A 122,103-nucleotide genomic window follows, 5' to 3' on the forward strand; every position below is an offset into this window, starting at 1 on the left:
AGTCATGTGATATCAATGACTTTCGTTCCCGAATAGAATTAAAACAAAGCTTGATTAGGTTTCTTCTAACATCCTAAAATTTTAATATAATAATTATTATTAGTTTTATTTAAAAAATTATTAATATAAGAATTTATTTAAATTAAAATGATTATGATAATATATATATATATATATATATATATATTTGAAATACTTGTATTATGATACATTAAATACCGTTGAAATAATTGAATAATAAAAATTATGTTTGTTTTAATTACTTTATTTAAAATTGATCGAGTTAAATAATTAGTTTATCAATAAAAAAAATAGATGGTTAATATAAGATTCTTGAAATTATTTTTTATAATTATAAAAGAAAGTGTAACAACTCCATATCCTAATTAAAAAGATTAAAAGATCATTATTATTGTAAATATAATTATTATAGTAATAATATAACATTACATATTTAGTTTGGATAAGATATTTGTTATATTTGAATTTGTGATCATTGAGAACAATTTAAATCTTATCATGTTTTATATTGATGTATCTTGAAGGAAAATAAGATACTAGATTTAATAATTAGATAAATCTATATAATAGAGTAGAAAAAGATAGAAAAATTTGATTAGTCAAATCTATCAAGAATATATCTCATGTGATCTAATCTTAAATCATATTCTCTTGTATTATATAAAAATAGACAATTCTCTTATCCTAGAACTCTATAGTGGGTCTCTCTCATAAATAGAACATTAGTAAATTACATAAGCTTGAGAAGACAAAAGAAATAAAGAGAATTTTGTTGACCCACTAAATGGAGAAGATAAATAAAAACGAAGAACACGTGAATTATTATGTGTTTCAAGAGGTGAGTAAAACAACCTTCTTTTTTTTAAACTTTCATGCTATAAATTTTTAGAAATGCGTCTTTTTGAGTTTACCCATTATAAATCGATAAATTGATACATTGATCATTGCGAGAATTAATTTCTGTGATGATTGCAAAATTTAGATTCCATAGTATTCTTGCATGAAGTTATTTAAGTGTATGATATAATCATACCAACATGTAGATTTTACTATTCATGATTTTACAAAAAATGGTATTGCAATATACAAATCTTCATTAGTTGCATATTAAATCTTAGAATTTATTTGAAAATTCATGAATCAGCTTGCTTGAGTTTTACTTTTAATTATCATAACTTATATGATGTTATAATTTGGGGTATGACTTTGTAATGTATTATTAGTGTATATGATATTAGAGTATTTATTTGGTAGTTATCTCGAATGATATTTTATAATTATGTGTGAGTTAATCATCATCTTCTAGGAAGTGGTAGTAGTGTATCTTTTATTCTGAGAATTGAATATACATGAAATATCTCTATTTAGGATGAAAAAGAGATATGAAATGCTTCCATCTAAAATGAGGATGAAATAATAAATATATTCACCTGGGACAGGAAAAAGATCGTGAATCATGAATACCTCCGTTTATGACTTGAGAGACAATGTGTGTGTTCATAAATGAAATTTTAAAATTTTTATTTATAGATATTTTAAATTATTTTTTTATGATAACAAATGACGTTACATTTCTAACACACGGAGAATGCAAAAATTGTTTTATTCATAATTATGATCAATTTAGAACAAGTATTGTTTCAAGGCAATTCAAATCAAGATTTTTCTCTCAAGTAGTTTGATGAAGCAATTGTTTTTTAGATAATACTTTGATGCATTAATTCAATTCTAGGCAATAGAGCAAAACACTTCAATTGATAATACGTTGAGGGAAATGCTGATTAGGTTGGAAAAAGATGGATAATGACATGAACGTATAAAGGATTCGCCAAAGGTAGTGATAAAAACAAATTAAAAAATTCGCTTTTTATTTTAATTCACGTGTTAAGTTTTTATTGATGAGGTATAATGTGATATGTGAGACACCCAAGTAAGATTGGTGATTTGAATCCTAGTAAATGTCACTATAAAATTCTAACACTATTTGTTTGTAGTATTAATTAAGAATGCTAGCTATGGGTAATGTATCCATACGAATATCCGCATCTAACAAAAAGATTTATCTAACTTTATATTTATGCGTAAAGCAATGTTTAGCATCATGATCCAGCCTTCCAAAACAAATCCATACTTATATTATACTCAAATGGGTATGTATCCAAACCTGTTGTTAGTATTTTATTCATGGAATATATTTTCTTTTCGATGTATCTTTTTTATAAGTATTAAAGAAAAAATATTTTTTGACATTAAAATTATTTTTATGAAATGAAAATTAAAGGTACAATTTTTTATTTTATTTTTTTAAAATATCTAAAATATTTTTAAACTAATTATAAATATAATAAACAGTTATTTATATAATTATATTTACTGTAGGGGTAATATAGATGTTGGATGAGTGCTATACTACATATATCAGTACCTGTACCATTAAATAAAAAGCTTACATATAAGTAATTATATTGCGTATCCATTACTCTTAAATCCAATTATCATTCTAATACTAATTAAATTCATATTTATTATTTAATACCCTCTTTGCATGTAAATATACAAATTTATTGTAATTAATTTTTATACAAGTAAATTTTAAATATTACATGCAATATAATGAGTTTATAAAAAAAAGTAAAAGTGCAATACAATACTAGTAATTAAAACGAAATAGACTACTGATTCACAAATTTTATGGAATTTGAGAAAGATTGACTAAAGCACACACACACAAAAATAAAATTTTAGTATAAAAATGAAATTTAATGTGTTAAATTACTTGTTAAGTGTAATATGATATTTTATATTCTTTTTAAATGACATAATTATATAAGATATGAAATTTTATGGAATTTGAGAAAGATTGACTAAAGCACACACACACACAAAAATAACATTTTAGTATAAAAATGAAATTTAATGTGTTAATTACTTGTTAAGTGTAATATGATATTTTATACTCTTTTTAAATGGCATAATTATATAAGATATGAAATAGACAGGAGGAGTTTGCATCAGGCCCACATCTTTTTTGTTTTCATGGAAAGATCACATTCTTACACTTAACCCATAAATATTTTCTTATACAATAGTTTCTCCATCCATATTTCTTTACATAATCTTATTTCGTAAAAAATTCATGTAAAGATACCTAAGCCAGTTAGAATCAATACGATGTTGCGTGTAGGATATATTAAAATCCGCATTAATTAATGCTACGCTATGCAGCGCGCACAAACTTGTTCCATTGAGACAAAAGAGTTCAAAACTGACTCGGTAAGTTGTTATCTACATGTCATTCTTTGTCCCTTTTGTCTTTTGGTTTGATATTTTAATTAGCAATCACCACAAACCACACACCTATTTTGTGTCACATATTGGCCTTTCAGATCGTGTTGGGACGAGGATGATGATCATCACACATTTTTCAGTTCCCTTCTTATGGGATGACTTCTTTTTTGTGTGTGCTAGATCCATCGGTTGTATACTATACTTGTATTCACCAAAAGTAAACCAAACCAAAACAAAAAATTGGTGATGCGAAAATGCCCATTATGCAAATACTATAGTCGAAAGTGATAAAAAATGTTGTTGCTTCCGTGAATTTGCAGGATTCTAGACCCTCACTCACAGAAGTTTTCGTTATGATTTTGGTTTGAACAATTTCTTACAAACTTTATCTTAAAAAGAGGTGAAAAAGGAAAAGTGCCATTAGAAATTTCTTACTAATAAAAGCAAAGGAAATGCTATGACTATCATTTGTTTGATGATATGAAGTACTGCTTCACACGCGGAAGATAATTTGAGTCCATGTTTGGTTCAGTTTAGATTTGTTTAATAAACTACCCCCAAAAACTATAGATTTATATAATAATGTTTTAAACAATAGTGCAATTCATTGATTCTAGATTATTTTTACACCGATAATAAGTCACAACTGAGTCATTTCCATAGTAAGGTTCTTCCCCTTTTCCTTAATTTATTGTAAGTTACCTTTGCCTACCACTTTAAAATAACCCTTATTTTCTAACTTCGGAATCCAAATCTACTTTGGCACTCTTTTTGGTTCTAGCAATATCTGTTCTAGCCGAACAGCTCAAGTAGGCCCAACATTCCCCAACTAACAATTTACACTCTTTTCTTTGCCCATTTTCTTTTACTTGTTCTCTTTGTTGCTTAATTTTTCCTAGTGACAAGATAGGAGATCCGATCACACTTTAATTTTTTTTCCAACAAGTCAACAATTAAGCATTATACAAACCATGTTAATTTATCAGATTTATTAATTTTAGGGTTATTAATTACTTACTCTTATTTTTTTATGATGAAAAATAATGTGGCTGAAAGTTAGTCAAATTTTATAATAAAAAATAATTATTAATAAAATTAATAAATATTTCACATTTATTACATGATAACATAAAAGTTATATAAAATTCTAAACAAAGTACTTCAAATCAAGACAACACTTGTAAGTTTGAACTACGAGATGCAAGGTTCAATTTTATTTTATTTTCTTTAAAAAAGGGGATCTTTGAATATTAGCTTTTTTTTTTCTCAACTTGTGTTCCTTATTCATTCTTCAATTATATTATAAGTTTATGTTATTTTCAGATAACACTTATTGATGCACATTATTTTGACTAAGACTCCAAATAATGTTTTATTTTAAAAATACAACGATGAAAAATAAGAGTCGGAGATCCTTGGTACTAAAAAAGTAATCAACAATGGAAATTAAAGACAAAAATTATAATGACTATGATTTCGAAAGTTAATTATTAAAAAAAGTTTATAATGATTATTGATAGTTAGGATTGATATCCTAAGTTTTAAATGTTTTTCATATTGACAAGTGGCTATAATATTTTCAACTATTTTAATTTAGAATTTTTATTTTAATATTTTTTATCAATAAATATTAATTATTAATTTATTAGTTTTTTCACTTTATTTTAATACTTTAATTCTTGAACCTACAATTTTAACACTTTATTTCCAACCATTTACATTTTTGCAACATCTCTTTCTCCCTAATTTATCTGCTCTAAACTCAAATCTATTTATATTTTTTGGTTTCTTTATCCTTATTTTTCTCTCCACACTATTTTTATCCTTATTTTATTTTTACATTTTTGCAGTCTTTCTCCCTTAATTTTCTACTCCAAATTAAACTTAAACTTATCCATGTTCTTGTAATCTCTTTCTTCCTACATTTTTCTTCTCACAGCTTACACTTTAAGTTTTGGCACCAAAAAATCCCATGATTAGATTACCTAAAAAGAATCAAGTTCTAGGAGCGAGTTCATGGCTTTAAGAATCAAGTTCTACAAAATAAATTTATGAATATACTTAGTATTTATCCGTAAAAAATGTTAATGAATGGATTATATATTTTATTAAATAAATTATGGATAGATTAAGATTATATTAATAAATTTTTAATAGATAATAAATAAATCAATAGATTATTTTAAATGCCGGAAGAAAAAAAGCTTGTTAGAATGTGTGTGTACGTAGAGATATCGCAAAGAAAATTTAACAAGGTGGAGTGAAGATCCGAGCCATGCACCTACACTACCCTTTAGGAGGTCTAGGTGCCTAAAAAAGGAACTTTAATTTCAATGGAAATTTGGAAACACCCTTTACCCAATATGGCCGTCTGGAATCTTCGAATACTCTTCCTAAAATTTTGGGATCTTCTGGTTCTTAGTTTCTATGATTATTATTAATTATTATTATTCCTTTACATTGCTGACCTTAATTTATTCATAAAACATTTGCAAGTAATGAACCATACGTGTATCGGAAAAGGCACAGACAATGAATGAAGCATAAGGGGCGCCCATTGTACTTGCGAGGGACATTGGGACACCTTCACCTTGTGTATTGTATGGTACAATGGCGTCACCAACTGTGTAAGTCTAATATTAAATAAAAAAAAGCAAAATTGTTGTAATTGTAATTGTAATTGTTGTAAAAGAAAAAAGGCCGAAACGATAAGCAATAGATAAGATTGGATATGGATTGGATTATGTGCTTAAGAAAAGAAGACATTTAAGAAACAATAATTAAAAAAAAAGATTGGATAAGTTTAAATAATTGTATGCAATTAGGTCTCGGTGTAAATGATGTGCATAAAGCTACAATGATGGTGGTGGGTGCATTTGGAATGGCCGATTGACACAAGAGTGATTTTCTTTTTCATATTCCCTATTTTGTGTTGGTTTGAATATAATTAATAATGGCAAGTGATACGTCAAGCAAACACACCCAATTGGCTTTTCCTATTGGTGGTTTTATTTCAAATGGCAATCCAAAGTGGGTTGTCACTAAGAATGGCTATTGGGGCCTCTCAAGTTATGGAAGAATTTAGATTCCCAAATAGTAGCAACCCAACTTGTGTATTTTGGCAAACAATAAAAAATAGCAAGGGACATCAACATTGCATATTAAGAAAGACAAATGTTAATAAGTTATTTTAGGATATTAATTTAAAATTTTAAAATAAAAATATTTTTATTACAAGATAGAAAATTACATTATTTATAAATTTTTTTGTTTTTTATGATAAATAATTTTCTTTTAATTCCTTAACTATATCCTATTAAAAAATGGAAAGAAGATGCTAAGTTGGTAACCACTTTCATCATTTATTCAAGACAGTTACACATGGAGATATGTTTTGCGTAATCGTTTAGCATGCTGGAAATTACGGGGAGGAGAAATGTGTTTTTATAGCTGCTTCTATGATGTCTTCCTCTTGCGTCATTGAATCTTCGTTTGATTTTATCAGTGACATCAGGCAATACCTTATTTAGTAACACCATTTCAATGTGATGATGCAGAGTAGTGTTTTTAATTTTTTAATATTTAATTAGAAAAAATATGTTTCTTAATCATAAACGAAACTCAATATTTTTTTTCTTTTTTCTTGAAAGAATTGTATAGGAATGATGAAGAATTTGTAATAATAATATTTCTAAATCATATTGAATTAAGTGAATTCCTCAAAACCCAGCTGCACAATATGTAAAAACAATTATATTTATTCTATCAAGTTCATAGATCAACTACAACAAAATTAATTTAGCTTAATTAGTAATTTTTAATTTAAGTCTTAAATATGTAATTAAGTATTAAATATTTAAAGGGTGAAGAATAATTGTGATCTATAAAAATAATTATATTTATAATTTGATAAATACTGAAAAGTCTATGTAATTTTATTTCATTTATTGGCCAATTGAGAAAAAAAAATTATAACAATTGTTGAGATTATTTATTTATTTTAAATGGAAAAATATTAATAATGATCATTTAATGTTTTTAGGGAGACTAACCATTTATCTAATATAAAAATAATGATACAGTTTAGTGGAATCAATTTTTCTTTGATTCTTGTAACAAAAAACTTTTTGTTTGATTCTCCATCTTTTATTTATTTGTTTTATTCTTGAATTAAAGAATAAAGACCATGCTAAAAGAATTAGTGGATCTTTTAGTCAAATAAATACATGTTAGCACATTTTCTTCATGATAGTTAAATTCTTACTTTGTATTATATATATATATATATATATATATATATATATATATATATAATTTACATTTTTATACAACATGACACATTTCGAAATATTAAGACATTATCAACAAGAGTTTTTTTCTTCTTCATAATAATAACAGTTCACTTACTGATTAGATAGTTGCCTCAATGGGTAATTTCTCACATGCGCAAGGCTTTCAATACAACCCCACCTTATCCCTTGTCCCCTTCTTTTTTATGTTAATCCATTGTGAGCCTTTTATCTTCCTGATTTTATAGGATAACCTTTAACATTTCATTTTGTTAAAAAAAGAAAAAACATTATAGTTAGTTGACAAAAGGAAGACGTTGAGTCTTACTACACGTTATCTTTTACTTTAAATAAAAGATGAACCGTATTTTAAAAATATTTTATACTTGAGTTAATTTAAGTTGGATCAAGTTGTTTATATACATATAGAGAGTAGGGCTTCTATCATAACATTATCTTATAAGAGAATATAAAAACAACTAATAATAATTATCATATCAAACTTAAAACAATAGTCACTTGAAATTAAAATATATAAAATTTTAAATTAAAATTTAATATATCATTAAATTTCTAAAAATTTATCAATAATAAACAAATTTATAAAAGATCTCAATTATCATTTTTTGAAACATTTCAATCAATTCATCACTGTGAAAATTAACATCATTGCTATAATCAATTGCACCATCATGATCGTAGTTACTATTGTCACTATCATTGTGGAATTATGATTATGTGGTGTTAGTTCTTACTAAGAGTGAAAACTTATACATTTCTCTATCAACATTAACAAATTTTTTGTTCTTTATAATTGGTTTTGGATCAATTTACTCATTTTATCATATGCAATCAATTATATATGGAAAAAAATTATGATTTCAATTCTTGAATATAATAATATTAACTTAGCTTAAATGTAAATTTTATCCATCATTTTCTATTATTTTGTAAATTTTACTACCTAAGCTTTATTTTTGTAAATTTTGTCATCCATGTTTTCAATTTAGTGATAAAATTTACAATTAAGGATATTAACTTAATAAAGACAAAAAAACCTATTTTAATCTATTTATATTAAATTTATTAAATAAAGTAATAAATAATTTATTTTTAATAAAAAGTTGTATATTTCATATACTAAAAATTAACTTTAATTTAATGAGGGTTTTTTTTGTCCCAACTTTAATTTAATGGTTAAAACAATAAAATTTAATATGTATATATATATATATATATATATATATATATATATATATATATAAAGAATTATTAAAAAGGTAACTTAATTTTCTTTCTGTATATAATTTTTTTCTGCTTTTGTTTTTACGTTAAATAAATAAATTTAATTGACCATTATTTGCACGTGATTAATTGAAAACAATAACGACGACGTGATATAAGTTTGAATGACATAAGACGTGATAACATCATATCATTATAAGTATGGATAATAATCTCTCCCGTTTCATTTGTGATGCAAAATGATTATAAAAGAATAACAAATTTACTAGTTTTTTTTTTATAACAATAGATATTTCAGTTTGTAGTTAAAGATTATTTTTTCAAAATATAACGTTTATTTAAAATAATTTTTACTTTTTTTAACATAATCTTTTCCATGAATTTTTATAATTAGACAACCTTGTAATTAGGGCTGTGTCCAACAATTATTAGGCCTAAGACAAAATTTACATTTAAATTTTAATTTATTATTATTTTATTTATTCTGTATTTATCAAATTTAATATGTAAATATTTATAATATTTTATTTCAGTATATAAAACGACAAATTTAATTAACCTATTTTTAACATAGGTAATGTTATATAAGATTTTAAATAATTTTACTTTTTAATTTTTCAATAATAATTATAGTTGTAATATCTTTATTTTTTAAAAATGAATTAAGAGTTTTAAATTTATTCTCATCTAATTTTTTTAATTTTTAGAATTCAAATAAAAAATTGAACATGATTTCATATTTAAAAATGTTTTTAAATTGACTTCCAATTAAAAATGTACATTTAAATACAAAATGGTTGATATAAATAGAATTTTAATTAAATGTATGATGTTGACATCAATATTTGCACCAAATATTTTTTCTTAATATATATCAATTATAGATTCATTCATTAAAATTAAATTTAAATTTGATACTAATTTCAATAATATATTTTTAGGAAAAAAAGAAAATAGATATAACATAATTTGCTTAATTTTTAAAAATAAATAATAAAATTACACTTAAATTATTTCTAATAATACTTACATCTAAATTTAATATTATGGTCTTATTTATAAAAATAATACTGAATAATATATTATACTATAACATAATTTATCATTTAATAATTAAAAATAATAAAAATTATTTTATTAGAAAGTGTATAAAAATATGGAGGCCCTAAAAAAATTGGAGGCCATTTGCTTTAGTGACTTAATCGCTTACACGGCCCTGCTTGTAATTTAATATCATGATGCATGGATGTTAGAGATCTCTTAAAAAATATTTACAATAACAATGATTAGTGATTGAACCCTGGTGCAGAAGCTCTTATTTATTAATTTATTATTATTATTGTTATTATGCGTGGTTGAGCAGAATGGATGTTGTAAATTTTTTAACATAATTTTTTATTTCTATTGATAAAAAAATACTAAATAGAATTCCATGTTCTTTTTCTAAAGATATGGGTATCTGGACTATTAATGAGCCCAAAAAATTGAATTGATGGTCCAAGTCCAAAATCTCCTGACAGCCAGTTCATATCAACTAACACCTAGAATAATTCTAATAATTCTTAAAAAAAAAAAACAAATTCTAATAATGTTTTGACCGGACACATATCAATGTAAATTTTCTATGTATTTCTAATTGTTTCAACTTAGTTATTGATGATTTTCGTGATCCAAATGTTAATATAAGATTTTTTTTTATACTTAAAAAAAATACTACTTTTTCTTCTTCAAAGATTTTTGGAATGATTTTTAATGGTAGTGGGGAGAAAGAGTTTTTTTGTTATTTTTTTTAAGAATTTAAAACCCTATCCCTAATACTTCTATCATTATCAAAAGACTTAATTAGTACATTTTAACACTTTTACTATTATCCAAAGGCTTAATCATACCTTTTGTTCTTTACTTAAAAAAATTCGTGTATTTTATCTTTATTTGGACGCCAGAATATCAATGTCGTTCAATGAAATTTATCTCAGCAGTGAATAAAATAAACTAATGCCAATAAATAGTCAACAAGCCGATGACTAAAATTCGTGAAATTTTGAAAATAAAAAACAAAAAGCAGTTATGCACAGAAAAAAGAAAACTTTAGCGACAAATTTCACAAATTATAAAAGTAAGAGTGGAAAAACCACAATTAAGCTAGTAATTTTGAAATTAAAGAGGTTAAAACGCAGAATTGATGATTATTATTAATCGCAATGGTTAGTTTTGGGAATTCACCGGTTTCACTTTCACTGTAGTTTCGTAACTTGTGTATCTGTGATAACGAAAACTTGAAAAATCAATTCGCACTGGGCAGTTCTAGAGAGAGAAAGAGAAAGATCATCAGTGAGAGATTCTTCATTCTTCTTCTCATTCTCTATTCTAAATTCTTATCTAAGCTAACGATGATGATGAATTAGAAATTCGTGGTTTCCCTAAACCAAACTCGATTCACCCTCTCATTTTCTGAATTTCAATGGCCGATCACTCAGATTCTTCTCCTCTCGTTCCTCCCCTTCCCCTCACCGACCCTTCTGAGATCGACCTCGAAGCTGGTCCCTCCGAACAAATCCAGTGCCGAATTTGTCTCGAAACTGACGGTAATTTCACTTTCATCCTTTTTTTCTTTTTTATTTTTTCAGTTTTCGTTTTCAGGTTAGGGCAAGGTGCACTTCGATGTCGTTAGAACAATCTATTCTTAATTCTATAGACTAAATAAGCTGTGATTTCGAATTGTACTCGTTCGGTTTATTTAATTCATTTTATTACTTGAATCGGGTGAAGCTGAGAAGCACGGTTATTGGTCAAGCTCGGCTGATTTTGGTTTCAAAGTAAATGAAATGGTTGTATTCGAATAATTTGATAGCATCGCGTTTTTGGCAGTTATGTGTATAGCTGCTATTGGGACTGTTATTGTTCCACGTGTTGGGTATTGCAGCTATGTCTAAGCTTCATGATATGTTTTTTTTTTTTTACTCAGGTAGAGATTTCATAGCCCCTTGTAAGTGCAAAGGTACATCAAAATATGTGCATCGAGAATGTTTGGATCATTGGCGAGCAATTAAGGTAATGATTCCTGATTTATAACATAACAACACAACTTTATAAGTGATGATGATTCGTGATTGATAGCAAGTAAGGATGGCAAGCTGCTACTGTTATGTAAAACTGACTGAAGGCTATTTATGGTGCTTGGTAAACCTTTTGTTTGGTTAATCAATTAATCAAATGATCTATGTTATGTTCTCATTTGTTGATCTCGTGATATTTTTTCTAACCTGTGTCGATTACCCTGTGGTGACGGATTCGAGGGGAGGCATTGCCCCCCATCAAGACTCTTTGTATATGTGAGAAAAAAAATATTAATAGAGAAAAATAAATAAAAAGAGAGAATGTTGAGTTAGTGTTTACTTAATTTCCTTCTAGTATTGAATCATATCTCTAGTTTTATACATGAAATTAATAATAAATAATTTTGTGAAATTCATAATTTATTAAATAATCATTTATTAAGTTAAATTTTTAAATAATTGTATAAAAAAAATTCCGACCCCCCTTTCATACATCTCTGGATCTGTCCCTGATAGCCCGCACTTGACTTGGTAACATTTCATATTCTTTCTGATGATTTCTGTTGATTCTTACCCTTCAGCTATCTCTCTCTCTTTGCTACCCATTATCCTATTCGGTGATGAAAAGAGTTTACATGTTTGTCTATTTTATTTTAGGCAGTTTGTGTTTGCAGTTTTGATTTACTCGCCATGGCTTTTAACATGTTTTCCTTGCTCTTGGATCTTTGACCATTGACACATTTTGGTTTCGTAGCTATCTTTATTCTTCCATTCTATTCTTCCTTTTTTTAACGATATAATTATCTTTAAAACGAATTGTTGTGACTTTATCTAATGATGAAAAGTGTAGACCACGGGCTAATTTTTCTTTGAAAATAAATCCTTGAATGAACATGGTGCATTTTATGTGGTGTAAAGTACTGAGTAAATAACCATTGATGGAGAAACACCTGGATATTCCATATTATATACAAGCATCTAGATAATAATATGCACTTTTGTGATGTGCAACCACCTAAACCTTAGTCTTTAAAGTGTGACCCAATATAGGGTGGCAGGACACTTTTTTCCTGTACTCTATGGTTCCATGTGTAAAATGATGTACTTTGCAGTGCTTGACCCAAGAAATATATGGATAATATTTTTTTTTTAATTGCAGGAAGGGTTTGCCTTTGCTCACTGCACTACGTGCAAGGCTCCTTATCATTTGCGTGTCCATGTTGCTGCTGATAGGAAATGGCGTACCCTGAAATTTCGATTTTTTGTCACCAGAGACATGTTGTTTATTTTTCTGTCTGTCCAGCTTGTAGGTGATTTGTTTCCATTAATCTTGCCATCTATATACTTATCCATTTGTACTTTATGAATGCATATAGATGATCTAATTTATCCTCTTAATTGCCTTTATATGCAGGTCATTGCTTCACTGTCATATTTGGTTTATCTAATAGATGGTTACCAGCAGTATTGGCTTCGTCTTCTCTGGGGTTTTGATAGTGAAATGAGCTTTTACTACATATGTGGTAAATTGTGTTAAACTTAAACCATGTCATCAAAATGCTTATACAATATTAGTTTCTGCAAATCCATTTTTTCCTCCATCGCCTTGAGTTTATAGTTTTCCTTGCTCCACATAAAAAGATAGTGTTGGTGTTTATTTTTTGTTGGTATTTTCTAATGCAGGAGCTCTATTGTTTTTCGCCTTGCTTGGCCTCTCTGGGTGCTTCATTACCTGTTATGATCGAAGAGTTCGCAATGATTTAGCTCAGCCTTGTAGAGAATTATGTCTTTGTTGCTGTCAACCTGGGTAATAACCTTGATTTTACAAATTCACAAGCCTCTTATATTGTCAGAACACATGATGAAATTCTGAGCATCTGCATGAGGCATTGTTATAATGCTTGTTTTCTTGCTTAATTGTAGGATGCCAGAAACTATGCTTGGAGTGTAATATATAAGATTTAATTTACACTATATCGCAGGCCCTTCTTTTATTAACTTTTTCTTTCAAAGACAAATTCAGTTGTTAAATTATTCATGCTTGCTTATGCTAAACTGAGAAAGAAGGCTGTCTCATGTTATTAATGAAGTAGGTTATATTTGTAGCAAGTTTGTGACTCAGAATGGCAGTGATTTGTGACTAAGTTTGATTTTTGTTTTGTATGATGTTGCAGAGTTTGTGCAGACTGTCATTTGCCAGGCACTCTTTGTATGTGGACTGATTGCACCACATGCTTTGAGAGTTGTGGAACCATGGCAACTGAATGTGGTGGTTGTTTGGGGGGTGCTGGGGAAGCTGGGCTACCACTATTATTCATTATGGCTTTGATTGTTCTGGGACTTTTTACTGTAATTGGGATATTCTACAGTGTATTGGTTGCTACCATGGTAGGTCAACGGATATGGCAACGTCATTATCACATACTTGCAAAAAGGATGTTAACAAAGGTGTGGTTGGTTTACTTTCTCATCTTTTTGTGCTTTTGGTGCATTGCTATGAGCTGTCAATTCTTGTTGCAATTCAGCTATCAAGTCGTGCTAAATTCCTAACTGATATATGCAATTAGCCCATTTAGCCATCACTTGTTTTTTTTTCCGCATCTAAGTCCTATATAATATCTTCACAGAAACATTTACTAGTATCCAAGAATCTCAACCATAAAATTTTTCTGCTTTTGTAATTGACTTGTTTTTTAGATTCTCTTGCATTAGAGTCATATTGACTGAGGATTTTTCTGATGCTTGATGGTTTTGCGAAAGTAAATGTATTTCAACTACTAGCTTACCTTTACATAATCTTAGAATGTGGGGTTTGTGTTTTTCTCAACATCCCCCCTCACGTCTAGCACTATTGGGTTTGGCATGCGGATGACATGATGGGTGACCCGTTTAATAAATCTAGGATAGACTCTGATATCATCTTAGAATGTAGGTTTGACCCTAACTCAATCCCAAAAGTTAGCTCATGGGGTGAGGGTTGCCCCACTTATATACTCTATATATCTTGGTCTTATTATCTCTAGTTGATGTGAGACTTAGTTTTTCTCAACACCACCCTCACGTCCAGTACTATTGGGTCCAAAAGCTAGCTCATGGGATGAGGGTTGCCCTTCACTTATATATTCTATATATCTTGGCCTAATTTTTTTTTTTATCAGCAAAAATAAGTATTTATATTAATGAAGTACCAGGGGTACTTTAAAGTACAGATATAGGGGTCAGATTTTTGGTTCCATGGCAGACTTAATGTAGTCTAACATAGAACCAGTTTCTGGGTACATAAAATATAATAAACTCTAGTAACAGTCTAACATTACACCCTGAGCTACCTACTAAAACCACTTGTAATGTTACTAGACCAGTGGTTGTAATGGGTAACAAAATCCTTCTCCAAGTTTCGAAGCCATGCCCATAACAAAAAAACTGCATCGTCCATCAGTTTGGTAGCGTCAAATGTTTCATTAGCAAAGATGATTCTGTTCCTATGCCGCCAAATAGTCCATGTCAGGGCTAACCACCACCATTTCCATCTATTGGTCCTTATCCCAAGATTCATGCCTAAAATGTGCTGGAGGAAATGCTGTTTTGGGTTCATTGGGAAGACCCCTACCATGTTCACCCAAGACCATGATGCCCACCAAACTGGTATGACCTTGCTGCAATGAAAAAACAGGTGCCCTTCAATCTCATCCGTACTTCTGCAAAAAGGGCAGCTGCTGTCATTTACCTCTATATGTCTCCGCTGCAAATTAACTTTTGTCGGGAGTCTATTGTTGAGAAGCCGCCATGCGAATACAGAAACTTTAGATGGGATCTTGAGATTCCATAATTCTTCAAAGGTGCTGTCATGACTCTCCTCCGCTGACTCAGCCAGCATCATTTTGTATGCGCTTTTTACAGAATAATGGCCAGTTGGGTCTGCTGTCCACAACCATTGATCTGCTGTGTGAGGCTGAATTGACTTTCCTTCAATATCTTCTAGAAATGATACAGCCATATGTATTTCACTGTCGAACAACGATCTCCTCCACCTAAAGTCCCACACCCATCCTGAATCTTGCTGAAACCCCATCTGCTGAATAAGTTTATCTTGCTAACAGGATATGATGAACAGCCTAGGGTACTTGGTTAGTAGGGAGCCCTCACTGTCCAGCCAATTATCCTCCCAGAACTTAATCTTGTCTAATTATTTCTTAGAATATGGGACTTGTGTTTTTTTCAACACCCCCTTCATGCCTAGTACTATTAAGCTTAGTGCATGAATGACATGGTGGGTTACCTGCTTAATGGATTTAGAATAGACTCTGATACCATCTTAAAATGTGAGACTTGAGTTTTTCTCAACACATAATATGCATTGCTTTTGATGTAGCTGTTTTGATTGACTTCAAAAGGACTTTTTAGTATAATAAAGATGGACAGAGAACTGGAATTATAATATGAAAAGTACTTCCAAACTCTTGTAATAATATACATCCTTGCTATTGATATGTTACCATTATATAGATGAGGATCTTTAATATTGTATAAAAGCTCAGCCAAAAGAAGTAAATATAGAGATATGACAGACTTTGATGGGTCTACTTTCTTCTTCCGAAACTCTTGCTCAGTACATGCTTGCCTCACTTCTTCCTCCCTCCCCCTGATTCTGCTCTCAAAGCAAAACTCCTTTGTCCCACCTGCTGCGTGTGCAGCTGTGTTACATCAAGTTTATCCTCACTCACACCCGTCCCAAGTACATGGGTATGCATTATGCAATCCCCTCCTGCTCTTCCATTGTTTGTATAATTTAGCTAGGGTGGGGCTGTGGTGCTAGGAAGTACTGATGTAACAGAAAGGCTGCCATACCGTTGTCGGACATGTCTCTTATGGATACTCTGAGGACACATTTGGATGTGTCACTGTGGATCGGGATCCTCTCTTGGCTCTGCCACAGGATGTTCTCTGCAGTCAAAATTTGGACCATTTATAATATTTTCTCTCTTTATTAATTACTGTGAAATAACCAATCAACGGTTAAGATTTGGCTGCACACAAAATTGGCTGGTGAGGATGGGATTTGACTCATAGTTTGAGAGTTGATGGGTCTTCACCATTTGGGAGTTGCATTCAATTCATTAGGGAAGTTTACCATAGTTTGAGTTTTTCATCATCTTTTATTTGAAGAGTTTTGTTGGATATATTCTCTTTCCTTAGTCCTTTTTCTGTCTGATAGGACAAGGGTTTTAGATTTGATTTTGCAACTCTCATTTGCTTTTCCGGGTGTGATAGTAATTGGGCTTAGACTTGAATCTGGTATTTTGATGCCTTAAGGCTGGCTTTTGGGCCTCTTTCTGGATTACATTTGACATGGAACACAAACAGTTTGAGATTAGTTGAGTACCAATAATCCCATGTGCTAACTGCGTGTTTTATGAGAACATCATGATGTCCTGAAAAATTCTGACATGGTCTTGATTGTTGATTATGAAATTGTTATTGCTTCTCATCATAGGAGTATGTGGTTGAAGACGCTGATGGAGAGCTGACTGGATCGGATTGGTCTCCCCCGGCTCTCCCACCCGAACATGTTCAGCAGTTGAAAACATTGGGCCTACTATGAGTCCATGAGTTTGGAAGAGTCATCAGTCATCTACTTGATGACGTGAATGCCACTAAAATGTAGATATACATTGGCCCTCCCCATGTTTTGGTAAGCTGGTCCTTTTCATGAAGACCTGCAGTTTATTGATAATTGTGTAATAGGCACTCAATTCACTTTGGCTAGAGTTGTACACTTGTGCTGAACCGCTGATATGTGGAAATTTGTGAATGTCTGACACGTCTACCTAAAGAAAATGGAAGAGGATTCTTTTAATGACCAATAACAAGTTACAGGTACATCGCCATTTCTTTTCCTTGATAGGATTCTGCTTGGCTAGTCAGGTCTTATTGATTGCTGGTCGTATTTGTTTTAAATTTTTATTTTGATTTGGATACTTTACTAATCAAACTCGTACGGTTGCCCCGTGATACAAGCATATTGTTTGGAGTGAGGAAAAATATATGTTTGGTCATGTGTGTTGTTTGTTATAGGTCTTAGTTTTGTCTTCATTCTCTTTCTCCATTAGTTTTGTTTTTTAACTTCTTTTTAGTTACGATGATTTTGTTTCTGTTAAATCTGTTGTGCCGCATAATGGAAGTGAATCTACCTGGCATTTGCATCATTAACTGAGTCTAGAGTTGACAATTAAGCATCCCATAACGCTGTTGATTTGAACAAATGATTATATTGATAATTTTGCATAAAGAAATTTGTTGTTTGTTAGGATCTTATGATCCTTATCATATTCTTAGACTATCTTAGATTATGGCTCGGTTGGTTTAAATTTTAAAAAGTGATTTTTTTAAGAAGCAAATAAAATTTGTTTATGAAAAAAAAGTAGTTTAGACAAAACACAAAAAAAGAGTAGAAAATTGTTATTTTATTAATTTTTTTAAAAAAAACTTAAACAGACAGGCCCTATATCTGATGATTAGTTTTCTCTATTTCCTTGGTTTCCATATTTCTAAATATCTCATGAATTATTTTCTTTTGTAGTTGGGATTATTAATATAAATAGGATATACCGATATAATACTTTATGTTTTCATAAACATATCAGCACATTGTAATAAATTTCATCATATGAATTCCATATCAATCTAATAAAATTTAGTCTATTCTCTATTCTCTTTTTCCTTCGTTTAGTACCTAGAAAAACTCCATTATTTCAAGAGTTCACGCTTCCCCCCATTTTGTTCTTTTACCTCCACACAGCTTTAGCCACCGCAAACCACCATTAATACCTAGTGGTAGTTATGAGAGTTTGCAATATTGGAATGGTTTATTTAGGGCTCAATAGGATTATCATTATTTTTTTTGCGTCAAAAAAGGATTATCATTATTTCTATTTTTCTTCATCCTATTTTTTTTAAAAAAATGTTTCCTTTTGTTTTTTCTATTCATCTGATTTACTTTTGCCTAAAGCAGAGGCAGCAAAAATCATTCGTGTATTTCATTTTTGTCAAAATAAGGAATATCAATCCCACAAAATATTCTTGATAAAATCATAAAATCAAAGCTTGATAAACTTAAGAGCAAAGAAACAAAAATTCATTGAAAAAGAGTTTCAATTTCATGCATGATATTTATTTATTTATATTCTTTTTCACTAGGGAGAAATAGTTTTAACATGAAATGCCCGTTAGCTTAATATTATAAGACGTGTGACTTGGAGAGTTGGTGCTTGGACGTTGCCTCTTGCCTAAGGCATTAATGGAGGTTTGTGGTTGTGGGGATGAAGCTGTGAATGAATCGGAGTTGTGGTTCCTTGAAAAAATAACGAATTTGTGATCGAGTCAAAGCCTGATTCGAACACAGGTTTTATCGGATTGTATGTAGGTTTACCAAAATAGGCGCGTGTATAATGTTGCATACGTCGTATATCATCACCGACTAACAATGCCGCGTATTTTATTTTATTTTATTATATTTTTTTTACATAAACAACGACACATAATTATATTATTATTATTATTGTTGTGGTAAATCAAAGCTATAATATAAGTATATAACAATAATCTGCACATTGTTTACGTTTAGACATAATTTAGTCTCGTGTCACAAATTATTGATAGTTAATCTTCTTAATTACAGTATTAATTTAGAACTTATATGTGTAAATGTATTTCTAATTTATTATCTGTAAGTACAGCGCATTCAATTAAGAATTAAGAATGCACAGGTCCTACTCAATTAATTGAATATCATGTGTGAATATTATAAATTATATGATATTTTATTCAATTCTTACAAATAAAATAATAATTATTCAGAATCCAATACATAATAAAAATTATATTAAGAATGTGTAAGGGGGTTTATAGTTAGCATAACCATAAGAATTAAATTGATAATATTTGCACGGAGACTAATTTAATAAATTTTTATGTATAAGAGTTCAATTGAAATTTTTTGACACATATTAACATATTGAGATTAAATTATTTGTTTAATCTTACATTTACAATAGACGATGTTGATATTCATGTAAAATAATTTTTTCTTTTTTTAACTGCCATAATTTTTACTTTCTATTATAGCTTTTATTACATTTTTTTTATTTCTCGCTTTTGTTTTGACAGGATCTTTTTGTTTCATCATATACACAATTTTTACTATTATATTCCTTTGGTACATAAAATACTTGAAATTTTTTTTTACTATTATATGATCTACTATGTCTCTTACTTTTTTTTATTTCTATCTTATTTTACTTTCTGTATTTTTCTTTGTTGTTTCATCTTATACACTATTTGTTTATCAGATGACATTGTATCTCTTTTCTTTCCCTCTCGTTTTTCTCTTTTGTTTCAATTTGTACACTAAGAAAGTAGGTTGACAAAAATAAAATATATTGAACATATATCTATTTTTTTTATAACATCATATATTGCATTTATTATTCTTTTCTTTCCATTTTTTCTTTCTAATCTAAAAACCTATATCTAAAAAAAAGGTAGTATTGCATTGCATTTTTAGGATTCCAAAGATAATGGTCCATTCCCTTGTGAAAAAAAATAAATATAGGACAGGGACAGGCTTGGGCATGTGCATGTCGGTTCTATACGGTGAAAAAGCGTTACACGTGTCCCACGTTTCAATATTTTGTCATTTTCCGATTTGACGACCGACCACAGGGAATGAAATATTTTACAAATCATGAATGGATTATTACCACAATATTTCAGTTTTTTAAACTTGAAAATTTAATTTCTTCAAAGTAAGAATCTACTTAATACAAAAAAGTAAAAATATACTTTTGAAAAGGAATTATAATTGTTAATTTAAAAAGTCAATTACTAAAACTGTAACACATACAAATATAACAAATTTTTTAATTTGTTAATCAACCAATATAATTTTGTATGTTTATCATCTTTGGCCTTTATCGTACAATTTTTTGTACAACATTTATATATAGAAAAAAAACATTTTCTTATTTTTTTCTCCCTTTTATTTAGTTTCTCCCATATTAAATCTGTGGTATTTGTCCAATCAGATTCAGGACATGTGAATAATATGGGTACGTAGTAGGTTGAAGAAATATCAGTCCTGTGTATTTCCGCGGAAAGTCTTCAGAATTTTTTATGGAAGGACACGTCATAATATATGACCCATCCCTACTGAAAAAGTATAATAATCGAAACTTAACACAATTATTTAGGCTTGAGCCTTATCCGAAACTGCTGAACTCCACGTGTATAGAGACGTAGAGTTCCGTCGCTATAAATAGCTTTTGCTTTGAACAAGGTTTTTGTAAGAGCAACAACAATTAACATACATATAGTGAGAGAATCAATCATCAACCAACCATGTCTGATATTGCCATGTTGGTAGCCGAAGAATATGAGAGAAGGACAAAGCATTATAGGAAGGGTGGTGCTGGCGCTGTACAAGAGAGGAATTTGAACGTGGTTTCTTGTGCTAATTCTTTTTTGGTTCTGAAGGAGAAGATTGAGGTGCAGAAGAAGGAGCTTGTCAAGTGGGTTTTGGAACCCAAAACCCAATTTGCAATTGCTGCTTCTAACAGTTTATTCTCTGCTTGATCGAACAAGTTCAGCTTTCTGGTTGCAATAGTTATTGGCTGTTGGCACCTTATTGTTTTATTATTTTTCCTTTTGTAATCTATATTTAGTCATATTTTGAATTAAAGGTAACTTTGTTCCACGTTCAAAATCTTCGGTGACTCTTTTATATATACTTGGATGCTTATAAATATCGAAAATGTTTGATATTAAATGTTGAGTATGTTTTTGGTCCTCATAAAAAATAAATGTATAATATTTTGATTGGGAGATGATTTTGAGAGATTTCATCCTACATATCAATGTATCAAGTTTTAATTGACAGATATAATGAACCTGATATTAATAAGTAGGATTCGATATTCTGAATCCAACTTTAAATTAAAATATTACATATTTATATTTTGTAAGAATAAAAAATATACTTAAAATTTTGTAGGGATAAATTTTAAACATTTTAATATTTATAAAATTAAAAAATATATTTGAGCATACATATTTTAACATCTGATCTTATTATGCTTTGTAATTTTTAAACTATTGATTAGATTGACTCGAATTCTAGAGGGTCATAAAGAAACTCATTAGGAGTTGGAGGGATATCTATTGATATAAATAAATTGTAGTGTAAACGCTAGGAAATTAGTATAGATATTTTGATTAAACAAGAAATTAACAGGACATGAAAAACTGTAGTAAATATATGGCAAACGAAGTTGTGTTCGAATGGAAACAGATATCCATGCCCAGCCATATGCGATCTACTTCACAATTTAAAAAGCTTAAATGATGAGAGCTTAAAATTGTATAAAGTTAAATGCACAATAAAGAACGGAAGAGAATGGTTGAAGCAAGTGCTTGAAGGGAAATTTTCAACCAGTACTACCACACAAGTAAATTTATCATCATATTTTAATTTAAAATTTGTTGAATATTTTTATTCTTATTTAATATGAAACTTAAAAATTGATACTTAATCTTTTTATTCTTTTTTAATATGATACTTTATTTCATACTTATACTTTACATCATAACTTTTTTATATTCTTTTACAAAAATATCCTTTAATAAATACACATTACAAAAATATCCTTTAATAAATACACATTAATGTTGTGAACTCATCGCAACAAAAACATATTTTTATTATAACATAACATAAAAAAGGGATTTCACTTATTAATATATAATAAAAATATATTTTCATTTAACACAATAGTTATTTATTGCAAAAATTATAATAGAATGTAAAAAAAAGTCACACCCAACATAATTTTGAGTATTTTAATAAAAAAATTCTTTCAATTTCTTAACCAATATTTTAAAGACACCTTTATCAATTACCTTATTTTTTAAATAAAACCACAATAATAAGTTTATGTTGTCAACGACTCACTCGCTTTCTTCTTACACTACAACCACTTTCTCACAATAACATCAACACACACCTTCTCACTCACCACACCTATATTTTCTCACACCACACTGACTTTCTTACAATTACATTTACAGTAACACACTAACACACATTCTTTCTCACTGACCACGTCCATTTTCCTACGTCACTTTCTTCTCACACCACATTCTGCACTTACTTTCTCACAATTACAACAACACACCTTTTTTTTCACTCACAATAATAGTGTCATTTTACTTTTTTGTAAAAAAAATATAATAAATTTCAGTTAATGAAAATTTAACAGAATAAAAACTTGTTTTGGTTGTATTATATTTTTTTGTACAATCCACAATAAAAACATTTCTGTCAAGGATAGTTTTGTTACAAAAAATTCAAGAAAAATATGGGGTGTGAGAATAGAATAACAAAGCCCTGTCTCTTTGTGTACTGCTGGGCCACCTCTTCGGAGACTATTGTTTTATTTGGGCCTGTCGGACCCGTTCTTGTATGATATTGGGCCTAAAAGGGAGGCTTATGGAAATCCAAAACTCTTACGGCTGTCACTTCTTCAATAGTTTTTTTTTTTGGACCATTCTTTTTGGTTAATTTATTAATAGTTAGCCTTTTGTTCTTGAAAAAGAAAATTTGAACTCAAAGATCTTTTCTTCCTCCCTTTCTTCTTGAATGATGAACCCAATCTTATAACTCCACTTATTTAATAGTATATATTTTTGAAAAAATATAAAAAAGTATATTAATAAAATTGGAAAATGTAAATAACAATTGCCTTATGTGACCCAACTAAACTCTCAACTCTCCAACTCCAACCCATTCCAGATGTTATACATCATCCTTTACCATCTTGCCTATTAGTATCATGAGCGGAGTTACATATCTTCCTCTTCATTTTTTCATGCCATGCTTTATCTCTATTATGTTTAATTTAATTCTTAACGTTATCGAACCAAAGAAAAAAAATATTTTGGCCTAAAAGATATCACAATTCTTGTTTTGTTTTTATAAAGTTCTAGTTTACATATCGTAATTTCTCATATTTTTTTAGTCTTCATTAGTTTTATCATTTAAGAGTTGTTTGTATGTGTCTTTTCTAAATATCATGTTTTCCTATTGTCTCTAAATATTAATCCCTCATGTTAATTAGCAGTAATATTATCGTTCAACGGATAACAAAATGGAAGTTAATACAAGCATTAATTACATCAGAATATTTTTTAAAATTTAATAGTGTTTTTCATAAAAAGAAAAATTAAATAAGAAAATGATGATATTTTGAGTAAAAAAGCACATAATTTAGTCCAAAATCAAAATACAAGTGAACAGATCATGCAGACCTAAGAAAATCTCATCATTAAGTCTTTAATGATATATTTGATAAGAAAAAAAAATACAGATAATAATATTTTTTTTCTTTCAATTTTTTTTCTCTCCACTCTCTTTCCTTCATTCCAAACATAAGATAAGAATAAGTTAACACACCCAGCTGATAATGTAGGAATAATGTGTACTCCTATATCTCCTAAAATTAAACAGCAACATTTTTATTTTCCTAAAAACCTGCACAATATGAACCTCACAATTCTTGTCCAACCAATGACGGATAAAGATGAAGAGTACGGATGTCTGGTTAACAAACGATTTTAAAATCACACTCCAACAAAGTACCTGAAAATCAGCACCCCAACATAGTAACTATTTTTCCTTTAGTTAAAATTTTAAAAATTTCTGTATCTCATCAGTTTTAATTTAATTGTTTGAAATTGAAACAAAGGAGCGAGTTAGTGGGTGGAGTACATGATGCTCTTCCACAGGTTTTGTAATTCAATTATTATGTTCACATTCACTACTTCACCGACAGTTCTTAACCATCACATCGATTGGTTGAGCTACTATTTCAACAACTACTCCACTTCCACTATGATCATAGAACCCAGTGACTTTCATTTTCATATAATCTAGTAGTACTATTTTAATACATGCAATGGAATGGAATAGGAATTTCTAGTATAATCCAATTGATGAATAAAAGCTAGTACTTGCTCACTCCACTACGACCAAGTTGCGTACAGTGATCCTTCATTGTCCACAAAATTTGTTTAAACTTTTGATGATATATAATTAAGAAGCTATTTTAAACAGAAAAATGAGAAATTACAATTATTCATTAAAATAATAGTTACAATTTGTAATTTGAAATTTATTACGAAAAATTCGTAACAGAAAGTATATAATAAAGAATTCAGAAAAGAAAAGAGACTGGGACGTGTGATAATATAGTTAATGTGAAATAAAAAAAAATATTATAAAAAAAATTGTGTCTGAAACGCATTTTCCTGCTAGAACCAGCAATCCACCGAACATATACATACACATGTCCAACACACCCCAGCAAGAGTACCTGTCAGTTTGATGCATCCCCTGTGTCCAATGATATTGAATTTGTTCATCTACCTCTCAACCATATTATTGAATGTCCTAGGTCACATAATAATTATTCTCCTTTGGTTCTGACACATGATTAGCAAATGACCAAAAGCGATGACAACTTTTTATTTTTAAGTCAAGTCTTTTAAGTTGATGAAGATTCATGTCTTTCCTAGCTATGTGATGACAAACCATCAAACATGCAAGTCAATTAAGCTGGTGGAAAGAAGACACACAACTTTATCGTACCATTTACTCTTACCTTTTAGTTTTAGGCACATATTCAACCAATCATCTTCTCTTTTCTTAACTTAGGATGTTAATCTCTTTAACCCTTTTTATTGCGTTTATGTAATTAAATAGATTTAAGTATACCATTTTGCTATTTTTGAAACAATTTTGACTGACTTATGGTGCTTAGTGCAATTTATGTGCTGGTAGAAGATCCAAACATAAGCTTTTTGAACAAATTACAAACCTGATATCATTTCTAATATTGGACTTGGTCATATGTATGGAACCCAACCAAAACCTAAACCTATATTATTTAATTCTATGATTTTTATGTTGTGTAATTCTGTGTTTTTTCACTATTGAGACTATTCATCAACTTTCTTCCATTTTTAATATATCCTTAATTCATATTTGTTTTTAAATCCATATTAACATTAAAACAAACTTTATGAGAATTCAAAAGAATTGCTTGTAGACGTGTCAAACCATAAATTTATTCACCTACCAATTTATTTACCAGTATATTAAGAAAGGGTCTTCCTAGAATATGAGTAGATATCCGTAAAAGAATTAATATGAATACTATGTGTCTGAGAGACTCCACTACCTCATTTGACCAACCAACTGAACTCTACCGTCGGTAGGCATTGAAATTGGGTTTCCTCCATCCAGTGATCCATCACAGTCACAGGATGTTTCTCACCCAAGAATTAAAATGTCCACTTACACAGAAATATGAATATGAATATGAATTTCTAGATAAGACAAACCTTAATTCAAATAACAACCAGAAGTGTGAAATAGAAAAAAGGTAACATCAATCTTTCAATATCTGTAACTATATATATATGGTGTACATCCATAGTAATATTCTTCCGAGGAATCCTAGTAAAGGAAGAATAACAAATTAATCCTTTTTCTTCTAAAAATAAAAAACAATTAGGTGGTTTTGTTTTAGCTATATAGTACTAAACTACTATATATATATATATATATATGTTGAAGGTGATTGAGAGAGGGTTGTTATCTGTTCAAATTAAGTGTTGCCACCACGAAATGCTGAAAAAAGATAGAGAAGATTGTCATCATTCCCATTATTAGAAGCAGCCTCTGCTTGATTCTGATGCAGACGGTGCTTGAACACAACATCATCTGGCAGCACCTGTTTCCGACAAAGTGGGCACGTTGCCCAATACTGTTGCAACCACTTGTCCAAACAATCCCTATGAAAGGTGTGTTGGCATTTCAGTTTCCTCACCTTCTCCCCTTCCTCGAATTCGGACAGACATACCCTACACTCAGTAGCTGTAGCAGCGTGCTCTGCCTTCAAGTTCAATCTTTTGGTGTAGCAAATGGTGGGGTTCTTCTTCTCGATGAGTTTGAGGTATTGGCGGGTGCTGATTGGACGTGATTCCCTTAGTTTTTGAATGAGAATTATGAGTTCTATTAGCAGGGATGCTAATAGCATTATCATTTTCCCACAAAACTTGTTCAAGAGCTTGGAGAGAGGTTTCATGGTGATGATGACTAATTATATTATGCAACACTAAACTAAAGTCTAAAGGGATTTCTATAATGCACCAATCTTTTCTTGCTTTTTTATTTATATCTAAATACACATTCATGATGTTGTGTTGTTTTGTCTTCACTTTCAGCAGCCAGGCACAATTCTTTAATACAAAAATTTCTCGTCCTGCCTCGTTAAGCGGTTTGACTTATCTATGCTCAAGCGGTTAAGCTTATCTTTGCTTAATTTGTTTGATACAAATAATATGTTTAATATTTAGAAAAATGTTTGTTGTACACTTCTTATATGGACACACGTCAGAGCTAAAACATAAATAATTGATTTAATAGATGGTATAATGTGATAGAAATAAATTAATAAATTAAAATTAGTTATTTTGTTGGTATACCTTTAGAATTTATGCATATCCAAATATAACCACCCTTAATATTTATATTAATAGTTTAATTTTGATTGAATAAAAGTTTTACCAACAAGATTTATCTAATATATTAAACCTTTAAGTAAATGATAACTCCTTTCTCAGTGATTGTTTACATTATTTAATTCCTATGGCTACTTTTATCTTTTAGCTTTTGAATCTTAATTACACAAAATATTATAACAAGACTAAAAATATAATTGGGAATCCATTTCATTCTTTAGATGAGATACTGAAAAGAAAGAATATTACTGGAAAAATTATTTTCTTAGTTCTCAAAAATTAAAAATATTTGAAGATGAATCAAATTATATTAGAAGTGACATATAATTAGAGGTGGAAAAGTATATTAAAAATACATTTATAATTAAAAAATATTTATTTATTATATAGTCATTTTATTCACTAAAAATTCAATTAATGATATGATAAATAATAACGTGTTAAAATATTGATAAACACTTAAATAGTAGTATTATATTTTTCTTCTTCTCAGATACAGGTAAAACCTGTCTGTTCAATTGGGAATTGAATACTTTGGTCGCAGTGGTGAACAAGGAAAACAATTAGGATTATAAAATGATTGGAATGACGTGCGCGTTCGGATCAAAATTCTTAAAACGGTGGGTAGCCGGTCAAATTAAGTGGACGAAATAGTAAGAATTACTACACTATAAATATTGGAAGAATACTAGAATACCATTTTTTGTTGAAGAAAAAGTATCCCAATTCTGACTAGAAAAATAAAATACACAAAATATGTTGCATTTTCCTCTTTGAGCGGCCAAAAAAACGTTATAAAAAAGAAAAAATAAATCAAAGCAGAAGACTGCTTTGCATGGAAATATGAAAATTTTCTTACTTAGGAAGTTGCATTGCACATTCTTGATCCTTATAACCCGCAGTCTTTGAGCAGCCACAAACGAAAAATTACATCAGTTAACCCTAATTTCGATTTGTATTGATTTGTAACATAAAAAATGTGCGGGGCACGATGGCTTTGTGCCTTTTTTTAATTGGAATTAGTGCCGTTAGTCAACAACTAATGCATAGAGATTAAAGGAGGGGGTTCTTTATATATATATATATATATATATATATATATATATATATATATATATATATATATATATATATATATATATATATATATATATATATATATATATATTTGTAATTTTAGTGCTTCATATTTTTCATGTCGTTTGATATATAATTTATATAAGAAAAATTGATACGTACTTATCTTTAACAATTTTTTTAAAAAAGCTAATGGATCAAATTTATTAATAAGAACAAGAAGCACAAGTTGTGCACCGATATATGTATTTCAAAACACGTATACTGCTTTATGTTTTGCAAAAAAAATACAATACAATATGAACAATGCAAACACATATATAACTCATGATTAACCTTCTATTTATCTTCGTTACTGCAACTGCAATGACTCGAAGTTGCAAAAATCATTTTATCTGCGCTATTCCTCAACACAGCAGCTTCGTCAATACAGGGTAGCTATCTAGGCACACATTCATTCTGGTCTGTTTCTTTTCCTTTGACACCAAAAACTCCATTTTTTGTTGCACACTGCACAAGTCCCCTGAATTGAAAACAAAAAAAAAAAAAAGTCACTACCTAGTTCTCGTAACAATTATAAATTGAAAAGTTAAAATTATTCTCCTAATACGCTCTTCTTATCGATCTTTACCACATTTTTCCATGTCCACTCATATTTAACGTTTCAAAATTTTCTGGGAGGTCCTTGCTTCCCATTCCATACGATCGAGAAAGAGTAAAAAAAAATTTCACTATTCATTTTTTGTCTCTTTTTAGATAATTACATCTCCCATTTTATCTCTTTTTTTTTCTTTCTATTTTCTCTTCTTATTATAAATAATATCGGGTGATATTACGAGAACAACGCTGCTATATGAAGTTTTTTTTCTTTGAGATAGTTATCTTTTTTTTTTTTTTTTTGTGTGTGTGTGTGAAGAATTTGAGATAGTTATCGATCATATGTAACAACTTGCATCTCTATAATTCTACTGCTCAAGTTTTTATTTACAACAATAAGCTTAAATTGAAAATATTATTTTTGGAGTGAATGTCAACATGCATCTAATGGTTGTGGTACTTCATTTTAGAATTATTAATTATTAACATGTATTTATTTTCTCTTCTATCATCTGATCACCTCATTTTTCTTCTTATCTTCTTTTTTCCATCACATTAAAAAATATAATACTCATATACTAAAAATCAATTAATTAATATTGAGACATGTGTATATTTCCCAATTAATTATATATATCAAAATATATTTATATTATATAATATTATAATTAAGATTGAGTACTTATTTTTAATCAAAATATATTACAAATCAATAAGCAGATAGTTTAAAATTAATCGAATATAGATAAAAATAGTAAGATAATAAAATTATTTTAGAGACGGAACAATTTCTGTATCTAATGAATTATAATTTTTAAAATATTAAAATAAATACATATAAACGAGTTCAGAGACTGATTATGTTAGTAATTATCTGACTAATGTCGTCTCTAAAATCCGCGTCCAAATATTATTAAACAATATAGAGACGAAGTCAGACAAGGAATATTATTATAGAGACGGATCCATTCTTCTATGAATGCCGTCTCCAAGATACAATATTTTTGTTTCGTCTCTTTGTATATACATTTTGTCTCTGTTTTGGTCTTTGATAGAAACGGATAACCATCTGTCTTTGAATTCTGTCTTTATTTAAGTTTTTCTAGTAGTATATAGTAATTTTTTTTTTCTTATCCCTTTCTTTTTCCTTATTGTAAAATGTATTTGAAAATAGAGTAATTATAAACATACATCCTAAAATGGGGGGTGTGTTATGGTGGAAAGAAGAGAGAATCATAATGGAAAAAAAATAGAGGGAGAAAATGATAGATGGATATAATAGGTAATGCAATAGAAAAAGAAGAGAGAAAAGGATAAAGAAAATGAAATAGAAATGAGATGAAAGAGAAAGTAAGTGGATTCATGATATTTTTTTTCTTGAAAATATGCTATTAATATAATATTACTCTTTAATTTTTTTCACTATAAAAAATAGGTGAATTGAATTATGAGAATTTAGTAAAATTAAAACAGATATCAAAAGTCAGAGAATACTTAACAAAAATATTTTTAAATTGTTCACCATCAACTTAAATTAATATCTTTGTAAAATCTGAATCATATCTTATCAACTAGTTAGTTATATTATTAGTCTTAAAGTAGATGTACACCACTAACATATATATTATTATCATCCAATCTTATCTTCTCTAAGTTGACCTGATCGAGAGCATGAATTATAATTATATAATAGAATTTATTTAATAGTCACTGAAGAAAAAGAAGAACTTAAATTAAATCGAAGAGGAATTCCATGCAATCAAAGTGTTAGATTGAAAGATAAGCTCTTGTTCCAACATAAGGTTTCGCAATTGCAAGGGTTGGCTAGAACAGAATTTTCGGCTTAATTCCATTATGCAACTCCTGGTTTCATGATAACCTAGCTTTCAGTTAATGGCTTGTGCTTTTAAGCTATAAATTTAATAATATACGTCTAAAAGTTTAGTTGGTGCTGTGTATAATATTAAATCCTACCTCAAACGCTAACACAAAAGCTGCAGTTTCCACGATTAGTGGTCATTAATTAAAGTGTCCCGTGTATGAACTAATATTAGTAATAAACAAAATTAAAGTATTAATTCTGTCTAAAACGTTTCTTCGCTTGTTCTTCGATGTAATCCAACACTTAAGTACCATGCCAATGATTCTTACATTCCCTCTCTGTCTCATTCTTGCACGTCTGCTGCTCTGTGATGACAAATTATATATATATTCATTACAAACCCGTTTTAGGTTACTGCATGCATATGCTAATTGAAACACTTGAATCTTATAATTGATTTATGGCCTTTGCAATATTATAGGTCAATTATTTTGGAGGCAACTTACTGAATAGTCAGAGACATGCAATATATGTGCCATTGTGCAGCCTCCAACTCCTCCCACAGAATATATTATCATCTCAAGCTGACTTGTCATCTGTGTGGCAATAGTGGTTAATGTTGGGATGGCACATAATTAAACTAAGAAGCCCACTTCGGTCATTTTATATTTAATCCATTTCCTGTGTGCTCCGAACCATGTGTATTTTAAATACTTAAGGAATATATTAATACAAATTGTTGCATTAGAACCATAGGATTGTCTATCTTATAGTATTTAGAAAGTTTAGAACACATAAAGATGGTGCGCGGACCAAAACTTCAATTTCCATGCAAAGTATAATGACAACATGGCATTCTATTATTTTTGTGTGTGAGTGCAATTAAGATAATTAATGCTGATTATGCTTGGTTGTAAAGCAAAGCCACAACCGGTACCACAAGGGCATTGGAGAAATGAACGTGACTGCTTATTTGGTTATTCCACATGCTCTCGCATCCAATTCCAACTCCTATAAATACCATCTTTGGCAATTCTAATTTCACAAATTAAGCATTTCTTAGTAGCCAAGTCTAATAATTAGTAAACATTTTTCCAATATTAGTTTGTTGTTTTGCAGAGAATAACATGTCTTCCATTGGGGCACGTTCAGCTGAAATTTATGTTATGGAGAAGAGGCAGAAAGAGAAGTTGAAGAGAATGGAAGAGGAAAGAGTACGAAGAGGTGAGGTGAGTACTGAAGAGAGAAAGGAGATTAGTTCTAGTGTGGGAAAGAACAAGGTGCATCCAGGTAGTGAACAAGGAGTCACATCCGATAATGTCTTTAGGGCGTAATGTAGGATAATAATAACTCCCCAAAACTATAGTTTTTCACATGCCCACCACCATTACCTTTTGTTTTTGTTCTATAACTCTACATGTTTTGTGTGATTAAGTTTTAAATGTTTGTTTGAATAGCTCCCCTAAGCTCACCGAAAAAGAAAACCTTGTTAATTTAGTTATTATATAGAAGTGATAATAGACTGTTAATGTTATTAATGGCGTGGGCTTTTAAATTAGCCGTTTGTAACATGTCTCAATATTGAATGTGTTATGTCAAAAGAGTGCTTTGCCGCTTTGTATCTACGATCAGAATAAAAGCGTCTTCGTGCATATGTTTTCCAAATCTATCTTACTTACTTACATATTCTTTCTTTCTTTTTCCCCCCTTCATAACACGTATCCATATTTCCTATTATATATATAGAATATATTTTATTGGATTGGAGTACTAGGATGCTTCTGCTTCCTTAAGTATAATCTTCCACTTATGCCTCACAGACCATCATTTATATATCACGGCCTTTTTGTTCCACGATATAAAATTGGACATGGAATTGGATCTAATCATCACTTAAATTATAACATTTTTAGAAAAGATGCTAAATATAACACAACTTTTTTCTTCCAAAAGAGAGTTAAATTATATATCAAAAATATTATTACGCAGCATCTCAGCTGAATACCTAAGCCATACACAAAATGCATACCGGATTTGAATTGTCATGATCATATATCACCAAGATAAAATAAGTGATTATTCCTGGGGACAATTACAACACACAAAATATACCCTACACCTAAGACAATACTATTCTTTTGTATAGGTGTTAAGTTTATCTCTTCTTAGTATAATTTTAGTTAAACAAAAATTAAAATGTATAGTAGTATGAATATTGTAATTAAGTTGGCACCAATAATACGATGCATCATTTTGAATGAAGTATTGGATCCATCAATCAAACAAAATGAGAAAGAAATGCAAGGGATGTAAACTATAAGATTTAAGCATCATAAATGAAATAAATGAATGTCTTAATTAACTTTAAAAAAAGGAGTGTCTTGAACATTATAATTAAAATGTAACCAAAACAATATATCATAAGGCCTACAAATATGGATACACTAAATGCAGCAGTTGTTCATTTGCAAACATATTTTCTCACAAACTGTTAGCATCTGAGTCATTTTTCAATCAGAGGTTCCAACCATATTCATCATTTTGAGGCAGCTATGACTCACTATGAGGAAATAACATCGCTACATTAAACGTGCATCAAGTCAAGGGTTATTCTTTCCTCCTTCAATTGCTTGCATCTAGTGATTCTAATTTGGCATCTTGTCCTACAACACCGGATTCTGTGTGTTCCTCGGTTCCTCTTTGATTTTGTGGAAACTCAAGAAACAAAAAATATTATGTCTTGCTCCTCCTCTCAAGTCGTGTATATATCGTCCTTTTGCCTTTCAGCCCTTTCTATCACATATGTGAGGTTCAAATGACTGCCTCGGGTTCTAGCTACAAGATTATTTCATTCTTCACACTCCTGCATTATTGTATTCTGACAGTCAATAATCATCTGGACATATCGTATCTAATCCTAGTTTTCATGAACGCAAAAAGCATATATACTATATATAGTAATCCTGAGATCGAAGCTTTGACTCCAAACCCCTTGAAGCATATTACTTTAGTTATATAGTCACTTCCTTACTCTCTCTATATACGATTGTGCTCTTTAAAAAATCAACCAATTCATTTTGTTTCTTCATCATTATTCTAATAATAATAATAGTATAGAATGATAATATAGAAATGCAAAATTAATTAAGACATCTGTTTTGTCCCCTCTCTTATTAAAGACAAATCATTACATAATTCAAGAACACAAATGTGAGAATCCAAGACCTCGATCATACATGATCTCGTCTCACTCCTAGACTCAATATAGTCTATGACTCCATATTTTTTTCCATTTCCTTCATCTTTTGCAGAGGCCTCAGCTTCTTCTGCTTCCTTTTCATCAGCCATGACAATATTCCACCACTCTTGTCTTTCACTCACATGTTTCACTTCCTCTTCAACTTCAGGTCCCAAGTGAGACATGCAGCTGATTGAGATTCCAAACCTGGTACCCAACATCAACCGAACCGAGGAGGAGACACAACATTCTCCAATTCCTCACCTAAGACACAGGAAACAAGCGAAGCGTACTCAGCAGAATCAAAAAGGCGAGTGTAGTTACTTCCTTGGCGTGACTCAGGTGGGTTCGTGCCTTTGATCTCCACAAGGCTACTTGTCATTGTCTTCAAACGCATGCTTTCCATTATCATCTTTGTGATCGCCGACATGCGACACGCCCCTGTGATGTTGTGGTCTTCCATGCAGAAACCAGAAATCCCTGGGATGTTCCCTAACTCAAAAAGGGTAACTCTTCCAATATTCCTGGTTCATATTGTAGAGTTTGAAGTTAAAAAATAAGATGCATGAAAAGTAAGAATTAATGAAAATTATTCGGTTGTTATAATAATATATTTTTTTCCAAAGAATAAGTAAAATTTTCGCTATTAAAAATATTACAACATTTTTTAATCGTGTAGCACATTGAATAAGGCTTACCGTTTTATTTATTTATTACAGTATATAATTATCCTACGCATAATATAAACATCTTTGTGAGTCTCACTGTATGGAGAAGTGCCTGCACGGCCACGATGAGGAGGAGCAACCCAAACGTGTGGTTCTCATCACAGGATATTCCATGGGAGTTCACGGAGAAGAAGTGCAGAGTGGTGGCCACCAGCAGGTTGCGGTCGAGCATGGTAGAGCTGGAACACGACACACAAGAATTCGATGTTCAGTCCGATGAGAGCATGAGTAACGTGGTTGATGCTGTTGTTGACAAGTATGGTCGCAGCATCTATTGAATGGATGGAATAATTAAAATTTTATTCATTTACTAAGTGTGAGTGTATAATATATATATATATATATAAAGGAATAATAAATTCAAAAATATTTATAACTTAAATTTAAATTGTAATAATTTATCATTAATTACTTTATCAGATTAATAGATTAACATGTACAAGATGGTGAGAATAAAGATAACGTAAATTTTGTTTATGAAAATTTTATGATGCAAAAATATAAGATTTTCGATGAAAAAGTTTGCACATGTCTATAAATATAAACTTAACCATTAAGCATATATCATAACATAAGATTTAACCTCTTAAGAGAAGTAAACACAACTTAACCATCATAAAACAAAATTTAATCATAAAAGTTAACTTATAGAATGAAAATTATCTTCCATTTATATATCATATTGAAAGAATGAAAAATAATTAAGATTTTATTCATACATTAATTAAGGTATATATCTTTCTTCGTCTTTTAACTTGCCTTCTTCATATCTAGAGGGCCAACTCACGATCACTAAGACTATATATATTAAAGTTCAAACTTTAAAAACATCCAAAAAAAAAATTATTTGTTTATAATTTTTATAAACAAAACGACCACACATGTTAGAAAAAATCTGAACATAACTTTTTCATTTTAAAAAATAAAAATATCAAAGTCTCACTCTTTTTTGGACTCACATGCATTAGAAAAAGATCTGAACATAAATTTCTCATTTAAAAAATAAAAATCTCAAATTCTCACTCTTATTTTGACTCATCTGCATCAAATCAACTAGAGGCAAGAGTAATTGCAACATGCATAAACCAGCTTGTTCTAATGTTCTTATACAAATTGTTGCTTTGTTATATGTACAAGTTTTTATATAGGCTTCGGTTAGCCTAAATCAATGTGGTGATTTATGGAAACTGGAATCTAGTGGAGTTTAATTAATTGTTTATCGGTTAGGCACTATAATAGATTTTTGTGCATGTATAATATAAAGTCAAAATTTAGTGAATGCAACAATACACAGGTTATAATATACTGAAGTTCGTACCTTAGTAGAATAGGTGGTTGCTTAGAGCATTTATATAAATATATAAATGTTTAGATGAATTGTTTATTATAATTTGATGGTTTTATAATTTCACATAAATTTAAATAATTTACATAAAATTTACTTAAATGTTAAAATTGTTAAAGTAAATTATTAACTTAATTTTACTGGTTCTATAATATTTGAAAATTTTTATTTATGCCACAATGTATCATCTGTTTCAATGAGAAAAAAAGATTAAACAATATTGTTTAAAGTTGAACGAACTCATATAAGCACACGCATTAGAGATGTTATTAGTTGTAAATTAGTGGAATAGAGCAATTATGTTCCATTACATCATGGAGCACTTTGGAGATATATAATTCAATGCTGGGAAGGAAGATTTCAATTCGATCCTCGCCGAATCTTGGAAAAAGGCAATACAATTTCGCAAAAGTGGAAATACATACATAAATAAGGGATGGGATGGAATGGGATGTGGTTCCTGAAATTCGTAAATTTCGCCCTCTTATATTCTGCCAAATGCACCTAATTGAATGTTTATGGTGTTAAATTAAAGTGATCAAATTGATTATCTAACTATTTATAGATTCATACGGAAACCGTTCTATAATTAATTAATTTCTTTGATGCATGAGCTAGAGTACAATGAGGAGTAAACAGGTACCTAACCAATATGTGTATTTATTGTACTAAAGAAAGTGAAAATCGCTGAATTCCCCCTATATAAAAACTTAAACTGTGCCACATGAATGCCAAACAAGTAAAATAACACTTATCATTTTCTAGTTGCGAATAATATGATCTTAGAGAGTCACAGTTTCCTACTAGTCATTTTGGGTTTTCTGGTTATCTGCAAGAGCCAGAGCCAGGGCAATGTTCATTATTATGATTTTGTTGTATGTTTTCAAATGTCCATTACATCAAGTATTTTATAGTGATCAAATATCGTCCTTCCCACCCTAGGGGGGGGGGGGGGGGGATATTTACTTACCAAACAGAGAATATCTTTATAACTTCAAGCCCTTGTCTGAGTTTTCTTATATATTACACATAATATTATCATCTTGAATGTACTAATAACAATCATAACTTAAGATGTTATTATTATTCAAATTCCCACTCCCCCCAATTAGTAAAGTGGTTTTGTGTTTGGTTTAAAGTGAAAAAAGGAAGAAATGATAAATGCGTATGATATTTTTCATTGTGGGTGGTTGTTGCAGCTGAAAGAAAAGAGTTTCACAAAGTTGTGCAGCACCAAAAGCATATTGACTGTAAATGATAGTTTTCCCGGGCCAATCATTCGTGTTCATAAAGGAGATACAGCTTTTGTTACTGTCCACAATCAAGGAAAATATGGGGTCACTATTCACTGGTTACTTCTCCCTCTCTAACTCTCTTTTAAGTTTTTATCATTTTGCTTCTTCCTTCATTTGGTGTTTGTGCACAGGTAGTCAATCAATTCAATAATTATAGGATAAATTTACATTGACACATAATTAAGTTAAATTAGGTTCACCAACAATATTTGACACAATTAATAGATACTTGTGTCGATCTCTTGAGCATATTATCAGGATTTGATTCCTAATTATGTGCATAAAAAAAAGTAGAGAAATAATACCCACATCTTTATCCTTTATAGGAATTAATCTCCAATTGCCAATTGCAAATCCAAAAAAATTATGTTCAATATTCTTCCCTTTCTTACCTCATATAGATACCCTTAATTTCTATATTAATTAATAACAGAACACCTATCTGATGAAATATTGCTTAAGTTGAGGGTGTGAATGTAATTTGATCATAATTATATGCATCAAAATAGGAAGTTGAAAAGTTGAAACACTTTTACAGGCATGGTGTAAGGGAACCAAGGGATCCTTGGTCAGATGGACCTGAGAACATAACACAATGCCCTATTCAGCCAGGAACAAGTTTCACTCAGAAGGTGGCCTTCACATTGGAAGAAGGAACTCTTTGGTGGCATGCACATAGTAGTTGGACTCGTGCCACTGTCCATGGTGTCATTGTCATTTTACCTGCCAATGGAACTTCATATCCTTTCCCTGAGCCTTATGGACAAGAAACTCTTATCATTGGTCGGTAACTGTCTAATGAAAATTTCCATTCAAATCCTTTATTTATTCAATCACACAACCTCTTAATTATGCTTTTGGTGTTCTTTTAGGAGAATGGTATAAGGGAGATGTGATGCAAATTATAAATTCAGCCCTGGCAACTGGTGACGAGCCCATTACATCAGATGCTTACACCATCAATGGCCAACCTGGTGACTTCTATAATTGCTCAAAAGGTACATTGTTGTCTTGAAGATCTATCCTAAAAGCTACGATTTTTATATATTTACACAAGAGGCCTTTGGACTTGAAACATAGAGAATGCACATGCCCACATGTAAAAAAGGCTACTGGAAACACTAGTGAGGAGAGTAGAATGTTTAGCTTTTAATCCTGTGAAAAAAGGCTAGATGGAGACCAAGAAGGGTATTAGAGAAATTGTTAAAAGAGATCTCATAATAAATAATATTCTTGAGAGTTTGTATGAGGTCTAATAATGTCATATGATACATGTTAACTGATGGGTAAATATATCAATTTTATTATAAGTAGTAAAGATTAAAATGGAAATCTAAGTGTCGAATCCAGAGACCTCGGTTGTACTTAAGTGATGCAAATATAATTATTAAGCAACCACAAGAAGAAATAAAAGAAAAAAAGAATTGTAAGTGTGAAAATTAGGGATAAAAGGAAAAGAAAAAAGATAACAAGAAAATTACACGATAATTTAAATGCAAAAAAATGAAGTTGAAATGTGATAATGTTGGGGTCTAGCATGCCAAAACTACTTATAATGTAATTAAAAAAATTTCTCATCCTTGTTTCCACCCGCATTTACCAATTTATTCTATCTTTGGTTTTCTACACGAAGAGTCTAGTTTATTTATCCTTTCCCCCCAAATTTTTTGCAGAGATAAAAGTAACAAACCACATTATGATAAGAAATGCAAAAATTCTTGGGCAAAACAAATATCAATCTATTTCTAGCAATGAATTTATTTAGATACCCTTACCCAGTTCTAAAATAACCATTTTTCTTAATCCATTACCCTCTAAACATTATATGGATGATTAAGTCATAATATCATAAAAGCACATAGAAGAATAATAGAAACTTAATTGCATTAATAGATAATGGGAAAGAATTACATTACAAAGAGTTTGACCTCCAAGAACGAGCTGTCCAATCCTTCTTCAATGTTTTTTCTTTTAGATTTTTCATCAATTTCTTCTAAAGTACTTGAAATTTTCTTCTTTTGACTTCTGTTAATAAAAAATTATAAAGATATTAATTTCTTTGTTATTTCATTAAAATCAATAATAAATTGAAAAAATTATTATCATTATTAATCAAAATTGACTATCAAATTAACTTACATTTCACACTTATGAATCGATGCAATTAACTTCACTTAGTGGGATACTTCTTTTAGTGTTGCGGCATTTCTAAAAATTAATTATAGTTAAGCAACAATTAGATTGTTAGGCCGATCTTTTCTTAGAGATGCCTCTTGTTTTACAGATTATAAAGTTCCGAGTAGCTATTGTTTTTGATACTATGTTTCACTACTTTGATCATTAACATTGTTTTGCAGAAACCACATATCGCTTTTTAATTGATTATGGAAAGACATATCTTTTTCGTATAATAAACGCAGCAATGAACGAAGAACTTGTCTTTGGGGTTGCTAATCACAACCTCACAGTTGTAGGCATTGATGCTGCCTACACAAAGCCCTTAAACACCAATTTCATTGCGATAACACCAGGACAAACAATGGATGTGTTGATCACAGCAAACCAAAAAAGGGGTTTCTATTACATTGCTGCTAGTCCTTTCTATGATGGCACTGCAATGTATGACAATACAACCACAACAGCTATTCTTCAGTACAGTGGCAATTACACACCACCATCATCATCCATTCCCATGCCTATTCTTCCTGCATTGAATGACTCGGGAATGATATTTAATTTTACTAAGAGCTTAAGGGGTTTGGCAAGTCAAGATCACCCTGCCAAAGTGCCAACAAATGTGACTAGAAAAATTTATATGACAGTATCCATGAATGAATTACCTTGTCAAAATCCAAATGGAAGTTGTTTAGGACCTAATGGAACAAGACTGGCTTCAAGTCTAAACAACATAAGTTTTCAGATCCCACAGATTGATATACTTAAAGCATACTACTGGTATACACTTTCATTACAATCCCCCTATTTCATTTAGGGCATGTAGAAAACATTGAACACATGTAGTTTTTAATGTAAACTAAATTAACATTTTTTTTTAAGATTATATGTATTTGCAGGAACATTTCAGGAGTTTTCAGTGAGGACTTTCCGGATCAACCACCTTTCTTTTACAACTTCACAGGAGATACAAGAAGCAATACTCTAATCCCAAGCACAGGAACCAGGGTGCTAATGTTCGACTATAATGAGGTTGTTGAACTTGTGTGGCAAGGAACTAGTGCTCTCACTGCAGAGAATCATGGCATGCACCTTCATGGTTTTAGCTTCTTTGTGGTGGGTGTGGGGACAGGAAATTTCAACAATGTGACAGACCCAAAATCCTACAATTTGATTGATCCACCAGAAGTTAATACCATTGGTCTTCCTAAGGATGGATGGCTTGCCATGAGATTTGTAGCAAACAATCCAGGTAGATTTTTTCACATGCACATGCCAGCGCACAGACACATAAATTAAGATTTAATTTCAAACAATAATTGATCAAATAACAACCAAAAAATTGCTTTTGCAGGGGTATGGTTCATGCATTGTCATCTTGAGAGGCACGCTAGCTGGGGTATGCATACTGTGCTCATTGTGAGAGATGGAGGTACCATGCAAACCAGTATGGTTCCACCTCCTAAATACATGCCACCTTGTTCTTAATGAAGACTAAGTAAATCTCAAACCATCATATGAATAAGTTGAGTCAGGGTGGAATACAGACAAGAGAAACAGACCATGTGTATCTTGAGTCACTGGATCAGTTGATCACGACATTTCAGGGTTGCTTCACTTCTTTTTTTTAAAATAGGTGTAATAAGTTGTAAATTGTTATCTATCTGGAATAGTAAATGTATTGTATCTTGTTACAAATCTTCAAACAAAATAATTAAGCGTTAGAATTGTTCTATCATTATACAATTTATCTAGCAGGGTTGAACTGTTAGCTATAGGCTTCGAAAAAACTAACCCAAAAAATAGTTGGAAAGCTATTTAGAAGCAGAAAGTTGAAAACTAAGTAAAGTATAAATGTTCTATAAGAATTATATGTTAAAATAGTTAAAAATGTAAAATAACAAAATTATGATTTACTTAAAAAAATAACAAAGAGAATGAATAAATAAGTAAAAGATAAAAGTGAAAAAAGATATAAAAAGTTAAAAACTAGAAGTTACATATTAAAAAATATTACTGTAATATTTCAAAAAATGCTAGAAATTACTATTCAATTATTAAAAACAATTTATTTATCAAACATGCAAATAAATTTTTGAGCTAATAAAAAAAAGTTAAAAATTAAACTAAAATGTCTAATTAAAAATAGTTTTAGCATAAATATTTTGGATGCGGTAATTAGTATGATGTATTGTATTATTAATATAGACTTGCAATATTTGTACTAACAAATTAAATAAAAGTTATACCAACGAACGTTAAAACTATTAATTATTAAAATATACAACATTTTTGTAGTTTTAGGATTTTTTTAAACAAATAATCACTTTAAATTTTTCTAGAAGATATATTTCAATATATATATATATATATAACTATTTTTTATGAAATAAAATAAATCAAATATTTGTTTAACGGAACATTGAACATATAAGAATGAAGAAAAACCAATGCCATCGTATATAAGCATTAAGTTATAAGAATTGTACCACAAAAAGATAGACACCCGATTTATCTTTCTTAATTAAGTAATTCAGATTTTGAGTTCTCATTAATTATTGTACATGAAATAAATTTTGTTAATAGGTAAATATCTCACATTGTGTGTAATTATGATCCGACGAATATTAGTTACGGTAAAATTAATTCATGTTCAGGAAAAATAAAAAAAGTTACAAGAATTGCTTAACTATAATGAATGGAAGCACCAGACCAATTAAATTAATTGATACCAAATTATTCAATCCTGGGCAAGTGCAATATTAAGAGTCTGTTTGGGTAAGCTTCTTTAGAAACACTTATAAAAGAAGAAAAAAGATGAGATGAGCTTTTCTATAAGTAAAAATAAGTTTTTCATGAGTTAATTTTTAGAAGCTCACCAATACAGTTTCTCTAAAAGATGAGATGACATCTACAAATTAATTAATAGAAAACTCATTTTAGCTAATGCAGAATCTTATTTCATTTTTTTCTTCTTATTTTCTTCTTCTAGAAATACTTCTAAAGAAGCTTACAGGCTCTAAAATATATTGGACGTCTTCTTCATATGACAAACATAAGACTATATATAAGCTATGTTGTTTAGCATCTGAGCCATTTCAATCAGGTTCCAACCTCGTACATGATCTTGTATCACTCCTAGTCTATGACTCCATATTTTTTTCATTGCCTTCATCTTTTGCAGAGGCCTCAGCTTCTTCTTGATCCTTTTCAGCCATGGCATTCCACCACTCTTCTCTAGAACTAACGTGACTCACATATTCCACTTCCTCTTCAACATGGGGTCCCAAGAGAGACATGAAAGACAAAAGGCCCAGCTGATTGAGATTCCAAACCTGGTATCCAACATCAACCGAACCAAACCGTAGAGGAGACACAACATTTTCCAATTTCTCACCTAAGCCACAGGAAACAAGCGAAGCATACTCAGCAGAATCAACAAGGCGAGTGTAGGTACTCGCCACAGCATAGGCTCTTCCTAGGTGTGCCTCAAGTGGGTTTGTGCCATTGATCTCCACAAGGCTACTTGTCATTTTCTTCAAACGCATGCTTTTCTTTATCATCTTTGTGATCGCCGACATGCGACACGCCCTAAGGAAGCTCGAGTTGTGGTCTTCCATGCAGAAACGAGAAATCCCTGGGATGTTCCCTAACTCAAAAAGGGTCTCATGTGCTATGTGTTCAAAATGAGGACGCAAACTTTCCAGCATTCCTGGTTCATTGAACTGCATTGAGCACCCACCTGCATGTAATTAATTATAACCAATATCATCATTGATTTATACAACGACATAGTAGGATTTAGGACAAACAAATGGTTCTAAATAAATTTAATTTTGCACCCGAAAAAGGGAAGAAAATTAGAACCAAATTTATCTGTAATTAGGTCAATAAAAAATTAAGGATACGCATGTAGAAATTCTTATTAATAAATTAGATTAGATAAAATGCAAATTCAAAATTTATTTTTAAAATTTTATACAAAGTATAACGTCTGACAGTCAAACCTTATGGAGAGAAAACTGTAGTCAAAAGAGAAAATCTTATTAAAATTAGTCAATCATATTTTTTAATAAAAATAAAATAATTATGAAAGAAGCCAATGGTAACGAAAATCTTTATTGTAAATTAAATAAAAAATTATTTTATAACAAATTTAAATAAAATTGAAATTAATGAGGAGAGAGACCTAGCTTTTGGGGTCTAAGATCCTGGAAGTGGCCATATTTCGTAAAGACATCTGAAAGGATTCTTAGACTTGGTCGAGTGCAAAGGCTTGGGAATTGAAGGGCATATAAGAGGCCAGGGAGGGCAATGACGTAGGTGCGAGTTGTGACTCGGAGAACAACAGTGTCCTTAGTGAGAGGCCACTTAAATTTATCCACGCAACAGATATGAGCAAGAATGGGACAATTTGTTTGCATTATGATTTTCAGGGTGAAGGGCCCCGTGCTCAGTCTTCTCACTCTCCGATCATTCTCATACTCCATCATGCTCAGTGCACTCTCATGGAACCTAAAAGGTATACTCATGCTTCCTCTGGAGATTCTGCTTTCATCTGGTATCTCTGGGGTTCTTAACCCGAACTGCATCCTACAAAGAAGAGAAGATGTTAATTTGGAGGGATGAATTGAACAAGGGAGGAGCAAGAGTGAAGATTATATAGTGAGGATGCATGCACATAACTAGGGCAATTGTAGTGGGAAAAGACAATCTTATCCTTGTTACCATATATAATTCTAAATTGATTAAGGAATGTTGCTGACTAAGATACAGCATGCATACTGATCCTATGTATGTTTTGTAGAGGAAAAACAAAAATGAAGAAGGAAATGAAAGTTATAAATTTAAATTAGAGAAAAAAAGCAAAAGTTAAGAAAAGTTTAAATTTTTGTTTTTAGAAGTCAATTATTTCTTTTATATTTTCTTTCCATTTCCTCTCCAACCAAACAAAAAATATATAGTAATATGTATTTTATTTCCTTTCATTTAATTTTCATCTCTTCAACCAAACAAAAAAAAAATCTCAGGAGATTAATTTATACCATTTATGTAAATTTTACACAAGACTTTTCCCTGTTATTTCATATGTATAAAGAATGGATCCTTAGTTGTCATGCATTCTTCAGATTTCACTAATTAAAAAATCCTTTTGTTTCTTTTTTTATTTTTAAGATGGAAAAATATGGTTTGAATATTCCAGCAAAAAAAAACTTATTCATATTAATTAATCTTTATAAAATCTTAAAGAATTTTAGATAACACTTTAAATAGTAAAAAAAATATTATCTAAAATACTTTAAGGATGAAAAATAAAATAATCACATTTTATAAAGACTAAAATGAAAAAAAAACTACAACAATAAAAATAAAAAAGCGTTAAATTACAAAGATAAAAAGATATTTAAACCAAAAATATTTATTTGGGTATGAGTTTATTTGACACAATTTTAAAATATTTATTATTATTTAACAAAATTGAAACATTTAACTGTAAATTGTTAATATAAATATATTATATAAAGTGAATTATTTTAATTAATTTTAATTAGAATAAAAGTAAATTTAGTATTTTTTTCCAATAAAAAAATAAATTTATTGACTAGAGGAGAGTAAGCAACACATTGTATCTAACTCGCATTCGATTAGTTAAAATTTATTAATAAAATATAAAATTAGAAGAAAAATAATATTTTTTAATAAATGAGTCAATAATAAATTTATGATTTAAAAAAAAATACCCAATAATAAGAAATGTACTAGAAAAGTATGTTATAAGCCACATCACAAAAAAATTGGGTGATACATACCAGGCACATTGCACCATAACTTTTATCATATAATGTATTAAATTAAATTCTATATAAAGTAATATAATTGTTAACTCATTGATAAGTGTATTAATTCGTTCAAGTAGTATTTTAAAATGATGAGTTTCAAGTTCATATAGACTTTAAGTGTACTTAGAGTTTAGGTATATTCAATTTTCAACTAATTAATAAATTGATTCAACTATTTGTGACATGTGACATTAAAAGTAAATTGACATAAAATTAGACAAATCAATTAGCATGTGTAAGGGCAAGAAAAATAAATACTCTGAGCGGTGAAGTAACAGTTGATGTAGAATTATAGATATGATGAGACTTAACCTACCGAAACTACTCTTGATGTAACATTAATAATTTTTTTCTATTCAATATTATTTCAATTATCATCTACATCTACTCGTATACTCTAGTCATGATTCCTCACACGAAAGAACTTAATCTACCTAATTTTTCCCCTAATCCCTTAAGAAATAAACTAGAAAAATTGCATTATAGACAAAGATGTGTAAAACAAGCTAAATAACATTATTTTATTTCTAAAGATGAATTATTTAGATGTTCTTTTCCTGTTCTTAAGAGATAAATATTTTTCAATTCCTAAACCCTAAAACATAACATGAACATGGATGATCAAGCCACAAACATGAAAATAAGCGCATAAAAGAAACAATGAAACTGAAATAACATTAAATAAATAGTAAAAATCATTACATTAGAATGTTTGATTGTTAAGCTCCCAAGAATGAGTGGTTTAGCCTCTCATTATCATGAGAGACTTATAATTACAAAAAGGGTGAAGGTAGTGGAAGAGAATGGAGGAAAGTGAAGAGGAAGTGAAAGGATGACTCTCAATGGGTGATTCTTCTTTCTCTTAGACGTGCCCTAGCTTTTCTTCTGTGGGAAAATCTCCATTCCATTCCATTCCCTTTCTTCTTCCCCACTTAAAATGCAGCTCAATTCTATTTTTTGTGATTCTGCACGCAAAGTGAGGTTGCGTGTACCACGCGCTACGTGCGTCTTCACATGACATCTACTTACCCAAGTGACTTCTTCGCACTAAGTGAGGGATGCACACTGAGCGATCATGTCGCACTTAGCAAGTGTGGCACGATGAGCGAGAGTCTCCAGATCTTTAACTTTCTTCCATGTCTTCTTTTGTGTTTCTACAAAAAAATATACCACAAAAATACTATAAACGTACCAGTTTGATTAACTATTGGATAAAAACTCAAAAGATGTCAAAATCCTAATGTTTAACCCAAAAAGAAGCAAAAAAGAGAAAAAAATCAAATAATCTTTATGTGACTTATTTACAAAATTTACTTATGCAAAACAATTATCAATAATACGACAAAGAACCTCTTCTCTTGTATGCTCTCGATTTTCTCTCTCCTTATATGCTTGGTAATTTAAATTAAAGGAGAATAATGTAATACTTGTATCTCTAAGGAGAAGTTGAAAGTAGTTTTTCTTAATTTTATCTTTTAAAACAAATTACATCAAGAAATATAAATAATAAAATAATAACATAATCACTTACTTTCTTAAAAATTTAAATATTATTGTATTTTTCTTTTATAATAATCAAAATAAATAATAAAAAACAATTTTAATTTTTGACATGGAATAAATCAATTAATTTTATATTTTTCCTTTTTCTATGAAATTAATGCGTTAGGTAAATGTTCATTGTATCTTAATATTTAAATTTGTTTACTAATAATAAAAAATTAACTTTTTTGGAAGAATAATAATTTTAATATTTTATTAAAAAAGTCAACTTAATTGAAAAAGCAATAAAAAATATTAAATAAAAAGAACAACATTGGAACAATGAAAATTGGTAATGTTAAAAGCTTCTTTTTGTGTATAAATTTATGTTTAAATTTTTATTTATTTATTTTTAATTAATAATAATTAAGTATAATTTTTATAATAAAACAGAGATAGACATAAAATTCAAATATAACATATCCATCATGTACGTGGAAAATGTCTATTTTATGGTAGGATAATGTAACACTAATATTTAAGAATTTCGCTCAATTTTTTAAAAAACTAAAAATAAGGATATATAATTAATTGTTAACAAAAAAATATTTAAATTGAATAATAAAAAAATTCAAATTATAAAGAGTAAATTATAATTTTTAGTATGAAAAGAAATGAATACCTACAATAATTAAAAGTCAAGCAAAATAAAGAGTAAATTATAATTTTGCTTATTGATAGATTAAAATATTAATCTGACAATTAATATGGCACTGATAATTTTTTTACATAAAATAATTCAAAACTTACTATTTATTAGGATTGACCTTATATTGTACGGATGGAATAAACAATATCAAGACATAAAAGCATTTTTAGCTTAGTCCCAGCTAGATTATATTCAATTTTTTTTGCCTTGAGGAATTCTTTTTTATGTGGTACTTTTTAACCTGTTGGATTTTTTATTTTTTATTTTACCTAGTAAACTAACTCATTTTAACGACTTTAGTCTCTAATCGTGTTTAGAAGTTTAATATATATATATATATTTATTAAAAAAATTGTTTAGTCTCTATAATATGATAATATGAAGAACAACAAAAATAAGTAAAAAACTGAAAGTCAATTAAATTATATTGATAAAAATCAAAAGCAGTTTAAACACTAAATTCGTAGATTCTTATAGTATTATTTTTTAGCCTTGAAATTCTTAATAGATATATTCTTGAAATATTATTTTGAGCATTTTTGTAATCATTTGTATAATACTTTTGCTTTCATTGACGATTCACGAGTAACGTATATAGATATAACAGCTCATATTGATATTGATTTTAAAGAGAAAATTATTAAATTTAATCTCAAGTTTTGTTTAATTTTATCACCTACTTAACTTAATTTTAAAATATAGATTATTTATCATAAATTTAAAATATAATTTATATGTTAAAAACATTTATTATAAATTTTAATTATATTGATGTATATATTTAATAGTAATTATTTATGATGAATTTTAGTCATATAAAATAAATATTTATTAAAAATACGAGTTTATATATATGGAGGATTAATATGAGTTGTGTACGTATGCGTCTGTGTATTTCATTCTGTGGGTGTGATTGAACTGATTTCCAAAATTAAATTCAACATTCAATTAACATAAAAAAAAAATATTTTTTTTATTTTCATTTTATTTTCACAGTTTGTATTTAATTTTTCCAATTTTTTTATATATAAACAACTCTTCCTCATAAGCTGTATTATTTTCTGTCCTTATCTCTATTCAGTAGACAAACTTATTTTTTATAAGATATAGATAACAAAAAGTATATTTTCAATCTTATGAAGAGGCAATCTTTTTGCTTTGCTTCTTTTCCCAGTCGCCATTCACCAGCAAGAGGCAACAAAAATATATAGAGAATTTTTAATATATCATCTCAATATTAATATTACTAATTGGAGCAGTTTAGTACCTGCTTATATTTAATTTTCTTTATTAAGAGTACATAAGTAATAATTTCTTATATGCAACCGAATCAACAAGTTCAAGAATACAACGACTCTACACGATAAGATTCTTACTTTATGATAACAGGTTAAGAAACCACATGTTCTAAAAAAGGAATCAAATCGTATGTTGCTCACCATTTTATTTCTGTTTCTTATTAAATAATAATATCTGGATAAAAGAAAATCCTGAGAAATATAAAAGCATCATGTGTATGGAGAAGCACGGCCATGATGAGGAGGAGCAACCCAAACCTGTGGTTCTAATCACAGGATGTTCCACGGGAGGGATAGGCCACGCGCTTGCACGATCCTTCGCAGCGAACAGGTGCAGGGTGGTGGCCACCAGCAGGTCGCGGTGGAGCATGGCGGATCTGGAACACGACCACAGGTTCTTCTTGCAAGAATTGGATGTTCAGTCCGATGAGAGCGTGCGTAAAGTGGTCGATGCTGTTGTCGACAAGTACGGTCGCATCGACGTGCTTGTTAACAACGCTGGTGTTCAGTGTGTGGGCCCCCTTGCCGAGGTTCCTCTCTCTGCCATTCAAAACACTTTCGATACCAATGTCTTCGGTTAGTATTGCTTTGGCTGTGCTTGTACTACTACCCTTTTTATCTAGTGTGCTTTTGATAGAGTGGAATGAAATGAATTGAAGTGAAAATATTAAATTAGAATAGAGTATAAAAGGTTTGATGGATTCAAATGAAATGAAACGAAAATGTATTGAAGTGAAAATATTAAATTAGAATAGAGTATAAAAGTGTGACTCCGTTTCATTATTTTTTAGTTCTCTTTCACTTCTATCAAACATAGGGCTAGTCTCCAAGAACATGAATTTCATGTTAAACTTGATTGATACTAGATTTCATTGGGCATAAGCATGCAGGTTCGTTGAGAATGATTCAGGCCGTTGTTCCTCATATGGCTGTTAGGAAACAGGGGAAGATAGTCAACGTTGGCAGCGTTGCTGCCTTGGCCTCTGGACCTTGGTCAGGCACTTACAATGCTTCCAAAGCTGCTCTTCATGCTTTCACTGATACATTAAGGTATTAAAAGTAATTGGCAATATAACCCACCTTGTTCTAATCTTCTTAACTTCTTATACAAGTTGCTTTGTTATGTTATGTACAAGCTCTGAGATATAAGGTTGGCCCACTAGCAGAGAAAGGGTGAATCCTTCCAATCCCGATTAACATTTCAAACAAAACTAACAAATTAACATTTGTCATGTCATGTACAAGCTTTTTAGGCTTCAGTTCGCCTAGATTGATGTGGTGATTTCATGAAAACTGGAATTTAGTGGAGTTTAATTGGTTATCGGTCAGGCACTATAATAGATTTATATGCATGTATACTATTAAGTCAAAATTTAGAGAATGCAACAATACACAGCTTAGGATTTGGTGGCTACACAGTGTCCAATTAATTATTTACATTTCATAGTTGATACTCTTTCTTGGTAATTGTTTTTATTTTCAACATGTACATGTCAATGCCATACACAGATTGGAACTTGGACACTTTGGAATCGACGTTGTGAATGTAGTTCCTGGAGCCATCACTTCCAATATTGCAAATAATGCCCTTGCCAATTACAATCGAATGCCTGAATGGAACTTATTCAAGCCTTTTGAAGCAGCAATCCGAGACAGAGCTTCTTTGTCTCAGGGGTCCAAGTCGACCCCTTCGGAGGAGTTTGCTAAAAACACAGTAGCAGCTGTTCTTAAGAAGAATCCACCTGCATGGTTCTCCTATGGCCATTACTCTACCTTCATGGCTATCATGTATCATTTACCACTCTTTCTTAGAGACTTTTTTTTGAAGAAATTGATGAAATGCTGAGCTACGGTTTCGTGTATCCATCTTTTCCCATGTATAATGTATGTTGATGGACACTGATTAATCTACTTTAAGCACGAGATTTCATTGGAGGGTGTATTGTTAAGACTTCAAATGTTATATATTCAGTTCCATTTTACCATATTCAGTGGCAAACAAATTTTCGAATAAGATTAACGTTTCTCGTGCGAGTCTGTCTGACTATACGATTCTGTAAAATGATTTTTTTTAATAATTAAACAGAAAAGAGAGATATTAATAAAGGAGAAAATACAAAATTTGAATCTTTTAAGAAAATCCTTACAAATTAAGCGAGGTACAGGGTGTACACAAACGATTGTTAGCTGGTAGTAAGTGTACCTACCAAAATCTGAGGTATTTATATTGATGGTCAAGTCAGTAAATGATTAAAATTTGTATCTAATTATTAGATAACCTTACATGTAGTGTACCATGTTATTTACAATACTGAAGAATTTGTACCTTAGTAGAATAGGTGATTACTTAATTGTAAATTAGTGGAATAGAGCAATATGTTCCACTAATCACTTAAATTTATAACCTTGACTAGTGCAACAAGTAAATTAAATCCCACCAATAGTCTACTACAGTTTTGGACAATTAATTGCATGGATGAAAAGAAAACTCCAAAACATTATTTTGCTAATTGTGGTGTGTAGGAGGGACAATCGTTGCTCACTTGCTCGGCGGTGTTTCAGCTTGTGACATCTGTGAAATCAGCATTAATTGGATACTGAGACGTACGAGATCAAGGTGAAGCAGTACCTACTCCATTACATCATGGACCACTTTGGAGATATATAATTCAATGCTAGGAAGGAAGATTCAATTCGACCCCGCTGAATCTTAGAAACATGCAATACAATTTAACAAATGTGGAAATGCATAAATAAAGCAAGTGATGGAATATGGTCCTCTTACCTGCCCAAGGCACATGCACCTAATTGAATGTCACTGTTAATTCAACTTTTTTATGGTGTCAAATTAAAGAGATCAAATTGATTAGCTAACTATTTATAGATTCATTCGGAAACCATTCTATCATTAACTAATTTCTTGTCTGATAAAAAATTGAGAAGGAAGAGAGTGCGATTCCCGTCAATAAAAATTAATCATTTACAACTAACAGTTGCTTTGCTGATAAAAAAAATATAAAAAATCTTGTCTGACTGTCTCTGTAATGTATGCTATGGAGACGTAACAACGCTGGTGTTCACTGTGTTGGGTCACTTACCAAGGTTCCTTTCTCTGTCATCCAAAACACTTTTGACAACAATGTTTTTGGTGATCAGTGAGTATTCTGTCCTTTTAGTGCTATCCTTCTTTTAATTTATTTTCATATGGTATTCCTTGTGTTAATTTGGTCTAATCTACGAGAACTAGGTTGCATGTTAAACTCTAGATTAATTCTATATTTCATTGGACACATATATACGCAGGTGCCATGAGAATGATTCGGCTTGTTGTTCCCCATATGGCAACTTGGAAACAGGGAAAGATTCTCAACATTGGTGGTGTTAGTGCCTTGGCCTCTGGACTTTGGTCAGGCACTTACAATGCTTCTAAAGCTGCTCTTCATGCTTTCACAGATACATTAAGGGGGTTTTCTTCTTCTTCTTCTTCTTCTTCTAACTTACCCTACAGTACTTGTACCCTTCATGAATCATGTTAATCAAATCAACAAGAGGAAACATAATTTCTCCTTGTTTTTACAGAAATTAATTAATGTGATTATTTCGTGGAAACTGGAACATATAGTGTAGTTTAATGGCTTAGCCATATATTTGTACTATTAAAGTAAAAAATTAGTGAATGCAACATTAATACACATTTTGTTATTCTCTCTGTGTACGTGATAATTGTTTTTATTTTGAACATGCACATGTCATATATATATACATATTGGAACTTGTACACTTTGGAATTGATGTTGTTAATGTTGTCCCTGGAGCTGTGGTTACAAATATTACGAATTCTGCCATTTCCAACTACAATGGATATGCCTGAATGGAAGCTATTCAAGCATTTCGAAGAAGAATCTACCTGCATGGTTCTCCTATGGCTATCTCTCTACCTTCAAGGCTATCATGTATCATTTACCACTCTTTCTTAGAGACTTTATTTTTAAGAAGTTGATGAAATGCTAAGATTAGGGATGAAAACAGAGCATGTTGGGGAAGGTTTGGCCCTCCTAGTCCTCGCAAAAGACAGAGCAAAATCCATTTTCATACCCATCGAGTTTAGGTATATTTACGGATAGTCTAGTATAATTTTTTTATGTTTAATTTATTTATATATTTTTAGATAAATTATATATTAAGTTTTTAATTATATTTTAATTCAAATAATATATAAATATAATGAATAACAAATAAATTAAATTTAAAAAATTAAGAATTCAATTATGTTTTTAGTTAAATGTATATTTTTTAAGTTGGTTATTTAATTATTTAACTATTAAGATAATTTACTTATATTTTCAAAAATTATAATAATAAATTCTTTAATTTATATATTATGTATATATATGCTATGAAAAAAAATTATATAAAAAATAATAATAACATGTATATGTATGAGTATGAATATGGATATGGATATAATTTGATATTCATTGCTTAAACAACTTATATAATACCCATATCGTATTTATATCAGATCAAAATGAATATTTGTGTTAAAGCTCAGAGTGGATTCAAATGATATATGCGAATACGAGTTTATTTGTTTATTTGTCATGTGAGCTAGGGCTGGGTGTATTTATCTTTTCGCATGCATTCTGATGGACAGTGTATTCACTTTAAGCACCAGATTTCATTGGGGGGCCGGATAACATGTTACAATTGTTTTCAGTTCCACTTGACCGTGTTGTAGTGAACAACATTTCAAATAAGCTGTCTAACTATACATTCTATAAAATTTATTTCTTTTGAAAATAACTATAAAAAAATTAAAGTTGTGGATTTGAATCTCTTCACAATCGGTGACTAATATTTGTTGATAAAAAAATATTGAAAAGAGAGAAATAAAAGAAATATATTTTTATAAAGTTGTTATTGTTCTATATGTAATATATGCAATCTTTTTAAGAAATAAGGTATTTTTTATGTAATTGTGTATGTTAATATGGTTAGTGGATCTCTGTCTCTAAATATAAATATCATTTAACTAATTTAAACCCTTTAAAAAAAATTTCCAATAAAAAAACTTAAAAAATTGATTAGTTTAGTTAATAGTATTAAATTTATTAATAATTTATATTATTTTTTTGAAATCACCCTTAAAAAAATTGGAACTCGTTATCTTACTCTTTTTATTTTATTATTTTTACCTAATTAATCAATGTATATTAGTCTTTTTCTTTAATCTTTTATAAGAAACACAGTGAATCTGTCTTAATAATTTATAGCATATTTATAAAGTAATTAAGAATATTTTGATAAACAAATAATTGATACATAAAACAACTTAATAAGAATCTTATAAAAGTGGACAATTTTTTTTAAAATCTTATATTTAATTACGAGGGTAGTTACATTTTTACTTATAAAAATTTATTCAAAACCTTTAATATCTAAGTTTTCTACTGTGAAGTAGGGATCAATGATAATGTGGTAACTGGTAAGGTAGAAATAGTTAGTAACTATCTTTACTTATCCCATGGGATGAAATGTTATCTTATTCTTGTTTAATACAAATTTTTTTTATAGGTGAAAATTGAACTTAAGTATTAAGAGGTTTACAATAATGCATAAATATCATTTAATCAACTGAGAAAGACTCTTGATTGTTCTACACTAGGAGATTAAAAACAACTCATACATACCACTTAAGTATTCACAATTTTAATAAATATCTATGGATATTTGAAACCCAAAGGTTTGATGTAATTGTATAAGATTTCGTTACATTCATTCATGAGAAAATGATCTATTTAGTAGGACAATTCGGGTTTAATTATCTCTATCGGTAAAATTTCTTTGAGTCAATTACAATCACACACCGCAAACAAGATTAGTCTCTGACTGAATAAGTTGAGAAATAATCATGGTCTCTAACCCAAAAAAAAATCTATGGATATTTTAGTATACTTTTTTACATATAAAATTTTAAACAAAAATTAAAATTAGTAAAATTAATTTTTTTAAAATAGATATATTACAATAAATTTATATAAAGAGAGAGGAAAGAAAAATCTTGGTAATGGCCCAAAGCAATAAAATCTGGTTTATATAAATTAAAAAACAAGAAGACCGATGAGCCCAAATAAATGCCCACAAACAAGTGCACAGGGTATGAAAATGGGCCGGCCGCGTGGGTGTGAATGTGACCCGCTAGGGTTTAGGGTACTGGATAATAGAAGGCACTTTTTTATTTCTTTTTTCCCCTATAAAATCAAAACCCTACACTCTTAAACCCTAACTATTTCAGTAGTTCGGCTGCCTATAAAATCCTCTTAACAAGTTGTTGCTGCTGCGTTGAGCATCAGTTTACAGCTATCGAAGATGGCTCCTCCCAGAGGTAATTTTCCTTTTAATTAGAAAATGGGGTTTGATTATTTTGGTTTATACATTTTACATTAGAACTTTTTTTAAATCGGCAAATGTTAGTTTGGTTAGAATGTAGTGGTAATAGCTTCATTTTTGTTGACGGGTGTTTGAATTTGTGCAGGTCGTGGTGGTTTTGGTGGTGGTGGTGGTGGTGGGTTCAGGGGTGGTGGTAGGGGTGACAGAGGCAGAGGAAGGGGCGGTGGAGGAAGAGGAGGAGACAGAGGTACACCCTTCAAAGCTAGAGGCGGTGGTAGAGGTGGTGGAGGCCGTGGAGGAGGCAGGGGTGGTGGCCGTGGCGGTGGCAGAGGTGGAATGAAGGGTGGTAGCAAGGTTGTTGTTCAGCCCCATAGACATGACGGTATTTTCATTGCCAAGGGTAAAGAAGATGCTCTCGTTACCAAGAATCTTGTTCCCGGTGAAGCTGTTTACAATGAGAAAAGGATTACTGTTCAGGTTCCTTTTCTTTCTCACCATTATTTCTGTTTTTCTTTCCTTGTTGGTACTGAACCATGTATGCATGAATTGATAGTTTCATTTTGCAGAATGAAGATGGTACCAAAGAGGAGTACAGAGTTTGGAATCCTTTCCGATCCAAGTTGGCTGCTGCCATCCTTGGTGGAGTTGACAACATATGGATTGTAAGATTGTCTTTACAACATGAGCTCTGTTTAGTCCTAGTTCTTCGAATACAAACATCATGTTTTTTTAATTATTTTTGTCTTGTGCCTTATGAAGAAACCGGGAGCCAGAGTCCTTTACCTTGGAGCTGCTTCTGGGACCACTGTTTCTCATGTGTCGGACGTTGTTGGCCCTGTAAGTATAATTTAGAATTTAGAATTCCACAATCTTACATTTGTGGAAGTTCTGATTCGAATGTGTTGTTCTTTGTATGTAGACTGGAGTTGTCTATGCAGTAGAATTTTCCCATAGAAGTGGACGTGACTTGGTCAATATGGCAAAGAAAAGAACTAACGTTATACCCATTATTGAAGATGCTAGACATCCAGCTAAATACAGGATGTTGGTTGGAATGGTTGATGTCATATTTTCTGATGTTGCTCAACCTGATCAGGTGTGATTTAAATTTCGTACAACATACCTCTTGAGTTTGGTTTTGGCCTCATTTTTGCAGGCAATATACTAGTGTTCCAAAATATTGATGTACTTAAATCGGTAGTGCCATATGATTATTGTTTGTTTAATTTTCAATTCATCTAGTATTTCGTTTGGTTGTCAAATATTAGCCAGCCATCTACTTACATTACATGTGTATATTTTTGGTGCATCTTCTCTTTTACATTTGTGTATAATTTTTTATTTTTTATTTTCAATGTTATTTTTTTACTTGAATATATTCTGTTAAATTGGAATAATCTGTGCATATGATGAGTTACTCGGATTCCCCTTCAAGACATCATGGATGATGCAGACCCGAGTTTCTGATGCACATAAATTTCTTTTCTTTTTTTTCTAATATTTCATTATTTTGTTTCTTTAAATAGACAGCAGTGGTTGGTCGTCTCTTTTTAGCCTGTTTATGTCCCCATTTTGAATCAACAAGTACTGTACTTTTTTCAATTTTATGTATGTGAATGTGAAATAGTGGAGGGGTGGTTAAAGTCAACTCTTGGAAGTGGATGAAGGCAAGGAGAAAGGGTTTTGTTTATAAAATGTCTTGGTTTTTAAATCCTGCGGCTTGTCTAGGGGTGGTTGCAAATTAGCTTACATGTGTTGGGGTGGGCCTCAGTTGTTATAAGCAGCCTCAATTGGATTATGGACCAGACAGTGTGTGATGATGCGTTATGATAGTATATATCTGCGGCTGGGTCAAGAGGAAATTGTGGCTGTGGTTTGAGTGGTGCATGGATTTTATATTTGTGGATTCCTTTTTAAATTTAAAGGAAATGAATTCTATTCTATTTGAAGATAAAATCCTTTTTGAAACCCCAGTTATATTCTATATTCTATGTATTGGTTTCTTTATGATTTTTGGTGACCATTGCAGGCTAGGATTTTGGGGCTGAATGCTTCATATTATCTGAAAACAGGAGGTCATTTTGTTATTTCAATCAAGGTATGTTCAGATATCTAATCGTCTTTTTATAAAACTTTACGAGTTATATGATCAATAATCAATATGGTAAACATTTAAAGAAAGGGTGACCCGGTACAGATAGTTCCCACCTAGTGGGGGGTCTAAGGAGAGAGTAGAAGGAATCAGCCTTACCCTAAGGCTGTTTTTAGAATTTGAACTTGGGGCTTTCAGGCCTCAAAACATCAAACATATGGAGGTGTCGAGGCTTGCCCTCTATTTATAACATTGGAAAGACAAGTGTTTATGATTACCTTGAATCAATGTTTAGGTTCTTCTGTTCGTAAATGGGAAGTCAAAGTTGTAAAGTGATCTCTTATGTCTTACTATGTCTTAATTATCTGCTAAAATGTTCTCACTTACATTCATTTGTATCTTAGGCTAACTGCATAGACTCCACAGTCCCTGCTGAGGCAGTGTTTGAAAGCGAAGTGAACAAGTTGAAGGCAGATCAATTCAAACCATTCGAGCAAGTCACCCTTGAACCATTTGAGAGGGACCATGCCTGTGTGGTTGGTGGATACAGAATGCCCAAGAAGAAAAAAGATGCTGCTGAGTAGATTGTTTTCCAGTAGCCCGTAGGCGTGTACCAATGTCATTTCATGAGATTTCGTGTTAATTTTGTTTTGAAACCTTGGTTATCAAAATACTTTGTACCTTTTATAGTAAAGTAGTCAAGTTATTTGCCCCCAATATTTACCGTGTTTGCTGTAAAAAATTCACATATAATCTGCCCAAAATTACTTCCTTAGCAGAACGAGATGAGATCAACAGCAATGCTTGTACGTTCTACATGTGAATCTAGTTTATTTAAGTATTGAAAATCTATGATCTATTATTATTAGGGTATGTCAACTTTACACTATCAGTCTATTGTTAATCTATGATCTATTATTATTCAGGTTTGCCATTTAATCTTTCTATATGCTTGAAAATGTATTTATCAACAGCAATGCTTGCACGTTCTACTTGTAAAATAATTTAAATATATTTTTAATGAACATAATATATGTTCATAGGCATAACAAATAAACTTGGATAGGTGGTATCATCCCGAACCGAATATTCGTTTTGATCACATATGGATACTCGTACTTGTTACTAATACATTTTTTATAATTTTTTTATCACAGCATATATATTTACTATTTTATCGTCATAATTTTAAAAATTATAAATTAATTAACTTAATAGTTAAATAATTAAATAAAAACTTAAAATATAATTGAATTCTTAATTTGTAACTTTAATTTACTTGTTATATATTGTTTGAATTAAAATATAATTAAAAATATAATATGAAATTATAATATTAGTTTTTGTAGTGAATGAATCAGGAGACATAATGGAATTATTTCAATTACTCTAACAACAGTTCGGCTATTGTTATTGTCTTTTTAGTGAATAATACAAAAGAAAATAATACAAGAAATTCTTTTGAATAATAATTAAATAATTCCTTCATATTTTTAGAGATAGGAGATAAAATTTATATGGATATAATAAGTCTTGTTTGGGCTGCTTTAATGATAGTTTTTTCATTTTCCCTAAATAAATTAAAATTATAAAAAAAGAGTATAGTAGATTACCTGCATACATACTCAAATTTGACGATATGGAAATGAGTTTTAAAATGTCAAACCGGTCTTTTTTTTTAATGGTATCCGTCCCATCTTTTGTATTGTTGACTTACCATTATCAATTAAACTTAATGTGGAATATTTATTCATTACTAAAACATAAAACAGTACCACATTCTAGCAGCACTCTCATTCTTAAATAGTTTATAACACGAAAACCAACTCATATATCCCTCTTATTCTTTATTTGTCACCAAGAGGTGTACGAACGACACTTTCTAATACACTTTTTTAAGACACATTCTAGTATTAATTAAAATATATTAAAAACTAAAAAAACAACAGGAGGTTAAAAAGAGTGTATCATATATTGTGTTGCTTGTTATTGTTAAAAAATGCTTGAATAATTATGAATGTTTTTTATAAAAAATAAATAATGGGCAGATAATTTGAAGAAAAAAAAAACTTATAAAATACGGAAAGCAGTAATTATTTATAAGAACTGAAAGTATAAAAAAATGTTTTCTTAAACTAATCCCATACTCTTTTATGGGACACTAGTCCGTCTTTTAGTATGGGAAACTAATCCCATACTGTTTCATGTAAATAAAAATATAAAATGTATTATCATCTAATATAAACTTAAAAATAATGTTTATTTTTTCTTTTTGATGAGAACAAATAATGTTATTAGTACGTGTCGTAATTAATAGTTGTCATAAATGGATAAATGTATAAGCCATAATAAATGAATGACAGACAAATTTGGTTCTAATAGCTGCTTCTCATTTGATTGTTGTGTACTGTACTGTACTGGTATAGGAATTAGGAAAAGCTGCCATAAAAGTCTCGCGTTTGTTTTGTTAGGTTCCCATTGTTGGCATAGTAACAAGTTGGCACTAATCTCTGTGTCTCTCTCTTTGTATTCTACGATGGATTAAATTAACCATTGTTATAGATAGATTGTAATTATTCTGCAAATGGCTTCTGTTGACTACAGTTACTCCTTGCTAGATATAAATAATGGATTTTGGAATCACCACTCTAAATTAATCTTTTGGGTACCTGAATGTTTCTGTTTGAGATTTTGTTTTCGTTCCAATTTGTCAATTATTGCCTCAAAGATTGGGCGCAAACAGAATTAGTACTTGTTTGATACCAGTTGAGAGAACTCAAAAGTAGTTTTACTCCCCCAAACTCTAAATTCTTTTTTTATTTTGTGTCTTGAAATCAAGGAATGTACATTGGAACTAAATGCTATGTTGGTGTACAAAATTCACATTCCCCAACTTTTATCCAAAAATAGCCTTAGTTGGTGCCCAAAACCATGATTTGCTTGCTTAATTAACTAGATGCTATATTTCATTGGGCATACGCATGCAGGTTCCTTGAGAATGGTTCAGGCGGTTGTTCCTCATATGGCCGTTAGGAAAAAGGGGAAGATTGTCAATATTGGTAACTAGTGAAAATGGTTGCTGCCTTGGCTTCTGGACCTTGGTCAGGAACTTATACAGCTTCTAAAGCTGCTCTTCATGCTTTGACAGATACATTAAGGTATTTTTCTTCTTCAAACTTGCGTTACTCTACACTTGTGCTTCATGTCTGCATCTAGTCAACTAGAGGCAACAGAAATCCCACCTTGTTTTGTTTCTATAGAAATTGTTGGTTTGTTATGTACAAGCTTTTAGGCTTTGGTTGGTCCAGATCAATGTGGTGATTTCATGGAAACTGCAATATAGTGAAAGTTTGTAAAACTTTATATATGATGCACTTCAAAGTCAAAATCGAGTGGATGCAAATGCAACAATTTGGGATTTGGTGGCTGGATTTCGTCCTAATTATTTACTCCCTCCGTTTTTTTTATAAACAAAAAAAACTTTAATTTTTTGATTTCAAATCTAAGTAAAATTTAATTACTTTTATCTTATTTAATAAAATTATGTTAAAAAATCCTTCATTTAATTGGGGATTGTGTTTAATATTAAATTTCAACAAAAAATAATTTAAGAGAAATTATTATTTTTTAATTAAAAATAACACAATTTAATAAAATAAACTCATTTTCTTAATAAGTGTTAAATAAGTTTTTTTTCCTTATAAAATACAACCGAAGGAGTACATTTTATACACTAAATTGTTCTCATCTTTAACACGAGTATGTGAGCATACAGACCAGAACTTGGACATTTTGGAATTGATGTTGTCAATGTTGTCCCCGGAGCTATCAAATCAAACATCGGAGATTCAGCCATAGCCAGTTACAACCGCATGCCAGAATGGAAATTATTCAAGCCTTTTGAAGCAGCAATCAGAGATAGAGCTTATTTTTCTCAGAAGTCCAAAACAACCCCTACAGATGAGTTTGCTCTAAACACTGTAGCTGCTGTCCTTAGGGAGAAACCACCTGCATGGGCATTACTCTACTGTCATGGCTATCATGTACCATTTACCAATCTCTGTTAGAGATTTTCTTTTGAAGAAAGCAATGAAAGGTTGAGCTATAGTTGGGTGGTGCATATCAATCTTTCCACATGGACAGCCTATAAAGCAATTTTACTTAACCTTTAGCAACAGAAGAGATATCATCAAGGGATGTCTTGTTCGGTATCATATTCTATTGAACAAAGTTTTTGAATAAAACTTGACCAAACGGAAGATATAGTTTCTTGAAAGTGTGTTTGAAACTTCCCCATTCTTTGAACATGGATCAGCTATTTTTTTTTTCTGCATTTGTTAGTTTTTCTTAGCATTAAAAATGTGTTTTTTCTTGTTTGCATGGTTTTCCATCTCATAAGTTTGCCTTACGGGGCTCCTTTGATAGGATTAGGATTGATTACATCCACAAAAACGTCTTAACTTGAATCCTAATTTTGGGGCATGACAAAGACAGACAACCTCCTGTCTCCTTCAGTTATTAAAAGCACAAATCTATTACAGTTTCAGTCACTGTTCCAAAACAGTAATGCACAATACAAAGTTGTGCAGTCCTGCTTACTGCTTGCTTCCTCTTTCCGAAACTTGGAGGGTGGCTTATGACCTCTCTGCAATCCTTCAATTCTCAAAGTGTGTAACATTTTTTTATACACAGATTGTTTATTTATTAATTTTTATTAATAAAAAAAATATTAAATTTATAATTTTTTTTCTTTCTTAATCATTTAATCAATTTTATATTTCTAATCTGAGTAGCCATAATAATATATGTAAAGATTTAGTATGAAGCAGTATCTTTAATATTCCGGCACTTGTCGTGTCACCTAATAAATTTGACAATTTAGATAAAATCAATTTAATTAATTGATTTTTTTTATTTCAAATTAGTCATATTTAGTTTGGGTCTCAAAAAGAAAAGAAAATTCAGAACCAAGTCAATGTTTCAATTTTTTTTTAAACTCTTACATCAATATATTTTAGACTTTAGCATTTCAATTTTTTTTACGTTTGTCAATATTTTATTTTTGATCTTTTTATGATAATATCTAGAGTTATAAAGCATCTTAATTTCATAATGTTTTATTATATAATTTTCTTCAAATTTTTTATTAAAAAATGATTGAAATATATAAAATGATCGGTATAGACAAAATATTAAATAATATAAATAATAAATCAGTATAGAACAAATAATATTTTTATTTTAAATTAATATAAAATTAAAAACTAATAGTATAGATAAGTAAAAATTACAACTTAAAAGAATATAATTTATTTTTATCATAATTCGACAACTCAAACCAAAACTACACGATCTTAATTAAATTATTTTGGTTTCAAGTTGCCAAAAAGTATTTTCTAAACCTGAAACAAACCAACTTAATTAAATATCATCAGGTTAGACTTTACCTAGCCACAAACTCAAACTATTCCAACTCATAAAAACTCCTAATTCTTTAGTTAAATTTCCTTTGCAAAATCGGGGACTGGGTACAGAAACGCCCAGCTAGTTTGAATGGTTTTTACGATCACCAATCTTTACGCGCAGGAGCATTGTAATAGATAAATTATTTGATTGGCCAATTATAAGGACATTATATTAAAAGTTTTCCGGCAAAACACTTGTTTATTTCATTCTTATCATGTTCTTCTATTGCTTTTGTTTTTTGCTTTTTTGGGGGGTGATGGTATCAGTGCCTGGTTCATGAGATCCCCGTTCGCATTAGGGTCGGTCGACTGAATCAGTAACTCAGTTAAAATATTGGGCAAGAGAGTTTCACGTCCCAGGGATGTGATAGTCTTGCTTCCAACATTTGCCAGCTCCCGTCCCAGGGTAGCACTGTCACAAAAATAAAAATAAAAAATTCCAAGTCTCCAGAATTCGTTTGTTTCAATGAAGTCAATGTTAACTACAGTCTACTTACTGTATCGAATGCTGATGATTAGTATAGTACACCATTCCTGGTGGTTGAAGTGGTCGGAAAGTAGGAGGTGCGGGGGCTTGCTGTGTTATTGGTATTTGTTGATGTGGAGTTATTTGCAGGGTCTGATGTGTCAAAGGCACCATAGCCCCAACATGAGTTGGCAGTTGGGGTGCGGGCGGTAATGGTGGGATGCTACCATAACCATATGGAGTGATGATCCCTCCAGTTGACTGCACGAACTGCTGGGATGGCGGATTACTAAGCATGTGAAATTGACCTTGTGATGAAGGAGCAGCATTTTGCAAGGGTGGTGGTTGGGCTACCAAAACTGAAGGATATGAATGGTTTGGTGCGGCAATCAACTGTTGTGGGGACCTAAACATATGGGGATCTGAGCTAGTCATTGGAATCTCGTGTTTTGATGTGGACTCAGAAGTTAGACCAGCATTTTTTGCCTCTTCTGCTGCAAATGTTGACAGAACAGAAGTCATGATCAACTGCGATGACGAAGAAGCTGCAAGCTTATCTGCAACCTCAGCAGCAATTGCTGCAGCCGACTTGGCAGCGGACACTTTCTGAGAAAAATCTTCATTATCAAGTATCCTCCGCATGTTGCAAGCCTCTTCTATTTGTGCTTGGGCAACCTAAATATCATAAAACAAACATATAAGCATAATAAAATTCAAATTTGTCATTGTGGTTAGCTGAAAAGCCGCAAACGTATCCAAATGTCAATAATGAAAACAGACTCAACAAGTAATAAGTCGCATTAAAAAAGATTAACAAGAACTTATTTACTCTATAATTGTGTACGGGGATTTCCTAAGCAATTCTCCAACCAAAACTGTTTCTGCTTTCATAAATCGAGATTATTACACTAACCTCCATCAAGATTTATGAAAACTTAAAAGCACCCTATCTAGTTTCAGAAATTGCACTGATCTTCCCCGTTTAAATTTCATCAGGCAAAGCATTCCCTCCTATTTAAACATCTTCCAGACACAACTAAACCCTTGAAAATAAACTATAAGGAGGCGTTCATGTAGGTTTCATAAACTACAAGGAGGTTGAATCCACGTAATTTCTTCTATTACATGTTTTACCACTGTTAACACTAACTATTAGCACTGCAGTGACTTCATCATGTTTAGAATTTTGATTTGCTGATAAAAAAATCATTGTTCGGAATTACCATGAGAGAAGTAATTAAAAGGCAACAAACAATGAACAAAACATATCACAATCACATATGATAAGAAACTAGTCAAAATATGACAACCTTCTGCGCAAAAGAATCATGAATAGTACATACCTGCATCTGTGTACGAACATTCTCTAGTTCAGATTCCTAATACAAAAATGCAAAAACAATTGAAAGACACAGTCAGGAACAACCGAAAACTCAATATATGCACTACAAATACAGAAAATATTGAACATTAGTGTATAACTTACCTGCTCATGCAAAGCTTCTTTTAACTGAGACACAAGGGCTACTCTACTTGCTTCAACTAATTTAAGTTTTTCTACGCATCGTTTCAAAATATTTTCCTCCTCCTCTAGTTCCTTTGCCAAAGTTTTTCTCTTGGGATCTTTGGCTGAAAAAGAAAGCAATATTAGAATCCTAACTTCCATAATTCAGGTGTTACTTCTGTAACTCTGTTCTGCTGTATGCTTACCAACAGAGCATGCAGTATCAACATCTTTTTCCATCTTCCTCACACGCTGAACAGAAGACTTGCATTTACTTATCTCTGCATCTTCAACGGATTGCTCACTGAGCACCAAATGAAATGCAGACACTATTTTTTCCGCTGTACCTCCTATGGACAGTTTCTGGCATCAAGACAATATCAAGAAAGTGAGATATGAAAGAATCATAGCAAACCTCTATGAAGGATGAAATTATCTAACATCAATAAAATGATTTAAGTATGAAACGGGAAGAGGAAGGAGTGTGGTCCCAAAGGCCCTCAGTAACTCAGTCTCACCGATTTGATGGAGTGAGAATCCCTTTTCACAATTCTTACAGAACGTGATCGCTTTTTGCCAAATTCCAATGGTGGAGGTGCATCTTCTCCAAGCATCAAATCTTTAAGGTTCCTAGCCCGGGATCCAAATACTCTCCTTTGCTCCCATATTTCAATCTAAAGTTAGGAAAGATCTAAGTTAATAGATCAATATCGTGGTATGCAAATCATATGATACACCATATTAGGAGTTTCAGCCAAGCATGTAGAACTATCTGCTATGATTTTATATTCAATTCTTTCACAACCCCTTTCCCGTTCATTGATTAACATGGTTGTATTCACTTGAAATACTTGCATCACATACTGTAAAAAGGGCTTACCAATCTAGATACCACACGCGTTCCATGATCATCACCTTTCTTGATAACATCTTTAAGTGCTGCAGGAAGAACCTTCCAAAACTCTGTCACAAATTCATTCCCTTTATGCTTACTGTTCTGCAGAATGTCATTTGCAAGATACAAAAGAGGGATCCTTTGAATCATCTCTGATTTGTCAAATTGTTTTTTCCAAGTGGCAACAAACAGTTCAGCTTTGCTCTGGTGAAATATACACCAATGTGATAAAGCTATATCAAAAGTTAAAGGCAACAACTTACATTGCATTAATGACTAATACACAACAAAAACAACAGAAGCCATTTCCACTAGGCAAGACCAGCTACATGGATAAAATAATGTCATTGTATTCTGTTAACACTAATAAATTCAAGTTTCATGAAATTAACTGAAGCTAAGTATGCCATAAACTAAACTGTTTCGAAGAATTAAATAAAATTCATATATAAACACTAGTTAAAAGAAGTCGCACTCCATGTTACATTAACCAAGCAATTTCAAATTAATCCTAAGAATGAAATGTGACTGACAGTAAAATTTCGATGCACCAAAAATCTGACCTGGTAATTAGAATTAGTCCAATGTATTAGTTCCAAGAATGTATTTGTTTCTCTTCCTGCAGTGTTACTATCCTAAAACAATAGTAAAACAGAGCAATGCTACTTACCCAAAACTTGTTAACCGGGCTAACATACTAATATGGCTATATGAAACACCTCAGATTCCAGAAATGAATTTTGTACTCACACACACATAATGAATGAATGAATGAATGAATGAAAGAGGTTTCTTTCTTGATTGCCTTCTTTCTTACTTGATTGCTTTCTTAGTTACTTCAAGATACTTTTAATGCAAATTTATATTGCATTAAACTTCCAAAATAATGCAGTACAGCCCAAGAGTCAATATTCAAACAGAACCAATTGTTTATAAAGGGGGGAAAACTATTAAAGTGCAATAAAAAAAAGGATACTTTCAATGCATTGTTGGGTGTTATTAAGCTTGGACAGCTTGTCTGCAAGTATCTGCTCGCTGAAAACGCCATTCATGTTCTTCACCTCTTTCCCCTCACCAGATATAATTTCAGCAAAACCCTATGCCCCATTGAAACCTTTTATCGAAAACAAACCATGTAGCATCTCAATTTTCGAACACTAAAACCCTATAACAGAATTGGGACCGAAACGAGCTTCAATATCAATAACAACGAGCTAAAAATGTGAAAAGATTAGGTTCGATTGAAAAACAACGAATCCGAAAAATTGAGCTAATGCAAGCATAAAGGAGAAGAAATTGAGCAGAGAAATAGTAGTAGCCACAATGCTGGGGAATCGGGACTAATTGAAACGACCACGTTTTGGGCAAATCAGATTCACGGAGAGATCTTGTATCAAAAAGAAAAAATGGCAGAGCGATAAAGAAACAGAGGGATAGAGACGTTGAAGTATTGGATTCGTGCGTGGTGTTGTGGATTTCGAAAAACCCTAAAAACGGATAACTAAATTTTGCAGATAGAAAAGAGGGGGAAAAGAAAGAAAAAAAACGCGTTACTTGAAGAGAAAAGGTTTTAAGTTTGGGGTTCACACGCCTATTTTATTTGGCGCAAAACCATGAAAATTGTTTCAACGCCGCAGGATGGATGATACGAATACGATACTCCGTAATACTAACAACCTTTTATTTTTCAAATACATTTTTTTATTATTATTTCTACGAGTAAATTGTACAGTTTTCATGTTTGTTTCACAGTTGTACAAACGGACGTCATCAAGAATGGCTTAGTGTATGTAACCCACGTTTTTTTGTTTCCAAGGGTATTGTTACTTCTCCATTTTGTGCGTTGGAACGAACAAACGGACGTTTGGTGCCTCACAAACGGCAATCCAAACACACCATTAAAGATTCACTGAGTTGAGGAACTACCCAAGTTTGGCACTCCATCCTTGGAACCCAAACTATTCCGTGCACACATAATGGTTTGTCATTTTCTGGTTACTTGAGAATGTTTGCCTAAAAAATTCTTGATAAATATGAGCCTTTCTTCTGTTGTGAACTTGTGATGTTCTCAATTTAGAATATTCATGTTTATTATACACTATACACGTGTAGTTTGATTCAGTTTAAGTAGTTTCTGAAAACAGCGAAATTATAAACCTCGTATTAAAAAAGATACGTTACAGATCATTCATTGTCAAATTAATTATTCAGTATCAATAGAAATAATGTATCATACTAAGATTTGAACGTATAGAAAATCACAACGTCAAAAAATATATAAATAAAATTACATTATCATTATAAAAAATGAGTTCCATCATAAGTTATGGTAAAGATAATTTAAATAAAAAAAATTAACATAAATATAATATGCAATTTAGTTAGATTTTCACAATAACCAGCAAAATCCAAGCCATACTGTACAAAAATAAAAAACATGTGATACATCCCAAATGATGGATAAATTGGCAGATCCAGCTAAATACGGTGCTAGACCCTGATTTATGTCAAACAAATGACGTGGCTAGAAGAAATACACTATGGTCAATCAACTGACTAAAATAAATCGACACTCAGCATAAGAAAATACGCGGATCAAGAAAAAGGCAGCTACCGGAAACAAAATACGCGGCTAGGAGAATAAACATAATCTAACGCCAAATTTTTCCATAAAATTTCAGGTAAAGGTTTGCTCAAGCCTAGTTCAAACAGTGGGGAAAATCTATCCAACCCCAGTAGCTCTTAGTTCACGACTTCTAAAACTAAATAAATTTAAGTCTCAAGATACATTAGCAATGACAATTTCTTCCCGAGACAAAACACCACCAGATCTGCCAACAAGACGCATTCAAAATAATCCCATAGCACTAATAAAAATATCCAAATCAGTTAAAGGGCTGCAAGGGAAGATTTGCAGGCTAATGGCCTATCTACTGCCTCCCGCTTTTACCCTGTGTTGAAAGTTTTGCGGCAACTTGCTCTTCAGACAAAGGTAGATAGTAGATCCGAGGAGTTGCTGTGGTTTTGCGGAAGAGATCATCCAGAGTGACAATAGGTGGGTCAACTTTCTCAGGGAGGGGTGGTGGAGATGGAAGCCGTTCTCTTGCTACTGGTGGGGGTTTTGACAATGGTGGTGGAGGTGGGAGAATGACTGGAACTGGATGCTGCTCCCTGTGCAGATGGGGGGAAGGCTCTGGCTGTGAGAAGGGGGGAGCAGGAGGAACTGCTCGATCAGTGCTGTCCGATGCAGCCTGAGTAGGAGGAGGTTCTAACTTCATTTTCACTTCTTCAGGATCAACATACTCTGCAACTAAGAGACGCCCACCATTTGGTGGCCATTGCAAATTATATACAGCATTCCGTGTCTCAATAGCTTCTTCCACAGATGAGTACTATATCACCAAGAAATCAACAAAAGATTACTTAAATGTCAGAACCATGTCATTATATAACAACATCACATGGGAATTTACAGTTGCAGCAAGACGGGGATAAGAATTGTCTTACAGTAACATAGCAATGGGTCTTTATTTGGTCCATCCAGAAGCTGCTGACATTCCCAGTCTTACCAAGAAGTTCTTGCACTGCTTTTAGGGTAAATGGACGGAGGAAACGGTCAATTCTGAGGGAATTAGTTGGGGACCTTTGTGATGGTGGAACTGCCAAAGATTAAAAAAAGACCATTTAACTTGAAAGGCAGAGACAGAAAATACAACACATGGCAGTATGACAACAAAGTAATCCATAAAAGAACATGCTGTACAACATAAACAAAATACACCTATGTGAAAGCACATGACAACCAACTAGTCAACAACCAAGCATTATCTCAGTAAATGCATGTGCGTGAAAAAATCAACCAGCAGGTAATTATCCATCTTCAAATAAAAACCTCCACAAAAACATTTAAGAGTATAAGATATATGCAACTTGTGCTTCGAGAAGTCTCCAGGATTTAAATCTGAAAGTGCCAGGAATTTATTTATTTGGGCTACAAGCTAGGAATTGAAATTTGATCTCCATTAATGCAACCCCATTACACGACAAACAGGAAGCATCAGTTCTTCATAGATCTACCATAATCACAACAATGTTGACTTACCAATGTGTTCTTTAGGTGTATCATCAGTTGCAGAGGAATCAGACCTAGAGAAGCTGCGTTTCAAAGTAATTGGCTCATCTCTAGGTGTAGTAGCAGGCCTGGGAGTAGTGCTTTGTGCATCTGGACCTTTAACTGTTTCAGTGTTCCACCTGCGTTGCCTTTTGGCAGGCTCACTGTTCCCAACTTCTGAGACAAAATGTTCCAAATAATACAGGATGATAAAAAATACATAAAAGAAAAAATAATAACAGCAAAGCAACATATAGTGCATATAATTCTTGCTTGCCCTTAAGGAGTACAACCAATAAAGTTTCAGATAATATGTTGCTTACCATTAAATTTCCGTTTCTCAGTCAGGGCAGCAGGACTAATGTCAATATCTTGGTGGGTATCATCTTTTCCTGCAGATAGACTATCTCCAACAGCTATAGTACTACTTTCCTCCTTCACAATAGGCTTTTCAATCTCTACTTTGTCTTTAAGTTCATCAACATTAAACTTAGAATCAATTTGCTTAGTCTCAGGCAAATCCTCTTCCATAGAATCATCACCAGAACTTCTGTCCAAGTTCAACTTTTCTGAATACCCTACATCATCACTGCTATTGGTCTTGTTCAAGTCTGGACTTGAAACATTATTGATATTTTCTTCAACAGATGCCTTTTTCTCATGCAGCCCTCCAACATCCATTGAATGTGATTCATCATAAGAAACAGGAACATCATTTCTGGATGATGGTTCTTCCACCATCTCCGGCTTAACAATATCTTGTTCTAATTTGACATTATCAGTAATTATAGTATCCTTTAGTTCATTCTTTTGATTAATTGACAGAGAATCAGTAGAAATAGAATCAGATTTTACTTGAGACCCTAAACTAGGGTTGACCTCAGATACCTGGTTTTCTGGAACAGCAGAGTCGGGAACAGGATCCTCATGCAAGGGCTTGGTGTCATAATCCAGTTGGGGCTTTGAGTCCTCACCATCCAGCTGCGCCTTTGACACCTCATTCTCCAGCTGTGCTGCTGAATCCTCATTATTCTTTTCGGCACGATAAGTATCCTCACCACTGGCCACTACTTCTGTTACTACACTCTCAGTGACCGTAATGATAGTCTCCACAGTAGAAGCATGGGCAATTGCCTCATGTCCCACATTTGCATAATCTCCACCAGCTGGCAAGCCCTTAGGTTCAACCTCTTGATCCATAGCTGACACACTATTATTAATGTTAACTTGGTTGGAAACACTGTCCTGCTTGTCATTCTTATCGCTGTCATGATCCACAATCTCCTGAATCTTTTCCACATTTCCCGTTTCAATTGGATCAACAAAACCACCCTTGCCCTTTTCAGCAGTATCAAATGTTTTGGCACTGGCCCTGTCAGTTGAATCAACCATTTCAGCATCCACAGTAACTGCTTCCGAAACTTTTTTCCCATCTGCATGACCATCGAAACCATTGGCCTCATCCTTCTCAGAAGCCTCATCAACCTCCCTTTCCAGACGAAGGACTTCGTCCAAACGTTTGACCAAATCATCCTTCAAACCCTTGGTACTTATCTTCCTCCTCTTCAGCTCATCTTTCAGCTCTGTAACCTTCCACTGATTGATGGGGCGATTGTGGAGAATCTGATATTTTGGCGACATTATGTCCAAACGCAAATCGCTTTCCCTTACCTGAAGCCAACAATCAAATTCACAACAACAAAGAAACAAACAACAATCAATTCCAATAATCACAGTGTTCATCCTAAAATCACTGTAGACTGAACTGGGTGTGAATAAAAAAAACTAAACAATACAAACTATTTGTTAAAATTGAAACCACACTGAAAGAATTTGGTACAGAAAGAAAACTGGACATCAAATTGATAACGACAACATCCAAGGGAACCATGAAATTTCAAACAATAACCTCTAATATTGAAATGCAAAATAATTTATATATGAAAATTCTTTCATATATGCATTATCAATAGAGAGAAAGAGAACGGAGAGGTACCCACAATGATGATAGTTTGCGGAGAATCGAGAAAAGAGGCACTCTCACAGAAACCCTAATTTGAGAACAGAAAAAGAGGCGGCAGAGAAGAAAAAACAGAGAGGCATCGAAGATTCGAGTCCCGAAGCGAAGAACCAAACTGATTGCACTCTCCCTTTGTTACTCCTATCCCTATCTCCCTGAAAACACCGAAGCAGAAGAAGAAGAAGAAAATGTCGAAAAGAAACGAAAACAAGAGAAAATAAAAATTCAATATCAGCAAAATGTTTTATCCAAAACAAATGTAAAAGAAGAGGATGAGATTTTCAGGAGTGAGGAATTGCTTCTCCAAAATCTTTTCTAGGGCTTTTTTTTGTTGTTGTTGTTGTTGTTGTTTGGTTGAGGGTTCTTTTTTCTCTTTGGCGATTGTGTGCGCCTTTTGTTCCGTTTCGTGAGGGAACCCTGAAGTAATACCGAGTGGGTCTCGTTTCCACAGCGGTTGCTAACATTAAGATCTTCTCGTTGTGATGCCGATAATGCCCCTGAAACGTGGCTCAAAGACAATCCAGAATTTCATTCAAAGTTATGAAATCCGGGGTCAATACTCCATATGAGTTATTAATTAGTCTAATTTGATCCGATATATATTAAAAATTTTAAAATTATATATGTTGAATGAGAAATTTGCGTGCAAACAAAATCAATATAATTCATAAAAAAATGGTTAAAAAATTAGCATGATGCAAAAGAGATTATGCATAGAACATTTCAACCATTATAACTTTAACTAATTTAATACTTTGTCAATCAAAGTCCTCAATACAGAGAAAGGGTATGAATCTCTATTTTATTTTCAAACGTCTTGGCTAGTTGTCTAATTAACTTTCCTTCTAAACTTATTAATCCAAATATCCAACAAATAGTATATTTTATCCAATCTCTTGTTATTGTTAATTTATTTTTTTCTTCTTTTTTCCCCTTCCAATTTATCTCTACCAAAAATAGGATGAACTCCCACATGTACAGTGTTCTATCTATCGTATATCAAACCCAGTTGAAGCCATTTAGTGCACAATTCAATACTTCTATAGTTATTTTACCCTTGAAAAAAAGAAGCACGAGTAACAAAATGTGAAACTGTGTAGTTACTAATTACAAAAGTTGAAAGTAAACTCTTTTGAAATTCATGCCTACTCAAACCAAAGATCCAAACTAACATATAAAATCTAGAAAGGCAAGCAAAGTTGAATATTTCAATGAGTGGTTTCATAACCAACCGTGTCATCTTTGAAGAAAGAAAAAAAATTGACAAACCCAATTTCTAGAATCAAAATAATGAAAATATAATTTACAAGGCTACTCTAGCCTAGCCTTAAGAAACTAAAGCAAAGCTTATTAAAACGACTACAAAGTACAAACTTAAGAAGAATATAACTAACATCACCAAAAGCCTTCAAGGATAAAAGTTAGATGCAATTCCATAAGTACTTTTAACGTGTTCTCCAATCAGAATTGGACTATTAGTATCAGGTAATCCATATAGTTAAGGTTTGCATTACCAAGGTGAAACTCAAATTCTCATTGGAGGATAGCAACAAAAGGCACTTAATCATTATATCACACCTAAGTTTTGTCCTCTATTACTTTTTAGCCAAACTCATACAAAACAATGGTTCAAAACGGTCAAGGCAAAGGTTTTTAGCTGAATCCATTTTTTGAATGCAAAATCATATAAGATTGGAAAAATGTTCAACTCATAATAATCTCAAATTCAAAATGGAAAACCAATCCTTAGCTCACCCCAACTTTCACGAAATCTCGTACTTGTCACCCAAAGAAGGGTATTTAGAAAGTATTAGTATTAGTAGATTGGTGTCAGTCACAAAACCAAAAACCAAACTCAGGTTCATCAGGTATCTAAACATGAACAGAAACACAAGGTAGTTCCACTTTGTGTGGAAGAGAACAGACAAAAAATCACAGATAAAACTCACCGGAAATGGGTGCGGTGCGGTGGCGCGACAATGCAGTGGCATGACAGTGCGGTGCCCATCAAGATGAAGAGTATGGTAAAGATCGAGAGAATGAAGAAGATGAGCATGAAGACGAGAGAGAAGTGGTTGAGGTTTTTTAGGGTCATCCATAACGACATCGTTTTGTAGTATTTTTTTCGTGCAAAAACAGGTTTTAAAAACCAGTCTGAGTCGTCGAGTTTACACAAAACCAGTCAGGTCATCCCGGGACAGATGCATGGCCGGTTCAATAATCAAGATTGAGAGCGAAAGGAAGACATTGGCAAAGTACATTTTCCCAATCGAGTAAAATAATGTTTGACTGGACCAAGTACCAACCCGACAAACCAAAACAGTCCAAGTCCCATAAAAAATTACTAATTTTAATTGGTTCAATTCTTTTTAATATTTTAATAATAAGGCGAACCAGCTCACCCTATTATGGATTCCTTTGCTGATTACGATAAGTTGTAAGTTGTCGTGACTCAACTACTTGTCCCATGTTGTTTTGTTTGTCTTATATTTTTAGCAAATCAAACACATCCTAAATCTCTTTTATAATAACTCAAGTATTTTACTTAATCAACTGATTAAGTTAGACTCTCTTAACGATCTAAATCTTATTTGAAACTAGTATTTTAGTTTAGACAAATGTTTATTTTAATAGAATTAAAATTCATAATAAATATGTATGTTTAAATATATAAATTATATTTGGATTCATAATAAACAATTCAAATATCCTTAAAGACAAACTTATGTGTGCTTTTATTAATTCACTCGCTCTCGTATTCACATACTCTTCTCTCGTGGGTGAACTTCATTGTCCTATCATGCATCGAGTACATATATTACCTTCAAAATTTTAACATGCTCCTCATATGTGTCTAATATACTATCACTTTATGCTTTTAATATTAACTAAACAAACTCTTTACCAAGCTATAACTTAATATCAAAAAATAATTTAAAATGTGTATGTTATCTTTAAAATTTAAACACATTTCTAACATGCATATGATATGTTATTTTATGTTTTTAACATTAACCAGATGATTTAACTTAACTTTTTATCTTTTTTCAAGCTGTCATTATTAATATCTTTAGTTCTGATTTTAATTTAAATATTTTAAAATATATATTAATAATTAAAATAATAATATGTCATAATATAAATTATCTATCGTGAATCTAGAGTATCTATAAGTACAAAATATTTATTTATTGCAAGTTTTAATTATAATATGATTTAAATATTTATAAATGTTTATTTATATAAATTTTAGTTGTATTAAATGAATATTTATTGTATGCAATTAGAGTTCAGCATGTGGGTTTTGGCCGGTAGGCTGCCTATGAAACCTATAAGGCACATGGTATACAAGCCTTTATATTTTGAGCTTGTTTGAATTGCAAGTTTTTTTAGCTTGGTCTGCTTAATCCACGAGTTAAACGAATTTATTGGTGGATCCCTATAAATTTTTTTACAATTTAATATGAAAATATAATTGTAATAAATAAGAGATGTAAACTAAGTATAAATAAATAAAAAAGTATAAAATTTAAGTATTTTACATATGGTTCAACGGTTGGTGAATGATGATATAATATTTTGATTTAGTATAAAATTATAGATTAAATAAACATGATGTAGAAAAATGTTTTTTAAGTAACTCAAGATGCAAATTATGTTAGCATTCTGGACAAATAAGTTTTTTAATTAGACAATCCATAGTTAGTTTTTAAAATGGACCAAATTTTATATATTAAAATTTAATTTTCTATTTTTTATTTTGATTTTTTGTCAAATGTGGGTCACATTGCTAAACCCATTGACTACGTGGGACAGGTGCAACCTTGTTAAAAATAAACTCATGTTAATCTGTACAAATCATACGGATCAACTTGATCCGTATGAAATCTGTATGATTAATATGGATCAAGCTGATCCATATGAGTCATCACTACTCCAATAGTATCAAACGAGGATTATCTTATTTCTGAAACACAACATCCTTTAACACATCTCCTTCTAGCTCTAGGCCATTTCTTGGCTAACATTCAAGGGCCAAAGCAATTTAATTTGTGAATCCCTTAATTCTTCTTTAAGGGTGTATTTGGTTGTGTGGAAGATAAAAAAAAATATATGAATTAAAATAAAGAGAAAGAGATGTGAGATTCACATATAATTTTGAAAATTGTGTCTCTTTTTCTTCTATTTCTTCACAATCAAACACACTAACTAACCCATGTTGGTGCAAACAAATAAGATAAGATTATAATTTTCAAAAAGGTTAAAATGTAATTTTGGTATTTTTATTTTTTAAAATCTACGATTTTAGTTCTCTTATTTTTTAATTGAAACATTTTGTTATCTACTTTTAAAAAATCTACAATTTTAGTCCTCCTATTTTTTAATTGAGGCATTTTGTCCCTCACTTTTAAAAAATTTGTAATTTTAGTCCTTTTGATCAAGTTCAAGTTTGTTGATGTGTACTTTTTTAATAAATTAAGCTTATTAACAATTAAATAATTTTAAAATAAACATTTTTCATGTGTATAACAAACAAACAGTTGTCAGTTAACATTTACATAGTATATACATCAACGTTTGAAATTAGTCATAATGATTAAAATTATAGATTTTTTAAAAATAGAGGACAAAATATCTCAATTAAAAAATGAGGATTAAATTTATGAACTTTTTAAAAGTGGACAATGAAATGTCTCAATTAAAAAATGAGGGGACTAAAAACACAAATTTGAAAAAATAGGAAGATGAAAATTGCATTTTAACCTTTTCAAAAATAATGGTTAATGGAATAAAGTTCTTAGGATTATTATTCAAAACTGTTTGATAATTTACTTGAAGGTGTGTTTAGTTTAGAGGAAAAAAATTAGAGTGTAAAAGGTGAGTTTCACTTAATAAAGTACAAAATTTATTTGGTATATTATTTTTGTTCTTTATACCAAACATAAACGGAAGAAAAAACTTTATTGTTAATAATAATTTTATCTAACTCAAACGTGATTAATTCAAGTGGAGGGTTTAAAAAAAATATAGATGATAATTGATGCTCTAGTTTGTGTTGGATTCGCAAACTAATTTAACAATATTTCTAAATCCTATAACCTCTAAATAATTCATAAATCATAACCATACAAGTTATATACAGCAAGAAAAAAAGTAAAAAAAAATGAATAAAAAGAAATCATAAGTACTTTTTTCATTGTTTAATTAACGAGAAAAAAGAATCTGGGGAGCATTTAAAAAATGTCTCTTCTTAAGTAAACAAAATAATAAAATAATAAATTTACTCAAATAGTATTATAAATCATTAAATATTATTTTAGGTTCGCATAAATTTTTTATAATAACTCGTATGTCATGCTCAATCAATAAATTAGACCCCTCAAAATAAATCATTTAATATAATTTCATGTTTTCACGAATAAAAAAACAAACGAATATTTTTTTTTTTTGCATGTTCTCTTTTTTACTTTTTCTTTCCGACTCAAAAAAGAAGAAAAGAATTAATTTTTTCCCGTCCGAATAAGAAATGAGAAAAAAAACAACAAATTATATTTCCGGTGTGTTTATTTGCTAATGGTCTTGTTTCACAACCATATATTATCCTTAGCAAAAGCGCCAGATAGATGCTCGCTAAGCATTGTATGTGGCAAGTGAGTAAGCAAGCATATACTCATGAGCACTCCTAAATTACTGTGATACGCGTTTCACACAGGCACGCAGTGGTAACATATTCAGTTCATTTCCCTGTCATTTTACAAGTCTCAAATAACTGAATAAGTAGAGTAAATCTATCAAGCAATCATCATCAGAACTGCGAAGACGGAAGGGCGTAATGTGGCCTTCCTGAGAGAGGTTTTGGCTGGGGAGATGGAAGAGAGGCACCACCCGTTTATGGAAGAGGTTGACATTGTGTAATGAAGACTCAAATGTTTATGCTATATAGCCCTATGTAGCAATGGGGTGTGTGGCATGTCCAATCGGCTATCCCCATTTTATGTGACCTTTGGTAGATAATGAAAACGAAAGCCAAACAAAGGAGAGCTTCATTCCTATCCTTGAAGATGAGGTTTGAATGTAGGAGATTAACTACGAGAGAATGACCATAACCCTATGTCACTTTGGATCACCCACACCCACCTCAATTGTCACATACCCTTTTTGCCATTTACCTTCACAAACCATGTACAACACAAAAAATGGCCATAATTTTTTTAGGGGCACTAATTAAATTTGTTTTCTTGACTTTTGGGGTGCTTAGCACATTGTTACATATGGACCATAATATCAAATAACTGAATAAGTAGAGTAAATCTATCAAGCAATCATCATCAGAACTGATGGATAATCCCTACTAATATCATCAAGAAAACTCATGGATAGTCCCTACTAATATCATGATATCATGGTAAGTCAAAAATCTATGTCATGCACCATAACAATAAAAAATAAAATAAAAAAAATCAGTTGCTATAAGCCAACCCAAGAAAGAAAAATTATTCCTTTTTCTGGGTTACTAATTGCTAATTCACGGGCCCAAATTAAACATCCTATGTAGGTTCTTTATTGAAAGACAATACTATTCGAGACAGGGTCGGACACTTAATGAAAAGATCTCTCCGAGCGGAAATTCAAACTTTTATTTTTGTTCAGCACATAAATACAATGACATTATTGTAAGATATAAATGATATGATAATATGAGTGAGATGAAAACAAAGTTACTAGGAGTTGGGGATTGGAGAGCTGACATAGGGTTAATCTCCTTGCAGCAGAAGAAACTGACGTGAAGACACAAGAGGATAACTGGGAAGCCGAGGTTTGTGTGCGGTTAAGATCAGATACAAATGTTGTTGAATAGTAAATTTTGCTTATCGTATTTGTGCTTTGGATGTTTAGTGTGTTCTAAACTTTGTAGTTTCTATGGACAGAAAGCACCTGAAGTGGACCAACCATCAAATTCCTTTCTGCTTCTCCTGAATGGAATTGGAGTATTTTCTTCCGGTGTGTTGGGTGCTCTCTATAAACTTGCTCAGAAAGAAAAGTCCACTGTTGTTGCAACAATAGAAACAGTAAGCTTATATGCACTCTTAGGAGTAAATGTAATGTCATGGAGAAGGAATACAATGACCTAAAGTTCAGTGCTGAAAAGAAGGGTGCTTTGGACTCTCTAAGGTTTTAAGAGAAAAAGAAGAGGAGCTTCATCAGCTAAAGGATCAGTTTGAACTTGCCCTAGGTGAAGCAAGCAAAAGCCAGATCGTCATTGCTGATTTATCCCAAGAAAGAGATGATTTGAAGGAGGCTCTAGATAATGAATCTAGCAAGGTGAATCATTTGAAGCATGAACTCCAAGTTACCCAGGAGAATCTTGCAAAATCAAGAAATGAGTCTGCTGAATTGGAAAACCTTCTAACTTTGTCAAATAAACTGTGCAAAGAGCTCGAGCTCGAGGTCTCTAAGCTCTCGTCTGAGCTCACTGAGGTTAATGAATCGCTACAGAGAAACCTTGATGATGTGAAACATGAGGCAAATTGCTAGCAAGTGAGCTTACAACTGCCAAGGAACACTTGAGGGAAGCACAAGCAGAGCTGCAAGGTGTGTCAAAAGAATTGACAGCTGCTCTTGAAAAGAATGATAGCCTACAAAAAGAATTAGTTGAAGTCTACAAAAAGGCTGAAAGCACAGCAGAGGATTTGAAGGAACAAAAACAGTTAGGTTGCTTCTCTGAACAAAGATTTACGAGCATTAGAGCAGCAAGTCTCAAAAGACAAGGAGTCCCGAAAATCTCTTGAGGGGGACCTGGAGGAGGCGACCAAATCATTAGATGAAATGAACCGAAATGCGGTGATCCTTTCTGGGGAACTACAGAGAGCTAATTCTCTTGTTTCTAGCCTTGAAAAAGAGAAAGATGTGCTTATTAAGTTCCTAAACGACCAAAGAAATGCATGCAAAGAGGCCCAAGACAACATTGAAGGTGCTCATAACCTTATCATGAAACTTGGCAAAGAAAGAGAGAATTTAGAGAAAAAAGGTAAGAAATTTGAGGAGGAATTGGCTTCTGCCAAGGGTGAGATATTGTGCTTGAAGAGTCGAATCAATTCTTCAAAAGTTGCTGTTAACAATGACCAAGTGCAGAAAGATGGAGGTGAAAACAAAGGTCAATTCATCAGAAGTTGCTGTTAAAAATGGCCCAGTGCAGAAAGATGGAGGTGAAAAAAAGGTCAATTCTTCAAAAGTTGCGGTTAACAGTGAGCAAGCACAGAAAGATGAAGGTGAAAACAAGGTTACTGTAAGCGCACGGAAGACTGTCAGAAGAAGAAAGGCTAATCCACAATAACAGAGAAATTAGAGAGATTTCTATTAAAAATATTCCGATTAGGATCATGATATTCTGTAATAAACTATTTGGAAGTCATTTGATGCCGAACTCTATTCACTTTTGGCATGCAAATATTTTCATGTTGCAATAGTATTGTACAAATGAAATGACACAGTAGGAATTGTTAAGCTAAGCTTTTTGGAGAGTTGATTTCTGATAGTAAACCTAAAAAACAAAAGGTAAGAATACCATTACTAACCTTAGTCTCAATATTAAACATTAGTGTGTATATACAGCTACTTTTCCTTGTCTATGAAGCAAATCGACAAGCTTGTTGCCACTGCTCTTTTTCCTGAACTGTACCATTAGTGATTCGGTTAACTCTGGCTCCTCCCATCTCTTTTATTTGTTGAGAAATGCTAGCAACACAATTTTTATTAATTGAAATTTTATTGGAAACCATAAAATTTTGTTAGTTTCGTGACTTATTTAACGAACTCCACTTATGATTTTGTGATTTCCAATCATTTTTAACCAATAATAGATAGTATGTTAGGAATGCGTTATAAAGTGTGTTTATTAGTGCTTCACTTATTTGTTTTCATTTGTCAGATGTTGTTTTTATCTATTCAGCTAATGTCTTAAAACATTTCGATAGCAACATGTAGTAGAATGAAATCCTGTTATTCAAGCTTTAGTCCATCTAGCAAAATATTACACATTATTACTTCGCGTGATGAATCATTGCTTGTTCTCATAACATGAAGGTAATATAAATCTAAAGCACAAATGAATATAGTTTGATTAACAACACATGTTGAGTTTGTGGAGAATGATTTGTATTCAATCTTTGTAGAATACACACTGGAGGAGGAATGAGTAACTTAAGTGTGACTAAGTCCCTTAAACTGAGTGATTAGGATTGTTGTTAATAGAAAAAAATATAAACCTAAAGTAGTTGTAATTTTTTTTTCCTTTGGAAATTAAAAACAGACAAATATTGTTACCTATTTTACGGCAATTCTTCATAGTAACCAATATCAAAATCCTACAACGTATCTTTTTAACGTTATTTGACAGGGATACTAATGAGAAATGTGATTAATATGCTTTTACTGTTAAAAAGCATGTGAAATGAGTTGTTGAACACTGTACTCCTCACTCCTCAGTTTGAAGCTCGAGGACATTTGTACAACTGCACTTCATACTCGTAAACAAATATATTTTCGGACACTTTAATAATATTTTCGTTTAGCTTTTAAAAAAAATATTTTTTGAAGGATTAAACTTTTTTTATTATGTATGGGCTTACATGCATTTCATTTAAGTAACTGGTTAGTTAAGTGTGTGATTGGATATGGATTTGTAGAATTAGTTTTGAATAAACATCATTTTATAGAATTGATTCTAAGTAAACGTGAGTATATAGTAGCATGATTTTTTTTGGATAACATTAGAAAATTTATTTGGACACACAATGTTTGGAAATTGCACTCAATTAATTTTGATACAATTTTTTTGTATGTAATTACTAAAATGACTTGAGTTAGTATAAACATGGAACAAATAACATGCTTAAAGTTGATCGGCAATCGAATGTCCACATAGTTGGAATGTTTCTATCCACCATCAATGATGCAATAAATAATAGGACTCAAGTTAGTATTGATGCAAAAGCTACTTCTGATAGCTTCAATGGGACTAGAGTTGATCGGCAGTCGAATGTCCACATAGTTGGAATGTTTCTATCCAGCATCTCGCTGTTCTCTAATTTTATTTAGAAGATGAGATTTGAGTTTAAAACTTAGAATCATGATTTCAACACATTGCCAAATATCACGGTCAACGAAAAAATTATGTTTGATTCATCCTAGACTCAAGTTGAGGCATGTAAAATGTGGATCCAAACATGCCTTAACTATATGTTTGAATACCCATTTGAGATTAGTATACATGCAATGTAAGCCATCTTAGGTTGTCTTTTTCTCGAGTTGATATAACGTGACTACTTGGTGTTAATCCAAATTCACAAATAAGTACAACAAACCTGAAATTTTGCACACTGACACAGGAGAGGACAAATCCCAGTTTTGTTACCAGGTATAGTTGAACGTCAGTGTGGTGACTTTTGTTTTCTAACAGGAAAAAAATGAAAACAATATTTATTAAAATATAGAAACAATTAAATAAAGATTGCATTGAGAAATACAAAAAATCCAAAAAAAACTGAAATTCATTCACAAATTCATCCAAATCCTTTTCATGTTTCCAGGATAAAATTAACATTCTTAAATAAAACTTTTAAAATGGGGAAAATCAGGCAAGATCCTCAAGCATGGCTCAGATTTAACTTAAGTTTTTATTAATGAAACGAAGCAGCATGAAGAAAAGATACGTAATCAGTGAACGTAAAATGATCAGCCTCAGCTTGCTTGTTTATTCATTAATAGTGGAATTTATATACATCTGCAGCATGAGGTTGTTATAACCGACTAACTAATCTAACCAACTCTTTAACCTCTAACTGAAAAGTTGTTATAGCTGTAGTTATACTGTTAACACGCCCCCCCTCAAGCTGGGAATGTATGTTTATCATTCCCAGCTTGTTACAAAGATGCTGGAAAACTACCGGGGTCAAGGGTTTAGTAAAGATATCCGCGAGTTGCAGACTGGACGATACGGGAAGAAGCTTGAGGAACCCTGAAGTGACTTTGTTACGAACAAGATGACAATCGATTTCAATATGCTTGGTGCGTTCATGGAATACGGGATTCGTTGCTATCTGAATTGCGGACCGATTGTCACAGTACAAAGTAGCTGGTTGAACGAATGTTGCGCGAAGATCCTGAAGAAGATATGTCAGCCATTGAAGTTCACAGGTTGTGGATGCAAGAGCGCGATACTCAGCTTCGGAGGAGCTGCGGGAAACGGTGGATTGTTTCTTCGACTGCCATGAAACGAGGGAAGAGCCTAGATACACAAGGAACCCTGTGGTGGATTTTCGAGAATCTTTGCATCCTGCCCAATCCGAGTCACTGAAAGCTCGGAGTTGGGGCGTTCCTGTTGCTGCGAAAAAGAGCCCAGACCCTGGTGTTCCTTTGAGGTATCGTAGTACACGAAAAGCGGCCTGAAGGTGAGCAGTTGTAGGAGCAGACATGTATTGACTGAGTTGCTGGACTGCGTATGCGATATCTGGGCGCGTGTTGGTCAGATATATGAGCTTCCCTATTAATCTTCGATAAGAAGAAGAAGACTCGTTCGGAAGAGGGTTACCCGAGCTCTTTTGCAGTTTTACTGAATAATCCATTGGTGTTGAGTGCGGTTTGCAACCCAACATGCCTGATTCAGATAAGATATCTAATACATACTTACGCTGGCATAGATGAATTCCTTTAGAGGTTCGAGCAATCTCCAGCCCCAGAAAGAACTTCAAGTTCCCAAGATCTTTAATTCTAAACTCTTGGTCCAAAAGAGTGGTTATAGCCTGTATCTCCGTCAAGCTGTTCCCTGTAAGAATTATGTCGTCTACATACACTAAGAGGATGGTAATGGTGGATCCGGTTATGCGCAAGAAAAGAGAATGATCCGAATCAGACCGTTGGAAGCCATGGGAGGTGAGGAAGCTTGACAACTTCGTGAACCATTGCCGGCTGGCTTGCTTAAGGCCGTAGAGGGAACGTTGAAGACGACAGACCAGCTTCGGGTTATCAACTGGAAGTCCCGGTGGAACTTGCATATATACCTCTTCTTCAAGTTCCCCATGGAGAAACGCGTTGTTGACGTCCAGTTGCCGCAGGTGCCATTTGTTGAGTGCGGCCAAAGCTAGAAGAACTCGTACGGAGGTGAGTTTTGCTACCGGAGAGAAGGTGTCAAGGTAGTCCAACCCCTCCGTTTGAGTGTAACCCTTGGCAACCAAGCGTGCCTTGTATCTTTCTATGGACCCGTCGGCTCGATATTTGATCTTATATATCCAGCGACATCCGATAGCTGTTTTGTGAGAAGGAAGAGGCATGAGTCTCCAAGTATTGTTCATTTGTAAAGCTTGTAATTCGGCCGTCATAGCTTTAATCCAACAGTCATGGCGAGAAGCTTCGACGTATGACGCAGGTTCTATGGCTGATGATATAGTCATTACAAAATTTCTATGTGCAGGTGAAAGCCGTGAGTATGAAAGTACCGAGCTTAGAGGATAGCGAACAACCATTGAAGCTGTTGATGTAGACGAAGCAAGGCTTTTGTGATAGTCTTGGAGATAGGCTGGGGAACGTTTTGATCGTGTTGAACGCCTAGATTGTGGAGGAGCTTGTTCTCTCAAATGATCATTACAAGGCGGATGTGCTGGTATTGAGGTTTGGGGGATTTGTTTCTCTTCCGGTGGGTGAAGTTCTTTGCCGGAAAAGGGTATCGGTGATGGCGCTGAGTTATTTCTGTTCGAAGGTTAGGTTTCAGGCAATTGTGGAAAATGATTTTCGTAAAAAGTAACATTTCTAGATACTGCAACATCATGTGAATGCAAGTCATACACAAGATAACCCTTCGTGTGTGCTTTGAAACCAATGAAAATGCATGGATGTCCCCTGGGATCAAATTTTTGTCGATTTGCTTTGAGTGTGTTAATATAACACAAGCATCCGAAAACGCGAATGTTAGAGATATCACATGGGTGTTTGTGCAGTTTTTCGTAAGGTGAAATATTATGCAAAAATGGCGTAGGGATACGATTGATCAAGTACGCTGCGTGTGGCAAAGCATAGCACCAGAAGGTAGGTGGTAAGCTTGCCTGAAAAAGGAGTGATCGTGTAACGTTAAGCAAGTGTTGATGCTTACGTTCTACGATCCCATTTTGTTCTGGGGTCTCGACACACGTGGTTTGGTGTATGATCCCCTTAGACGCATAATAATCATGCATGAAGAATTCTATTCCATTATCGCTTCTTATTATTTTAATCCTGCCGTCATATTGGGTTTCAATGAAAGCAATGAAGTTGGTGATGATGTGTCGCGTTTCGGCTTTAGTTTTCATGAGGTATACCCATGTGAAACGCGAATGATCATCAACGATGGTTAGAAAGTACTTGTGACCATGCATGGATAATTTTGAGCATGGACCCCATATGTCCATATGCAGTAAATCAAAAGAATGCAATGCATGTGATTTGCTAGAATGAAAAGGCATTTTCTTGTGCTTTGCATAATGGCATGTGTTGCAGACAAAATTTGTATCATTTCTTGAAAGGGAATAATAGTTTCTCATACATTGTAATCTCTCAGTTGATGGATGTCCCATTCTAAAATGCCATAGGTCTATGGGGATGGTATTGCACTGAGGATTAGTGATGATCGAGTTTGCAGCTTTAGTGGGTATTTGGTTTGGTATCAGGTGATATAAGCCATGCCTTGCTTCAACTATACCAATCTTCACATGGTTGTTCGTTTCCTGTAAAACGCAAGATGTGGAAGAGAAGATTAATTCGTAATTATTAGAAGAAACGAGTTTTGAGATTGAAATAAGATTGAACGTGAATGTGGGTATGTAGAGTACATCGTGTAGGATCAAATTAGATGAGAAATGTACTGTTCCTGAGTGAGTGGCGTGAACGTGATGGCCGTTAGGAAGTTTCACCGTGATTGGGTCGATTTTTGTGTATGAATGTAGATTATGTAGCGAGCAAGTGACATGGTCCGTTGCTCCTGAATCTAGAATCCAGGAGGTGGGATATCTGTGTGTGGAAGGTGACGTACCTGGGTTTAGTGATGTATTGATAGTGCTTGAGGACATTGACGCCACCTGTTTGGGTTGATTAGTCGTCGAGTTTCCTGCCTGTGGCTGTTGGATTAAGGCCAGTAGTGCCTTATACTGCTCAGGGGAGAAGTGAACAATTTCTTGCGACTCGTGTTGCTGAGCATGATCATCGGTGGTTCTTCCTTCTACTGCCATTATGTTATTCACGGTGGTTTTTCCTCCGAACGGTTTATAACCCGGGGGATATCCGTGCTTACGATAGCAAACGTCCACTGTGTGTCCGATCTTGCCACAGTGTGTGCAAGTTTTCCTTCCATTGTTGCTCTTGTTCCTTCCGTCATAGGTTGCAGGTATCCCATGTTTTTTATAGCAAACGCTTTCTACATGACCAACACGTCCGCAGAATTCGCAGATGGTTTTTGCCGCGTTAATGGAGACATCTTTGGGTTCGAAGTTGATGCTTGGACCTGTGTTGCCTAACAATTGCCTTTCTTGCTGAACTACATAAGAGAATATTTTGGAAATAGCAGGTATGGGATCCATAAGAAGCACGTGTGAACGAATGTTAGTATATTGATCATTCAAACCTCGTAGGAATTGCATGGCCCTATCCTCAAGCTTGCGTTGTGCGATGATGGTGAAGGCACTACAGGAACATCTGATATTGCACGAGCAGATTGAGTCAGGTCTGAAGTTCTCAATCTCGTCCCATATTATTCGTAAACGGGTGAAGTATTCCGTGACTGAGAGGGTCCCTTGTTTCATCGTAGACGCCTCTTGTTGAAGATCGGAGATTCGAAGAAGGTCTCCTTGCGAATATCTGGACTTCAGGTCACGCCAAATCTCCTCAGCTTTGTCCATCCAGAGGATACTTTGCCGTATGGAGGTGGCCACCGAGTGAACTAGCCATGACACGACCATATTGTTGCACCGGCGCCAAGCCCCATAGGTTCTGTCCGTCTTCAGTGGTTCGGGTGCACTGCCGTCTATGAATTCCACCTTATTCTTGGCACTTAGCGCAGTGACCATGGATCTACTCCATGAGTGGTAATTGGTTGAGTCTAAGACTGGAGAGACAAGGGCTATAGCAGGGTTCTCGCTCGGGTGGAGATATAAGTAGCTTTCTGCGCTATTAATCGAAGCTTCATTCATGGTGGATATTGAAGGATAAGAGATGAATAGTATGCGCAGCAGAACTCTTCATCAGAAGAGCTCTGATACCATATTAATGAAACGAAGCAGCATGAAGAAAAGATACGTAATCAGTGAACGTAAAATGATCAGCCTCAGCTTGCTTGTTTATTCATTAATAGTGGAATTTATATACATCTGCAGCATGAGGTTGTTATAACCGACTAACTAATCTAACCAACTCTTTAACCTCTAACTGAAAAGTTGTTATAGCTGTAGTTATACTGTTAACAGTTTTATCCCTAGACGTGGACTTATCACCGATCCGGGCTACTTTAGATTGTATCGGATATGCATTCAACTCTGCACTAACACTATTTTTTATACCGGTTAATGCAGTTCAATCAATGACCTACATATTCAACACCTTTACCGGATCAATCATTGGTCCAAGTTTTATAACATTCGTTTTAGTGACTTGCATTGCATGACAAGAGGATAAATATTTCATTGATCACGATAAACATTATGTACATGCAATTTACATCATGCATACGATAAATAGAATAAAAGAATTGCTTAGAGCAGAGTGTCAAAAGAGCACACCGCACAGGGATGAATAAATGTCAACTGTTGGTCACAAGCAGGTTTGGACTCTTTCATATCTACACTTGAAGGGACCCGCTGTATACATAGATAGTATTGCTCTGATCCTAGGCCCTCACTTAAATTTAAACTATCTAAGTTCTAAAATCCAAGAGGTGCATTCTTCGAGAAGTTGGAATTTCTGATGAGAAGCTATGTTCAAGAAAATTTGCATTTTTTCACGAAATTCACTTGCATCTTCCTTGCACCTAAATGAGCCTGCACATACACATTGCTCAGCCAAATGTGCAGCTTTCACCTGATGGCACCTGGTACACACCAGATCTTGCAGCTGGTATAGCCGTTCTCTTTGTCTTACAGTTTGAAGAAGAGCATTTTCCATCACCTCACGATCATAAGGCTGGCCACACTGTGGCACTGCACAACGCCACTCCTCAGTTAATAAAGCCGAATCACGGCACAAATCCAAGTCTCTGCAGTCATTACAATAGCTGTACCCAAAAAGGAAAAATTAATGCAAATACAGAAATCTTAATGCACTTTTTTTAGACCGTGATAAATATTGTTGGATCCAACATATAAAGACAACGTAAAATTCATCCATATAAATCAGGATTAATGCACAAGCTTGAAAATTCCAAGGGACACAGACAATGTTATCTATCTTAAGAAATATAGTATTGCTAACAAATGCCTTTAGAGATCGAGTTAAAAGAGCAACAAATGTCCTTATGGCATTGTCCAACATTTGCCTAAGAAATAATAGATAGATAGATAAACCCCAACCCTACAAGGCAACAAGCAATTGCACAATGTTGGGAGAAACAACACAACCCCAAAAAGACCTTGGCTGTTTCTAATTTTAAATGAATTTATGTTAGCAGTAACCCTTCTTAAGCAAGAAATTTACACAAATCACATACATGGGCCCATAAAAAAACGATCAGACATTATAAGGAACAGTCAATGGTTTTTATTAAACAAAATTCAATAGTCTGGTAAACAATTAATAACAGGGTTGTAGGCACTTCAGGAATAGTCAAACTCGAGCAAGAAATCTTGTCTTCCAATAACGAAAACTTATTAACTCCTAAAACTAATTGATAATCAAAATCTATATATATTTTTTTTACCTGCATATGACATTGGATAAGACGAAGGAATGACAAGGACCATGAAACTTAGCTTCTGGAGCAAACTCCTTAACATCAACATATTTGAGCAAATTTTTTCTCAAGACCTGCGAGTGGAGGACACAATCAGAACTATTGTTTTGCTCACCAAAATGTAGACCAAAAAAATCAGCAGCAGATGGAGAAAGAAGCCATTCGACTTAAATTACTTAGGCAAGGAAACATATGAATCTGCATGCATTTAACAAGGAAATCTCAATCTCAGACATATTAAAAGTATTCCTATGTGAGACCATGCTGCAGAAGAGCAGCAAGTATATAATATTAATGATACTACTGATTTACAATGTGTTTAGGAATGCGTTAGAGTTGAATGGGAAAAATACACTTTCCAATGCAAAAATTACAAAGCAGCAGGGGAGTTGCTTTTGTGTTGCGTTAAAAAGACCAGACACAAACACACTCTTAGTAATGTCAACACACCTGAGGAAAACAAGTAGAAAAATGAAGCAGCACGTCCTTTGTTACTAGTCCATTTTTTAGAAGTCAATACTTGCTTTAAAATGTGATTGTGTTAAAAGAGTGTTGCTAGCATTGCTCAAACAATTATTACCAAAACTTCATGCTGCACACTGTGGTCAAGGGCGAGGACAGCACAAACATGCTTGATAAATTCCAAGGAAGCATCCCCTCTATGGACATCACCCGTAAGTTGAGGAAGGCCTGATGTACTCTGGTTGTTTTCTGATCTGTTCATACCCTTCATATGAAGACCAATATCGTGAACAATTCCTAGCAGTTTGTGTGTGAAATAAGAGCTAATCTGTGGAATCGAATGTAAAACAAAATAAGAATCAACTAATTTCTCAAACCAAGATAAGATGCAATTTCAATTACTTCTTCTGTCATCGTTATACCTGGTCTTTGGTAAATTCTGTTACTTCTGATTCAAAAGCCTCTGCAGCTCCAATGTTAATTGATGGGGTACAGGAGTCACCATTCTGCAATGAGGCCCTGATTTGTGCTTGTTTTTTTGCATAATTCCAGGGAATATACATGAATTGAGAAACGATGAAAACAAAATGGTCCTGCAGAAATCCATAGTATGAACAACTTAGACACAAATGCAGGCCACTTGTATTAAATCAGTCACCATTTAATTTTCAAATCCAGTAAAATTAATCTTCACACTGTAAAGATTGCTTGCCTTCAACAGTTCTATAAAAAAAAAAAACTACGTACCTCATTGCCCAGAGGCTCTTCGCTATGCGAAGGTATGAGGGAGGGATGTTGTACGCAGCCTTACCCTTGCATATGCAAAGAGGCTGTTTCCGGATTCGAACCCATGACCAACAAGTCACCAAGGCACAACTTTACCGCTGCACCAGGGCTCGCCCTCGCCTTCAACAGTTCTATATTCAAGCTAAAATTCTTACTGGTTAACTTACTTGGATTTTTTTCGGCAAGTATTCAGCAATATTCCAGCTAGATATAATGTCCACTTGAGATTCATCATTTAGAGCTTCATCAGATTTTGTTGGTATTCCACCATAGTTATACTACAACCAGAAAATCACAATAACGTTAAAAATACTTTAAATTACCACAGTTGACAGTTTTATAGCAAAAATTAATGATCTTTGCAAGCAACTAAACCATCCATCATTAGGCATTTGATATCAAAACAAAAATAGCCCAACTAGAAACAAGTACAGCAAGAGATTTAAATATTTATGACAACTACTATCAGTAACATTTTCCCAATAATAATTGTAAGAAAAATTATTTTTCCCTCACATTTGTAAACTTCCATAGTTCAATCATTTTTTTATTTTTCTAACCAACCATTCAGAATAATAATTATGAAATATGCTTGGCAGTCCTGTACTAATTTATTATTATATCTTAGTGACAAACAAGTCCCCTGGCTATTCAGAATTGCTTTAGAATGATTTGAAGATAGAATTCAAATATTATCTTGAAACCAACCCCAGGCTATTCAGAATTGCTTTATAATATGATGCAGTGGAGGCGCTTATTTTTCGATGCTGAAATAGATATGGCCGCCAAGTTTATGGAGGACATAGAAGGCCTCACAATTCATCCTCGCAGGCATGACAAGTGGGTCTGGAAGGGAGACCCAAGCCCAAGTGGGATTTATTCAGTGGAAATGCCATATGAGAATCAGGATAGAGTCTTTAATGATTTATGGGAACTCCAAATTCCAACTAAAGCCTCTTTCTTTGCTTGGAGATTAATTCGGAACAAATTGCCTACAAAGACCAATTTACGTCGGAGAAATGTGGAAATCAATGACAGTATGTGTCCATTCTGCAGAAATTTTGAAGAGGATGCAGCACATTTATTCTTTTCCTGTGATAGGGTCATGCCACTATGGTGGAAATCGATGTCTTGGATAAATAAGGTGGGAGCTTTCCCACAAACTCCGAGGCACCGTTTCCTCCAACATTCCTTTTGCAGGCTTTCGGGTATCAGGATGCAGCGCTGGCAGAGTAGGTGTATATCCCTAACTAGGAGCATTTGGCTCCATAGGAATAGGATTGTCTTCTCAAATGACAATTTCAATGCCAACAAATTGATGGAGGATGCTATATTTCTTTGGCTGGACATGACTTAGAAACCTGGAAAAAGGATTTGACTTACCTTTCCATTACTGGTCTAGTAATATCAGGGATGGTTTTTGTAATAGGGGGGGGGGGGGGGAGTATATACTGGGTAGTTATATACCAAACTTACAGTCAGATGTATGGCAGCCTAATTCTTGTTAATTAGCTTGTATTAGGATACCATATTTCTACACATCTTGGTGCTGATTTGTATTTTGAACAGTAGTTCTTGTACTGCTGATTATATCCAATATAATAGTATTTTTGCTGATAAAAAAAAATCTTGAAACCAACAACTAAGGTTATGTTTGGATTTTTGGTGGGAAGGTCCAAAAGTATGTTTGAGGGTAAAATTAGTTTGGGTCATGTTTGGTTACCCCTTAAAATTATGTTTGAGTAAAATTTTGCCTGCAAACTCAATTTTGGAGAAGCAAGACTTGGGATACTTTTGCAAACTTAAGTTTAACACAAAACTTTATTCCAAACATGCACTAAAGCAGTGAGGCCTAAACAAAGAACAACAAAAAATATGATCAAACCTGATCCATGAATAGCAACGAGCACCAGAACTGCAGTGGTTCAAGCTCAACCCATTCAAATAGATCTCTACAAGAATAAGAAATACAGGGTTTTATATATAGCGACAAACATCAGTTTTAATGTCAATTAAGCTGAATTTGGCAAAAATAGAAAAGACTCATGAGTGATTCTTTCGTCACAACTTTGTGTAATTCAATTGAATTGTAAATTGTTCATTCTTAAATGAAGTTGGACAAAAGTTTCCAGCTTTTGTTATCTTTGGTTGAATTATCCCAAAGATAGCAAGAATATTTTTTTATATAACAAAAGAAAAATATTTCTATGGCTTTTGAAAGACTGACCTTGATTGTATAGTTCTTAACAAACTATCACAGTAAGCTTTGGCTCTAGACAGATCATATTTCCCGGTGTCTATAACAATCTTTGTAAAGTTTGCAAATACAATCGTAGCACCTAACTTGCGGAACTCTGCCAACAACAATGCGAAGACCTTTTGCATGACCTATAAATATCAATGCAATCAAAGGACATGAGTGACATGCAATTAAGAGATTTTAAGTTAGATATGTAAATTGCAATCAAATGAACTAAACAAGGACCTACAAGCCTCCAAATATAACATTAACATCCAAACAGGAGCTATATAATGGAAAACCCAAGTAACAGGTAGGAAAGTAGTATGCAATCTCAGGGAATAATCTAATTCACAAAAGCAATTTGGAAATATAATAAACAAAATTTATGGGAAAAAAAGGAAAAATAAGAAATGAATTTCATTGCATGCACTTAAATAGCTTCTCAGTGTAAATTGTTTACCTTGTGGAGTAACTGGTGGAGAGCTGGATCATGAAGTTTTGATTTAGGGCTGCAACATGGGAAGGAATATAGTAATTAATTAGAAAATATAGGGTGGCTGTTAATATACCTTATAGGCAGTTTGGGCCCATAGGCTCATCTGTGGTAGTTTAACAATGGCAAACAACTAAAGTTAGTCAAAACCTGCAAAGCCATCTATACAGATGTTGCAAAATTGAATCAGCATAAACATTTCCGGATGTAACTGCATCTGCTAGGCACCGCTGGATCAACTGTTTAAGGACTCGAAAGGCTTGTGCACATGAGGTAGACTCATCAAAACCATTTTGATCATTTGTGGAAAATGCTCCAGAATCAAGTTCATGACCAAATCCCAATAGAGTGCCTCCTTCCATTTCATTAACTAGGTTGTACTTGAGAAGAGCATTTACAGCCAGGTGGTGTATCTTCAAATAAATAAAATTTTCATTAATTTTTAAATGCTTGCTCAATTTGGTGAAAGTAACTTCAGATTGTCAAACCTTTAGCTCCACAGTTACGTTTCTATAAGCTCCAGGATATGTAAGAACAGGTTGTTGGACCTATTTTCAAATAGCAAAGCAGTCAATTTAAGGAGATCAAAGATGAACATGTTAAATCATCAAATAATGACTAATAACAAGGAAAAATTATTCCCAGGGGACAACTGAGGCAGAATTTGGGCACCTATAGTATTTATTCCAAAAGGTACAAATCTTTTGAACCCACAGTTAAAATATGATCATAATGTCATACAGACTGGTGAATTAGTTCACTAACTGTTACTAAAACTGGAAGATGTCCCCCAACAGCAGCTGAGTGTTATAGAAAGTTGTTACCACTTACTACTATTTGTAAATAAAAAATAAAAAAAGAGTAGTTGAGTGTATAGTACAGCAACTGGCCAACAGCAGCTTTCATAGGCATGCAGAAATCATTTGTAATAATGATGATGATAATAATATAATTACTTGAGAACAGAACACTAAAGCTTCGCAAAGTTGATAGGAGGAAAACATTAAAGGTCTGTAAAAAATTGAGTTAATAAAGAACCAAAATATCGATATGGCATACCTCATCCACAAAACAGTTCTGTTCACCATTAATTCCACCTAAATCTGGAAGGCCATCATCAGATATCCAAAGTACCTGTACAAATGAATATCTCCTTAATGAACTATCATTTTAGGGAATATACTGAATCACCAAATGTCCTTTAAGAAAAACCTGCACCGACATTTGAATATATCAAAGATAAAATCATTTGGTTCATGTGAGACACAAGGGTGCATTTAAAATCTCAGAAATAGAATTGTTTTCTCAAATGAGGAGTTTAATGGACAGAAATTGATGGAGGACGCAATTTTCTTCTGCTGCCTGTGGCTTAGATATTTAGACAATGATTTTGAACTGCCACTCCACTTCTGGGCCAGCAGTATTAAATCTATTGTGTGTGTATATATATATATATATATAATACATACATACTTTTGCTGACCAAAAAAAATACAAACAAAGAAAAGGAAATAAGTTTCATTTTGTTGATAACATTCCAATAACTTCAAAATTAAAATCAGAACCTGTTGATTATCATGCAATGCTCTTGAAAAGAAGATATCCGCAATAAATATAAGCCAGTAAAGTTCAAAGTTCCCCAACGGTACCTGCAAAAGACGTGCATATGAAAACAAAATGTTAGAAAAATTACAAAAAAAATTCTCAACTCAAGTATTTCTGTTGAGAAAAATTTACCACAGTTAACGACATGTAAAGAGTGTTGCATATGTTTTTACTTGTCTTGATTAACCACTTTGTTTGGTAAACTGAAAATTTCTTTAACAAATAAATCCTCTTATCTATGTTTTTATAATTTTCCCAAAGATATGCTACAAAAGATTGAAGTACTTACATGGGCATATCTTGAGAGAGCAATTCTTTGATTTAGCCATTGGACTGATGCAGCACAACGTTGCATTCCAGTTTTAGCAGCAACTTGTTGCCAGCCAAGAATCTAAAAAAGCCAAAATTAAATATATTAAACAAAAAGAGTGATCTAAATACAGACATACTTGAATAGGACCACTTGTTTAAAAACATTTTTACCTGGTACTGACTATCACGTGCATTATAAGGAACACTCAGGCATGGAAAATTATCCAGAACTTGGATGCCCAATTTTACTAATTGAACATTTGGGCATTCAATGACAGCAACCATAGGCATGTGATTTTCCCTCCCATGACTAAGATTATCAGAGAAGAACAAAATAACTCAGTCCAAAATAAGTAAATAGGAGACAGAATGGGATATTTTAGAATTTCCAGAGCTTATAGAATTTCATAAAAAAGAGAGAATTGGAAAGCCTCATCAATCTTATGAAAACCATAAAGATTGAGCATTGTAAAAATTTGAAGGTGTTATTACTCATAATCTGCTTTTGAACATTAGTTAATGTAACATGTACACAACAGAGTGGCAGACCCCTACGATTAACTCCCCAAATACATGAGTCAGATCAAAATATGGAATTTATGGCTAAAATCAGGTCCAGACAGACCAAACCTTATTTATATTATATATCAACTCAAGTGCTAGTAGCTTATCTATACTCCAGATTCAAAATCTTGTCTCACTCTTACTACACTACAGGCAACAAATCAGTCAGAATTATTACAAATGTATTCTAAAAGAAGAAACTGCATGAGAAAACTCCCTGTTCTTTTTTACAAGTCACTTTATAAAATCTAAGAAGGATTAGATAGTTTTTCCAAGTCTACCCTTAATCTCTAATTACATCATTTTTAATTAGTCTACACTTTCCTATTAAATCCACTTCTCTAATAATCATGCATTGAAATTAATGTGGCATTATAAAGATAGTTAAGGTGGAGAGAGAAATTATTAGAATTAAATAAGGGTAATTCTAGAAAGTTCAGAAAGCATTGTAGTAAAAAACAAAGATAGAAAAAATAACCTGTGACCATTTATTGCTCTTTGCATCACTGCTTCAGCATCCTTGACATGTGCAACATAGTCCAACTGAATATAGGACATAATTGTACATAAACATGAAAATAGATAACTTCAGACACTTAAATGGAGAAATTTTAAAAGATAAAATAATTAGAAGAACAAATACAGATTTCAAGATATACTGCAAGTAAATAAAATGATAAAAAATTGTTGTAGATTTACCTTGAAATTAATGCCATTCCTCGGAGGTGACTCAATAGACAAAGACTGGCAAGCATCGTGAAATTGTCTTTCAAGAAAAGTCGGTGATAAATCTTTGTTTTGATAGGGATTAACTACCACAACAGTTATTGCTTTTAATGCAGGAAAATATCCAACATATATAGCCCGTCCCTCAGAGATGCTGAAGTTAATAAATGAATCTTAAATGTAAAACTACAGCATTAAAAAACAATGCACAAATAATGGAAAAGTCATGAAATTAATTTTAAAATCAATGAGTTTTTAACTTAAAAACTGAATGAAGAAAATAATTAAACAATGAGCCTCCACTTACCTATGGTAAAAATAAAAGAAGGATATAGATTGTTCAAGATAAGCGCATTCAACTGTGGTCTTCATGTGCAATTCACTCAAATTCCATGGTTCTTGTAGACTACGTTTATTAGCAGTTTTGTCCACCTTACATACACAACCAAGCTGGACTATTGCATTAAATTCCAGTGGCACCTTAGTTTCATATACTCCCTGACATAAAAATTGAATTCAGATAAATTCAATGTAACTACAAATCACATAAATTACACAATGAACATAAAGTTGACAATATAATTTAAGCTCTTGACTGTACCTTAATAACAACAATCCAAGAAATATACATGGTTGTAAGAAATGAATCAAATTTGAAAGAACTCCCATTTTATCTGACGTAAAAGATCCTCACAAATTGGAACACAACTAGTCCCTTTGCACATAGCCACAGTCATATATGAAAGTTGATATTAAAAAAACAATATTACAACTATTATTAGTCAATATTCATAAGTTCTACATTTACAGCATGAACAAATCTAGTCATTTTCTTATCAAAATAAGCTAAACCTACATATCAAAATGAAAGACACTCAAAGCCAGGAAAATTTTAGAATGAAGCACTGCCTTGCTCAAAAGAAGATACAATCTAGTGGAACCGTGTTTTACTAAGGCCAACCATACTCTTGGATGGCATTGAAGTGAACAACACAGAAAAAACTAATTTAACCCAGGAAAAAAATAAAGACAACCACCTCATTGTAGAAATCAAACTACCAGTACTAGTATAAGGATTTACGGTACATGAAATTAACAATCAAATTATAGGTTATACAACAAATTGTTCATACAAAAGTAGGAATCAAATTATTTCAGGAGAAACTCTTGGCAAAATAAATTCATTCAACAACTCTTTGTATATTTTAAATTTCAATAATTCAACAGTTGAATATTTATTATCTCAACTATCACACACATCAAATTCTTTATAAATTGGGCATTTGTAATGAGATAATCTTATAGTAAACATTTACTTATATTTTCGATAAAGGGCAAATTATGTTTTTAGTACCACAACTATTGGAGGTTTTGGTTTTTAGTTCCCCAACTTTTGTTTGACTGGTCTTTGTCCTCAAAGTATTTTTTCCGTTATACTGTTCACCCCTGCCGTTTGAGAGCTCCATTAACTGATGACATGTCCTTCCACGTGGCAAATAAGTATGTGCCACATGTCAAATTTGCTGACACATGATTACATATCATATTTTGTATTTTAATAATTTTGAAATTATTGAAAATGTTTTTTATTTAATTAGTTTTATTAGCCCTAACTTTCTCCTCCACAGGGTCTGGTCGCATGAGGTGGTGATGGATCATGGCTCAGATTTGGGTCGTGCGAGGTTGGCGAGGCTGTGGGTTTGGTGCGCACAAGGTTCGTCGGCATTAGTGGTGGTTCCGCCGCAGTGGTTGCATTTGGTGGTGATGGGTAGTGGCTCGGCTTGGGGCTCGGAGGGTAGGTTGGGTTAGGTGATGGTCATGGTGGTTAATTTGGTGTGGCGGCTATGGAGATACAGAAAATTGACCCACTATACAACTTCAAATTCTAATTATTCCAAGCACAAAACTGTCCTACACCACAATTTCAAACCAAGTAGAGACCTGGATCCAGTTGCCAATGTGTGAAAGACAGAAATTTTGATATGATGATATTTGAGAGAAAGAGGGAACATGAAGGTGGTGAGGGCAGTGGTTGTGTTTGCATTTAGTTTTCTGCATTTTGGTTCCGCAGAGAGAGAAAAAGAGAGAGATTGTTAATGATACTGTGGAGGGGAGAGAGTCAATAAAACTAATTAAAAAAAACAATTTTTCAATAATTTCAAAATTATTAAAATACAAAAATATGATTTTTAATCATGTGTCGGCGAATTTGACGCATGGCAGATACTTAGTTGTCCCATGGAAGGACGCGTCATCAGTTAACAGAGCTCTCAAACAGCAGGGATGAACAGTATAATGGAAAAATACTTTGAGGATAAAGACCAGTCAAACAAAAGTTGGGGAACTAAAATAAAACCTCCAATAGTTGGGGGACTAAACATAATTTGCCCTTTCGAAAAATATATTACATGTTTAAAATTTAATAAAAATTCATAGAGTTGCTCTATTCGATAATATCTTTTAAAGGTTGAATTATTAAAATTTAATATATACAAGGTATATTATTGAACGAAGTAACCTAATCCTCACACAGAGAGTTAGATTATAAAGTATGCAGACCTCAACATCAGGATCTGCTAGAAGAGCTGCAAGTTTTTTGCTTGCTTCCCCATATTGAATTTCATTAATTGAGACCTGCAAAATTTCTAAATTAGTATTGCCACATTTAAATAAAAAGATTAATAAGAAAATCTATTTTTAAAAAAGAAAAGCAAGAACCCAGTACCTCATACAAGTTATAACTATGCCGTCCATGAGGAAGAGTCTTGTTAACACGTTTACCCATAAATTCTTCAGTAATGTCTGATCTTGAATTGAGGTAAAAGACTCTAGGAACAGAAACAGGAATCTTATGCATACTCCCATCAACAACAACCCAAGCAAAAAAGTGGCCTATCAGTGAACTGGGAACTAGTTGTATTATCTGAACCAAAAGATTAGAATAAGGAATTTAAAAAATCATACCAATCATATTGAAAAGCTGACTACTTGTAAAATTTAGCATACCTGCCAGTGACGCTTTGTTAAGTCTACCTCAAGCCTTTTAAGATATGAACTGACATGACTTCTGCCCTGATTCCCCTTACCATTCATTTGTCGAAGAACACCATTTACACGGTCAGATTTCTTTGAATTCTCCAATCTGGGAAAGAAAAATCTCTTCATTAGTCAGGTTTTTGTCCAGCAAACAATGTTTAGGAGTAAAGAATCTCAACCTGGTTACTAGTAAAGTCAGTCACAACCATGGGGGGGAATACCATACCACAAAAGCTAGTTGGTGTAGTTTGAGAGCCTAACATCTTATAAACCCCACACTAGAATCTCATACTTCCATGTGGGACTCAATTCTCATACCATGCAACTGCATCCTACCATCCCACCACACTCCAAAGCTCCAATGCCCACACTGCTAGAAAATCTCACATCGCCTGACTCAATTCTTAGGGTGTAGCTTATATATCCGTTGGACAACTTCACTTAAAACCAATTGGTTTTAAGCTGAAATCTAACATATTATCAGAGCTTATAGCCCATCTTGGTTCTCGCCTATTCTAGTAGTCTCGCCTATTTTGGCAGGCATTTGTGGAGGGGAGATGTTAGGAGTCCTACATCGCCCGCCTTAGTTCTCAGGGTACAACTTATATATTTGTTGGACAACTTCACTTAGTGCTAATTAATTTTAAGCTGAAATCTAACACAAGGGTTACATACTAGCCATTTGATTAGTCCCAAGTAAACAATGCAATGCCAGCATCACCACCCATGCCACTCATTTGCAGCTGAGAGACACAAGAAAAGCTTTGATAACAATTGATAAGAACCTTGAGAGAACCACACCATAAAAGCTAGCCATTTCATAGTTCTTGTAATGTAGGTTAGGGTCTAACTCAACCCCAAAAGCTAGCTCATAGGTTGAAGGTTGCCCCCTACTTACATACTATATCTTGACACTATGTCTAGTCAATGTGAGATTTGGATTTTTCTCAATACACCACCTCTCGGCCAACACTTTTTGGACTTGATGCATGGATAACATGGTGGGTATCAGTGTATGTAAATATATAACTGTGAAAACACTTTTTTATATTGATTGTAAGGGCTGTTAGCTTTTGCTAACAGCACCCATATAGTAATAAAAAGCTACTGTAAGGGCTGTTAGCTTTTGCTAACAACACCCATCTAGTGTTAGTCAGTAATTCAGGGTGTGTAAGGGCTTTGCTAACTCCACCTCAATAGGGTCAGGCAGTTATAATTCTGTTAGGATTAGTTAGAATCAGTTATGGTTAGTTCAGCTGTGTAGAGGAAACAGTTATGGTTAGTTCACCTGTATAAATACCTCAATTGTAACTAACTCTAACTAACTTTTTAGATCAATAATATCAGCTTTTCTTCTTCTTTTTCTCCTGTGTTCTCTCTCAGTTTATGGAAAAGTGGGTGATTCCTTTTAATGGATTTGGGATAAGACTTGAATACCATCTTAAAATGTGGTTTTGCACCTAACTCAACCCTAAAAGCTAGCGTGTAGGGTGAGGGTTGCCCCTTACTTATACACTCTATCTTGACACTATCTTTAGCCGATGTGAAACTTGGATTTTTTATGGAACTTGACACTAACCCAACCCCAATAGTAGTCAATGTCTAAGGCCTTACAAAACCCCACAGTAGAACCACATACTTCCAATGTGGGACTCAAGTCCCATACACTGCAATTGGATCCTAACACATTATTCATGGTTGGCCCTTCCAGTAGTTCTGGTGGCATATTCAAAGAAAACTGTAGATATTTGTGGTTATCCTATTGTTGTTCTCCAAATTTGAATATCTTGATTGTTGTTGATTAATTTTTGAATAGCTTAGTAAGTACCAAATTCTTGACATAAGACTTGTCTCATACAAAATTCTGAAACAAAGTAATTGCGCAATATACAGGAATATAAACTTCTACTATAAAGTAAAGGAATTTTTTTCAGTAGATCATCCAGCAGATGTAGGTTTAATACGTTGTTTATCTCTTTCCTTTAAACAACCCAAGACAGTCTTTTGGAACTTGCTCTTAGAATGGGAACCACCCCAAAGAACTTCCTAATATCGATGCATGAACTTAAATATTTAGGTAGCAATGAGACTTTACCTTCGCTTCTTTCTCCTTTCCAGAATATCTTTCCACGTTTGCTTCTTTATTTGAAGCCATCCTTCATAATCTACATTTTTGTCAACTTTTTGTTGTAATGGTTTATTATGCTGTTGCTCTACATCTTGATCATTGAGCTTCCCTGAATGTCGTTCATTATTAGCTTCATAATGCCGTATAATTGGTCTAGGCCTGCATGTAGAACTCCTGTCCTTGTTTCCAAAGTCCTCCAACTCATTAACAATATCATCATCAATCACAAGAGGGACACGATTTGAGTCATTATGCTTTTTTGAGTGCTCATTCCTATTCATTGATTTAAAGGCATCAACTAATTTCCGTTGGCGAAACTTGTCCTCCTTCTCACGGACCTTCTTATGCAACCAATCAGGATGAACCACCCTAGGGACGGGATTTGCAACCTTCAAGCATTAAACTCTTTCAGAAAAAAAATGAGCAAACAAAAATGGATTATTTCAAATCCAGAAAGAAAAAATTGAATGAACCTTTTGCATTGCAGCAGGAATAGTGATAATTTTTTGAATTGCAGAACTAAGCCGCTGCTTGTAATAGGACCAGTCAATTATGGATCGAATGTCAACATCTGATGAGACCTTGCACCATTTTCGGACATAGAACTTCATTACCTCTGCAAACATTAAGCATACACCTCCTTATTTAGAATGTAAACAAGAATAAATTTGTTATTATTTGTGACTTGAAGAAACTCAAAAATAAAAAGTTACCAGCATCAGTTTCAAATATTGCCACAGGAACAGCACGCTCACTTACTGGCGTGCCCTGCAAAAACAATGACCTTTTAAGATAAAAGTAACTAGGCGATAAAGAAGCTGATTATTGTGGGTAAATGAAAAGGGATAAAATTATGTGATTTATGAATTTTCCATTTTATACATGGATCACACCTTGGGTTCACTTGCTACTATGTACTGACATCGAAGACCTTTATCTTTGACCATTGTATCGCCAAGAAAGTCAGCCAGACGTCTAGCAGTGGTAACAGCACAAGACTTCTGCAGACCATAATCAGCTAAAGATTTGCTCATGGTACTTGATTCTGATATATAATCAAGCAACTCACTGTCTGCAATATCCTTTCCCTGGTTCTGTATGACAGAAAGAGGTGATATAATAAGGAAACAGAAAGTTGTATCAGGTCACAATCATCAATATCTTCCACAAACTAATTTGAGCAAACATATATCAATGCTCTTAAATATCATTCAATTATACTAGGAAGTAGAAATTAAAATGAATATCTTTAGCATACATCAAGAAGATCAAGCCAGCCATTTGCCACCGAAGCAACAGCTGAATAGCATTCCTCTAAAGTTGAACCATGGAGAAACTTGTCAAAAAGTTCAGCCTGTTACAAGAAATGTGTTTCACATTATAAAAATGAGAACTTCAAATGGACATTCTAATTTTGCATTCAGAACAGAATAAACATTAAAAAGAACCTCAACATTGAACAATGGTTCAAGGTTGTGTTTCAGATTTTTTTTAAAAAGATGTGATGACAAGGTATAAATAAAAAATACATCAAGAGAATTTCATCAAAGGTATCACATGAGACAATCCAGAGAATTGACAACCACCAAGTTTGGAGCTACTATTTCTGCAAAATCTAGAAAGTATAATTTTTTAAATACCAATTTCTATCCAAAAAACAAAACTGTTAGTAGTTAATATAATATACAAATTCATCCACTTTAACTAGTTTTGGTTCCACAGATGTTGGCATCCTTGCTTTTCAGCCTTGAATTAAAAACAATGACAGCTACATCATTCCATTATGAAAGAGGTTTCAGGAAGAAACTAAAATTACATATTGTTATTATTATCAGAGCATATTGTATGATTGTATGCTTGGAGCTAATGATCACTATTCTTTATCAACATACCTGGAAAACTTTTATTAGCTTCAGTTCACCTCTGCGTTTGATCTCAAAACCTTTAAGCTCTGCAAGGGTTCCATCATCATTAAAAACGGCATATCGCTTCTTAATTAAAATTCCTTCTTCCTTGGAAGCGGGAAGGATCATTGCCTACATCAAAGAAAACAATATAAGCCATTTAAATATACTCAAACTCAGAAAAACATTTAAATCATAAAGTCAGGCTACATTTTACCTTGTACGGTCCATCCACCTCAAATTCGATAGAGCATTCACTGTGAGTTGTATACGTTTTCCTGATTGGATCTGTGAGTGTCTGTCAGAAAATTAAAATAGAAAGAATGTAGTAATCAAAAGTAACAGCAAAGCACTAACTGCAAAACACCAAAGCAGAAGAATCTGCATCAATTGTGAATTAAATAAATCATTTACAGATAAAATTAAAAGCTGACCTGGTATTGATCATTTGAGTTATTTATTGCCACATCAACATTAAGCATAACACATGGGTATGAGATTGTAAACTTCTTCTTTGGGTCTCTGAAATCCATTAAATATGATAATCATTTATAATTTCTAGCAATAACAATTTGGAAGAAACAGGGTAAAAAGTAGGTAGGATCCAACCCAATATATTGCCTACAGTCAACAACTGAAGCTACACTAAATGCAGGAGGAATGATGCAAGAATATCCAATCCAATTATCCTAGCTTTGGTTCCTTGCGAGACTGATCTGAGTCTGAGCTTGGAACCATGTTGCTGGCAAGCTAATCTAATTACATGTACTGTTTTGTACCTCTGGTACTCACAATATATATAAATATAATTTATCTTTGCTGATAAAAAAATAAATAAATAAATAAATAAACAATTAGGCAACCACATCAATGTCGCATTTGAAAGTCATCAATTTCCATAATTTCTTCATAATATGAACAAATTAAAAAATGATCATATTAGAATACCCAGAGTTCAAGCTGCTGTCACTAAAATAAAAACAATCAATTAAAATTTCAATACATGTAGTGTCATCATATATGAACAGAGCATACCTTGTTTTAAAAGTGAAATTTTCTGGAAAAGATCCAGGTAGTGCACACCAGATACCATCAGTGTCTAGTTCAAGTGGTTTTCCTATTTTCTCTACTAGCAAGCGAGCATTCTGAATGATTTTTGCACCAGTATATGTCACTACTCCAGCCATTTCCATGGAGTACCATCTTGCACCCCTGTAAGATAAAAATCAAATCAATGCACGGGATGACTCAGAAGAAAAAATAGCATATGTAACTAAATAAAGTCCAATGATGAAACATCAAGAAACTATAGAGATCAATATACTCACTTGCGCATGACGTATCCATAAAAGGAATTAAGTATACACTTGTGAGCAAGTTGCAATGAATCATAAAGCACAACCATATCCTGATCATGAAATAATAATTAAAATGAAATCCTGTCACAATGAATTGTGGAAGAACCATAACAAATATCATCCATACCTGTGCTTCCTGGATCTTTATAGAATTTCCACTAGCCTTGGCCTCTGACAGTTTTCCCTTCCAAACCTTATTGAGACCTTTATATTCATATCTTCTATCCCGGAAACTTCAACCAGATAGCACAAAACAGAGGCTTAGTACAACGCAAGCAATGAAAAAATGTGGAGTAGAAACTTAAAGAGTATGTCTAAAGGTTAACCTCACATTATATCCATGAGCAATATGACAAATATGGTCCACAGATTATAACATATAAGGACATACTACTTACTCTGCTTCAAACTAGATATGCAAAGGTTAACTTTATTATTCAAAATTAATCTTCAAAGATCTTCACTCACCTGCGAACAGTGTCAACATAAAATGGATTTTCACGCATGCAGATTCCTGCTTCACGAAGTTCGGTAACAGGTTTGTCAAGTACCCGTTTATATGCCTGGGGAATCCATCAAGATTTAGTATGTCATAACATTATTTAAACAAGCATGGTCAATAAAACAGCCATAACCTTCTGGCAATATTTCTTTAAACGCTCTTTCAGTCTTGATTGTTGCTCTGCCTTGGGAAGGTCAAGAAAAGATTTTGATGATTTCTCAGAATAGTGAGATAAGGCTCTGTTGTTCTTCTCAGAATCATCAACAAACTCTGATTCAATCTGTGTCTTTAAAGCATAATAGTCACTGAAGAATTTCAAATGAAAGTTATAGTCAATCATCAATCATTTATTAATTTTTCAAAATTGGGCTAAACAATCTTCAGAACAGGAAACATTAAGTAAAAAGAAAATTAAACCTTTTCTTAGCCATGAATGTTTCTCCACGCCAAACCCACTCAAGTTTGCGTAGGCAAGTCTTTCCGGGACGATTAAAATCACATGCAGTGCAAACTTCCTCCGTAACAATTGACGGTGGCTGCAATTAGGAAAGAAACTTCCCTCAGGGAATTGGAGATTCATATTTATCAGAATTTCAAAATTCAGGATGACAATTCCTAGTGGGGTATAGACAAATCAAACAGAAAACAAGCATATCCTTAACTTATCTCCTGGCATTTAACTTTAAATGCTTATCCACACTAAACCTTTCCCATAAAAAGCTAAGAAACAACTCTATCAACAATCACAAGTGTGTAAGACCACAACAAAATCCATTCCACCAGCTGAGTATTTTCATATATGCCAGAGACTACATAAATGCCATATTCCCATTAAATATGCTTCAACTGCTTATTGCACTTATCCTTGACTTTTACTAGTCTTATTCACATTATTTTGAAAAATCATCTAAGGATAATTGGAGAACACACTAGTGATATTTAAAAACATTCATGCCAAACATATAACACAGTGCAACGTAGGAACAGAAGACTTCAAACAGATAAACAAATTATCTCATTTTTTTTTTTTTGGAAGGCTGAAAATATATATTTTATCTCATTTTGTCTACATGTTTTTCTGTTTTGATATTTATATTATTCAATATAGTGGTAAAGACTTAATTTTCAATGAATAAATCTTCTATACCATGGTTAGACCCATGCAGCAAAGGAAGGTCTTACAAGTGTATTCACAAAGGCCATAATCCAAGGCTCAATTGCAATTAGGAGAAGGGGTATGGAAAGCGAGTAACATGGGAATGTGAATCTGACAAATGGGGAAAGCTTTATGTGGTGGGCATCATGTATATCTTTTTTTCTATTTCAGCATCTTATGAATGTGAGTTTGGGCATAACTCAACCCCAAAAGCTAGCTCATATGGTGAGAGTTGTCCCCCACTTATATGCTCTATATTGGTGTTATCTCTAGCCAATGTGGGAATTGGGTTTTTCCCAATACAGCTCATAGCTTGGGGCCAAAGGATTTTCATCCTTGGCTGGGAGCATTTTGCTCTTTTATTTCTGTAAGTTGTATCTGTTTTCAATCAAAATACACCCTTCAGTTGGATAGTATTAGAGTAGTAGAGTAGAATTACTCCTTTTCTTTTTATTCAGTCTAGCATGATTAGTTATTATAGTTAACTCAACTAACCTTGGGTTAGTTGACAGTTGTATTAACAGAGATGTGTACAGCTGTCTTAGCTCTAGTACAAATATTAGAGGTGTAACTGTTTTTCAGTTGGGTTGTTAATATCAACTTCTTCATTCTCTGTTTAGTGTTTTCTCTCTGTCGTTTATAGAAAGCTTTTAGATAGTGTCTGTTTCTATCAACTTGAATATCCTGCTAAAGAGCAATAATATAAAATACAAATATCATCATACCTGAAGTCGGTTTGTTAAAATTATGTTGGATACATAGCAGCTACATCCAGATGATAAATGAGGGGACATTCTTCACGTATTGGTGCTTCTCGTAATTTTACAAGCTGCATGCATAAGGAGAAGTATGTCTTATTGATGACAAGCATATTGTAATTTCCAGAGTTTTAGACCACAATAAACAAATGTACAAATCATAGCCATTGTGATGACATATGAGTAGCAAATACTGATCTTTATTCTTGAAAAAATAAAACCAAACAGTTAAAATATTACAGATGTAGACATGATTATTATATGCTAGTAAATACATGAAAATTTGACCAGACAAAAATCAGAATCAGTACCTTTTCCATGATTGCATTCTTTACTTCATCATAATTAGAAACAAATTCCAAATCCATCTTACCCTCCACTGTTATAGCATACTGTAGATCTCGATCAAGGTTGTTGATAAGTTGCTGGAACCATGCCATTCCATGGTTAGTGAAACATACTTACAGAAAGATATCATAATTGAGTTACTAAAATATAAACTACTAGAATTGGAACAAACAACAACTAAACATACAAAAATTGCTAAGATTGTGCATATTTTGTAATATAAAGGAATGCTAGTCACTGGTAAAGTAATTCAAGAAGATAGAAACAACAAACCTGATAGGCGGATGGCTCGAGTTTAAAACTAGATGGAATATCAGATCTGAATACACCACTTTCAAGACACTCCACATGACCACCAATGTACGTCTCACTCTCAAGAAGATGATTATTATAAAACTTCTCTGGATCAGATTGGTGTTTGTTAGGACATATAACATTAGCCTTGTATGCCTGTAAAAGATGCAAACACAATTACAAGGGAAACCAGCGACCATGAAATGAACAAATTTAAGCAGAGAATTTCAACATGAATGAATACATGCATAAGAGCCCACCTGCACCATAAGCAACATTTCACAGAGGGTTCCACTACCTTTGCGCAAAACCTCATCTGGTGACATGGGTATAATGGTTGCAAGAGAGAAAATAAAGGGATGAACATAAGTTGTATATAAGTAATAAGTTGCCACTGCGTCAGAAACAGAATAGGAGGCCATCATCTGCAATAACAATTAATAAATAAAATGAGTAGCATGTCTCATGACCAACAAGAAGCATAACTTTTCAGATTGAAAACTCCAATGTCAAAGTAGAACATACCCTAACTCTGAAAGAATAAAACAGGGATAAAAATAATGCTCCTTAGTCCTTTCCAACATAAAACAACTTAAAGATTATACAGTTCATCAATTCTTGTTAAACAAAGGCATGATATGTCAGAACAATTTCTTAATTTAAATTGCTTTTTTGCCTTAAGTGAATCTCAGTAATCCAAATTGGGAACAATCATTAAGCTACACCAATCCCATGAACTCAGTGAGTTGGGGTACAAGGATATGCACTATAATCCCACTGTTGAGATATATATTTGCCAGAAGTAGAACCAAACAAATTAGGAAACATCTGTTTTATCCAGAAAATAAGCATCAAGTAAAAGGTCCTCTTTTAATCTAACATAGCAACGTCTATCAAAACCAATTGCACCACAATTTATTAGGCAAATAAGACCACTATTTCACTATCCTCCCTTTCAATGACTGGTGAATAGCAGTGGCAATCAAATCAATACTTAATTTGACCACAATCATGGCATGCAAGCCAACAAGAGAAAAAAGGCATTCAAATATATTCACTACTTATTCATACACTATTTTATCAATAGTCAAAAAACAAAAAAATTCACTACTTACAATGCTTCATCTCCAATACACAACATCAAACCAATTTAATAAACGATACAGATATCACTTCAAATCAATCATACCTGTGGCTTTTCCTTTGCAAAGCAAACCATGTCCTCAGGGTTCACCTCCAATGGATCATAACCCAACTTTGCTTTTGTAACAGCCTAAATAAAAACAAAGGACAAACTTGGTTAATCAGAAATTTATGAGACAATGACTTATTCCTACATTATTTATTATAACAGGCAAGGAAAGTGTTCAAGTTAATGTAAAAATAAAAGTTTTTTTATCAAATGTAACGAATATAAAATTTTGAAAATGATTTTCACAATATAATAAATAAATGAATACATGGTTAAGTGGATAACTTGTTGAACAAATATTATTTTATGACTTTATGCACACAGCACTCCTCCAGGACCAAACTGTTTACAATTCTATCCTGATAATTCAGTGTCACACTGAAAAAGAAATAAATGCATGTCCATCTGAATAAGGTAAAATCATGTCCTACTAAGAAAAATATAGCATGACACTTCATCGCTTGCTCCAAAAGTTGACTGGGCCCATGTAAGCATTGCCCATATAAATGGATAAATTTTTACACAATGAGGAGGTGATATACAGGATCAAAGGATGAGATTGACCCATTGTGAAGCATTTTAGTTAGGAAGAGGAATATAATTAGGGAGAAAGCATCCAGGGTAAGTTGGAAGAACGCACATAAATCCTTTTAGCAATGCCAAAAACAACAAAAGGAAAAGAAAATACAAGCTCATCTATCAAAACAAACCCCTCCAATCCTCTGAATATTTGGCATGAAGTTTCAATTATATGTTATAAGCAGAAAGAAGCCATAAAAATTATTTTAACTAATCATAACACTGGAATAACAACACAACCTATAGAATACTAGCACTTCACTCCATTGGAATCAGAGCTTATTAGCCTCAAACTATATTGTCCACTGAGCTGGAAAAAAGCCAAAAACAGTGCACCATAATTGGGATTTTCATTCCTTGCACTTACCAATCCTTTAAAGTTATTAAAACTGAGTTTAACTTTTTTAACTGGGTGAATGGGCATAACTGTGAAAACAGTTTTGTATTTTGTTTGTAAGGGCTGTTAGCTTTTGCTAACAACACCCATTTCGTGGTAGTTAGTAATTCAGGGAGTACAAGGGCTTTTCTAACTACACCTCAATAGGATCAGTTAGTTAGCTTTCTGTTAAAGTTAGTTAGCTTTCTGTTAGAGTTAGTCGGCTTTCTATTATAGTTAGTTTTGTTGTATTTTCTGTTAGAGTTAGTTATAGTTAGTTTTGTTGCATAGAGGTTTATAAATACCTCGATTGTAACTATCTCTAACTAGTTTTTCAGATCAATAAAAATCAGCTTTGTTCTTTTCTTTTTTCTCTGTTATCTCTCTACTTTCCTCTCAGTTTATCAAAAAGTTTTAATGTATAATAATTCTACAGTCTCAATGCTAGCAGTTCTGAAATCCATAAAAAAATTATTAGCACATTCCAAGTTCCAGGTTCCTATCTTTCATTAAGGCTTCTTTCCTTTATAAAGAAAAAGACAGTAGTTAGAATGTGCTTTTTGTTGGCAAGAGAGAAAATACTCTTCTTTGCTTCCAGTTCAACTTTAAGCATTTACTGAGCTCCCTGTTTTCTGCATTAAATTTCATTTGGGAATGTCCAAAATGGAATTTGGCTTAACAATTAACATCTTACATAAAGTCTGCTATGCCATTAGCATTGCTCATAAATCTAATAAAATGTATCAAATACAATGAATCTAATAAAATTTTCTACAGCATCTTATGATTCTTATCAATACTTGGATACTTCTCCATATATGAGCTTTCGGAACTATGGTGTCAGTTTTACTTTTAAATTCAATCTGTCAATTTTGTTACTTTCTTTATTTTTTTTTTTTTTTTTTTGTTACTTTCTTTGTAAAACAAAAAAACAGACAGTTGGAACTTATCCATCCCTTTACTATACATGGTTTTTGTCCACTATTTCAATGAAATTCATTGGTCAACCAAAGAAAATAAAATGAAAAACATATATAGAAAAAATGTATATATATTATGAGCTTGAAAAAGTAACATTGATCTTAGAATGTGGATTTGGGCCTAACTCGAACCCAAAAGATAGCTCATAAGGTGAGGGTTGTCCTCAATTTATATATTCTATCATGAAATTATCCCTTGCCGATGTGGGACGTGGTTTTTTCCAATACACCCCCGCACACCCAGCACTTTTAGGCGTGGTGCATGAATAATATGGTGGGTGACCCTTTAATGATCTAGAATAGACTATGTACCATCTTAGATTTCAATTTAAAACCAATTGGCATTAAGTGAAGTTACCCAACAGATATATAAACTGCACCCCGAGAACTAAGGCAGACAATGTGGGACTTCCTAACACCCCCTCCACAAAGGTTTGCCAAAACATGCGAGCCTAGCAAAATAGGCAAGAACCAAGATGGGCTATAGGCTCTAATACTGTGTTAGATTTCAACTTAAAAACATCTGACATTAGAGCTAGGTTATTCTTAAGAGAAGAATAATACTGTCCCCGGTGGACCTTTCTACTCACTGCCCGTCTTCCAGCAACCCTATCCACCGCACTTCCCTCTTGTCATTCTGCACCAATGACCTTTCTGAAGATCAGCACATCATCCACGCGCAACCAACTCAAAAAACAGTCATAGTGTCTTGGCGCATGAAGTTCACACACACAACGTGTGACGCATCTCCAGCTAGTGCCACACTGACTTCTCTCCCTCCATCTCAAGGCATCCCTGGTGGATCTTTTTGCTTTTTTCGCAAGTGAACAATACCTGTTGCCATTGTCGAAGACCGCAATGCCGTCAAAGCACGCAGCCAACTAAAAACACCGTTGCACACGGCCCCACGCAGGGCCCTGGTGTGTGAAGTTCATGCACACGATGCATGGCGCATCTCCAACGAGCGTCACGCTAGTCTCCATCGTCACTGCGGGCCTTCTTTTCTATCTGGTTGACCACGTTTGTAACAAGTTTGGGGCATATCACACATATGCTCCAACTTGAGGGAGAGTGAGATTATGTTTTGATATTATTCCTAATATTGTATTTATTATTAGAATATTCTATTTCCTATTAATCAATAATCGAATGATCTTGTAATCAATATTGATTCAATTTTCCATATTATAAACAGAATGAGGTGTGGTCTACATTGACACACATCATTACACAATAAAACATTGTTATAGTTGAAACAATAGGAGCGAAAGAATCCTTATTTGACTGCCTTAGAGACTTAGAGCAAGGTTAGCCGTAAGCAAGTCCGACGCCCCACATGAATATAAATAAAATATGAATTTTTCTTTTGAATGCGTATTATATATATATATATATATATATATATATATATATATATGAGGAGAGCTCAATTTACACGAAGAGTAACATTCATTTTCTTGGAATCTAACGGATAATATTAGTGACTTATCACAACCATTAGATTCTAAGAAAATGAATGGTGAGGATGGGGTTTAAGTTGATCCCTCCTCTACATATATATATATATATATCATGACAGAAAAAACTTGTCATAAAGAGTTAGTCAGAAACAATTAATAGAATAACACTCATAATTAATAAAATAAATTATGCAAAATAGATGATAACTAAAGTCCAAACTTTGTACCTTCAGGCCTTGGCTGCCCTGAGGGAGATAACTATCACGTTTAACCCAAGCAAAACAATCTAAATGGCAAGCATATCTAGCACGACATTCCCCTTGATTCGTATCGCATTTGAATCCCAATTCCTGGAAGATTAAATAACAAGCATGAAAATCATTAATAGAAGGAAAAAAGAATAACAAAATCAATTTAAAAGGAAAAACTAATAGGATTCACTACTTTGGAATAAGGATAAAACAGAAACTGAAAATAAACAGACATGATTTGTCCCAAAACTTCTATGCGAAAAATGACTTAAAGAACTATTGTATAACATAGTCGAATTCAAGCTCAAATACTAAGGGAACAGTTCTCAGTTCTCACACTACAGGTTCATAAGCCTTTTATAAAAATAAAAATAAAAGTATATATATCACCATAAAGAAATGAAGAATTGAGCCAACATGCTAGCTAGTACATTTATTTGTTTACCATTTAATAGAAGTCAATTGCCAAAAACCAAAAAGTTGACAACATACATCACTCATTTTGAACCCATGATGGGTTGCCCTTCGTTCCAGGAATGGCCAATCAAAGAAATCGCCGTTATATGTCACATAGATACCAGGTTTCACATCTTGCATATGAGAAAACCATAATCTAAGAAGCTCAATCTGGGAAAAAAGAATAACAAACCTCAACAAATTAGAATCATCATTTAAAAATAAAAAAAATAAAAAACTTAGTGGAACCAAGTTTCAACAAGGAAATAAGATAACATATACAATATACCGTGTTTATGGATTCACATATATCATTACCTCATTTTGAACATTTGTCACCTTAAAACACCCTTCAAACTCTGGTTTTGGAGTGTACTCTATATCCTCTATATCATCCCCGACACACTAAAAACAAAGCAACACAAATATTTAAAGTCATCAGCCCATGACAATGACAAATGCCTTACATTACATTTGCTCAAGGTACAATTTCAGGATCAGTCAACAATCACATTTGATGAATGAGTTAAATAATGTATTATATTCCACTTTGCATAATTTGAAATTGAAAAGGACTTTGTAATCTCTAGTTGTATATCTAAATTTCAGAATCAAGTCCCAACAATATATTCAGTACTCCAATGCAAATTAATTAACCTTGTGCACCCTAAAATAGGCTAAGGAAATGAATCTTTTATGAAAAGAAAGACAAATCAGAAGATATTGATCATGAGAATACTGATGATAAGAGGCTTTTGATGAGATGTGTTTGCTGGTTTCCTTTGTATAAATAAGTAAATAACAGTCAGATTGATAGAGAGATAGCATGAACACTAATATATGACACTTACCTCTCTATTTATGATTAAATACCCTTGACCATCTACCATGTATGAAATCATCATAATTAAATCATAGTCAGCATCAGGAAATTTTAATGGAAGTTTTGTGGTCTCAATGTCAAATGCACAAATACGAACTTCAGCACGCTGCAGAAGATCTGTCTTCTTCTCAAGTGTAACCCCATTATTAGTGGGCACTCCAACATCATACCACTGGCCACACCGTATATCTAGGTCACACGTGATTGCAAGTGTCATGATAAATATAGACAATAGCACAGCATCATAAAATAGGATAACTCAATAAATATTATATATAAAAAAGAAAATTATAAATATCAAAAGGTACCATTGTCAATGGCAAAGCGAACATGATAAGGAACATCATATTCACGAAGATCGGTTATGCAATCTAGAAAATCCTGAGGTCTTTGTTCTCTGCTAAGCAACAAGCAAGCTAGGATCAGATCAGGTAAAAAGAAAAGTTTAAAAAAAAAAAAAAACTTCGTACCCCATTGCCCAGAGGCTCTTCGCTATGCGAAGGTATGGGGGAGGGATATTGTATCCAGCCTTACCCTTGCATATGCAAAGAGGCTGTTTCCGGATTCGAACCCATGACCAACAAGTCACCAAGGCACAACTTTACCGCTGCACCAAGGCTCGCCCTCAGGTAAAAAGAAAAGTTTATTTAACTAAAATTATCCGAGATAAAAAAAAAATGGCATTGGATCATTAAAGGAAGTAAAATGTCAATGTGATACTTCAATCTATATAATTTTCTGTCCTAGGAAAATTGATCTACCTTCTTTCTGTTGACATAGACAAAAAGGCTTCTGCAGCATCAGACTTGACCTTATTTCTTTCAACAGTAGGCATCAGGTCTCTCTTCACATCCATCAATTGTTGCACAGTATCAAATGAAAGCTTTAAATAAGATTTTCTTAACCCAGATAAATGGTTTTTCTGTTAAGAATCATGAAAGCAAATCAGAGTCCATTTATGAAGAGAAAGAAAGCAAGCACAGCCTATTTTAATCAAAGCAAAATGATAATTTTAAAGAAATATCATGGCAATCTCAGATTTATTTTCAAAAAGACCTTGTCAAATTCACAAACAATAGCAAGAAACTAATGCAGACTATATCAAGATGAATCGTATTGACTTGACTTTCTTAAGACTCTGGAAAAAATTACCAATTAAAATCCAATAAAAAAATCACTAGTGCAGAATTTTGTATTTTAAAAGCTGATTGTCATGTATCAGACAAGAGATGTATAAATTGCTTACAAGATCCAGGTCTTCTTTCTCTATAATTTCAACATCTGCAATCTGACCTTCATAACGTCTTTTCAGGTATGCTTCAACATCAATCTCCATTTTATCCTATTAAATTTATATAATCATAATCATAATTAACATCGTCATCATCATGATGGTTTCTACAAAATAAAAAGTGAATGAGAATATACCCACGAACACAATGAGCATAGATAATTCCAGTCACACACACGCGCTCAAACCCTAATACACTGCCACGCAACCACATACGACATGTGAATGTTCTCGCTTACCTTTGTAGCTACATAGAAATAAGGCCGAAATCTGAATTTTGTCTTGAATGAAGAGCCATCCTGCAAGAGTAAGCAGGCTCCAATCAATAAACTATTGCCTTTCCCAAGTCACCCATTTTGGTGGAACAAAAAAAAAAGTTGTAACAAAAGAAAGCTTTTGGCAAACAATACCTGCGCAACAAAGTAGAGATCAACGCAACTGTATACTTTGTAACTGTCTTCATCGTCAACAGAAGACTGCAAAAGTATGAACAAACTTGTTTAAGTTCATCAGAAGGACATATATTACTGCAAACCAACTTGTTCTGACTGCATATTTATAAATAGGAACCAAAAAACTCAACCGAGAGTTTTGCAATTCAATCATTCACTAAACACAACTAAGCAAAACAGTTCAATTCATACTTAATCAATGCTTGCGAATTGCAATAGTAATTGCGAAGAGTGAGTGACACTCACTTTCACACCATAACTAGCGAACACGTTCAAATCAAAGGCTGAAAGCTCTCAAAAGAAAAATGAAATAGGAATGTTCTTACGGATGCATAAGTCAGTAACCATCCGAGACGCTTTTCGCCTTCTGTGAAGAGATCGAATCCAAATTTTGCCTCGAGCTCTTCCTCGGGAGTGCGGTTCAGCTTCCGCTTCTTCAATGCTCTGCTGTCTCTCCCGTCACGTCTCCGGCCACCGCTCATCGTTACAACAAGATCGGAGGTTTAGGCGGTGGCGCGCGCTTTCAAATGGAAGTTATGAGAATTTGGGAAAAGTTGAAAACCCTTTTGAAGCTCTGATATAACCTATATCAGAGCTTCAAAACAATAACCTCTAATATTGAAATGCAAAATAATTTATATATGAAAATTCTTTCATATATGCATTATCAAGAGAGAGAAAGAGAACGGAGAAGTACTCACAATGATGATAGTTTGCGGAGAATCGAGAAAAGAGGCACGCTCACGGAAACACTAATTTGAGAACAGAAAAAGAGGCAGCAGAAAAGAAAAAACAGAGAGGCATCAAAGATTCGAGTTCCGAAGCGAAGAACCAAACCGATTGCACTCTCCCTTTGTTACTCCTATCCCTATCTCCCTGAAAACACCGAAGCAGAAGAAGAAGAAAAAAGGTCGAAAAGAAACGAAAACTAGAGAAAATAAAATTCAATATCAGTAAAATGTTTTATCCAAAACAAATGTAAAAGAATAGGATGATATTTTCAGGAGTGAAGAATTGCTTCTACAAAATCTTTTCTGGGACTTTTTTTTGTTGTTGTTATTTGGTTGAGGGTTCTTTTTTCTCTTTGGCGATTGTGTGCGCCTTTTGTTCCGTTTCGTGAGGGAACCCTGAAGTAATACCGAGTGGGCCTCGTTTCCATAGCTGTTGCTAACACTAAGATCTTCTCGTTGTGATGCCGCTAATGCCCCTGTAACGTGGCTCAAAGATAATCCAGAATACCTCAATTGATAACTTAATAATTGGTCTGATTTTATCTTATATATATATTAAAAAAATTTAAATCATATATGTTGAATGAGAAATTTACATGCTAACAAAATCAATATAACTTTTAAAGAAATTGTTATAAATTCAACATGACACAAAGGTCACAAAACAGATTATGAAGAGAGCATTTCAACAATTACAACTTTAACCAACTTAATAATTTATCAACCAAAGTCCTCAAACAATGGAGAGAAAGGGTATGAATCCTATTTTATTTTCAAACGTGTTCACCAATTGTCTAATTAACTTTCCTTCTAAACTTATTAATCTAAATACCCCAAAAAATAGTATATTTTATTCAATCCCTTATTATTGTTAATTTATTTTTTATTCTTTTTTTCCTTCCAATTTATCTCAACCAAAAATAGGATGAACCCCTATATGTATAGAGTTTTGTCGTATATCTAACATAATTAAAGCCATTTAGCTCATAGTTCAATACTTTTGCAGTTAATCTATCCTTGAAAAAAAAAAAGAAACATGGGTAACAAAATGTGAAACTGTGTAGTTATTAGTTACAAAAGTTGAAGATAAACTCTTTTGAAATCCATGCCTACTCAAATCAAGGATCCTAACTAACATATAAGACCTAGAAAGGCAAGCAAAGTTAAATATTTCAATGAATGGTTCCATCACCAACGGTGCCATCTTTGAAGAAAGACAAAAAAAATTGACAAACCCAATTTCTAGAATCAAAATAATAAAAATATAATTTACAAGGCTACTCTGCCGTAGCCTTAACAAACTAAAGCAAAGCTCATTCAAATTGACTATGAAGTATTAGGGGTGAGAATAGGCCAGACCAGTCTATATAAAGTCTGGTTTGGACTGACCAATTTAATAAATAGGTTAGACTCATACTTTTTTAAAAACTTATTAAATTAAATAGACCAGACTTAAACTTATTAAAAAATCTTATAAGTTTGATAGGTCGGCCTATATATATGTATATATACTTATATTATTTTTTTTGGGTACCAATATATATGTGTCATTGCATTGAACAGAACACACAATATAATTAATATATTTTTTAGACTAGCAGACTTTGATTACACACTACTGCTCCATAACTTACATTCCTATAATCAAGTAAGACTTTAATTACAATTTAAGTAGTGTGAGTCATGTGCTGACTGTCGTTTCATTCTTTTTATTAGTTTTAAGAGATTTAGTTCATTTTCTTTATATTCCTCATTATTTTTATTGGCTTATTTTTCTATTCCTTCTAATGTTTCCTTTTCCTATTACGTTTCTCTATGTTGAAGTAAAATAGAGGACACAACTAACAAAAATTATAGAGCAAACAAAAATCGTATCCTTTTCACTTCAAGCTTTGATAGTTGGCGTTACTATTTTATTGGTAGATATTTTATGTACCACTGCTCAGATGGAAGAGAGATGTAGGCTTTATTTTTTGTTTGTGATAGTTAATATGTTGGTTTGATAAACTTGGATGATGCTACCTCAAGTATGAGATTCTCTTTTATTTTGGATTATTTTATATCATCTCGTGATTTCAATTTATATTATTAATATATTTGTATGACTACCAACTAAATTAACGTTAGATTAAAAATTAAGTATAGAAGGTGTGTTATTTTTTTTTTGGTAAAAACAACTATCAAGGGAATATTAAAAAGGTCAGACCGAGTCTTTGATAGACTATAGGCCAGACTCATACCTAAAAAATTCAGGCTAGGTTCAGACCTTTTAAAGCATGGCCTGATCTACCCACCCCTATGGAGTATAAACTTAAGAAGAATACATCTGACATCACCAAAAGCCTTTAAGGATAAACGTTAGATGCAATTCCATAAGTACTTATAATAAAAAATAAATTAAAATTCATGATAGATATGGATATTCAAATATATAAATTATATTTTGAAAATATCCTTATAAACAAACTTATGCGTGCTCTTATTACTTCACTCGGTCTCTATTTAGATACTCTCGTGGGTAAATTTCATTGTCCTACCATACATCTAATATGTATATTACCTTCAAAATTTAAATATGCTCCTCATGTGTCTAATATATTATCGCCTTATGCTTTTAATATCAATTGAACAATTTGTTTAAGAAGCTATAACTTAATATAAAAAAATAATTTTAAATATGTTATCATTAAAATTTAAACACATTTCTAACATCCCTATGATATGTTATTTTATGTGTTTAACATTAACCAGATGATTTAACTTAACTTTTTTTTTATATCTTTTTTCAAGTTGTCATTATTAATATCTTTAGTTCTGATTTTAATTTAAATATTTTAAAATATATATTAATAATTAAAATAATAATATATGACTTTAGTTCTGAATCCAAATTGGACAATTGTTTCTTTTACCCCATAATATACTTCCTGCATCCCATGGAAATTTTAAAACAAACTAAATGGTAAAAAAATCACTCGAGTGTCTCTTATACTTGGTCCACCTCCTTCCTCTTCCTTGGTGTGCGATACCTTCCCCAATCCCTTTCTTCTTTCTTTTCTTCTTGCACCCGACAAATGCAACAACCACGAAGCACTTTAAGCATTTTGTTGGCGGATTGACCGATCCATGTGGTTGTTGATTTCAAACATTCTCCATAATACGTAATTCAAAAAATCTCCAATACTTTTCAGATGGTTGAATTTGTAGGATACGGAAAAATATCACATCCAAAAAAGCCTTTCCAAAATTATGCTAACATAATTCATGATTACCTTTTTCCAAAAAACATGCATTCCAGAAATGCATTTTCAGAATGATGTTAACATAATCTTGGAAATGTTTTTCCATAAGTGTTTTTTTTTTTTTTTGTATCTTACGAATTCAGCTATTCGGAAAATATATGCAAATCCGAAAAAAAAATACCCACTTTGCCGAACATATATACAAACCACGCTTTCTGCGCCTCTAGAATGCGTCAACAAAGGAGAAATGAGAAAGAACGTATAAATGAAGTTATAATAAGGGAAGGTCGATTTGGATATATTCAAAATTATGGGAGTGCAAGAAGTAATTTATCAGGTGCATGAAGTAATTCTTTCCAAATTGTCAGTCGCTATACCAATCAACGTGTCTTGGCCGAATTAAGTTCTCAATGCATCCAACGTGGTTTTGGGAGTTACCAAACAGAGGACAAAAATTGGATGGAATCACTTTTTCTTTTTCTTTTGAAAAGAAAGTCCTTATTAGGCATAATATCTTGGAGGGCTTACTAGGCCTAAGCAGAGCACATGTGGTAATTGAAACAAGGAAATATTATATTACACTCTTTTAAACACTTTTTATTACTAATTGAAATTAATTATAAATTTCATTTTTTTGTGAATCTTACTGCCCAATTAATGATTTTTTTCCTAATGAAACCTAAAGGATTAGGATAGCAAAACTCGACTTTTGACCCGCCTAATTGTCAAGAGGTGAATACCAACTTCCATGAATTAGTATTTTGAGTAGAGATGGAATGAAATAACAAAAGCCACTTGGTCATCTGGATTTGCTTTGAAAAAAAGAGATAAAAAATAAGGATGTGTGCAATGCAAATGAACAAGGGGTAAGACAGTATAGGGGATTAGACAAATGGAAGGAAATTAACATTAACATGCAATACAATTGCTGTTAGTTTAATTTAAGACTGCAATAATAAAACAAGTAATGGGTGGTTTAGCGAGCTGGTATTGTGCAGGGTCCCTATCATTGCATGATAATTAAAAGCAAATGCTTACAGGGTGCAAGTGCGAATAACATGACCCACTTTGATTTTATTGCATAATAATTTAACCTCATGACTTGCCAGCTGGTGCATATAATATATGCTAGTAATAATAATAAGGTTTGAACATGAATGTAGCTTGGTAGCTTTGTCTTTAACTTCTGCGCCCCACCTCTCACAGCTTATAATATAAGACTAATTTCTTATATGCCTTTTATTACTATCTTTGAAAAATCTAAAGGATTCCATTGCCATCAAACGCTTCACTGTGCAATAGAGTGAGAGAGAAAATATACTTTTGCCAACTAAGCACAAAAAAACCCGGATATAATTGAGATGACTTTTAACTTTTTTTTTTTTATATTTTGATGTAGCCTATGGCTTGGCCAAAATCAAGAGCTCAAGCTAAGCTAAAATGAAAACCATGTGGGCATATGCAACGAATAATTGAAGTTTTTTTTAAGTCGAATAATTGGAGTTTGGTTCTTAATTATTGGATCAAAACAATATCTTTTTTTTTTCATTATGAAAAATTCAATTGTGAGTTTGGATCAGATTAGTATTTTGTAAATATGATTTTAAATCATTTTAATTTTATAAAATTTTCTTTGATTAAAGATGAGATTAAAGTAAAGTTGTTTCGATAAAAAGAAATATTTTTACTTTGTAAATGGTGATAAAAAAAAACTTTTAAGTAAACAGTTTATTCGTAAAAAAAATGTAAATATAAGTGAATAAATATTGTAATAGTAAATCAACATTGTAATAAACAACTCATTTACTGTATTATTGTTGTCATGCAAATTACGAAGTTTTCAAAACTAAGGGGCAAATTACAAAGCTATCGGTTTTATTAAATCGGATAAAAAGGACAACATTGTACCAATTTTAAAAATTAAAAGGTGAAGTTGAACCTTTTAATAATAAAGGAACTGAATTGATCTAACTAAATAAAAGGAAAAAGTAATTTAACCGAAAAAAGTTGGGAAAAAATCTAAAATCCTCAAATTTAGAAAAAAAATCACAAAAATTCATTAATTGACTTCAAATAACGAATGCATATATGTTTGTTATTAGTGGGAAGAGCAGGGGCTGATCGTAGTTGATCCATAAGACTTCACTTTTCTATATATATATATATATATATAATTATAATTATTCGTATAATTTGGAATACAATAAAAAAAGAACTCAATCTATAATATGAATATATTGTCGATCTACACTCATTTTTTTTATATATTAAAATTGTTCTCACGGCTTAAGAACTACTCTGAAGTTTAAGAATATGTAAGTAGCATTATATTGTCCATTTGGCTTACTTTACAATCCCGGGTAGAATCTAATTTAGAAATATTTTTATTAAAAAATTTCCAGTTTCTTTTTATTGAATCAAACGCTAATTAACTCTGTAAGAAATTGGTGCTGGTATCATTTTTATTTCATAGACATATGGTCAATAAA

General features: G+C 32.4%; 10 protein-coding genes, 3 long non-coding RNA genes and 1 other non-coding gene across 16 annotated transcripts; 10 read left to right on the forward strand and 4 right to left on the reverse strand.

Moving 5' to 3' along the window:
• Nucleotides 1-11,085: 11,085 nt before the first annotated feature.
• LOC114382619 lies at nt 11,086-17,980 on the forward strand. The gene is made up of 7 exons (XM_028342175.1): nt 11,086-11,428; nt 11,809-11,894; nt 13,059-13,205; nt 13,314-13,422; nt 13,583-13,706; nt 14,074-14,347; nt 17,394-17,980. The coding sequence occupies exons 1-7, from the start codon at nt 11,305-11,307 to the stop codon at nt 17,499-17,501; spliced, it is 972 nt and encodes a 323-aa protein (XP_028197976.1). The 5' UTR covers nt 11,086-11,304; the 3' UTR covers nt 17,502-17,980.
• A 3,207-nt stretch (nt 17,981-21,187) lies between these two features.
• Nucleotides 21,188-21,778, forward strand: LOC114381853. The gene has a single exon (XM_028341077.1). The coding sequence runs from the start codon at nt 21,296-21,298 to the stop codon at nt 21,527-21,529; it is 234 nt and encodes a 77-aa protein (XP_028196878.1). The 5' UTR covers nt 21,188-21,295; the 3' UTR covers nt 21,530-21,778.
• Nucleotides 21,779-26,377: 4,599 nt separating this feature from the next.
• Nucleotides 26,378-27,203, reverse strand: LOC114381785 (probable E3 ubiquitin-protein ligase XERICO). The gene has a single exon (XM_028340999.1). The coding sequence runs from the start codon at nt 27,097-27,099 to the stop codon at nt 26,620-26,622; it is 480 nt and encodes a 159-aa protein (XP_028196800.1). The 5' UTR covers nt 27,100-27,203; the 3' UTR covers nt 26,378-26,619.
• Nucleotides 27,204-28,848: 1,645 nt separating this feature from the next.
• LOC114381870 lies at nt 28,849-32,700 on the forward strand. Its single transcript, XR_003660105.1, has 2 exons — nt 28,849-29,074; nt 31,513-32,700. It is a non-coding gene; the product is annotated as an uncharacterized LOC114381870 (long non-coding RNA).
• A 4,364-nt stretch (nt 32,701-37,064) lies between these two features.
• LOC114381903 (laccase-14-like) lies at nt 37,065-41,553 on the forward strand. Its single transcript, XM_028341127.1, has 7 exons — nt 37,065-37,217; nt 37,542-37,693; nt 38,176-38,420; nt 38,510-38,635; nt 39,995-40,592; nt 40,712-41,064; nt 41,167-41,553. Exons 1-7 carry the CDS (start codon nt 37,119-37,121, stop codon nt 41,298-41,300), a joined length of 1,707 nt encoding a protein of 568 aa, XP_028196928.1. The 5' UTR covers nt 37,065-37,118; the 3' UTR covers nt 41,301-41,553.
• Nucleotides 41,554-49,131: 7,578 nt separating this feature from the next.
• Nucleotides 49,132-51,126, forward strand: LOC114382157 (short-chain dehydrogenase RED1-like). The gene is made up of 3 exons (XM_028341388.1): nt 49,132-49,717; nt 50,032-50,191; nt 50,651-51,126. The coding sequence occupies exons 1-3, from the start codon at nt 49,354-49,356 to the stop codon at nt 50,985-50,987; spliced, it is 861 nt and encodes a 286-aa protein (XP_028197189.1). The 5' UTR covers nt 49,132-49,353; the 3' UTR covers nt 50,988-51,126.
• Nucleotides 51,127-52,096: 970 nt separating this feature from the next.
• On the forward strand, nt 52,097-53,264 carry LOC114382158. The gene is made up of 2 exons (XR_003660190.1): nt 52,097-52,296; nt 52,445-53,264. It is a non-coding gene; the product is annotated as an uncharacterized LOC114382158 (long non-coding RNA).
• Nucleotides 53,265-55,408: 2,144 nt separating this feature from the next.
• On the forward strand, nt 55,409-58,496 carry LOC114382156 (mediator of RNA polymerase II transcription subunit 36a-like). Its single transcript, XM_028341387.1, has 7 exons — nt 55,409-55,526; nt 55,677-56,008; nt 56,098-56,193; nt 56,291-56,368; nt 56,451-56,627; nt 57,561-57,629; nt 58,028-58,496. The coding sequence occupies exons 1-7, from the start codon at nt 55,511-55,513 to the stop codon at nt 58,205-58,207; spliced, it is 948 nt and encodes a 315-aa protein (XP_028197188.1). The 5' UTR covers nt 55,409-55,510; the 3' UTR covers nt 58,208-58,496.
• LOC114382843 lies at nt 56,932-57,002 on the forward strand. The gene has a single exon (XR_003660305.1). It is a non-coding gene; the product is annotated as a small nucleolar RNA snoR60 (small nucleolar RNA).
• A 2,199-nt stretch (nt 58,497-60,695) lies between the features above and the next one.
• On the forward strand, nt 60,696-61,690 carry LOC114381771 (short-chain dehydrogenase RED1-like). The gene is made up of 2 exons (XM_028340988.1): nt 60,696-60,781; nt 61,399-61,690. The coding sequence occupies exons 1-2, from the start codon at nt 60,696-60,698 to the stop codon at nt 61,688-61,690; spliced, it is 378 nt and encodes a 125-aa protein (XP_028196789.1).
• A 1,410-nt stretch (nt 61,691-63,100) lies between these two features.
• On the reverse strand, nt 63,101-67,604 carry LOC114380828. Its single transcript, XM_028339895.1, has 8 exons — nt 66,930-67,604; nt 65,939-66,186; nt 65,577-65,732; nt 65,265-65,421; nt 65,041-65,183; nt 64,898-64,933; nt 63,586-64,229; nt 63,101-63,500 (listed from the first exon to the last, which is right to left on the reverse strand). Exons 1-8 carry the CDS (start codon nt 67,003-67,005, stop codon nt 63,302-63,304), a joined length of 1,659 nt encoding a protein of 552 aa, XP_028195696.1. The 5' UTR covers nt 67,006-67,604; the 3' UTR covers nt 63,101-63,301.
• A 990-nt stretch (nt 67,605-68,594) lies between these two features.
• Nucleotides 68,595-72,510, reverse strand: LOC114382681 (apoptotic chromatin condensation inducer in the nucleus-like). Of its 3 annotated transcripts, none has more exons than XM_028342254.1 (5): nt 72,065-72,510; nt 70,388-71,735; nt 70,056-70,238; nt 69,461-69,612; nt 68,595-69,345 (listed from the first exon to the last, which is right to left on the reverse strand). In XM_028342254.1, exons 2-5 carry the CDS (start codon nt 71,703-71,705, stop codon nt 68,884-68,886), a joined length of 2,115 nt encoding a protein of 704 aa, XP_028198055.1. In that variant the 5' UTR covers nt 71,706-71,735; nt 72,065-72,510; the 3' UTR covers nt 68,595-68,883. The 3 variants fall into 3 exon arrangements, with proteins under 3 accessions (XP_028198055.1, XP_028198052.1, XP_028198054.1); XM_028342251.1 differs by having other exon boundaries at nt 70,056-70,241; nt 72,065-72,509; XM_028342253.1 differs by having other exon boundaries at nt 70,056-70,241; nt 72,061-72,509.
• A 5,860-nt stretch (nt 72,511-78,370) lies between these two features.
• LOC114381387 lies at nt 78,371-80,594 on the forward strand. The gene is made up of 2 exons (XR_003660033.1): nt 78,371-78,901; nt 79,014-80,594. It is a non-coding gene; the product is annotated as an uncharacterized LOC114381387 (long non-coding RNA).
• A 7,149-nt stretch (nt 80,595-87,743) lies between these two features.
• LOC114382174 (DNA polymerase epsilon catalytic subunit A-like) lies at nt 87,744-116,177 on the reverse strand. The gene is given in 50 exon segments (XM_028341407.1): nt 87,744-88,372; nt 89,015-89,121; nt 89,628-89,837; nt 89,932-90,102; nt 90,463-90,573; nt 92,181-92,247; nt 92,523-92,683; nt 92,998-93,046; nt 93,181-93,443; nt 93,519-93,578; nt 94,090-94,164; nt 94,596-94,679; nt 94,925-95,026; nt 95,119-95,257; nt 95,990-96,054; nt 96,211-96,391; nt 96,545-96,735; nt 98,797-98,871; nt 98,963-99,160; nt 99,244-99,379; nt 101,369-101,790; nt 101,875-102,017; nt 102,115-102,169; nt 102,295-102,495; nt 102,660-102,755; nt 103,294-103,437; nt 103,523-103,603; nt 103,740-103,827; nt 104,341-104,517; nt 104,634-104,713; nt 104,791-104,896; nt 105,132-105,226; nt 105,299-105,470; nt 105,583-105,701; nt 107,047-107,072; nt 107,075-107,150; nt 107,391-107,504; nt 107,701-107,877; nt 107,982-108,146; nt 108,911-108,994; nt 112,536-112,658; nt 113,052-113,186; nt 113,334-113,420; nt 113,867-114,087; nt 114,207-114,295; nt 114,660-114,820; nt 115,145-115,240; nt 115,429-115,488; nt 115,600-115,665; nt 115,968-116,177. Coding segments are annotated over 50 exon segments (6,621 nt in total). The 5' UTR covers nt 116,124-116,177; the 3' UTR covers nt 87,744-88,011.
• Nucleotides 116,178-122,103: the final 5,926 nt, after the last annotated feature.

This window comes from Glycine soja, chromosome 13 (assembly GCF_004193775.1).
Source record: "Glycine soja cultivar W05 chromosome 13, ASM419377v2, whole genome shotgun sequence".
In the NCBI taxonomy this organism is placed as follows: Eukaryota; Viridiplantae; Streptophyta; class Magnoliopsida; order Fabales; family Fabaceae; genus Glycine; species Glycine soja.

What these genes read in the sequence shown, in the direction of transcription:
- LOC114382619 (XM_028342175.1), top strand. Translation starts at nt 11,305, where the DNA reads ATGGCCGATCACTCAGATTCTTCTCCTCTCGTTCCTCCCCTTCCCCTC. An exon ending in ATCATTGGCGAGCAATTAAG is followed by an intron (nt 11,895 to 13,058) that starts GTAATGATTCCT and finishes TTTTAATTGCAG; the next exon opens with GAAGGGTTTGCCTTTGCTCA. An exon ending in CTTTGTTGCTGTCAACCTGG is followed by an intron (nt 13,707 to 14,073) that starts GTAATAACCTTG and finishes ATGATGTTGCAG; the next exon opens with AGTTTGTGCAGACTGTCATT.
- LOC114382156 (XM_028341387.1), top strand. An exon ending in AGAAAAGGATTACTGTTCAG is followed by an intron (nt 56,009 to 56,097) that starts GTTCCTTTTCTT and finishes TTCATTTTGCAG; the next exon opens with AATGAAGATGGTACCAAAGA. An exon ending in TGTCGGACGTTGTTGGCCCT is followed by an intron (nt 56,369 to 56,450) that starts GTAAGTATAATT and finishes CTTTGTATGTAG; the next exon opens with ACTGGAGTTGTCTATGCAGT.
- LOC114381903 (XM_028341127.1), top strand. Translation starts at nt 37,119, where the DNA reads ATGATCTTAGAGAGTCACAGTTTCCTACTAGTCATTTTGGGTTTTCTG. An exon ending in CTTCTATAATTGCTCAAAAG is followed by an intron (nt 38,636 to 39,994) that starts GTACATTGTTGT and finishes ATTGTTTTGCAG; the next exon opens with AAACCACATATCGCTTTTTA. An exon ending in ATACTTAAAGCATACTACTG is followed by an intron (nt 40,593 to 40,711) that starts GTATACACTTTC and finishes ATGTATTTGCAG; the next exon opens with GAACATTTCAGGAGTTTTCA.
- LOC114381785 (XM_028340999.1), bottom strand. Translation starts at nt 27,099, where the DNA reads ATGAAACCTCTCTCCAAGCTCTTGAACAAGTTTTGTGGGAAAATGATA.
- LOC114382157 (XM_028341388.1), top strand. Translation starts at nt 49,354, where the DNA reads ATGTGTATGGAGAAGCACGGCCATGATGAGGAGGAGCAACCCAAACCT. An exon ending in TTTCGATACCAATGTCTTCG is followed by an intron (nt 49,718 to 50,031) that starts GTTAGTATTGCT and finishes ATAAGCATGCAG; the next exon opens with GTTCGTTGAGAATGATTCAG. An exon ending in GCTTTCACTGATACATTAAG is followed by an intron (nt 50,192 to 50,650) that starts GTATTAAAAGTA and finishes TGCCATACACAG; the next exon opens with ATTGGAACTTGGACACTTTG.
- LOC114380828 (XM_028339895.1), bottom strand. Translation starts at nt 67,005, where the DNA reads ATGAATGGCGTTTTCAGCGAGCAGATACTTGCAGACAAGCTGTCCAAG. An exon ending in AAGAAGCTTTGCATGAGCAG is followed by an intron (nt 64,934 to 65,040) that starts GTAAGTTATACA and finishes TTTTTGTATTAG; the next exon opens with GAATCTGAACTAGAGAATGT. An exon ending in AATCATCAGCATTCGATACA is followed by an intron (nt 63,501 to 63,585) that starts GTAAGTAGACTG and finishes TTTTTGTGACAG; the next exon opens with TGCTACCCTGGGACGGGAGC.
- LOC114382681 (XM_028342251.1), bottom strand. Translation starts at nt 71,705, where the DNA reads ATGTCGCCAAAATATCAGATTCTCCACAATCGCCCCATCAATCAGTGG. An exon ending in TGAGAAACGGAAATTTAATG is followed by an intron (nt 70,242 to 70,387) that starts GTAAGCAACATA and finishes ATTTTGTCTCAG; the next exon opens with AAGTTGGGAACAGTGAGCCT. An exon ending in AGACCCATTGCTATGTTACT is followed by an intron (nt 69,346 to 69,460) that starts GTAAGACAATTC and finishes TTGGTGATATAG; the next exon opens with TACTCATCTGTGGAAGAAGC.
- LOC114381853 (XM_028341077.1), top strand. Translation starts at nt 21,296, where the DNA reads ATGTCTGATATTGCCATGTTGGTAGCCGAAGAATATGAGAGAAGGACA.
- LOC114381771 (XM_028340988.1), top strand. Translation starts at nt 60,696, where the DNA reads ATGGTTGCTGCCTTGGCTTCTGGACCTTGGTCAGGAACTTATACAGCT. An exon ending in GCTTTGACAGATACATTAAG is followed by an intron (nt 60,782 to 61,398) that starts GTATTTTTCTTC and finishes GTGAGCATACAG; the next exon opens with ACCAGAACTTGGACATTTTG.